The sequence below is a fragment of the Hyperolius riggenbachi genome, chromosome 10 (genome assembly GCF_040937935.1).
Source record: "Hyperolius riggenbachi isolate aHypRig1 chromosome 10, aHypRig1.pri, whole genome shotgun sequence".
NCBI lineage: Eukaryota > Metazoa > Chordata > Amphibia > Anura > Hyperoliidae > Hyperolius > Hyperolius riggenbachi.
Genome location: NC_090655.1, coordinates 4,490,757 through 4,608,671, shown reverse-complemented (window position 1 = coordinate 4,608,671; position 117,915 = coordinate 4,490,757). Strand labels below are relative to the sequence as shown.

General features: G+C 46.9%; 2 protein-coding genes and 3 non-coding genes across 5 annotated transcripts; 4 read left to right on the top strand and 1 right to left on the bottom strand.

The window, feature by feature from the left end:
- Positions 1-15,369: 15,369 nt before the first annotated feature.
- On the bottom strand, positions 15,370-73,737 carry PI4K2A (phosphatidylinositol 4-kinase type 2 alpha). Its single transcript, XM_068255110.1, has 9 exons — positions 73,338-73,737; positions 39,954-40,154; positions 34,869-35,000; positions 28,019-28,172; positions 26,629-26,690; positions 26,444-26,543; positions 25,032-25,165; positions 23,644-23,703; positions 15,370-15,631 (listed from the first exon to the last, which is right to left on the bottom strand). Exons 1-9 carry the CDS (start codon positions 73,638-73,640, stop codon positions 15,470-15,472), a joined length of 1,308 nt encoding a protein of 435 aa, XP_068111211.1. The 5' UTR covers positions 73,641-73,737; the 3' UTR covers positions 15,370-15,469.
- A 965-nt stretch (positions 73,738-74,702) lies between these two features.
- On the top strand, positions 74,703-108,869 carry MORN4 (MORN repeat containing 4). The gene is made up of 5 exons (XM_068255565.1): positions 74,703-75,150; positions 92,049-92,146; positions 99,754-99,868; positions 102,623-102,732; positions 108,086-108,869. The coding sequence occupies exons 2-5, from the start codon at positions 92,080-92,082 to the stop codon at positions 108,241-108,243; spliced, it is 450 nt and encodes a 149-aa protein (XP_068111666.1). The 5' UTR covers positions 74,703-75,150; positions 92,049-92,079; the 3' UTR covers positions 108,244-108,869.
- Positions 85,914-85,986, top strand: TRNAA-AGC (transfer RNA alanine (anticodon AGC)). Its single transcript has one exon. It is a non-coding gene; the product is annotated as a tRNA-Ala (tRNA).
- Positions 86,283-86,354, top strand: TRNAG-UCC (transfer RNA glycine (anticodon UCC)). Its single transcript has one exon. It is a non-coding gene; the product is annotated as a tRNA-Gly (tRNA).
- On the top strand, positions 86,717-86,807 carry TRNAY-GUA (transfer RNA tyrosine (anticodon GUA)). The gene is given in 2 exon segments: positions 86,717-86,753; positions 86,772-86,807. It is a non-coding gene; the product is annotated as a tRNA-Tyr (tRNA).
- Positions 108,870-117,915: the final 9,046 nt, after the last annotated feature.

Below are 117,915 nucleotides of genomic sequence, written 5' to 3'. Positions count from 1 at the left end.
TTGGGAGTACATTTGAAATCGGCGCCGGTAGACTTGGGCGCAGGATACAGCCAGTATATGGCTGATCCTGCTTCTGCACAAGTCCGGGCCGATTTAATTACTATTCCCCCTCCAGGCCGCCATGGATAGTGGGGGAATGAAATAATTCGGCTTCCAGCGATTGCTGGAGGCCGAATTATTGTTTTTTAAGCAACCTCGGCTCCGTCTTCTGACAGCGCCGACGTTACTCACTGAGCGCTGCAATAGGAGTGATTCCTATTGTAGTCTATGGAGGCGCCGGCTGCGCCCAAATCTAGCAGCGCTGAAAAGCACTGCTCCGGGTTTTGGAGCTCTATCAGACGAGGGGGAGGGCCCACCGAGGGAAAAACCTGTACTACTGTGACCCAGTCCAACCCTGCTTGTAATCACAAGTGAGCAGGGGATCGTGTTTCAGATAAGCCACTAGGCAGGGAAGTAAATGGAAGAGGAGAAATATATTATATATAAAAAGAACCCCCAGCATGCCACTGTTGGGCACTGACTACTAAAGGGCCAGTGCTCCTGAAGTATGTGATAACTCCAAACCATAACAGCAGAAAAAGTTTTGAATGCAGAATTAGCCTCTTTATCACTTAATACACTCAGACCAGTTGCTGTTGAAATTTGATTTTTATGGTAACAATCCCGCTTTAAAGGGATGGTCCAAACACAATAAAAAAAAAAAAAATATAAAGAATTACTTACCTGGGGCTCCCTCCAGCCCCCTGAATCCATCCTGTGCTCTCGCCACAGCTTTGGAGGCTCCCAGTCCCCTCCGGTGCAGATGCTGACCTCGCCAGATCGCCTGACGTCATCCAGACTGTATTGCACAGGCGCAGAACTACTGCGCAGTACAGTCCGGATGATGTCAGTGCAACTCTGAAAGCTGCTCACGCAGCTGCAGTGGGCATCTTGCGCCAGAAGGGACCACCGGGCCACCAGCATGGAATGGAACTGCAAGTGAGGGCACAAGAAAGCTGGCAGGGGCTGGAGGAAGCCCCAGGGAAGTGGATTTGTTTTTTCTTTTTAGGGTGTTTGGATGTGTCCTTTAAATTTGAAAATGTATTTGTTTTCCAATTTGTGTGTAAACAAAAAAAAAAAAAAAGCATCCCTAAAGCACATTTCTGTGCAATAAAAAAAAAAGCACACCCATTCACTTGCATTGCTATTCGTTTCACAGCCCCGCACACAGAAATGCGTGCAACTCCACATTTCTCAAACGGACATGAACACAGCGCATAGATGTGAACGTAGTACATTAGAATCAATGTAACAAGCTGTACCTAGCAAAGTGCATAGCGCAATGCACTAAGAGGGCTGGTGCACACTAAGGGCCCTTTTCCACTACGGCATTTGCGATGGCTGAATCGCAAAACCCCAAACCGCTAGTGATTTTTCAAATCGCTACAGTTTGCTTTTAACATAGGAATCGCGGTAGGTCATTTCCACTACCACGATTAGTTTTTGACCTGATCGCGAGGCGGAGCGATTATTGCCACGATTTTGCTATGCAGTGCATAGCATAGCAAAATCGCAATCGCAAACGGGAAATCGCCGGTAATTTTTTACCTTTTGCTATCCAGCAATCGCTAGAGGTCAGCGTGAACGCTAGCGATTGCTAGTGGAAAAGGGCCCTACAAGAGCTTTTTAAACGCTAGAGATTTTAAAAGCTCCTGCTAATGCAACGCTATGGGGTATTTTTTACAAAAGCACATCGCTGCAGGGTGCACACACATAGTTACATAGTTATTTTGGTTAAAAAAAGACATACGTCCATCGAGTTCAACCAGTACAAAGTACAACTCCAGCCCGTCCCTCACATACCCCTGTTGATCCAGAGGAAGGCGAAAAAAACCCCACAAGGCATGGTCCAATTAGCCCCAAAAGGGAAAAATTCCTTCCCGACTCCAGATGGCAATCAGATAAAATCCCTGGATCAACATCATTAGGCATAACCTAGTAATTGTAGCCATGGATGTCTTTCAACGCAAGGAAAGCATCTAAGCCCCCTTTAAATGCAGGTATAGAGTTTGCCATAACGACTTCCTGTGGCAATGCATTCCACATCTTAATCACTCTTACTGTAAAGAACCCTTTCCTAAATAAATGGCTAAAACGTTTTTCCTCCATGCGCAGATCATGTCCTCTAGTCCTTTGAGAAGGCCTAGGGCCAAAAAGCTAATCCGCCAAGCTATTATATTGCCCTCTGATGTATTTATACATGTTAATTAGATCTCCTCTAAGGCGTCTTTTCTCTAGACTAAATAAACCCAGTTTATCTAACCTTTCTTGGTAAAGCGAGACCTTTCATCCCACGTATCAATTTTGTTGCTCGTCTCTGCACCTGCTCTGAGGGCTCGTTTCCACTGTTGCGACGCGATTTCGCCGGCATTCCGACGCTTGTAAAAACGCATGCGGATGCGTTTCCGCATGCGTTTTTACCCGCGATTTCGCATGGCAGGGTGCCATGCGAAATTAACCATGACACTGCCAGGGCAAAATAACATTGAAAAAGGTGCGAAATCGCACGCGAAATCGCGGGTAAAAACGCATGTAACAAACGCATGCGTTTTTACTATTAAATACATTAGCGGCGATTCGCACGGATTCCCGACGCAGGCGAATTCGGTGGGTCCCGTCGTGCAGATTTGGCCCGCCGCCAAATCGCTCCCGCACGCCGCACATGTGGAAACAGCCCCGGCCACTTCAGTGTAACAAGCGAATCCGCATCTCGTCGCCGCATGCGGATTCGCTATGGTGGAAACGAGCCCTAAAACTGCAATATCTTTTTTGTAATGTGGTGCCCAGAACTGAATTCCATATTCCAGATGTGGCCTTACTAGAGAGTTAAACAGGGGCAATATTATGCTAGCATCTCAAGTTTTTATTTCCCTTTTAATGCATCCCAAAATTTTGTTCGCTTTAGCTGCAGCGGCTTGGCATTGAGTACGATTATTTAACTTGTTGTCGATGAGTACTCCTAAGTCCTTTTCCAAGTTTGATGTTCCCAACTGTATCCCATTTATTTTGTATGGTGCTAGACCATTGGTACGACCAAAATGCATGACTTTACATTTGTCAACATTGAATTTCATCTGCCATGTATGTGCCCATATAGCCATCCTATCCAGATCCTGTTGCAATATGACACTATCTTCCTGAGAGTTGATGATTCTGCACAATTTTGTATCATCTGCAAAAATAGCAACATTGCTCACTACTGCATCTACTAGGTCATTAATAAATAAATTGAAGAGCACTGGACCAAGTACAGACCCCTGTGGGACCCCACTGCTAACAATCTCCCATTTTGAGTACGATCCATTGACCACAACTCTTTGTTTTCTGTCCATTAGCCAGTTCCCTATCCATGCACACAAACTCTTCCCCAGTCCTTGCATCCTCAACTTTTGCACCAGACTTCTGTGGGGAACAGTGTCGAAGGCCTTTGCAAAGTCCAAGTATATCACATCTACAGTATTCCCAATATCCATATTAGCATTCACTACCTCATAAAAGCTGAGCATGTTAGTCAAACAGGACCTGTCTTTAGTAAACCCATGTTGATGCTGAGAAATAAGATTATTTTCTACTATGAAGTCATGTATAGTATCTCTTAGTAACCCCTCAAATAGTTTGCATACAACTGATGTTAAGCTTACAGGTCTATAATTTCCTGGATAAGATTTTTTGCCCTTCTTAAATAATGGGAAAACGTGGGCTGTACGCCAATCCACTGGGACTCTGCTAGTTGCAAGAGAGTTACAAAAGATAAGATAAAGGGGCTTAGCTATAACTGAACTTAATTCTCTTAGGACCCGAGGATGCATGCCATCCGGGCCAGGTGCCTTGTCTATTTTTAATTTATTTAGTCTTGCCTTTTCTTCTTCCTGCGTTAAGTATTTAATATTACAGTTAGAAGATTGAGACTCTTCTGCCTCTGTAATTTGCAACAGTGCGGTTTCCTTTGTGAAGACAGAAGCAAAGAAAGCATTTAATAACTCTGCCTTACCTTGGTCATCCACCATTGAGTTCCCACCCTCATCCTTTAGGATTCCTATCCAGTCAACCTTTCTTTTTTTTTTAGAGTTGATGTACTTGTAAAACTTTCTTGGGTTAGATTTGATATCCCTAGCGATTTGATTTTCAGCTTCGATCTTTGCCAGCCTAATTTCTTTTTTACAATTTTTATTGCACTCCTTATAATTGCTTAGTGCAGCCTCAGTCCCCTCCTGTTTTAGGACCTTATAGGCATTCTTTTTCCTCTTCATTTTATCCCTAACCTTTCTATTCATTCATAGAGGCCTTTTTTTATTCCTAGACATTTTGTTTCCATATGGGATATACATACTACAATATTGATTGAGAATAAGTTTAAAAGCTTGCCATTTCCCTTCAGTGTCCTTCCCTTGTAGTACATTATCCCAGTTCACCAAACTTAGTGCCTGCCTAATTTGATTGAACTGTGCTTTTCTAAAATTCATAGTTTTAGTGGTCCCGTTGCCACGTGGCCTATCAGTCACCAGATCAAACGTTATCATGTTGTGATCACTATTTCCCAAATGTTCTTGAACCTGCACATTTGATACATTATCTGGTCTATTAGAAATGATCAGATCCAGTAACGCATTCCCCCTAGTTGGTTCCGTTACCATTTGAGTCAAGTAATTGTCCTGTAGTGCTGCCAGAAATCTGCTGCTTTTACCAGAATGGGTGGCCTCAATACCACAGTCAATGTCTGGAAAGTTGAAGTCGCCCATAACTATGACCTCATTTTTACTTGCAGCTTTTTCAATCTGCTGTAGTAATCGCAGTTCTGCAGCTTCATTAATAAGAGGTGGCCTGTAGCATACCCCAATAAGCAATTGGCAACTTTTATTTCCACCATGAATATTTACCCAAACGGACTCCACATCTTCGCAATCTTCCTTCATCCATCTAATGTTACACACATAGGATAACATTAGCAGGAGCTTTTAAAATCACAAAGCGCTCAGAAAACTGTACTTATGTTTAACTCTACTTACTCCTCTTTAACCCCCTGAGCGTTACACCGCTAGTCCCCCCCCCTCCCCCCAGAGATCCCGCGACTGACAACCCTATAGCTAGCACTAGGCTAGCTAGTACAAATGCCCGGCACCCCCCGATCCCCACCTTTCCCGTCTATACATTACCCAGCCTGGCTCCAGCGATCGGCGCAGCCTCCCCTGCACAGCTCTGGTCTCTCTATGGGGAGGATCGCACATGACGTTATTCGCAAACCCGATCATCCCCATAGAGAGACCGGAGCTGTGCAGGAAGGCTGCGCCAATCGCTGGATCCAGGGGGGGTTTAATGTATAAACGGGGGAATCGCAGGGGAGAGGCAGGTGCCCGACACTTGTACTAGCTAGCCTAGTGCTAGCTATAGGGTTTACAGTCATTTGTGACAAAAATTTTATTATGGGGGACTCCTGGGGCCACAGAGCGGTATGCCTGACACAGTGTCGGGCATACTACTAAGGAGGTTAATAGTTACAAGTTATCCTATAGGGATTTATTGTCCTGAACCCTTTTTCCTATGCGAATCCATCTTATGTATTTGCAGGCTTAGGTCCTTTATGCTGGGAATACACAGTATGTTTTGAAGGCTCGATTATCCCGCCCATGTTGGAAATTATCTATTGAGCCATCTAAATGGCTCAAAATCTAACCGTGTATTCCTAGCATTACAGACCAAATGCGTCAAATTGCATTGAAACTGACCCACCAATGCAGAGGTGCCCACACTTTTTCGGCTTGTGAGCTACTTAAAAAAATTAGCAAAATGATCTACCTGTGTACAATTTTAGGAGCACACTTGTATATACAGAATGGAAATTGTAGTGGGGTCGGGATCTACCATAAGTCCTTTGCGATCTAGCTAATGGGTTCCCCTGCATTAATGCAATGTGACTTATTTGCCATAGCGATTCACCACACCTACTGCATTGCGACAAAACAGTGCATTGCAACCCAACACACAGTTGCCGTGCATTAAACTTCAACATGCGTCATGACACCCTACCAGCAACAAATGGCAATACAAGTATGCCTGAAAATGTGACTTTATTCACAGTGCGCATGCGCCTTTCAAGAGTCACCAGAGGAAATTGCCAACCAACATTGATGAGCTGCACCTTGTACCGCATGTAACTTTTTGGAACTTTGTTGCAGTTTTTTTTCTGCTACTGTAATGCGACACATTTGGTGTGTAAGGGCCCTAAAAACTATGAGGTTTCCCCCACCAGGCCATTCCAGCACTGAGATCCCTAAAGCTCGCGGCCGCTCTGCCCCTGCGCAGTAGCACAGACCCGCGGGGGCTTCAACGTTCCGGATCAGGTAAATGCTACAGTGCATGCGCGAGCCGTCAGAGATTCGTGGAAGGGACATCACAAGCCGGTGAAAGAGGACGGGAGAAGCCTCTGGAGCAACAATGTAAGGCAATGGGGCCTAGCACTGTGTTCCAGATTGGCCGCCAACCCACCGCAAAGTCAACAGCACGTTACCATCAGACTTACACGGCGACGCGGCAGCGGAGGAATGCACGCAAGTTAAATTAAAAAGCAGTGGCGAAACAGCGCACATGCCTGGAATATAATGATTACGGCATTGAAACCCGAGATTCCCTGTGACGTACGTCACTAGGCGAGGGGCGGCAAAGGGCGTGCAATGGGTGTACGGGGAGGGGTGTAGTGGCGGGGCGAGTCTATGCATATGACTCTGTGGGGACACACTACCGCAGGGTCATATGAATGTAGTTTTTGGCGGTACGGTGGAGCATTGCATTTTAACTAGGGATGATCAATGAGATACAAATATTTCTGAGTGCATGCAGGATTATATTATATTCAAGCTCCGCCCACAGCCGCCGACCCGGGGTCCCTGCCGGTGCAGAGGCCGACCTTGCAAGGTTGTCCTCTACTGCGCCTGCACGGGCTCCGCTGCCAATCTCTCGCACGTGGTGTGGTGAGCACTGCGCAGGCGCCGGCAGGAACTCCAGGCCGGCAGCTGGGAGGGACATGTCAGCTGCAAGGGGCTGGAGGAAGCCTTGGGTAAGTAAATTTCCTTTTTTTAGCTACCTGGACATTCCCTTTAACAGCTGACCTCCTGACCCCATCAGCAGTTCAGGGAGAAGGCAGCAAGTCCACAATAAACACAACAGACACAACATTTACCAGTCCATATTTATTTAATCTACTACAAGGTGTGTTTAAAAAAAAAAAAACAAAGTCATTGTTTCAATGACAATCTTTCCCTTCTTCCTGTCCAATCCACAAAGATTTGCAGAAACAATCTCAGCAGATTATATAAAGGAAGCTAAAACATTCTAGTCCATAAGTGCTTTAAAAGAAAAAAAAATCTATAATACAGCCCTCACTGAGGGTTTGGTAGTCACGCTTTGGAGTCGGCGCAGGGAGAGCAAGCGGAGCTGTAAATGGACAGATCTCACATGCACACACATGGACAGATCGCTGGCAGTAACCCAATGTCTTCCATCAGGGAGGCGGGGCACAGCTGGACAGATCGCTGGCAGTGACCAAACAACCTCCATCATGGGGGCAGGGCACAGCTGGACAGATCGCTGGCAGTGACACAACGACCTCCATCATGGGGGCGGGGCACAGCTGGACAGATCGCTGGCAGTAACCCAATGTCTTCCATCAGGGAGGTGGGGTACAGCTAGACAGATCGCTGGCAGTGACCAAACGACCTCCATCATGGGGGCGGGGCACAGCTGGCGGCAATGCAAGCAGGTCCTAGCGGGCTCATAAAGTAAGTGCTATCATGTAACAGTGCTAACTAGAACATGCCCACGTTGTACCACCATGATAGAGCTGTAGATAGTGCATGGCAAGGCTGTGTGCACAGGTCATTCAGGAAAGAATTAAAGTGTAACGGAAACATTCTCAATCCTCAGAAGGGAATGTACCATATGATGGATAGTTTTTGTTTTCTTTAACCAGACATTTTTGAAAAGTTTAGTAATTGACTCCCAACAATACTGTATATTATACTCCTGCTTGTCACTAAATAGCCCAAAATACAAGTCTTTCATAAAGACATGCTTGAAGGATACCTGTACAGTCAAAACAATGTTAACAGATCTGGGCAGCTTGTAGGCAGGAATCCCATAATTCCCATGTGTGGTTCCTGCAGCCGCCTAGTCGATGTTGCCCCCCCCACCTCTATAGTGCATAAAGGTCACTGCTGGGAGATGGTCATGGTAAAACTGTCCACAGCAGCCTCTAGTGGCCGGATGAGCCAGGAACTTTTACCAACCCCACTAATACCGTACCTGGGAGATTTCTGCTGTAAACAAAACACTATCCTGCAGCTATTAGTCAAACTCTTATCACTTTAATATCAAAGATGCTTTGGCCAGGTATCCTTTAAAGAGAACATGTCACCAAAATAATCACAAAGGGATTACTGACGAAGAGCAGTTACCCCCAGTACTAGTGTACAGGTAGCTACTACTTCTGCTGGAGCCTTCTCACACAGGTATGTTCTACTAGTAGGAGAGCTGGCCAATGCCATGCTAATATTTCCAGCATGCAAATGTAATGCAAATTTATGAAGCTTGGAAATGGGCCAATGCAAATCGTCAGGAAGCTCATTGGATTGGCCAAATTCCAAGCTGCATAACATTTGCATGCAACTTGGGAGCTCTTAGCATCTCACAGAACGCCTCCAGTAGTGCTAGAATCCGTTCTCTGTGGCCATGCATGCTGCCTGACCAGGTATCGCCACATATGGCAGCCACTAGGAGTCCTAGCTCCTCCCCCCACTGCGCCCTCAAATTACATCTCCAGGGCATGAGCAGAGATCTGCAGCGCAGCATGGAGGCCACCATCTTTCATTAAAGAATGTCAGTTTCCAGTTTGACACTACATGCGCTAAATGGGCAGCATAACAGAGTCCCGCATCTGCCACAAGCATGCTGGGAGGATACAGGAAAGTCAGGACACCTGATCTACAAACTCATTCCAGGTCAGTGAGTCATCATCTACTATGGCTGCTACCGACGGTACCTCCGACCAGCTCCTGATCAGTCTGTAATGCCTGGCACACACCATACAATTTCCCATCAGAGAGATTGGTTGAATATATAATTTCCAACAGATCCAATCTGATTTCCAATCGTTTTTCTGATCGATTTTGTATAGAAGTGATCAGAAAATCGCTCAGAAATCAGATCGGACCGTTTGGAAATGATCTATTCTACCCAACTATTTGAAGAGAAATTGTATGGTGTGTACCAGGCTTTAAGGTGGCCACACACCATACAACAAAATGCTCCCAATTTTACACCAATTCCATAAAACCGGTTGCACAGAAAAATCACAAGTGTTTTTCTCTATTGGAGCAAGAAATCTGAAGTTTCCGGGCTATTTTTCCCGATATAAGTAGATTGGGAGTGGCTGATTTTTCGGATCAATTTTTTGAACATTAAATGGCGTAGGGTAGATTGTAAATTGCTTCATTTATACAGTTTTCAATTTTTTATTTCTTTATATTTTATTTTTCTAAATTGGGTAAAAATTGCACACAGGTGTTTGATACATTGGTCAGAGCTTTCAAATGTTACAATCCGACAAATGGATTGTAAATATAAAAAATTGTATGGTATGTGGCCACCTTTAAGGTACCAACTAATGATACAATCTAGATTGTACAGTTTAGCCACTTCTGTAATGCTGGGCACACACGATGCGGTTTTTTCAGTTGCTTTTCCATCCGATCGATTTCTGATTAAATTTTCCGTTCAATTTCCGTTTCGATTCTGTTATCTTTTCACTTCTATGAGAAACCGATCAGAAAAACGATTGAAAATAAGATTGGACATTTAATCAGAAATATCTATCGAGCCATCTATCTAATGGTGGCCATACATGGTACAATTTTTTCATACAATCTTACCATTTCTATGTAATATAAGAGAACTGCCTAAATTATCCTTTCAGTATATTCACTTAATTTACCTTTATACTACATAGAAATGGTAAGATTGGATGAAAAAATTGTACCATGTATGGCCACCATAAAGGTGGCCACACACCATACAATTTTTTTAATATCTGTTCAATTTAAGAATTGCAATCAGTTTTTCTGACTGATCGTAACATTTCAAAAAATATGACCAATGTACCACACACCTATGTTCAATCTTTCCCCAATTATGATAAAAATGATTGGAAACTGAGAAAATTGCTAGGGTGTGTATATTAATAAATTAACAATCCAACACACACCATACAATCTTTAGAGAATTTGAAAAAAAATATCTGGCATTCCGGATAGATAAAAATCGAAAAAAACGGGAAATCCGATCGGATTTTTCAGTCGAATGAAAAAAAAGTTTTCGATTTTTTCGGGAGATCCAATCATTTTTATCGAATTGCCGTAAAATCGCATCATTTTATTGTATCGTGTGTGGCCACCTTGACTACCCAGCAAGCTCAGGGTGAACCAGAACTCCCAGGAGTGTGTAGAGAGCAAAAAACCTCCTTACTACAATGCTATGCAAAACAAGAGTTTGCCTTCTTAGAACAGAAGGTATTTGCGATAATTCAGGTTGGAGTGAGCATAAGACGTCTCCCAAGATGGATTGGATTATTGTGGCTCTGTACAATTAACAAGGTGACATCATTACATTCCAGCGGTTCTGGGGGTGTGGCTAGCTTACAAGGACAACAAAAGATGATTTGCATATTCACCAGTGATGCATTGTGGGAGATATCATAGACTCACTCCAATCTGAATGATCACAACTTCTGTATGTTTTAAGAAGGCAAACTCTTGTTTTACCACTTCTATGTAATGAGGGACAACCAAAAGTATCCATTCAAGGACTATTCCCCAAGCTTACGCTTCTACTACCTAGATTTTAACCCCTTTAGTAGCCAATTTATAGGCTTGCAAGTTTTCCAGGCCAATTTATTTTAGTACTTTTTTTATTTCTTGTTTGCTACATTTCCTTTACCTCTAATTAATACTGCTGTTATGTGCATTTATAGCCACTTGCCTCTAGGGGCAGTGTGAGACAATAAGAGGCCTTTTCAGTTTCTATATTTTCTGCTAGTAGAGAGAGATCAAAGCATTCCAAGAATTACAGCACAACGTGTCCTGCTGACTGATGTCAAAAGCAGCACACTTATCTAAAAACAAGAAAACCACTGAATCTGCTAATGGGTTAAGACTGTGCAATCAGAACTGTATCATTAGTGGGCACCTTTAGATGATTATGCCGAATCTATATACATCCACAGGTGCATGAAGGCTCTCATCCAATCCATCATGCCTGGAAGGTTCCGCCCACTTTCCTCCTCCCTCAGTAATATCACATTCAGATGGCCAGGCGGGAGAAAAAAAACGAGCAAAGTTTACCAGCACGTCTGATGACATCATCGCCATTAAACGATTGTCAGTTGTGTCCAATCAGCAGAAATCCACTCCAGATCAGCGGACAATCTGATCCCAAGTACATATTGGATGGTGTGTAGCAGTGTGTACGGGGGTCAGCCTCCATATCCCTCTCACTGCCTTTTCTACAAGGTCATTGTAGCGGGATCGGCATCTCTTGTGGTTTCAGGGATACTGTGACACCGATGCTAGGTACACACCATACAATTTTCTAGCAGATTTACCCGCCAGATTGATTTTTTCCAACACATCCAATCTGAATTTCGAATCAACTGAAATTCAGAGTGGACATGTTGGGAAAAAAAAAATGGATCTGGCAGGTAAATCTGCCAGAAAATTGTATAGTGTGTACCTAGAATGAAGGCCGATACACACCATGCCACGTCAGATGGACAGGACATTACCCATCGATTGATCATTCCCAGCATGTCGATCTGCTGCCGATCAAGCAGGGAATCAATTACGTGCAGTGCTGACCTCAAAATCGATCCCTTTCTTGAAAAGGAGCACATCAGACGTGCTGGAAATGGTCAATCGATGGGAAATTTCTCGGATCTATTACAATTTGAGGGTGACAGGGGCATACATTTACCTGCTTGTCTGTAAATCAGTATTAATTGAATTTTGAAACTCCCCCCCCCCCCCCCCCCCCCAATCCCAGCGGCCACGGCCATTTTTATCCAGAGTGTCCCAAAGCTCTGTGGCCACCCCCACCTGCATTGCCATGGCCCGCCCACTTCTAATTTTCACCTGTGCTGGGTAAAAAACTGCTGGCTGGCAGCCTATTTGCCGCTTGTAGAGATTCCTAACAGCAGCAGGGTCACAGCCCCTCCCACTTCCTGCTCAGCCCAAGGGCACAGATAGAGTGTTGCACATGTCTGATCCTGTCCCGTAAGGTCACAGAGACCAGAAGAAATGTGTGCTAGGAGACAAGATTGAAGACAATAGGGCTAATTTACAAAGACTGGCGATTGTTCATAAATTAACCAACCTGGAATGACATTTTTAAAATGCGTATTAAGTGACCAAAGTTTAAATTAATCCCTTGGGTCATATCAGAATATAGCAAAGATTGCAGAAAAGTTTGTGAATTTGAATCTCTACTGCGGTCTCTCAGAGCAAACGCAGCAACAACTTTTCTAAATGAAATCCAAAGTGATCTGGTTTTATTGCAACAACCGTTCTCGCTGCAGGTGCTGCTCGTGTGTGCCTCTGCTCCATACCCTGCAATCTTCTGATGTGACCCGGGTGCAAACGTTTCCAGCCTAATAAACTCAGCCTGGGTTCCCTGCATTGCTTCCGTCTCCCAGCCTTAGTAATTCAGCCCCAGTGGGTGGGATTTGTCCAACCAGCCTCCACTAATAACTGGAATAACAAAACTATGCGGAGTAAATGTTGATAACCGGTTGAGGTGCTGACGGGATCCTTACATAAAGCAGTAGTGTGCTAAAAACAACAGAAAATAAAACCGTGTAAGGCTGCGAGACATGCTGCTCGTCACAGCCGCTAGTGCAATAACGACAAACCAAGGGGCGTGTCTCTGGGGTACACACCATGCAATCTTCACTTCAGACCCCAGTCCAGTGAGCGATCAGATCGATATTCAGATCTGACATTGACTGGATACAGAATAAAACTAGCGTATTCACTTATGCGATTGATTCAAATTCCGATCAGATTTTCCATTCTATTATCGAATGGATATAAATCGGAAAATGGATTAAAAAGACACGCACACAAAGTCAGTATTTTGGTCGCTATATCTTCCAGCATGTCCCATCTGCTTTTGATTGAGAAATAGATGGATTTTGAGCTGGGATCAGTCGCTGGCAGTCAGTAGGCTGTATATTTTTTTCGACCAATCTGATCATTTCTCAATTGGCAATAGGATCTTCAGTGAAAATTGCATGGTGTGTACAAAGCTTAATGGTAGATCCACGATCTGACAGATGGGCACAGCATTGTGCCACCTGGCTATACCTTCCTGCTGAGAGCCCCACCTTCCATCTTTTATTACACTAATCCCTCTCTCTCAATCCATCCAGCCACTAGAGGGGGCCAGCAAGACAATAATTCCAACTTGCATGCAAACTCAATGCAAACTGTATGCAGCCTGGAAATGAGTCAATCAAATCCACTTCCTGCTCAGTCTCACTGGCCCAGTTCCAAGCTGCACACAATCTGCATTATAGCTGAATACACGTTGTACTATCCTATGCATAAAAATGAGAATCTGCTATGCAGACTCCTCCCTTCACCAAGCCACACCCCTCTAAACCTCTACAGTAGAGGAGCGGAGTGGTGTGTATGCTACCTCCTGACATCCTGCTTGAGAGGGGCGGTGCCAGCTCAGCCACATCTCCCTCCCTAGAAGACAGGGCAGCTTGGAATCAGGGGCCTTAGGGCTGGTTCACACGGGCGTCTGCTGAGCTTTTGCTTGGCATTGCGTTCAAACGCCAGCGTTTAAAAGCTAGCTTTTGAAAGCTTTTGAAAAGCGTTCAAGGCTAGCAGTTCTGGTCTCTGCTATTGTTTTCTCGCGTTTACTACCTCTGAAAGCAGCATGTTGCTTTTGAGACTAGACGCAATGCTGGGATCTACTGCCAGGCTTTCATGAAAGCCTGCAAAAGCCAGCTCTAAACGCTCCCATTCACTTGCATGGGATGGCAGTAGATCCCAAAAAACGCTGCGTTAAACGCCACAAAAACGCCCGTCTGAACCAGCCCTTACACTGCGGCAGGCTCTCTAGACTCCTCCCCTCACCAAGCCACACCCCTCTATAAACCCCTACAGTATAGCGGCTGAATGGTATGTATGCTGCCTCCCCAGATCCTGATTGAGAGGGGTGGGGCCAGCTCTGTCCCTAGAAGACAGGGCAGCTTGGCCATGCTTGGTATCAGCATTACGGCAGGCTTTTCTTAAAAATTTAGCCAAATACAGACCTAGACTCTAACTCTTGTTAACATTCAATAACGTTATTGTAAAAGCTCTTTCTCGGCGCTATTAGAATCGGCGGGTAAAGGGCAGAAACTTGTCCCCTTATTTGAAACTCTGCCCCCCCCCTCCCCCAGGACAGACTGCCATGGCCATTTTTATCCGAGGTGTTCCAAAGCTCTGTGGCCAACCCCACCTGCCTTGCCATGGCCCGCCCCCAGCTCAGCAACCACCTATTATGCTGCAGAGCTGGAGGCGGGTCAAGGCAACATAGATGGGGGTGGTCACAGAGATTTGGAATACATTACAGAGATGGGGAGGAGTTTCAAAAGAATGTGGCGAGTTTCAGCCCGCCACCCGCCAATTCTAATCGATCTCTAAAGACCTTAACATTACAGGTTTTTCAGGGTTACCATTTTGGTTCTCTTTAGTTTTGATAATATACTAATGTGAGGAGAAGGGAGGGTTTAGTGTACTAAATTTGGACAGGTATTTTAGGACTCCACTGTCCAGACACAGCAGGGTCTTCAGGCACCCAACAGGGGTCCCAAACTGCTGAGGTTAAGCAGAACAATCACGCCAGCAGGTATGCAGTGCCGCATGCCTCTACACGTTCGTTTCTCTATACCGAGCGCAACTTATCACTTTCGTGAATCCAGAAGACTCTTCGTCAGGCAAACTCAGACATCGGGTTCTACATTTGCCGGAGGGCGGGAAGTCTGCCGCCATTCGGAGCCCAAGCAGGGCCTTCCCCCGCTGATCCCAGGCCTCACATCCACAGACCGACAGTATGATTCAGATAAAGCGCAGAACATGCCTGAGCGTCAGCTAGGAGGCCACACCTCCTGAGGGGCGTCCTCATAGTAGTATGCATGCGTGGAATGTACGGGTGTCAGGTATACATTCCGGACAGTGAATTATGGATTGGTAACAGGGCCCTAAGTGGTGGCGCTGTAAATCCACGTCACTCATGGAGTACCGCTCAAGGGATTTATGCTGTTTTTTTAGGTCTAGGAAGCTGCGTTACAGCCGGGATTTGCAGTCCTGGTCCTTCTAGCCTGAGGAGGCCTCAGTCTCTACCACCAGGAGAAGAACGGCTTCCGGCTCTGGAAGCTCTGTGTGTACGACTCGCTGGAACTTTTCTGATGGGATCGCGCCGTTTCCACGATTACCGGAGGCATCTGGACCAGCTGCAGGGGAGTCTTGCTGTCTTTAAGAGCCTGAGTTAGGTTTAAGATCTAGAAAACACAGAACATCAGTGAGCAGCATGAAAACAGTCTTCAAAAATGCAAAATACAGTCAAAACAGTGCAGTGCACAGATGTAAGCCCACCTTTACTGTCTCTACAGTTACTGTCAGTACACCGATGAGCACCATGTTGGCTGAGTAGTTTACACCAGCGCTGTGGAGTCGGAGCAATTTTGGGTACCTGGAGTCGGTGGTTTCAATAAAGTGAGGAGTTGGAGTCGGATGATTTTTGAACCAAAACCAAAGCCTTTGTAAAAATTAGACTAAAGGTGTACACACGCACTACCGGCGGCAACGACGAATCCGTTGAACCCTCCCGCTGGGCGGATGTTCAGCCGACAGCGTGCGCATGCGCTGTCAGTGGACTGATAAGGCTGTTCCAGAACGATCATTCTGAAACAGCCTCATCAGTCCGCCGACAGCGCATACGCACTACTGTCGGCGCCGGATGTAGTGAGTGTGTACGCACCTTAAGTCGGAGGTTTCATAAACTGAGGAGTTGGAGCCTAAAGATTTTTGTACCGACTCCACCGCCCTGGTTAACACTGTTACCTTTGTTGGAGATGCACCAGAAACAGAGCACGTGTTGAGCACATGTTTCTCTACTGATAAGGTAGGGTAGTCTTTTGTTATTGCCGTCTGTGAACCAGTTTATTATCATTATTAATATTTAGTATTTATATAGCGCCAACCTCTTCTGCAGCGATGTACAGAGTATTTTGTATAATATAGCCAATGCAATGGGATTACCTAGGATTTATAATGCTACTGAGCTAAACCCCGTGAGCAAGCACCGGCAGGTGCGAAACAATTGTCTGGAGGATGGGCTCTGTGTGCTAGGTGTCATCTGGACGGGTGAAGTAATATCATGGTGTTACCATTTTTTACACTGCTACATTGTTTTATACACGAACGTGCAATAAATGCTGACTGAAGCGCACTGGTGCCCACGTCTTTTTTTCTCTCAAGAGTGACCGGATTACCTAGGATTAAAGAGGCCTGAAGAATTATTACAATTTATACCGGTAACTTGTGATCTATAGGTGCACCTATATAGCTCCGGGTTTAACCCTATTGCAGTCAAGCTATATTACAAGAGTTCTAATTGATTTGATGTGTGTTGCAGCTAATATTTGGAACTTATAATAATTAATACATTTTGTACTTGCAATACCTGGCTCCCTATATAGTTTAGTAGAGTATTTTGTCTTGTCACTTAAAGGGAACCTGAAGCGAGTAAAATTATTTAAAATAAACACATGAAGTAGCTGCAAATGTATATTACATACTAACCTCACCGTCAGTTCCTCTCAGAAGCTCACCATTTTCCCTCTTACAGTGATCCCTTCCAGTTCTGACAAGATTTTGTCAGTACTGAAATATACCAGTTGCTGTCAGTTATATATCAGCAGCTGTCAGTTACAACTGAATGAGCAAGGTAACGTCCACGTTTCCCTATGGCTAAAGTGGGCGATATTACAGTTTAACAGTGTGCTGACCAGAAAGCTGTTATGGGGTAATGGTCATTTTTAATATGGAGGACAGAGAATTCCATTGATCACAGTGGACAAATGGGACGCAGGAGAGGAGAAAGATTGAGGAGTAGACTACACAGGAGGTGTATGACCTGTGTATGGTTATTTTGACTTTTTATTTTCAGTTCAGGTTCTCTTGAAAGGGAAACTAAACTGAGAGGGATATGCATGTTTCCTTTTAAACTACAGGATCTTCTAAAAAAATTAGCATATTGTGATAAAGTTCATTATTTTCTGTAATGTACTGATAAACATTAGACTTTCATATATTTTAGATTCAAATACACACAACTGAAGTAGTTCCAAGCCTTTTCTTGTTTTAATATTGATGATTTTGGCATACAGCTCATGAAAACCCAAAATTCCTATCTCAAAAAATTAGCATATTTCATCCGACCAATAAAAGAAAAGTGTTTTTAAAACAAAAAAAGTCAACCTTCAAATAATTATGCTTTTATCTACGATTAGGGGGCCTCTTTACAATGTTCTAGTGCATCTTGTACCCCCATACGTGTCCCGTTTGAGGGGTGGAGACAGACCATGCCTGGTGTACAACACAGTGGACACCTGTCCCCCTTTTTTCCCAAGGAGTGCGACCGCATCCAGGTCCTCGGCGACCTCCCCGAGTGGAGTCGGGTTTATTGTCTCCACCTGCTTCCTGCGGTCGGTTGCCCCTCTGCAACCCACCTTTGTGAGTAGATTTTCACTTACTACAATTACCCGATTGTATTGACGTACTGCACCATTGGGCTCCCCGTTTTTGTTCCCTGTGTCCTTTTTCAGAAGGTGTCCTGACACCCACTACCCACTTTATCACAATATGCTAATTTTTGAGAAGATCCTGTATATCTGTTTGACTCTCCTGCTGATCAGTTGGCTGCAGTACTATCTGGATCTCATACCTGAAACAAGCATGCAGCTAATCCAGTCTGACTTCAGTCAGAGCACCTGATCTGCATGCTTGTTGAGGGGCTGTAGCTAAAAGTATTAGAGACACAGGATCAGCAGGAGAGTCAGGCAACTGGTATTATTTTAAAAGGAAAAATCCTTAACCTTCTCAGTTTAGGTTCCCTTTTAGGACCAGAGGCTGCTGGTACAGTAAAACAACGCTTCCCGACAAATCACCACAAAAATCCACCGCTCCGTCCCTGTCGCTGGCTCCACTCTCTGCCGTCTCTATGAAGGCAGACGCTGTGCTCCGGATAGGAGCAGCTTTCATTGGCTCCTGACCCTGTCACTCAATGTAAGCCAATGGGATTGGCTTAGTGATTACAGGGCCAGGAGCCAATGATAACGGCTCCTTCCCGGCTCACAGTGCTCTGCCATCATAGAGACGGCAGGGCGAGCAAATTGCGGCAGGGACAGAGCGGCGAGATCGGTGATGAAAGGCGGGTACGCGCGGTCAATGCGATGTAGAGTTTACGTTCAATCAGGGGCGCAGCACCACCTGCTGGACGTAGATTCGTACTACGTCGGTCCTGATCTGGTTAAAGTGTACCTTACATGGGGCCCCAGCAATAAAATATACATACCTGGGGCTTCCTCCTGCCTGATCGCTCCCACACTGTCCTCTGACTCCCTGTTCACCAGCAATTGGCCCTGTAAAGTCCTGTGGTCCTGGGCCAACTGCACATCCATGTCCCGGCCATATGCTCCTGCCACAATCATGTACTGTGCAGGCGCAGAAGGAACCCAAGGACGGGAGAGAGGCAGAGGAGCACGCCTGGTCGGACTGCACTGACTGTAGGCTTTTCCGGGGTGAGTTGCGGGCGATTGGTCTGTCCGGAGAGAACGGCGTGGGAGTAATTAGGACGGAGGGGGCCGGAGGAAGCCCCAGGTATGTATATTTTATTGCTGTGGCCCCATCTCAGGTGCACTTTAACTGTCCCTCAGAGGAGCGCACAATCTAATTCTACCATAGTCATATGTACAGTATGTATTGTGTGTATTGTATATAGTGTATCATAGTCTAGGGCCAATTTAAAGAGACACTGAAGCGAAAAAAAAAAATATGATATAGTGAATTGGTTGTGTACTATGAATAATTACTAGAAGATTAGCAGCAAAGAAAATATTCTCATACTTTTATTTTCAGGTATAGAGTGTTTTTTCTAACATTGCATCATTCTATAATATGTGCAGATTACACAACACTCAGCATTCAAAATGAGTCTTTCATAGCAGTCTGAACTAATGACCTCTCCTCTAGCAGAGAAAAAGTAAACAGTTCACTTACAGTTGAGATAATAAAAGTCAGATAACAGCCCTCTCCACGACTAGGGACTAACTTAGTCGGAGAGCTTAATGGCTTGTTTGCATAGAGATAACAACTGGAGTTTCTCAACTCTTCCTGTACTGGAAACAATTACACTGATGTATCTGATCTTAATATTTTATTTCTTAAGGCCCATACCCACGTCAGATTTATGGGAACGACCCGTCGTTTGAACGTTCCGTCGTTCGCACGTCAAATCCGGCGTGTGTACAGACTATCTTTCGGGTGATAAGACTGGTTTTAAGCGATCCGCCGGGTGGATCGCTGAAAACCAGTCTTTTCACCCGAAAGATAGTCTGTACACACGCTGGATTTGACGTGCGAACGACGGAACGTTCAAACGACGGGTCGTTCCCAAAAATCCGACGTTTGTATGGGCCTTTAGCTATACTACACATAGAAATCATAATATCATAATTTTTTTTCGCTTCAGTGTCTCTTTAAGGGGAAACCAATTAACTTAACTGTATGTTTTTGGGATGTGGGAGGAAACCAGAGTACCCGGAGGAAACCCACACAGACATGGGGAGAACGTATAAACTCCCTGCAGATAGTGCCCTGACTGGGATTCAAACCTGAGACCCAGCGCTGCAAGGCGAGAGTGCTGACCACTACGCCACTGTAGTGAGAAGTTTCCTCTTTTTGTCCCAACAGGAAGCGGTGTAAGTCTATCCAACCTTATTTTGCAGAGCGAGTTAAAACTCTGGTTATTTTACTGTTCCTCATTCTACCCCCAGTGACCCCCAAAGTTCATTATGGTGCAGAGGTTTACCCAGACGAGAAGAGATAGGAAATAACTTATGGAACAGAGAACAGTGCAACCCAAGTGAGATTACAAAGGGCAAGTTCACACCCTCAGTGTACATACAGTTATTCTGGCATAGGCAGGTCACTGACTCTTCAGAGGAGCTCACAATCTAATCCTACCATAGTCTAATGTCCTACCATATTGTTATTATACATTTATATAACACTGACACCTTTTGCAGCACTTTACAGAGTACGTAGTCATGTCACTGACTGTCTTCAGAGGCGCTCACAATCTAATCCTACCATGCTCATAGTCTAATGTCCTACCATATTACTATTATGTATTTATATAGCACTGACATCTCCTGCAGCACATTACAGAGTACATAGTCATGTCACTGACTGTCCTCAGAGGAGCTCACACTCTAATCCTACCAAAGTCATAGTGTAATGTCCTACCATATTATTATTATGTATTTATATAGCACTGACATCTCCTGCAGCACATTACAGAGTACATAGTCATGTCACTGACTGTCCTCAGAGGAGCTCACACTCTAATCCTACCATAGTCATAGTCCGCAGAACTGCACCGACAGCACTAAAGAGGTCACCACCAGTAATACATTTCAGAATATAAAATCAGGGTGAGGAATGGTTGTACAATTGGAAAGCAATGACAAGCAGTCATGTGTTATGCATGTGGCTGATCACATGTCGTCCTGATGACTGTGCCATTGCTCTAGCAGCGTGATGTGCAGGATGTATAATAGTCACACTGGTGTCACGGTCTGTATCTCTGGGCAGTCTCGCTATACTCAGGCCTGGAAAGCTACCCATGACCCTGGCTGTCAGGAGGCTGCAGAGATCAGATAAGTTCCCTTCCACACAGGAAGTACGGGATTAATGGCTGACAATACCAAGAAACACTGCTGATTAGACAGAACAAAAAAGCAGCAGAAAATCCTTGGACACGGAAATCAGTCACCAACTGCCACACTGGGGTGCATGCAGGGCTGTGGAGTCGGTACAAAACTCCTCCAACTCCTTAGTTTCTGATTCCAGCACGGTGGCATAGTGGTGAATGCTCTCGCCTTGCAGCGCTGGGTCTCCAGAATCCCAGTCAGGACATTATCTGCATGGAGTTTGTATGTTCTCCCTGTGTCTGTGTGGGTTTCCTCCGGGCACTCCAGTTTCCTCCCACATCCCAAAAACATACAGATAAGTTAATTGGCTTCCCCCTAAATTGGCCCTAGACTACGATACATACACTATATGTAGTGTCGTTTGTCTACTATGTCTATTACTTAATAAAGGCTTCAATTACATGTGGAACATTAAGCGGAACTCCACTTCTTCTACAGTCTGTCTATTGGGGATTGAGTCACCTGGTTCCAGCTCTGTTCCCAGCGGAAGGCAGAGCGGGCTTCACCTTCAACTGATACATACACTACACAATACATACATAGACATGTGACTATGGTAGGGATTAGATTGTGAGCCCCTCTGAGGGACAGTAAGTGACATGACTATACACTGTACAGCTGCGTAGTATGTCAGAGCTATATAAATACTAAATAATGATAAAAAATAAGAACGCCGACTCAGACTCCTGTAATTTGCATATTACAATCTTGTTGATAAAAAGTATGTAACATAAAAGGCATTTCATCACTGCCAAAGTTGAGGAATGTTAAAGAGACTCTGTAGCAAAACAAGAAAAGCCCTCTGGGAGATACAGTACTTACCTTCAGGAGGGGAAAGCCTCAGGGTCCCAATCAGGCTTCCCCATCCCCTGTAGCTTGGGGGAATCCAGCATTGGCTACCCCGAAATCGCTAGATTGCCAAGATTGCCAAGACTGCAGATGATGGGGGAAGCCTTGTTAGGATCCAGAGTATCCCCCCAAGAAGGGGGTTTAATGGTACAGGTTTTCTTTTAAGCTACATTAAGAATCATCTGCTTCTGGGAAAAAAAATAAAAATAACTCCTGGCCAGGAAGCTGACACTCTACCGGTAAATCACCAATGTGAATGCTCCAGCATGTCATCTGTATAATGAGATTCCCTGGAGCCCCATATCAGGCAAAAAATTAGGAGGCCAGCTTGGGAGTACATTTGAAATCGGCGCAGGAGACTTGGGCGCAGGATAGAGCCGGTATACGGCTGATCCTCCTGCTGCACAAGTCCCGGGCCGTGTTACTATTCCCCCTCCAGGCCGACATGGATAGTGGGGGAATGAAATAATTCGGCTTCCAGCGATTGCTGGAGGCCGAATTATTGTGTTTTATAAGCAACTTCAGCTCCATCTTCTGACAACACCGACGTTACTCACTGAACACTGCAATAGGAGTGATTCCTATTCTAGTCTATGGAGGCGCCGGCTGCGCCCAAATCTAGCAGCGCTGAAAAGCACTGCTCCGCAGCTTGGCCCATTTTTAGAACTTTACTAATAATAATCAGTTTGGATCAGTGGGCCTTATTCAATTCACATTTTTCTACTAAAGGAGTGATTTTTTTTTTTTTTTTACACCTTATCAATAAAATTCCCTGTAAAGGACACCTGTAGCCAAAAAGTTGCATACTCACCTAAGAGGAGGGAAGAAAGAGGGAAGGCTCTGGATGCCGTAGAGGAAAAATGTCAAACAAGGCCCGCGGGCTGAATGCGGCTCTCCTCGCTATATTATATGGCCCTCAAGAGACTGAAAGGTGCATCACTGTAAGCAGTAAATCTGCCTTCCCCTCTAGGGGAGCACACTGGTGTCAGTGTTTCTGGCTAAAACATTGTCAGTTTGAGCCGGGGTGCAGCAACAACCCACGGGACCTGCCAACAAAATTAGCATGTCCTTTGATCCAAACCCCCCATATGAAAAAATACAAACACCTTTCTCCCCCCCGGCACCCTCTCCCCACATTGCAGAGCAGTGCAGGGGAACAGTGTGTAAGGTTTACCTGCTCCAGCGGTGCATCGGGTCTCATTCGTTCTTCCCAGCAGCCGCACCCTCTGTGCTTTCACACCTCCATCTTCTGATCACATGACATGCCTCAGGAGGTAGAGGTATACACCAAACAGCGTGCGACTCTCAGGAAGATCACTGGACACTCAAAGAAGCACTGGGGCGGGTAAGTATTAAACTGCTCCACTGCGCTAGTCTGCAGAATGGGGAGGAGGAGCAGGGATCCATAGCCCCCAGGCCAACCCCCCCTACACACACACACACACACACACACACACCTTATTCTGAGACTTATTTTAAACTGAAAATGAAATTTATCTCCTGGAAGAAAAAGTAAGATGTATACGAGCAAATATCTGTTGGCACTGGAGTCGGGGCAGGAAGGTGGGCGGTACAGGGGTCCTGCAGGCAGCAGTGTGACAGGGATGGGTGGAATTCTGGGTAACTGAACACAGGGAAGAGGAATGTGACGGGCAGGAGATTCTCACCTGTCCTCTCATTACTGCAATCTGCTTGTGGAACTGTCCTCTATCGAAGCCGGGATCCTTCTGCAGGAAGACAAAGCATTACTTGTGATTAGAGGCAGCGAACCGTTACAGCAACATACCTTCCAAACTTTTCAGTTAAAGAGGAAGGAAACTTTAAAGAGGAAATCCAGTGAAAATAAATGTAATAAAGAAAGTGCTTACATTTTTACAATAATTACCGGTATGTAAATGATTTAGTCGGTGTTTGCCCATTGTAAAATCTTTCTTCTCCTGATTTACATTCTGACATTTATCACATGGTGACATTTTTACTGCTGGCAGGTGATGTCACTGGAAGGAGATGATGCTTGCTTTTTTGGCAGTTGGAAACAGCTGTAAACAGCTATTTCCCACAATGCAACGCAGTTCACAGACAGGAAACTGCCAGGACCAGTTTCCTGTGGGAGGGGTTTCACCACAATATCAGCTATACAGAGCCTCCTGACGGTCTATTTGTGAAAAGGAAAAGATTTCTCATGGGAAAGGGGGTATCAGCTACTGATTGGGATGAAGTTCAATTCTTGGTCACGGTTTAACTTTAAGACGCGCCCCTGCCACATCACTAGCCACGCCCAGCCAAACCACACATCACATTAAAAAAAAAAAAAAAAAAAATCATCAGCATTATAGTCCTGTCTATCAGTTTTATTTCATAGTAACTTTTGAAAGAAAGAAATATATTTAAAAAGTGAGAATTAAGTTTAGAGTCCATTTAACACATTTTCAGTAAATAAATACATAGATTACATTGATTTACCCAGATCTGTACATCCTGAGTCCTGAAAGATGGAGAAATGAGGAAGAAAATAGGACAGAGGAGATTGGTTTCCCAAAGAGGGACTGTGTCCCTACAACAGAGGGACAGTTGGGAGCTATGCAGCAACACTCATCTATCTTGTCTACAGGGAGGACTCCGCACAAACAAGCGCAACAGGGCAAAACATGAGCAATATGCAACCAGCACGATGCTAATCAGAGGTCATTTACGTCGTGAAAAGTGTAGTACAGAATTATTTTTTTTTTTTACTTTAGAATAGAACACTGTACAGACAGTTTACAGAAGTCATACTTCATTACATTCACACTTTTCCCTGGATAAAGAAGGGCAGAGTGAAGGGTAGTGGGGGAAATGGCAGCTCCTGCAGCTATTAGAAACCGGGAGAAACTGCAAAAAAAAAAAGCTGCTTGGAATATGGCAGCCTCCATATAACTCTCACTACAGTTGTCCTTTAAAAACTTGCAATGGAGTGCCAGAACACTGGGGGGGGGGGGGGGGGGGAAACAAAGTTGCAGAAATAAAACGCAACACATTACATAACTTCCTGTTCAGAATAGTCTGATGGACAAACCTTAAAAAGTTCATAGAGGTCCTCCTCCAGATCTTTGACGAAGTTGGGATCTGTGATTTTTGGGAGGATGAGTTCTTTGATCTCCTGGGAAAACGGGACTTTGGCTTGCGCTAACCAGGCCCAGTAAAACGGATCTGCGCACAAAGAGACAGGTCTGTTACAGAGTATGTTTCTGAGCGGGTTGTACAGCAGTGGAACAAACGCTCGGTTCAGTGCTCAGATCATTACCTAAATACCAGAGGTCAATGGGGGTATTTAACCCTCCTTGCGGTCTATTAAAAACAGTTTTGTTTTTTGTTTTTTTTAAATCATGTAGCAAGCCTAGGGCTCGCTACATGATAGCCGCTAAGCAGCGGCATCCCCCATCCCGCTTCGATCGCGTCTGGCGATCTGCGATCAGGAAATCCCGACTAGGCGGGATGACGTCACCGACGTCATTGGCAGTCCCGATCCACCCCTCAGTGCTGCCTGCCGCTGATAGGCCAGGCTGCGCAGGGGGTTTGAGGGGGGGCGGCGCGGCGGGTAGCCACGAATCGGCGGCGATCGGTATGCACACGCAGCTAGAGAAGTGCTAGCTGCATGTAGCAAAAAAAAAAAAAATTATGCAAATCGGCCCAGCAGGGCCTGAGAAATCCTCCTGCGCGGCTTACCCCGAACGTAGTTCGGGGTTACCGCCAGGAAGGTTTAGAGTCGTTTAAGAGTGATATACCGCCATTCCAATTAAATGAATGGAATAGTTTTTTTTTTTTTTTTTTTTTTTTAAACTGACGGCAGTCGCTGTCGTACGTGTAAATGTCATGGTAGATCCCGTCTTGTATTGGGCGCTATACATAATGTTCAGTGTCTGCTGCATTTTTGCGGTTGTGTCCGCCCCAGGTGCTCAAAACGAGACAATGATGAGACTCTGGGAACCGTTGCCAGCTGCCTTTCTGCTTGGCCACCAACTGTCCTGCCAGTGTGAACCGTTCAGTTAAACCGATATCACCCAATTAGAAACCACACACATCACAAACCCATGCCAATCTTGCATGGCAGGATCAGATTTAGCCTATTCTCAGTGGTGCTGTGAAGATGCAATCTCATCTGTGGTGCATTTTCAAAAACAGATTACATCTAGCTGGAACAGCACCGCTACAATACACAGGATGTGCGTTCATTGAGGAAAACGGACGAGAAAACGGACATGCAAAAAACGCATTAGGTCCCTTTTTAACCCAAAAAATAGAGGGGCCAGCAGGTGGCAGCAGCTCCACAGATTTGAATCTGTCTGCAGTGAGAGGGCAGCTAATAGATGATCAGATTTGGTCAGAGAGGGATCTGCCTGATGGTCGATCTGGTGGCCATCTAACATTGTATGGCAACCTTTACTATCAGTGAAGTCACTAAGCACCCTGCACAAGACAAACACTCACAGGCTCTCCAAGAATCCGGATGTTTTAAGGGGAAGGCCAGACCGTTGTCGATAGCGGCAATCTTGATGACCGGTTCTCTTACTAACACCCAGTCGGAGTCCTGCGGAGACAGTACATAATGATTGCAGCTGCACCACAGGGACCAGCGTCCCAATACACATAGGAGGTCACATGGCTATACTCACCTTGGATGCTGCATTCTCCATAGGATAGTCATACTTTATCAGCCAATTATCATTACCCCGATCTGTGGAAACACAACGCCAATATGGGAAGGAATTATTACACAAACGCACCACATAGATCACACTAAGACAAAGCAGGACGCAAGTCAGTCTCCAAAATGTCCATTTACTATGCAAGCAAGCCGAGGGATTTATAGGATTAGGCCATAATAGTGACACTGAAGTGACAAAAAACTAATGATATAATGAATTGGTTGTGTCGTACGGATAATAGAACATTAGTGGCAAAGAAAATAGTGTTATTTTTATTTTCAGGTATACACTCAGCATTTTTAATTTCACAGAGCAGGCTAGTGACTCTGAACCTTCTCTGCAGAAAAACCATAAACAAAGAAAAAACAATGAGAGACAGTTGAGATAAGAGCTTCAAAAGACAGTGCTGTCCACGACTTTATAATGTTGCTGAGCTCACAGAAGCTCTTTTGCATAGATAACAACTAAAGTTTAATAACTCTTTCTGTACTGGTTTAAACAAGGACTCTAACTTCTTGTGCTGGTACGATGGGTTGTAAATGCCACAATTCTTTTAATTTAAATGTTTCTATCTTTTCATTCATTTTTGTGCCATATGCTGTGTAAGATGGAATTCACTGTCACTATTCATTTTATTTGCTTTCAGGTGCTGGCTTTAAATGCCACAATTCTCTTAAGCTTAGAATTAATGGTGCATGTAACCAGGCCAGTCACCATTTGAATTCGGAATTTACCATGTCTCCCCATCACCAGAGTCTGCTTTATGTCATGTTGAGGATTCTATTGATCTTATCAATTTAGATAGGATGCCTGGGAAAGCCTCCTCAGTAACAGTTAAGGCATCTAATTACATTTATGTTTGCTAAAGAATGTTTCTCCTCTGTATGTCAGTGTATATAAGCTGTGTTTTTCAGTTCTGGTCAGGAACCAGTCCGACGAAGGCTTTTTATAAGTCGAAAGCTCACTTTTTATCCATCTCTAAGTTAGCCAATAAATGGTATCATCCTGATTCAAAACTTCTTCTAATATGGTTTCCAGTACAGGACTTATATCTCTGCTCCTAATGTTTTATTTATTTCTTAGCTGTACTACACATACAAATCATCATAAGTTTATTTTCACTTCAGATTCCCTTTAAAACGTTCCGTTAAGGGATACAATAGACAACAGCCTTCAGATTAGTTGCAATTGTTCAAATCACTTCACAAGATAGAATCTGTAGGAAAAATCATACCGTTAAAGGGCACCTTAAAACTTCCTTTTATTCTGTTATTCCTCCACAGTTCTGGTATCAATGTCAGACTATCACTACGGTAGGAATGATCTTTGTGGTGATGGAATATCTGAATAATCATACCTGTATTTCGGATAATGTAATCCAGGACCACCAGTCTCTCAAACTGTAACTGGAGCTGTCGGTTTGTGTTTTCTGGGAGGGGCTCCGCCTCAAACCTCCGCAGCCAATAGTCAGCATCTTTGTAACCTTTCACAAACAGCTGGAAGGAGCCAACCTGGAGAAAAAAATTCAATACAATGTAGGAGACATGCTGGATGCAATCATCAGTTTTCACAGCCATTAAAACACACCTGAAGTGAGGGGGATATGGAAGCTGCCATATTTACTTCCTGTTAAACAATACCAGTTGCCTGGTGAGCTCTTTGGCTGCAGTAGTGTCTGAATCACACACCTGAAACAAGCATGCAGCTAATCCAGTCATATTTCAGTAACCTGATTTGCATGCTTGTTCAGGCACTATGGCTAAGTGTATTAGAGGCAGAGGAACGTACTCTGAAAATACACCTGTTCAGACAAGCCTATAATTTGCTATAGGCAGCACTGAAGGCACACTGGCTCACACACTAAACCTTGTGTTTCCTTCCCTTTTGTTTCCTCCCCACTACCCTCTAGATTGTAAGCTCGCAAGGGCAGGGACCTCCTCCTAGTGTTTCCTCCCCACTACCCTCTAGATTGTAAGCTCGCAAGGGCAGGGACCTCCTCCTAGTGTTTCCTCCCCACTACCCTCTAGATTGTAAGCTCGCAAGGGCAGGGACCTCCTCCTAGTGTTTCCTCCCCACTACCCTCTAGATTGTAAGCTCGCAAGGGCAGGGACCTCCTCCTAGTGTTTCCTCCCCACTACCCTCTAGATTGTAAGCTCGCAAGGGCAGGGACCTCCTCCTAGTGTTTCCTCCCCACTACCCTCTAGATTGTAAGCTCGCAAGGGCAGGGACCTCCTCCTAGTGTTTCCTCCCCACTACCCTCTAGATTGTAAGCTCGCAAGGGCAGGGACCTCCTCCTAGTGTTTCCTCCCCACTACCCTCTAGATTGTAAGCTCGCAAGGGCAGGGACCTCCTCCTAGTGTTTCTCATACTGCTGTTATTTTAACATATGTACATGTACCAACCACATATCAACTATGTATGTATCTGTATTTACTCTATTCAATGTCATGACTGTACAGTGTCTTGTATTTCTTATGTATATTTGTTCCCCATTATTTGTTTGTACTATGTACAGCGCTACGGAAGATGTTGGCGCTATATAAATAAAAAATAATAATAATAATAATCAGTCGACAACTGGCATTGCTTGAAAGGAAATAAATATGGCAGCCTCCATATCCCTCTCACTTCAGTTACCCTTTAAAAAGACAACAGTGCCTGCCAATAAAGATCTTGGTCACACGACTGCCGTAACCACCAGTCAGAGAAGATCTTGGTCACATAACTGCCGTAACCACCAGTCAGAGAACATCTTGGTCACATGACTGACGTAACCTCCAGTCAGAGAAGATCTTGGTCACATAACTGCCGTAACCTCCAGTCAGAGAACATCTTGGTCACATGACTGACGTAACCTCCAGTCAGAGAAGATCTTGGTCACATAACTGCCGTAACCACCAGTCAGAGAAGATCTTGGTCACACGACTGCCGTAACCACCAGTCAGAGAAGATCTTGGTCACACGACTGCCGTAACCACCAGTCAGAGAAGATCTTGGTCACAAGTCTGCCGTAACCACCAGTCAGAGAAGATCTTGGTCACATGACTGCCGTAACCACCAGTCAGAGAAGATCTTGGTCACACGACTGCCGTAACCACCAGTCAGAGAAGATCTTGGTCACATAACTGCCGTAACCACCAGTCAGAGAAGATCTTGGTCACATGACTGCCGTAACCACCAGTCAGAGAAGATCTTGGTCACAAGTCTTCCGTAACCACCAGTCAGAGAAGATCTTGGTCACATGACTGCCGTAACCACCAGTCAGAGAAGATCTTGGTCACATAACTGCCGTAACCACCAGTCAGAGAAGATCTTGGTCACATGACTGCCGTAACCACCAGTCAGAGAAGATCTTGGTCACAAGTCTTCCGTAACCACCAGTCAGAGAAGATCTTGGTCACATGACTGCCGTAACCACCAGTCAGAGAAGATCTTGGTCACAAGTCTGCCGTAACCACCAGTCAGAGAAGATCTTGGTCACAAGTCTGCCGTAACCACCAGTCAGAGAAGATCTTGGTCACACGACTGCCGTAACCACCAGTCAGAGAAGATCTTGGTCACACGACTGCCATAACCACCAGTCAGAGAAGATCTTGGTCACCTGACTGCCGTAACCACCAGTCAGAGAAGATCTTGGTCACACGACTGCCATAACCACCAGTCAGAGAAGATCTTGGTCACACGACTGCCATAACCACCAGTCAGAGAAGATCTTGGTCACCTGACTGCCGTAACCACCAGTCAGAGAAGATCTTTAGAGTGTAAGCTTGCAAGGGCAGGGCTCTCTCACCCTTTTGTGTCTTGGAATGTTATTCATTTCATAGCTTGCACTCTGCTATACATGTTATTCGTCATGTTACATCTGTCATTGTAATCCCCAGTTCTGTATTTTGTACCAGGGTCCGTATTTGATGTATATCATTGTCTATATCATTATTTATCCCTTGTTTGTTTTCTTACATTGTACAGCGCCACGGAATATGTTGGTGCTTTATAAATATTATTAGTATTATTAGTCATGACTGCTGTAACCACCAGTCAGAGAAGATGTTGTCACATGACGCCTCCAGAGGTTTCCCACGCTGTCCTCCGGTCCCCTGCTGCTCACCAGGACCCTCCTTTTAACATCAGAGTCATGCTCCCCTCTTGGCACGAGCACAGCTGAGCTCTCCCGCAGGAGCACAGCCGCGCCTGCATGCCCAAGCGGGTCCAGCTTACTGCGTATGCGCAGCTGTACTCGTGCAGGCCCCGATGTGATCACCCACAAGCCTTTGTAGGTAATCTTCAGGAGGTCCGCGCTCAGCAACAGGGGATCAGAGGACAGTGACTTCTATAGCATAAATGTCAAACTATGGCCCACAAGACAAATCTTACCTACAGAGCCATCAAATTCGGTCAGCAAGTGGTGTCCTCACTTTGCATTATGTTTGGCTCACTCTAGACCACCAGGGAAGCCATATGGGGGAGGGAGGGGGAAGCATTAGTCACCTGGAAACTGTATAGAGGAGGGAGGGTGGCACTAGACACCTGGAAACTGTATAGGGAAGGGAGGAGGGCACTAGACACTAAGGAACTGTATAGGGAAGGGAGGAGGGCACTAGACACTAAGGAACTGTATAGGGAAGGGAGGAGGGCACTAGACACCAGGGAACTGTATAGGGGAGGGAGGAGGGCCACTAGACACCAGGGAACTGTGTAGGGGAGGGAAGAGGGCCACTAGACACCAGGGAACTGTATAGGGGAGGGAGGGAGGCACTAGACACCAGGGAACTGTATAGGGGAGGGAGGCACTAGACACCTGGGAACTGTATAGGGAAGGGAGGAGGGCACTAGACACTAAGGAACTGTATAGGGAAGGGAGGAGGGCACTAGACACCAGGGAACTGTATAGGGGAGGGAAGAGGGCCACTAGACACCAGGGAACTGTGTAGGGGAGGGAAGAGGGCCACTAGACACCAGGGAACTGTATAGGGGAGGGAAGAGGGCCACTAGACACCAGGAAACTGTATAGGGGAGGGGGAGACCACTAGACATTGAGGTTGGCTCGTGACTTGGTCCCAGTGTTTTTTTGGCCCACTTTGTATTTGAGCTTTCCACCCCTGCTCTACAGGATCCGGAAGCTTTCCTCTTCTTAAGTATTTACTTCAACTTTTTGGGGTACACTTTAAAAAAGGCCACTCCCACCTGTTCTCTCCTCCAATCACCAGGTCTCATCAGCCCCAAATCATTCAATGGGGGCTCACCTGAGTGTAATAAACATCGGGCAGAGAGCAAAGGGAGAGACCAGAAGAGCCCATATCCTATTCACCTTGCTGCAACGCACTGTGTATTGCCCCGAGGAAGCAGAATAGCACCTGTGAAACGCATTGTCTATTCACCTTGCTGCAAGGCACTGTGTATTGCCCTGAGGAAGCAGAATAGCACCTGTAAAACCCATTGTCTATTCACCTTGCTGCAATGCACTGTGTATTGCCCCGAGGAAGCAGAATAGCACCTGTAAAACCCATTGTCTATTCACCTTGCTGCAACGCACTGTGTATTGCCCTGAGGAAGCAGAATAGCACCTGTAAAACGCATTGTCTATTCACCTTACTGCAAGGCACTGTGTATTGCCCCGAGGAAGCAGTATAGCACCTGTGAAACGCATTGTCTATTCACCTTGCTGCAAGGCACTGTGTATTGCCCTGAGGAAGCAGAATAGCACCTGTAAAACGCATTGTCTATTCACCTTGCTGCAAGGCACTGTGTATTGCCCCGAGGAAGCAGTATAGCACCTGTGAAACGCATTGTCTATTCACCTTGCTGCAACGCACTGTGTATTGCCCTGAGGAAGAGGGCTAGTACCTACAAAACGCACTATTTTGCGTTTTTGATACTTTTCCAGTAATACTGGGTTTTTTTTCGTCGACAGGAGAGGTACGAGATTAAATCTCCTTATTTTTAGAAGTTTATATAAATATTTTTACAGTTGGGCGTCTCCATCATCTCCAAAGGGAGAGACAGGGAAATCACAGAACAAGATAAAACGCCAAGAGAATGTGATCACCACCCTGCGTACAAATAATGCAAACATATGCGTAATTCATACTGCAGGTTACAGAAAGAGGTCAGTGACAGACAATGTACAGTAAAATATGCATCATTCAGCCTATAGATTACATACAAGAGTCACTAGCAAAACCGAAGTATGACCTACATCTCCATCTATCAAAGGGAGTGGCGGTTAAACCTGTATAAGGGCCGCTGCACACTACAAGCGCTTTTTAAATGCTAGAGATTTTAAACGCTCTTCCTAATGCAATGCTATGGGGGATTTTTACAAAAGCACATCGCTCCAGTGTGCACACACATCGGAGAACATTAGCAGGAGCTTTTAAAGGATACCCGAGGTGAAAATAAACAAATGAAATAAATAATTGTATCTATCCTTCTCCTAAAAATGACAAGATATTCCACAGTTTTATATTATATTTAAATCTACTATTAACTATTTTATTGTTTTTGCTCAATGACACATTCATTGAAGTATGCCATAGCTAAAATCCCTTTTTATCTCTTTCCTGCCATTTTCTGCTAGGAAAGTGTTTTATATTTGTAATTTCTTATCAGTGAGGGTCACACTGTAGTCTAACCCAGTCCTGACTCAAGACAGGAACTGTCACTTACATACCTGATGTTTAACTCTTTCAGGCAGAGAAAGAAAAAAAGGAACACAGCATAGTTATTTGTGTGCTAGGCACTGTACATACCCATGTCTATCTCATGTCACATGTCACTTCTGGTATCCTTTAAAAATCACAAAGCGCTCAGAGAAATCTTCTGGTGTGCACCGGCCCCTAAATGTTCAATGTTTTGTATGTCTATGACTAAGGCTCGGTTCAGACGGACGGTTACATGGCAGTAAATGATGGCCATGGTGCTCGTTGTTTGAACATTGGCCATTCAGATGAATGGACAGCCGTTTACCATCATTGGCGCAACCACCACAATTCAATCCTGATTTTCCCCGTCTGCCCGGTGCTTAGCCGATTCTGGGCACAACAGGTTGCTTTCAGGATCGTTTATGGCCACACTTCCGTGTCCCCCTGCAGGCGTCAAAAACGCAGCATGCAGGGAAGCGATCCTGGCATTTGCACCAGGGAATTGAGCTGTGAAGCTTGTGCTAGCAGAGACTGATTGAAATTACATTATACAATGTGAAGAGTAGAGTTGCTCTCTAAAACATTACAAACTGGACTCACAGTCAAAGTTTAGGGGGAGATTTCAGGCTAACAGTGAGCACACAAGCAAGGGAAGCTGTGCTCATCCTATGGAGGGCTCAGGATGTAAGCAGGCAGATGTAATTCGCTGAGGAGCTATGAACTGGCAAAACAGGCAGTTTCTGTGTTTATGCGGAATCTGATATATTAACCACTTCCCGCCACATGACATGAAAATAAGTCTCTGCACTCCCCTCCCTACAAAACCCTAGATACCACTGTTTATCTTTGAGCTGATAAAAATGCTACACAGTTGTAAAGGAATGACAGCAAACCCCTCTTTTCCTCCCAGGGAATTCAATGGCAGGACTAACGTGTAAACAAATGTAAAACAAACATTCCAGGAGCAGGCAGCTGTAACAAAAAAGCAGGGTATACACAATGTGTTACTAACATATTAAAACAAATGAACTGTTTAAATAAACAGGAGATTTAGACAAATAAAATGTGTGGGTTTAATGTACAATAGAAGCAAATAGCATTTAATCTATATAATGTATGTAAGTGGAAAAATGGTGTATTTTCCTTTTAAAATACAAAGAAAATATGGTAATTACTAAAAACATATCAGTTACAAAAATCATAATTTGTCCTGAACAATATATAGATCATTTAGTTGTGATATTTATAAAGTTATTGCCAAAGTAATTAGAGCAGAGCCGAACTGTGAAAATTACCAGGGTATGGAAGTGGTTAAACAATCAAAAACCTTTTCATGGCTAATTTAACAATGTAATATTAAATGCATATTTGATGCCTGATCTGAGGTTCTGCAGGTCCTGTATGGCTTTCCTTGCAGTAGGGAACAGAATACCGGCGCTGTCTGGTGTCTAAACTCACCTAGGAACATGTAAGCCCCTCCCTGCCTCACGCCCGTTACACCCCTGCTAAGTACAGAGCCAGACAGGGAGCGGCGCACTACATCATTCTGCAGCTCCCCCGCCTTACCTTAGGAGGCAATCCAATCCGATTAAAACGCTGACCAACTTTTGGCACTTTTTCCAATGCCAGCTTCTTCCCCCTGGATTTCACCCGGTCTATGGCACTGTAATTAAAGGTTTCACTGGCTAGATATACAACCTAAAGAGACAAGCAAAAACAATAATAATAATAATAATAATAATAATAATAATAATAATAATAATAATAAGATATCTCCTACGCCTCAGGAGATCAACAAAAGCAAACATGAAACAATAACAACAATAATAAACACCTCCTAGACCGAGAGATCATTAATAAAATGAATCACATCGGGAATAACAAACATACACCTTTAAGGAGCTGCTATTGTTAAACTTGTTTCTAAGCAGGCAAATTCCAGAGCTGTCTCATCCTGATGATGTCACAATGTACACACACTGGCCGAGAATTGATACCAGGGAAAAAATGATATACACTCACTCCAAAAGGACAGTCCCTATAGGTAAGTATGGTGAGATCGGTCGCTCACAAAAGTACAATTAAATCGTTAAAAATAAGGAGGCACCTGGGTAAGGTGCTTCTGCGTGCGGGATGGACACTGGTTAGTGTACAGACTGAGTCATATGGAGGTCTTTGCTTATCCCCCACACACACACGTGTGGTGTGGTGTAGCTATTCCATATCTTCAGCAATCCTGCACGTGTATAGGTGGTGGTGGTACAGAAGTGTCAAGTCGAAGTGACATAATACATACGACCCGCACTACATTATAGAGGTACACATCATCTACCTATATAAGCTGAGGTACAGAGCATTAGTGGTGCTATTTACAAAGTTCTATATACATGGTGCTTGCAAATGGTCTGAACTGACATGTTTCACCCTACGGCTTTTTCAAAGTTGCTATACATATATACAATGCAATAAAGTGCACCCCCCACCAACAAAGTTTCCCCCAGCAAATCGCCCCTGTCAGAGCTGATGCACCCAGTTCGGTGCCCACTTAAATACTGAGGACATTCTATGTACACACCCCGTGGGGTGTGTCATATGTATGAAAATATACCTGTTGCCTGGCCTCTGGTCGGGGTGCATTGTATCTCCCACTAGGAGCAAAGCCGCCCCAGCAAACAGATGCCGCCATTCGCGCTGGCATTTCAGTACCTGCTGTGTGGTTTGCACTGTATCATACATATACCTACTGGCCGAGGTCTAAGGGTAGAGATAGTGCAATAAGAAGATCATGTGCATTGAGCTATAGAAGTTCCATCCAGACCAAATGTAAACAGTGGAATAGCTACACCACACCACACATGTGTGTGTGTGGGGGATAAGCAAAGACCTCCATATGACTCAGTCTGTACACTAACCAGTGTCCATCCCGCACGCAGAAGCACCTTACCCAGGTGCCTCCTTATTTTTAACGATTTAATTGTACTTTTGTGAGCGACCGATCTCACCATACTTACCTATAGGGACTGTCCTTTTGGAGTGAGTGGATGTCACAATGTAGTCAGCCGCCTACCTGGAACAAACGTGGAGTCGCGACTAGGCCTGAACGATTTTAGGAAAAAATTTAATTGAGCGATTTCTGTCTGAAATTGTGATTTCGATTCAATTCACGATTTTCTTCAAATCAAGCTTTGTTCCCCCCTCTGCGCCAGTTTGTTCCCCGTCTCTCTTTGTGCCCACTTTGCCTCTTTATGCCTTCTCTATGTCTCTCTCTTGGCCCCCTTTGTGTCTCTGTGCCCCCTGTGTCTCTCTGTGCCCCAAGCTGCATCAGTACTGGACATAGCTTCCAGCACGAGTCCAGTGATGCCAGTCCATCCACTTCGCCTCCTGCAGGCTCTAAAGCACAGAACACTTCCTGTATGTCATGTGACAGAGGAACCCGGAGTTGAGCCAAGCACAAGAGCTAGCAGACGGCGATAGAGGACGGACAGCGCTGGACTCCTGCGGAAGGTAAGTCCAACACTGCGGGCCGCACGCGCTGGGACTTCAGGGAAGTTTGAAGCCACTTCTTCAAACTTTCCTCCATGTGGAAATGACGCTTTGACGATTCTGAAATTGTGATCTTGGTGATCCCGATTTCGGTTTAAATTCGATTTATCTTTCAGGCCTAGTCCCGATCGTGAGAAATGTCCAAGCGCCCATCATGTATGCATTTTCCAGTAATTTGCTGGGGTCAGGGCTACACCATTGTAATTTGCCACTTCATTTCTCATTATGTATTTATATAGCACTGACATCTTCTGCAGCACATTACAGAGTACATAGTCATGTCACTGACTGTCCTCAGGGGAGCTCACACTCTAATCCTACCATAGTCATAGTGTAAGGTCCTACCATATTATTATTATGTATTTATATAGCACTGACATCTTCTGCAGCACATTACAGAGTACATAGTCATGTCACTGACTGTCCTCAGAGGAGCGCACACTCTAATCCTACCATAGTCATAGTCTAATGTCCTACCATATCATTATTATGTATTTATATAGCACTGACATCTCCTGCAGCACATTACAGAGTACATAGTCATGTCACTGACTGCCCTCAGAGGAGCTCACACTCTAATCCTACCATAGTCATAGTCTAATGTCCTACCATATTATTATTATGTATTTATATAGCACTGACATCTTCTGCAGCACATTACAGAGTACATAGTCATGTCACTGACTGTCCTCAGAGGAGCTCACACTCTAATCCTACCATAGTCATAGTGTAATGTCCTACCATATTATTATTATGTATTTATATAGCACTGACATCTCCTGCAGCACATTACAGAGTACATAGTCATGTCACTGACTGTCCTCAGAGGAGCTCACAATCTAACCCTACCATAGTCCTAGCCTAATGTCCTACCATATTATTATTATGTAGTTATATAGCACTGACATCTTCTGCAGCACATTACAGAGTACCGTATATACTCGCATATAAGCCGACCCACATATAAGCCGACCCCCCAACTTTTCCCTGAAAAACCAGAGAAAAATGATTGACCCCCATATAAGCCGGGGGTAGGAAATGCTGGATTGGTGCAGCCCCCCAGTGTGTCCCAGTATAGCTAGTATAGTGCCCAGTATAGGTAGGTAGTGTCCAGTATAGCTAGTATAGTGCCCAGTATAGTGCCCAGTATAGCCAGTTTAGTGCCCAGTATAGCCAGTATAGTGCCCAGTATAGCGCCCAGTATGGGTAGGTAGTGCCTCAGTTTAGCTAGTATAGTGCCCAGTTTAGCTAGTATAGTGCCCCAGTATGGCTAGTAAAGTGCCCAGTTTAGCCAGTATAGTGCCCAGTATAGCGCCCAGTATGGGTAGGTAGTGCCTCAGTATAGCTAGTATAGTGCCCAGTTTAGCTAGTATAGTGCCCCAGTATGGCTAGTAAAGTGCCCAGTTTAGCTAGTATAGTGTCCAGTATAGTGCCCAGTTTAGCTAGTATAGTGCCCAGTTTAGCTAGTATAGTGCCCAGTTTAGCTAGTATAGTGCCCAGTTTAGCTAGTATAGTGCCCCAGTATGGCTAGTAAAGTGCCCCAGTATGGCTAGTAAAGTGCCCAGTTTAGCCAGAATAGTGCCCAGTTTAGCCAGTATAGTGCCCAGTTTAGCCAGTATAGTGCCCCAGTATGGCTAGTAAAGTGCCCAGTTTAGCCAGTATAGTGCCCAGTTTAGCTAGTATAGTGCCCAGTATAGTGCCCAGTTTAGCTAGTATAGTGCCCAGTTTAGCTAGTATAGTGCCCAGTTTAGCTAGTAAAGTGCCCAGTTTAGCCAGAATAGTGCCCAGTTTAGCCAGAATAGTGCCCAGTTTAGCCAGAATAGTGCCCAGTTTAGCTAGTAAAGTGCCCAGTTTAGCCAGTATAGTGCCCAGTTTAGCCAGTATAGTGCCCAGTTTAGCCAGTATAGTGCCCAGTTTAGCTAGTATAGTGCCCAGTTTAGCTAGTATAGTGCCCAGTTTAGCTAGTATAGTGCCCAGTTTAGCTAGTATAGTGCCCAGTTTAGCCAGTATAGTGCCCCAGTATGGCTAGTAAAGTGCCCAGTTTAGCCAGTATAGTGCCCAGTTTAGCCAGTATAGTGCCCAGCATAGGTAGGTAGTGCTCCCCCCTCCCCCCGCGGCCGCCGCTGCTATTACCTGCTTAGGCAGCGGCCGCTTCCTAATCCGCGTTCCCCTTCTGTTTCAGAGTCTATCACAGCAGCGCGCCCGGCGCTGCTGCTGTGACGATGCAGGGGGCAGGAAAGAGCGGTTCCCTTGGTAACGGCGATACAGATCGCCGCTATAGGGAGCCGCGCTCTTTCCTGCACTCTGCATCGTCACAGCAGCAGCGCCGGGCGCGCTGCTGTGATAGACTCTGAAACAGAAGGGGAACGCGGATTAGGAAGCGCCCGCTGCCTAAGCAGGTAATAGCAGCGGCGGCCGCGGGGGGAGCGGGGAGCGGACCACCCACCACTAGACCACCAGGGAAGACTCGCATACAAGCCGACCCCCCAACTTTTGACCCCCTTTTTGGGGGTCAAAAATTCGCCTTGTATGCGAGTATATACGGTACATAGTCAAAAACACATTTGATTTTTTTTCTCAAATTTACTAATATTTTCACAAATGCGGTAATAGCCCAGATAATTTACCAAAGAACTGTGTGATAATTCACTAACATTTAGATTTCATAAGCCATAATTTTGGTTTTCCATGCGGAAACAGCCTTAATGAATTGTTATTTCACAAAATGTTTAGTAAAATCAGCTGTTTTTTTGCATTATTTCTTTGTACTACTTGTTTTGGGGTAGAATTGTGATTTATACCAGGTGTTTGGTTTACATTTGTGACTTTAGCACTGCAAGGCAAGACTGGAGACGTTATGCCACAGATACTCGGACATCCAGCAGGGATGGATTACAGTGAAATAGGGCTCTGGGGCAAGGTAACTGTTTTAGCTTCCTCCTGCCCTTCTTGAAAAGATGTGATGGGGACCAGGGCTTATAGGAGATGGAAACCAGGCCCCTGAAAACCCACCAGGGACTAGGCACATGCCAGTGTTGCCTTGTGGATGAGTCGGCTCTGGCACTCAGCTGCTGGAAAACATGTATCCGTGCATGTTCGGGATCTTACTTTTGTGCGAGGAACAATGTCGAGCTCCAGTTTTTGGTCCACGAGGCTGGCCCCGGCTTCAGACAGATATCCCTGATTGAGGACGAGACAGTCCCTTCCGAAGCAGCAGGGACAGCACAGCTTCTGCAGCCACTTCGTCCACTTCGGGTTCAGCTGGCCGTACGGCTCCTCTGTCTTTGGTTTGAAAACCGCAATGATTTCCTGGCGAGAGCAAGAGAGACAAGATGCATTCAGTCACATGGCACAAATCCGTGTACAGACCATATAAAGGCCTTAAAGTGGACCTGAACTCTCGCACAGGACAGAAGGAAAACAGAGACATGCACCCTGTATGTATTTAGAGAGTTTAGCCTGTCTAATACACCCTCTCATCTGTGACTAATCACAAGTTGTAATTTGATCTCTCCCGTGTCAGCTGACTGCCACGGCAGAGAGTTAGCTGGTAAATACAGGATGTTAACAATATGTCTGTTTCCATTAAAGCAGGAAGTAGACACACTGCATATTTATTGCAGGATTTGTAATGGCTGGATGGTGTAATGGTTAAGGGTTCTGCCTCTGACACAGGAGACCAGGGTTCGAATCTCGGCTCTGCCTGTTCAGTAAGCCAGCACCTATTCAGTAGGAGACCTTAGGCAAGTCTCCCTAACACTGCTACTGCCTATAGAGCTCCCGCTAGTGGCTGCTGCTCTGGCCTAACACTGCTACGGCCTATAGAGAGCCCCCTAGTGGCTGCAGCTCTGGCCTAACACTGCTACTGCCTATAGAGTGCCCCCTAGTGGCTGCAGCTCTGGCCTAACACTGCTACTGCCTATAGAGCACCCCCTAGTGGCTGCAGCTCTGGCCTAACACTGCTACTGCCTATAGAGTGCCCCCTAGTGGCTGCTGCTCTGGCCTAACACTGCTGCTGCCTATAGAGCGCACCCTAGTGGCTGCTGCTCTGGCCTAACACTGCTGCTGCCTATAGAGCGCACCCTAGTGGCTGCTGCTCTGGCCTAACACTGCTACTGCCTATAGAGCTCCCCCTAGTGGCTGCAGCTCTGACCTAACACTGCTACTGCCTATAGAGCGCCCCCTAGTGGCTGCAGCTCTGGCCTAACACTGCTGCTGCCTATAGAGCGCACCCTAGTGGCTGCTGCTCTGGCCTAACACTGCTACTGCCTATAGAGCATCCCCTAGTGGCTGCAGCTATGGCCTAACACTGCTACTGCCTATAGAGCCCCCCTAGTGGCTGCAGCTCTGGCCTAACACTGCTACTGCCTATAGAGCGCCCCCTAGTGGCTACAGCTCTGGCCTAACACTGCTACTGCCTATAGAGCGCCCCTAGTGGCTGCAGCTCTGGCCTAACACTGCTACTGCCTATACTGCGCCCCCTAGTGGCTGCAGCTCTGGCCTAACACTGCTACTGCCTATAGAGCGCCCCCCAGTGGCTGCAGCTCTGCCATAACACTGCTACTGTCTATAGAGCGCACCCTAGTGGCTGCTGCTCTGGCGTAACACTGCTACTGCCTATAGAGAGCCCCCTAGTGGCTGCAGCTCTGGCCTAACACTGCTACTGCCTATAGAGTGCCCCCTAGTGGCTGCTGCTCTGGCCTAATACTGCTACTGCCTATACTGCGCCCCCTAGTGGCTGCAGCTCTGGCCTAACACTGCTACTGCCTATAGAGTGCCCCTAGTGGCTGCAGTTCTGGCCTAGCACTGCTACTGCCTATAGAGTGCCCCCTAGTGGCTGCTGCTCTGGCCTAACACTGCTACTGCCTATACTGCGCCCCCTAGTGGCTGCAGCTCTGGCCTAACACTGCTACTGCCTATAGAGCGCCCCCCAGTGGCTGCAGCTCTGCCATAACACTGCTACTGTCTATAGAGCGCACCCTAGCGGCTGCAGCTCTGGCCTAACACTGCTACTGCCTATAGAGCACCCCTAGTGGCTGCAGCTCTGGCCTAACACTGCTACTGCCTATAGAGTGCCCCCTAGTGGCTGCTGCTCTGGCCTAACACTGCTACTGCCTATAAAGCGCCCCCTAGTGGCTGCAGCTCTGGCCTAACACTGCTACTGCCTATAGAGCGCCCCCTAGTGGCTGCAGCTCTGGCCTAACACTGCTAATGCCTATAGAGCTCCCCTAGTGGCTGCAGCTCTGGCCTAACACTGCTACTGCCTATAGAGAGCCCCCTAGTGGCTGCAGCTCTGACCTAACACTGCTACTGCCTATAGAGCACCCCTAGTGGCTGCAGCTCTGGCCTAACACTGCTACTGCCTATAGAGCTCCCCTAGTGGCTGCAGCTCTGGCCTAACACTGCTACTGCCTATAGAGCACCCCCTAGCGGCTGCAGCTCTGGCCTAACACTGCTACTGTCTATAGAGCGCCCCCTAGTGGCTGCAGCTCTGGCCTAACACTGCTACTGCCTATACTGCGCCCCCTAGCGGCTGCAGCTCTGGCCTAACACTGCTACTGCCTATAGAGAGCCCCCTAGTGGCTGCAGCTCTGGCCTAACACTGCTACTGCCTATACTGCGCCCCCTAGTGGCTGCAGCTCTGGCCTAACACTGCTACTGCCTATAGAGCGCCCCTAGTGGCTGCAGCTCTGGCCTAACACTGCTACTGCCTATAGAGAGCCCCCTAGTGGCTGCAGCTCTGGCCTAACACTGCTACTGCCTATAGAGCTCCCCCTAGTGGCTGCAGCTCCGTCCTAACACTGCTACTGCCTATAGAGCGCTCCCTAGTGGCTGCAGCTCTGGCCTAACACTGCTACTGCCTATAGAGCATGTCCTAGTGGCTGCAGCTCTGGCCTAACACTGCTACTGCCTATAGAGCTCCCCTAGTGGCTGCAGCTCTGGCCTAACACTGCTACTGCCTATAGAGCTCCCCTAGTGGCTGCAGCTCTGGCCTAACACTGCTACTGCCTATAGAGAGCCCCCTAGTGGCTGCAGCTCTGACCTAACACTGCTACTGCCTATAGAGCTCCCCCTAGTGGCTGCAGCTCTGGCCTAACACTGCTACTGCCTATAGAGCGCGTCCTAGTGGCTGCAGCTCTGGCGCTTTGAGTCCGCCAGGAGAAAAACGCTATATAAATGTTATGTGTCTTGTCTCATTTGTATCAGCTGTAACAAAAAATGTTTTTCTTTAAAGGTCATCATGCTGTTACGTATCTTTTAGAGCAGAGAGGACATTCTGGGTTCAGGTCCGCTTTAATTATAAATGCTGTGCGGCTAATCTGCCAACATCTCTAAAGGGGAATAAGGAGCAGTGAGGTCTTTAGAGTGTAAGCTCACAAGGTCAGAGCTCTCACTCTTGTGCCTTGGAATTTGTTATTCAATGTTACTTATGTCATTGTAATCCCCAGTGCTGTACTTTGTACCAGTGTCCATATATCATGTATACCATTGTCTATTGTTTTATACTGCTACAGCTGTGTACACCTCCATGGCCTGACAGGAACACTCCCCCTTGTGTCAGGATTGTGCCATTACAGTAACAGTAAAGAGATTGGGGGTGTGAAATATAATTACTGCATTGTGGAGACTTCTAATGAGGGAAACCTGGAGGGATGAGAATTCTGGGAAATTTCTGCAAAACCAAAAAACACGCTGCCAGGGTTTCCAGAGAGATTGCTAGACAGTGACAGCTTTGCGGGGGTCACCGCTGCTGGCTGGACAGCACAGGATGACTGCAGGGGGCTGCAGGTAAGTTAAAGTGGCCGCAGCTGGCTGAAGTCACGGGCCCAATACCGGAGCTGTAGGCAGCGGAGGACGGCGGTGTGGGAGCGATACGTGCCCCTGAGGTTGGAGGAAGACCCAGGTATGTATAAAAAGGTAAGTATCGTTGGTCTCTGGTTTCCTACTGCTTTGTTTTTTTTTCAGACTTAAAAATTTCCTTTAAGATGAAACTTAAAAATGCACCTATCCAGGCAAGCATACTCTCTCACTTAGGCCATCCTGGCAACTGACCGCCATTTTACCATCATTTTATCACGTGTTCTTTGGATCCTATTCCCTCCCATCTCATTCTGCAGCTATCCTCATCATCCCTATGCTAACATCACTATTTAACCGATCCTTCTGCACTGGCATCTTTCCATCCCCACTCAAAAAGGCTGTTGCGACACCACTACTAAACAAACAAACAAAACAAAAACAACTAAGAAAACAAAAACCACTGCACTCGCCAACTACCACCCTGCGTCACTTCTCCCATTCGCAGCCAAATTACTTGAATGCCATATACATGTGTAACTAAGCCAATATGTATCTGCTTACTCCCTGCTCGATCAGTTCCAGTCTTTCGCTCTAACCACTCCATAGAAACGGTGCTTACTAAAGTAACCATTGAAATCTAAAGGTCATTTTTCCATACTCTTCATTCATGCTTTGTCCTCAACATTTGATACTGTCGACCACACCTTACTCTTATAGATACTTTCATCTGTAGGCTTAAAGGGCCTCGCTCTATCCTGAATATCTCTCTAGGTCTTTCAGTCTCTTGGATCAGATCTCTCCTACCCAGCCTTTATCTGTGGGGGTACCGCAAGGCCCTGTCCTTGTCCCCCTCTTTCCCCATCTACATGCATGGTCTCTGCAAGGGGTTTCAATACCACTAACATGTAGATCAGGGTTCTCAAACTCAATTTACCTGGGGGCCGCAGGAGGCAAAGTCAGGATGAGGCTGGGCCGCATAAGGCATTTCACAATCGCGGCACATCGCCGCCTCTGCCCGCCCCTCTCACTCTTCCTTCACAGAGAGGGGCGGGGAGAGGCAGCGATTGACGTCAGGAGGGGCAGAGCTGAAGCTGAAAGCTCTGCCCCTTCCAGGAAATGCCGGCGGATTGCCCCCCGGGCGATTTGGGGGCTCTGCAGCCCTCGTTTAGTGGCGGGGATGCGGCGGATTACTTGGGAGCACTGAAGCGAACTATAAGGAAGCTTTTGCCGGCGAGGGCCACAAAATATTGTATTGAGGGCCGCAAATGGCCCGCGAGTTTGAGACCCCTGATGTAGATGATACACAACTGTACCCTTTGGCCTCAAACTTTAACACCCTCCTCTGGAATCCCGGCCACAACATATCCATCACTATCCCACCTTTGAAATCTTTAGACGCTCCCTCAAAACTAACTTAGACCATTCTTCCTTTGACCTCTGGCCAAGTTGTACTGCTTATTAGATAATGTAAAATCACACTGCCTCTAGGTATGGATATTGTATACTACACCACCTCTTGCTCCCCCCCTCCCCATTCCTTTAGAGTGTAAGCTCACAAGGCCAGGGCTCTCTCACCCTTTTGCATCTGAGACCATCTCGCAGTGGGAGACATCCCTCCCGGACTCTCTGTTCATCATCGCTGGGGACTTCAACAGGGCTAACCTCCGACAGGAGATGCCACGCTATAACCAACATGTAGCCTGCCCTACCAGAGGCCAGAACACTCTTGACCACTGTTACACAGCCCTGAAGGCTGCTTACAAGGCGGTCCCATGGGCGGCTCTCGGCTCCTCGGACCACTGCCTCGTCCACCTTATTCCCACCTACAAGAGGCGACTGGAATCAGCTAATCCGACAATCAAGTCCGTCAAAGTGTGGTCCGACGAGGCCAAGCTAAAACTGCAAGCCTGCTTTGATTGCACGGACTGGAAGTCCCTAGAAACGCCAGACCTGGATGAATGGGCAGATAACGTCGCTTCATACATCAGGTTCTGCGAGGACTCTTGCGTACCAACAAAATCGTTCAAGGTGTACCCGAACAACAAGCCATGGTTCACTAACAAGCTTCGCCGACTGCGGAAAAGCAAGGAAGCTGCACACAAGTCCGGCAACCAGGAGGACTACAGGAGAGCGAGAAATGACCTCAACCGGGAGCTGAGGGCAGCCAAAAAGGAGTACGCCGAAAAAGTGGAACAACACCTGCGATCTATGGACTCTAGGGCTGTTTGGAAGGGGCTGAAGGCTGTCACTAATTACAAGCCCCAACCTAAACATGCAGCACCCAGCCTAAAACTCGCAGAAGAACTTAGCAGTTTCTACTGCAGGTTTGAGAACCAGGCACGGGAAGGGCGTCTGATACCAACCACCCCCGCTCTAGGCCCTGTGAGCAACATCCCGAACCAGTTGGCAGCGAGCGAGGCCGACGTCCTGCGACTCCTATCAACGCTAAACGCCAGGAAAGCCTCCGGCCCCGACGGCGTATCTCCAGCCTGCCTGAAAACCTGTGCCCAACAACTTGCTCCTACCCTCTGCGACATCTTCACCAAGTCACTGCAGGAAAGCAAGGTTCCCACCTGCTTCAAGTTGTCAACCATCGTACCTGTTCCAAAAAAGCAGGGGGTCGCGGACCTCAACAATTTCAGGCCTGTGGCCCTGACGTCTGTCATTATGAAAACCCTGGAGCGGGTGGTCCTAGCCTACCTCAAGCTCTCCACCTCGCCCCTACTCGACCCCTTCCAGTTCGCCTACAGAGCAAACAGGTCTACCGATGACGCAATCAATATCTGCTTGGAGCTCATCAATGACCACCTCGACAGGCCAAACACTTATGTCAGAATCCTTCTCCTAGACTTTAGCTCGGCTTTCAATACCATCTGCCCACGCATACTTCAAGAAGACCTAGCTGCACTTGGTGTTCACTCTAGTCTACGCCTGTGGATCACGGACTTTCTCACCAACAGGTCCCAAGTGGTCAGGCTGAGCAACATCCGCTCCCAAGTAGTGACAACGAACACAGGGGCTCCTCAAGGCTGCGTGCTGTCTCCGCTACTGTTCTCCCTCTACACAAACAATTGCAGATCGGAGGCAGACTCAGTCAAGGTCATCAAGTTTGCAGATGACACTACCATTGTCGGCCTTGTCACTAAGGATAACATCCAGGAGTACTGTCAGCAGGTGGAGAGAATTTGCAACTGGTGCAAGGATAACAGGCTGGTGCTGAACACAGCAAAGACCGTCGAGCTAATCATTGACTTCAGGAGGTCTGCTCCCTCCCCACCTCCAATCTATATTGATGGCACCGAGGTGGCCAGAGTGCCCTGCGCCCGCCTTCTGGGCACTACTATCTCCAACGACCTCAGTTGGAAGTCCAATATCACTGTCATCCAACGGAAAGCACAGCAGAGACTTTATTTCCTACGGCAGCTGAGGAAGGTTGGCATGACCCAAGAGATTCTGACCAGCTTCTACTCCGCCACCATCGAGTCAATCCTCTGCTCTTCCATCCTGGTCTGGTATGCTGGCGCCACCGCCAGTGACAAGCTCAAACTACAGAGGGTCATCAGGTCGGCGGAGAGGATCATCGGGTGCCCCCTCCACTCACTTGAACTACTGCACAACAAGAGACTGAAATCCAGGGCATTGAGGATTGCCAGTGATCCCTCGCACCCAGGCCACTGTTACTTCAGTGTGCTCCCCCTGGGCCGAAGACTTCGGGCCATCCCCACAAAGACTGCGAGACATAGGAACTCCTTCTTCCCATCGGCTGTCAGCCACTTGAACTCACTCCACATACTCCCATCTGTGCAAGACCAACAAGCGGGGGGCGGGCTGCGACACTCCCGTTCGGTCAACTGAAGCAACAACCTCACAAGGCCAACAAGGCTAACCGCTGGTCAGCCCAAGGCCACAAATGAACTGTGATGTATGTAATTTTTCTGGTCAGCTCAAGGCCACAAATGAACGGTGATGTATGTAATTTTTTCTGACGCAAATTGGATGCAAATGTAATGTAATCTATCCCTGCTGCTATGCACTCTTCTCTGTTTTCTTCCTGAGCTATATGTATGTGCCAAAAATAATTCCGGGCATGGTTGCTCATGCTTGGCGAAATAAATGATTCTGATTCTGATTCTGATTCTGATCTTGCAATTTGTGAATATTTTATGCATCATGTTACATTTGTCGCTGTAATTACCAACTCCGTATTTTCTGCCAGTGTCTATATTTGGTAGATGTGACGTGTTCACATATAAACAATAAAAGCAGCCAGTAACGGTGAGCTCACATCTCAGGCATTCCAAATACTCCATGAATTCTCATTAACAGGCAGATGTCGTGTCGGAATATCACAAGTGCACGGCTGCCAGATCATGGGGGAGGGGAGGGGGGCAGAGCGCTGGCTGTACAGGACCGGGGGTCTGTCTGTATCCCACCAGGAATGGCTGTGCTGCTCTACCACAACGGCTGGAGTTACCCTGACCCAGCAGCCTATCACATGAAATCACTATTTACATCCCACAACTGAATGATAAATGCTGCGGACATCTCCTATGCTGTGCTGCAACTAGAGCAATGAGACGCCAATCTCCCAGCTTGCATGCCAATTTAATGCAAATCGCATGCAGTTTTGAAGCGGCCCAATCAAAATAGTCAGAAAGTGCATCTGGTTGCCTCAAACTGCACAGTTTGCATGGCAACTGGAAATAACGAGAACTGGAATCGGCTTATACCCAACTGTGATACTGAGCTACAGCTTGCATAGCTGCTGAAATAGCAGGTCAGAAAGTACCTCTGCTCCCGCCCCTCTTTAGATATGCACGGGGGGAGGAGCCCGAGTCCTTCTGCTGCCCAATCTGTGGAGTAAAGAAGCTGGTCACAAAAGCTAGGTAAGGTCATTCAATGTCAGGGAACTGACCCAAAAAGGCACACAGGCCATGCAAGCACCATTAAAGAGGCCCTGTAGTGACATATAGTAGAATGCAGTAAAGAGGCCCTGTAGTGACATATAGCAGAATGCAGTAAAGAGGCCCTGTAGTGACATATAGCAGAATGCAGTAAAGAGGCCCTGTAGTGACATATAGTAGAATGCAGTAAAGAGGCCCTGTAGTGACATATAGTAGAATGCAGTAAAGAGGCCCTGTAGTGACATATAGCAGAATGCAGTAAAGGGGCCCTGTAGTGACACATAGCAGAATGCAGTAAAAAGGCCCTGTAGTGACACATAGCAGAATGCAGTAAAGAGGCCCTGTAGTGACATATAACAGAATGCAGTAAATTATTCAGTATACCCACTTTTACTGTAAATATCCTGGTTTCAGCATCAGAAACATTCCCTATATCTATATACTGCTGTGTATTGTTGGTATGTAGCCCCAGCTCTCCCAGTGATGTCACAGCCTAGGCTGCTTAGCTATGCAGACTATCAGTCTCATGTTATTGTGGCTGAAAATGCCTCTCTCCTCTTTACATGGTTGCTTCAAAGAATCCTGAAATGTAAAGTAAATTAAAAAAAATATATATACATACCTGGAGCTTCCTCGGATTCAAATAACCGGGCCAAACTGCGGAGAAGGCAGGAGGCAGAGGACAGCGAGGGCCAGAGGAGCCTGAACGGGGCTGCAAGGGACATATCGGCTGCCAGGGGCTGGAGGAAGCCACAGGTATGTATGATTTTTTATTTACTTTACATCTTGGGTACACTTTCAGTTCACTTGGTCTGGGGGGGGGCATTCTTTTGTGGCCAGACCTCAAGGGACATTAAAACTAGACTCAACGAGCATAAGAGCAACATTCGCCACCCCGAAGCATGTAAAAAGAAAAAGGATGAGGAGAAAAAAAACGGAATATCCCCTCGCACGCCATTTCGCGGAATGTAATCATGGTGTGAGCCAGCTTTGATGGCAGGTACTCGAGGGGGTTCAGCACCATGAAGGTAGGGAATTTCAGGAGGGCGCTAGTCAGGGATGAGGCTTGGTGGATGGACAGGTTGGGGACGCAGTCCCCCAGTGGCCTTAACGAGGACTTCAGTTTAAAGTGCTTCTTATGATAATTGGTTGTCCTTTCAGGAGAAAGGGTTAATGTTCTGGAAAAGTTTTGTGCCCGCCCTTTAATGCTTTGGAGGGGTGTGTCTATATGAAGGTCTAAGTTTGTTCAGATGGTTAAAGTGAACCTAAAGTCAGACAGAAAAAATGAGTTTAACTCACCTGGGGCTTCCCTCAGCCCCCTGAAGCTGATCGGTGCCCACGCTGACTCTATCAGATGTCCCTGGACCGGCCGGGGGCGACTTCTGGTTTCGCCGTCACCGACCGACAGGCTGGGAACGCGAGTGATTCTTCGCGTTCCTAGCCAGAATAGCGCCCCCTATGCTGCTATTGCAGCATAGGGAGGCTGCAATAGCAGCATAGGGGGCGCTATTCTGGCTGGGAACGCGAAGAATCACTCGCGTCCCCAGCCTGTCGGCCGGTGACGGCGAAACCGGAAGTCGTCGCCGGCCGGTCCAGGGACATCTGATGGAGTCAGTGTGGGCACCGATCAGCTTCAGGGGGCTGAGGGAAGCCCCAGGTGAGCTAAACTCATTTTTTCTGTCTGACTTTAGGTTCACTTTAAGCACTTGAGAAAGGGCATGTAGCCCGAAACGTTGTGCTTTTTTGTCTGCTGTATAACCGCATACATTATTACAATAAACGCTGAAGATTATTCGTGCAAGGGTTGAGTCCAGAATCGATTGTGTATGGACGGCATTCTTTTGTGCACAGCTCTTTTAAAGGAGTCATTGAGCAACTAATGCTACCCAGGGTACTACTTAACCCTAACCCTACTTTAAGGTTCCAACACAGCATTTTAATTGGGTTGAAGTCTGGGCTTAGACTGGACCATTGCAAAACCATGATCATTTACTTTTCAGCCATTATACTGTAGATTAGTTGGTGTGCTTGGAATTACCTTTCTGTTACAAAACCCAATTTCAGCCACGCTTTAGCCATCACACATATGGTTTCACACATGATTCTAGTACTTTGATATACAGAATAGTTGATGGTCAGCCCACTAACTGAAATGTGCCCAGACCCTGATGCTGCAGTTCACTATTAATCAACCCTCCACCGCCATGCTTTACAGTTAGTATAAGCTATTTCTGCTGATATCTTGTCTGTTTTTTTTCACCAAACATGGCGCTATGCATTGTGGCCAAGCCTCCACTTTGCACTCATCTATCCTCAGGACATTGTTACAGAAGTCTTGTGGTTTGTTCAGTACCCGGCCTAAACCTCTTCCCGGAGGCAGTGAATGTGTATTTAATTTTCACACACCTCTTCTGCATTTTGGCTAAGTCTTTGTTAAATAAATAATGGCACAGTGTAAAATGTCACATGAGGTTGGCTCATTTCAGGCTACCGTATTTTTCAGAGTATATGACGCTCTGGGCCATGAGACTCACCCAGGTTTAGAGGGAAAAAATACAAAACCTACTTAACCTGGTGCGTTTGTAGTGCCGGGGGGGTCTTATGGACCTTTTACCCCCACTGTCTCTAAGCTTCATTACACTAACCCCTGCTGCACCACCAGCTAAGTTACACTACACTAACTACACTCATCTTACATGTGCACTGCTGGGGTCACGCATGATGTGGGCCGCAGGTGCCAGGGAGCCACTAAACAGGAAGTATGGAGGCCACGTGAGAACCAGAGCTGTATAGCTCCACTCGTTCCAGCGCTGACGTCACTCTTCTCTCCCTGCCTCCGCTCTGACTGTAGTTAGAGCAGAGCTACAAGAAAATGGCCGCCGTCGTCCACATTTGTGGACATCGGTGGCATGTAGTCCTGCTCTAATTACAGTCAGAGCAGAGATGGGGGAAGCGGGGACAGGAATGTGTCGCGGCACACAGGTTCAGAATAGCTGCAGTAGGCAGTAGAAATCTCATAGAACCAACAGATTTTGGACTAGTCCATCTCTTCATGGGGGATTCTCAGCATGGCCTTTTTTTTATAAAGACTCTGCCTGAAAACAATTTATACAAAGATGCTGGTCAACCTCTCTGCTCACATCATACTTCAGTGTTCTCCCCAGAAATTTTTTCCAGCCGGGTGGCATGAAAAAGTAGCCGGGTGGGGTGCGACAGGGGAATTCAGGGCTGGTGCAACTCTGCTTACCACACAGGATGAGGAGAAACGATGACACCCAGTGCTTACCAAAATTGTCTGGCTGAAGCACTCCTCTAAAAGAGCCTGATAACACTGAATATTGGTGTTCTAGTTGCATTTCATACTAGGGGTGATTATTGCATTTACTAGGTCGGTTAATTCACGTATCATACAACTGTGTTTTTTGCATTTCATAAAGGAGGAGGGGGGGGGTGATTTTTGCTTTTCATATGGATGTTATTTGCTGCTGGGGTCGAGGGGTATTGCAGATAGTGTACAGGGTCAGTCAGTATCATACTAAATTATCTGCAATACCGCTGGACCCCAGCAGCAAATAACATCCATATGAAATAACATGCATGTGAACTCTGCAAGAATCACTCCCCACACACACACACACACACACACACACTGCCCTTTCAAGCCACCTGCACACACCTTCAACACAGGATCGTGTTCCATATTTACTTTTTTTGATCAGTGGGCAACTTTTAACAGACTTTTCCCAATTACCACAGCCAGATTTGTACTTTTTACTGCTCTAGGCCAACTTTTTACAATTGTAAATCAAGTAAGATATATATGCACTTCTGACACAGACAGCATTCAGCACCATCCTCCATCTCCAGCAAGTCAGCTTATCTAAATTGCAGCTGACTGCAGTCATTGTTTGTTTGTTTTCTCAGGTCCCCTAGCTTAAAAGCTCTGCAGACTAAAATATATCAGATAAAAAGTGCTTCTGCTCATTAGTGGACACATAGATCTCATACCAGTGGAAGGATGATCAGAGTTCCTGTGCAGTTCTCCCAGCATCAGAGCGGCATAAATCAGAGCAGCTTGTGTTAAAGAGAAGCTGGAGAGGGGGGCGGGGCAGCAGAGCTCAAATGCCGTGCACTGCCTGATGTTATCTGTGCTCTGAGTAGGCCTCGGAGCTGTGTGGATTCGGAAGGGATTGGACTGGCTGCTGACATTCATGCAGCCAGCCCAGGACAGAGGGAACACATTGGTTTCGCTGGGTCTGAGAGAGAATCTGCCCGCAGCTTCAGGCTTTCTCCACACAGAGAGCCTCTCCCCACACAGTACAACAGTAGCCTGCCTGCACTACGCTATCACACTAGATGTGTATCGGACAGCCGCCTCCACTAGCTGAGCTGCCTGCACATGTGAATGCATTGCAGACACAGGCAGCCAGCAAAGAGAGTAGAAACACTGTACTAGGGAGAAGCGGACACTCTCCACGAGGTACTAGGAACTCGGCTCACTCCCGCAGTATGCAAAGCATGGTCCCGCCCCTTAAAACCCGCCCAGCCAATCACAGTACCCGGAGGTTACACAGGCAGAGAAGCCTCCTGCACTGTGTAGCAGCGGCTTTTGCTATTGTCTGAGACGGCCACAGATGGAACGCAAGTGAAGCGCTCATGGCTGCAGTTTTACAGCACCATTTTTTTTCCAGCATGTGAGGCAGGAGAGCAGGTGGGCGGGAATTCAAAACAGCCGGGCGGCCCGCCCACTTAATTAGCCCTGGGGAGAACACTGTACTTTGACAGTTGGATAGAGCAACAGCCATTCACAAAGTGCTTTTGAAAATAAACCCCTGAGAATCCCCCATGAGGAGATGGGCTACTCAAAATCCTGCTGCTGATCCCAATGAATGCACATCGCTGTCAACGAGTGTTAGAGGAGCCAGACTCCCAACTTCCTATGCAGAATCTTTTGCACAGCAGCAGACAGATTTTTGCCTCAGAGCAAATATCGCCTTGATAAAGGGGTCCTACGCGGCTCCGAAACGTTGGCCATATTTTTACAGGGAACCAATAAAGATTGATTTTGGATGTGACAGCTTTTTTCCTTGTTGGCTACTCCAAAACCTGTCGGTTCTGTCAGATTTCTACTACCTACTGTAAGTGACAGCAACATAGGAGAAAAGTAATTTATGGCTCATTTTACTCTGGAAAAAAAAAAAATGTACTTATCTGAATGTGTTCACATGCAATTTACATTTTCACTATAGCGGTCCTTTAAGCAATAACAGTTGTCTGGCTGTCCTGCTGATCCTCTGCCTCCAATACATTTAGCCATAGACCCTGAAAAAGCATGCAGCAGATCAGGTGACTGAAATGTGACTAGATTAGCTGCATGCTTGTTTCAGGTGCGTGATTCAGACACTACTGCAGCCAAAGAGAGCAGCAGGGCTGCCAGGCAACTGTTATTGTTTATAAGGAAAGAAATATGCCAGCCTCCATATACTTCTCGCTTCAGGTTCCCTTTAACTCTGAAAGTGTGTACTTCCTTTTTCTCGTGCAGCATTCTCCCCAGGCTCTTTTCGCCGGGTGCTACACCCGGATAATTTTGGTGAGCACCCGGCTATCACCAGCTTCACCTTCTCATCCTCCTCCTATGCTGTAAGCAGAGTTGTGCTGGCCCTTCATTCACCCCTGATGCCCCACCCGGCTATTTTTTCATGCCACTCGGCTGGAAAAAAAATTCTGGGGAGAACACTGTAGTGACTGTATACATACTGACAAAACCGTCTAAATCAAATCAGTACACGGACATTGAGAAGAGTTGAATCCCTGGAATTATTATTTCAGAAGTAGCATGACTTCTATTACACAGATTAGACAAGAAACTCGATTAGAAAATTGCTTTAGTTAAGTGTAACCAGAAAAGAATGCAGCACAAGGCTCTGCAGCGGAGAGACCCCGGCGAGGAGGCTGAAGAGATGTATTGTGGGAGAGCGGGGAGATGGGAGAGCTGGTGGGAAGGGATGACAAAGGGCCTGTTCTTTAGCCGCAGCAGAACAAGTGCAATATACGTGTGTCCAATTCCCAGCATACACAGGCTACATCCATGCTACAGGCTGCCTCCTCTGCCTCCAGCGTGCCATAGGACACAGTGCAGACACATTGGGGTCCAGTGATTGGAGGGGACAGGACAGGAAATAAGGGCTGGTGCACACCAAGCGTTTTTGGTAGAGTTTTCAAAACCGCTGCCACCTGTGAAAACGCTTGGCTAATGTATCTCAATGGGATGGTGCCCACCAGCGGTTTGAGGTTTATGGCAAACGGCAAAGGTGGCTCCTGCAGCATTTTTGCTGTTTGCAGATGCGTTTCTGCCTCAGTGTAAAAAGTATAGGAAAATCTCAAACTGCTCTGAAAAAACACTAGATCAGAGCGGTTTTCCAGGCGTTTGTTGCAGAAGCTGTTCAGTAACAGCTTTGCTGTTGTAATATATGAAATCTGCTACACAAAAACGCTAGGCATGTTTAGAACATTTCTCTAAACATGCCTAGAATCGCTCTGAAAATCTGCTTCAAAAACCGCTAGAGGTTTTTGGTGTGCACTGGGCCTCAGTCTGTTGTCCCTTTCATTCTGTTGTTCAGCAGCCACTTGTGAGCTGCCTAAGAGCCCCGTCCCCTTCAGGCTGTTCTCCCACCAGGACGGTGATCGCGCATCACACCGCTAAAAATAGCCTTCGGGTATTATCGCGGCAATGTGCGGTAATCTCGTTTCTGGCTGCAAGACAAACAGGAAGTGAGGCTCTAGCGCTGACTTCCTGTGGCCAAAATTTGAATTGCGGAGGTGTATTGAAAAAAAATATGCTTCCACGCATGCGAACGCCAAACATTTTAAAGTCTCTGCATTGCCCAAGACTAACATGACCGCCAGTCGCCGCGCAAGTTGCCGACAACGCGCTGCTGCTTTCGCATTAAACCGGACACTGTCGGAACAACTTCACTTTTATTCTTCAAATCTCGAGTCTTCTAGATTGTGGACATAGCATGCAGATACGATTCTCAGACTTACAATCACAAAGAGACTGCCTGACATGTTTCATGGCCAAAAGCCCCTTCCTCAGAGGCACACAATACACAAACACATCAACTGCAGGGCATAAGGAATATATCAGGTAGCTACCTACTGTCCATAGCTGCACGTGGAGTCGCCGTTGAGCGCTTGTTACTATATTCACTACAGATTGCGGTGATATATCCCCTATGCCCTGCAGTTGATGTGTTTGTGTATTGTGTGCCTCTGAGGAAGGGGCTTTTGGGCATGAAACGTGTCAGGCAGTCTCTTGTGATTTGGAAGTCTGAGAATCGTATCTGCATGCTATGTCTGCAATCTAGAAGACTCGATTTGAAGAATATAAGTGAAGTTGTTCATATAACGCCCCGTGTTTTTTCTAGTGGACTTTTTTGGTGCATCATTTGGTTCTTGGTCACTTATCAGGGGATTAAAAAAAAAAAAAAAAAAAAAAAAAAAAAAGTTGGCAACATTTTACATAACCAATAGATGCCTTGCTCCCGGCTGTCTGAACAGATATGTGATAGAATAGATGTCCTGATTGGTTGTATGCAGTACAGCCACCACAGCCGGGAAGGTGAGCCCGGAACCCTCATATGCAGCAGATTAAAGATTAAGAGTATGGAAAGAACTTGCTGGTGAATCTGAACTGTACAGGATGCATCAGCGAAGCGTACATAACACCCGGCTCCACTTCTAAATTCCAGGATTTCTTTACTTAAACATGACAACGTTCAGCTTGGCTGAATAAGAGATGTAGATAGAGTCACGTTGATGATAAAAACAGACGAGGAGCAATGCAGTCCCGAGATCGATAAAACACAAAGCGTGCGCGGAGAAGAGAGGCGTCACATCTCTGCAAAGTGATAATGCGACATTGAGTGGCATCGCGCAGCCCGATAACAGCGCAGGGGTGAAAGGAGAGCGCAGGTAAGGTGAGAAACGGCCAGATAGACATCTGAGATGGGAAACACTTTCACCGCTAAACTCTAGAGAGAAGGAACGCGAGAGGAGGGGAAAGTTCCAGAGCTGCTCCGGTTACACGAGAAGCAAACAAGAGTAAATTATCCACAGTCAACCTTCCGTACATCTGGGCAAAATACAGGTGAAACCTGAAGAATTAGATTATCGTGCAAAAATCCATTCAGTTCAGTAACTCAACCTAAAAGGTGAAACTTATCAATGAAATAGACTCATTACATGCAAAGTGAGCGATTTCAAGTCTTTTTTTTTTTTTGTTATGTTGTCGATTATGGCTTACAGCTTAGGATAACCCAAAAATCAAAATGTAAGACCATTAGAATATTGTGAAAATGTTCAATATTCTAGGATCAAAGTGTCTCAAAGAGTCTAATCAGCTAATTCATCCAAAACACCTGCAAAGGCTTCCTATTTTATATATTACTTTTAGCTTTTAAAGACGAATTATTGAAATAAATGAAGTTTTGCAAGATATATAGGGGTGTGACTGTAGATTTTGGTGTCAACAGCATAGAGGTAGTAGTTGCGATCAAAAGAGGAGATGAATTTGCTGAGAAAGGAGGTGTAGAGGGAGAAGAGGAGGGGGCCAAGGACAGAGCCATGGGGGGCTCCAACAGAGAGGGAGGAGGATCCATTTAAAAAGAGGTCCGAAAGGAGTAATCAGAGACGAAGAAGGAGCAGCTCAGGCCTGAGTCATATACCAATCGAGTGTAGGGTTTGGAGTAGGAGGGGGTGGTCAATGGTGTCAAAAGCAGGAGTGGAGGATGGAATAGTGGTTGCTGAAATTGGCTAAGACGAGGTCATTGGCAACCTTAGTGAGTGCTCTCCCTGCGGCTTGGAACTACGTTGCGCTGCTTGTGGGAACTTCCAGAAAAGTATTAGACTGGAGGATCCCATCAAATACTTAGAGGACTGGCACGGGGGAAAGGGGGACCCCAAGGACAACAAGCAGCCTCTGGACAGTGAGGAGGAGGCAATATAGCCCGCCATGGGAGTCATTTTACCCCAGATTCAGGGATACTGTAATTAGAATCAGCAGTTCTTGGTACTATTGTCAGAAAGTGGATGTAGGAAAAGGGAAGTTGGAATTGTGTTTCCGGCCCCAGTGTCACGGATTATTACATCCTTCAGCTACTGGCTGATCCTGGCTGACAGGCAGGTGACCTGCACGTTACACAACCGATAAGAATGTGCAGAATGTGGAGTGATCTTCAGAGACTGAAACCTCTAGTCAGACCTGTTTGCACTTCAGTAGAAGTGGACTGTGAAGAGAATGCCGAGGCTTCCACTAAACAATGGAGTGGGGAAGAAGTCAGAGGTCAGCTGAGTCTACGAGCCAATCAGAAGTGTACGAGAAACGCTACAGCTCAATGTCAAGCACATGTTCTGTACAGGTGAAACTTTCCTAAATCGGTTTATAAACTTTTTGAATAGCCAATGTCTAGAATGTGCCATTCTAAAGGTAGGAGGATCGCTGCAAAATCGCTGTATAAAGCGATGTCGCAGCGATTTATCTTCCTGGACCACAGAAAAAAAAAAAAAAAAAAAAGAAAATCGCTTGAAATAAAAATCGCTACAAAAAATAAAAAAGCCACAAATCGCTGTACAAAACACCAGCACAATCACTGAGCGATTGCAATCAGCCATCTGTAGTAGTGGGCGCCTGGCCTAACAGCAATGATTTATAAATGTTTACTTGTGCATGGCTGATCAACGGCCTTAAAGAGAATCTGTATTGTTAAAATCGCACAAAAGTAAACATACCAGTGCGTTAGGGGACATCTCCTATTACCCTCTGACACAATTTCGCCGCTCCCCGCCGCATTAAAAGTAGTCAAAAACAGTTTTAAAAAGTCTGTTTATAAACAAACAAAATGGCCACCAAAACAGGAAGTAGGTTGATGTACAGAATGTCCACACATAGAAAATACATCCATACACAAGCAGGCTGTATACACCCTTCCTTTTGAATCTCAAGAGATCATTTGTGTGTTTCTTTCCCCCTGTTCTCATGCACTGAAGTTTCAGGCTGCTTGTTTCTTCCTGCAAACAGCTTTGCCCTTGTCTGTAATTCTTCAGTATGTGAAAGCCCAGCCAGCTCAGAGGACGATTTATCCAGCTTGTAAAAGATAAGAGAGAAGAGAGAAGCTGCTCTAATCCTAAATAACACACAGGCAGTGTGCATAGAGGGGCCTGGAAGGGGGAGTTCATAGCAGAACCACAACACTGAAGAACTTGGCAGCCTTCCAGACACAGGCCGACAAGTCTGACAGGGCAAAGATACATTTATTACAAAGACAGTAATAGTATAAAGTGCTGCAGTAAGCCAGAACACATTAGAATAGCTTTTTGAACTTGTAGGATGATAAAAAACAGGATGCAATTTTTGTTACGGAGTCTCTTTAAAAGAAAATAAAAAAAAAAATTAGTCACACGCCCTCCGGCAGAATGAAACCGGTGCAGAGAGGAAGTGAAATTGTAAGAACCACAAATAACTATTTCAAGAACTTCATGGGACTTTGGACAGATGAGCAACTCAAAGAGGCAAATCACACACACAACGGTTTTTACAAAACAAATCTCTTCTAAACGGACGACAACCCTCAGCCAACTTCACCAACAAAATATGTGAAAAGGGGTATAAAATGAGACTTATTTAAAATCTGTGACTTGGTGGCCATACGTCAGGCGACTTGTCGGCCAATCGACCATCTGATTCGATTATTATAATCAAATTGGATGAAAATCGGTGCCAAGTGCATGCCCAACAGACAATGCGAACAATTTCGAGACAAAATTAGTTGCACTGTGGCGCGCGCATGCTGCTCGATCGGGTGCGCGGTGGGAACGAGATTTCAGCATTTGGTATATGGGCAACAGACCTCACTCTTATCAGATTCGATCAGAGAGAGATTTTTCTCTTGGTCGAATCTGCCCATTGCTAAATGTATGGCCATCTTAATAGATTGTCACATGGTCCAAACAGCAAGGGACACAGCATACAACCCTGCATGCCTCATATGTATAGAAATACATTTATACCAGTTCACAGAGACATTAGCTCCCGGGCGAGGGGTGATTTTATTAGCATGGAATGTGGGACTTGTCTAATACACCTGCAGTCTAAGGACTATATATAAATAAATATAAACAGCAAAGAAATGAGCAGCGCTACTTAAAAACAGACAAGTGCCTACCTGCAAGAGAGTGCAAGCCCCACTTGTAGGATAAAATACACACCGAGCATACACATGACCTGTCTACCACTGGAGGATGTTGGTTTCCTGTAACAGCTTGCATGCAACCTATTAAAGAGAACCCGAGGTGGCTTTGTATAACGTTAGTGGGGCACAGAGGCTGGTTGGGCACACTAACACCAGCCTCTGTTGCCCCATCGTGTGTGTCAAAGACCCCCCTGCTCGCCGCTATACCCCCGCAATGCTGGCGACACGCAGCGTGTCGCCAGCACAATGTTTACCCTAGCGCTGTCTGTCAGCGCCGCTCCGCCGCCTCCTCCGCATCGCCGCTACCCGCCCTCGTCCCTTCCCTCACGCTGATTGGAGGGAAGGGACGAGGGCGGGTAGCGGCGATGCGGAGGAGGCGGGGGAGCGGCGCTGACAGACAGCGCTAGGGTAAACATTGTGCTGGCGACGCGCTGCGTGTCGCCAGCACTGCGGGGAGGATAGCGGCGAGCAGGGGGGTCTTTGACACACACAATGGGGCAACAGAGGCTGGTGTTAGTGTGCCCAACCAGCCTCTGTGCCCCACTAACGTTATACAAAGCCACCTCGGGTTCTCTTTAAGTACTCGTCCCTCCCACTGCGGAGAAGTCAATCCTCCATGGGAGGGGCCTAACACTAACTAAATCCTAACCTATGCATATGCATAGCCTGGGTGCGCTACCTAGTAAAATCAAAAATTGAAAATTGCGCAAAAGGTGGATCAGCGCATCACCAGGCCGCTTCCGAATGGCCTACAATCAGAGGTGCACTGAGCCCCCCCAGAAACTGCACACACCTTGAACCCAAAAAGAAACTCGGCATATACACCAAAAGCATGGCTGCTAAGTGGGAGCAGCTGACCAAAAATGAATTCAATTAGTACATAGCAAAGAAATGAACAGCGCTACTTAAAGCGGACCCAAACCAAACATTTTTTTAATTAAAAATATTTAGTTGCCCCACTCTGCCACATACAAAGATAAATAAACACTCCTTCAAGCCTATGAGCATTTCAGTGCATGCTTTTCACCCTTCTCTTTTCATAGCTAGGGTTATACAGGTGGCAGCCATTAGCAATTCCTCCATTGCTGGACACCATCTACTCCACCAGTTTGCCGGAAAAATCCCGGCAATTTGAAAGGAAGGGAGGGGTTCTTCCAATAAATGTAAAATATTTTATATTTGTCTTCATGCAGCTGAAAAAAGGCTGCTATTTATTATAAGTTAGAAAATAGATTGTATTTCTGAAATCTTGTATTTTTAGTTTGGGTCCACTTTAAAGGGAATGTCCAAGCAAAATAAAAAAAATGTGAGTAACTACGGGGGCACAGGATGGCTGCATGGGGCTGGTAGAAGCCCCAGGTAAGTGAAACTCATTTTTTTTATTTTGCTTGAACCTTCCCTTTAAAAACAGATAAGTGCCTACATGCAAAAGAGTGCAAGCCCCACTTGTGGGATAAAATACACACCTAGCATACACATGACCTGTCTACCACTGGAGGATGTTGGTTTCCTGTAACAGCTTGCATACAACTTGTTAAGTACTCGTCCCTCCCACTGCGGAGAAGTCATCCCCCTATGGGAGGGGACCTAACACTAACTAAGCGGCCTGGTGATGCACTAATCCACCTTTTGCGCAATTTTTAATAAATGTTTTTAATGCATTGCCACAGGAAGTCGTTATGGCAAACTCTATACCTGCATTTAAAGGGGGCTTAGATGCTTTCCTTGCGTTGAAAGACATCCATGGCTACAATTACTAGGTAATGCCTAATGATGTTGATCCAGGGATTTTATCTAATTGCCATCTGGAGTCGGGAAGGAATTTTTCCCTTTAGGGGCTAATTGGACCATGCCTTGTAAGGGTTTTTTCGCCTTCCTCTGGATCAACAGGGATATGTGAGGGAGCAGGCTGGTGTTGTACTTTATACTGGTTGAACTCGATGGACGTATGTCTTTTTTCAACCAAAATAACTATGTAACTATGTAAATACATGGGATCTGCTTATACACGTATCAATTTTCTTATTCAATTCCCTCAAAATTATCTGATCGACTGATTTCCAATTGTTTTTGGCCTAAAACTGATTGAAAGTATTGATCAGATGGAAAATTTAGGTCGATTGAGGGTGGGGCAGAAGCCTTAGTCAACCAGTGCAACCAGGGCTGTGGAGTTAGAGTCGGGGGGTCAGAGCAATTTTGGCTACCTGAAGTCAGTGGATTCATAAACTGAGTCGTCTGAGTCAGATGATTTTTGTACCGAATCCACAGCCCTGGGTGCAATGCTGCCATTTAATCTATTTTCAGTAGATTCCCTGGCAGAATCTATTAAAAACTGATCTGCTGTGTGTGGAAGGTATCGATCAATTTCTGATCGGAGAAAAATACATCAGACAGACACATCGGCTCATAATCAAGCCATGTATGGTTAGCTTTAGTGCCCGATACCACAGGACACCTTCACAGGTCTTGTAGAGTCCAGGCCTGACCCCCAGGGGGAGCTGCACTTCATAATAGTGCTGATAGTGTTATATATTTAGAGTAAGTGCCTCAACCTTCAAAGCAAGAAGAAGAAGTACTTTGCATGAGAAAATGTATGCGTGCTCAAACACCAAGTTTAAGGTCTCTTTTCCACGGACTGTTGAGCTGTGTGCTCAGCAAGCAGTTACCAGGCAGCAGTGAGCAGATACCAGGCAGCAACAAGCAGTTACCAGGCAGCAGTGAGCAGTTGTGAGAGTTTGAGAGGCATTTCACTGCCCATCAACAGTCCATGGAAAAGAGGCCTTACCCTAGCAAGTCTGGCTTTGCAAATCTGGCCTAATTGGCTATCCATGAGGCAATGCTCATGCAAATGCATGCACAAACCAATACCGCAAAGCGGTCACCCTGCTACATGCTACATTAGCACTATCCAGGAGCGCCACGGGGAGGATTCCCAATGCCCCCTTTTTATACAACCGGGGGGACCGCGGGGTCCCAGGCTCTCTCACTGCCTGGGAACCACAGCGGCACCCCGGAGGGGTAGGCTGGGTGGCGCGGACGCCCCCCCCCCCCCCAAGCGTGGCCAGTGTCGGGGAAAGCCGTCCGCACCCAACTCCCAATATTAAAAACAGGCACTTACCTTAGGTCCATTGCGTTCTGCTACATGCGCATTAACTTGGGGGCACCACATGAGAAAGGAGAAAAGCATGGGTCACCCCGAGCAATCATCAGGCCTCTCCTCAAAAAACCCTCCCTGGACCCAGATGCAATGACCAGCTACAGACCTGTCTCTAACCTTCCCTTTCTGGGCAAGCTAATTGAAAAAGCTGTTTACCTCCAGCTAGAAGCCAAAATCCTACAAAACAACAGTTATGACCCATTCCAGTCTGGCTTCAGGAAACACCACAGCACTGAAACGGCCCTCATCCAAATATGCAACCACCTGCTCATGGCAAGAGACAGAGGAGAGTGCTCCATCCTCATACTGCTAGACCTTTCTGCAGCCTTTGATACAGTTGACCATGACATCTTGATAAACAGGCTACAGGAATACTGCGGCATTGATGGCATAGTTCTTCAGTGGTTCCAATCCTTCTTGAGTGGCAGAACCCACAAAGTGTCTATGGGGCCCTTCCTGTCCACCCCTGTATCACTTAGGTATGGGGTGCCCCAGGGCTCAATCCTCTCTCCCCTGCTTTTCACGATTTACATGTTGCCGCTGGGAAAACTAATCCAAAAACATGGCCTGACATACCACTGCTATGCAGACGACACCCAACTATGGCTTCAATTCATCAAAGGGTGTTCGATAACAAAACCCCAGTCCTTAAAATACCGCATTCGGTATTTTACACTTCACTGTGCTAATTCATCAATATTTTCCCATGTGCGGTAGAGGTTCGTTAAGTTACCGAACTACTAGGCTTCAATTCATCAAAGGCTGTTCGATAACAGCAGAGTGGTGCAGAGCAGCTTGGAATGTCCGTGTGTTGTTACAAGCTGATAACAATAGAAGGCATCCAGACATCCCTTTGTGAAGTAAAGGTGTTATAGTTACTGTTATTTATACTGCCTCTGCTGCTCTGAATCTGTCCATCAGTCTTTCTTAACATTTTATTTATTTGCCACAACGTAGATGAACTTCCTGGAGACATTACAAATGCCATGCTTGGTGATTTCACCACCAGCATCTTTGCATTATCAAACAGGGCCTGAAAGGGTTACACCACCGAAGGGAATCTGGGGATATATTTTGACCCGTTCTCTCTGCTCACTGCCTGGGGGGTCTGGAAGCTTGTGTGGAGAAGCCTGTGTGACCTATCAGCAGCACTTGCAGGAGAACAGGGGCTGTTTCTATTGGCTGCCTGCTCCTGCTAATCATGAAAACATTCACACAGAAGGCTTTCGAAGCCTGTAACGACAGGGGAGAGCTTGAGATAAACACCGAATGTGTTATCGAATGTGGGAACCTTGATGAATTAACATTTGTTGAGCACATGTCGGTAATTTATCTCATTGCTGTGTCATTTCAGCTTCTCATTCGGTAACAGCTTTGATGAATTAACATTTTCTAAAGTGCTTCGTTAAGTCAGCTGTTTTCAGCATTACCGAATGCGGTAATGCTTGATGAATTGAAGCCTATATCTTTCCTTCAAGCCTGGTGTGACAGACCCAACTCTAACTATAAACGCCTGCTTACGTGAACTACAGCAATGGATGAATGACAACTGGCTGAAACTAAATGCAGACAAAACTGAAGTCCTTCTGATAGGAGGGCAGAGCATGATAACAAAACAACTTAACTTGCAGTCTTCACCACTGGGAATAGGAGGCACGGATCTGCGCAGCTCTGATCATGTGCGTAGCCTGGGAGTTCTAATTGATTGGGATTTAAACTTCAGAACTCAAATCTCTGCTGTGGTGAAATCATCCTATTTTCACCTGAAGAACATTGCAAAAATCAAGCACCTCATACCCCCAGAAGATCTGCCAACCTTAGTCCACGCCTTCATCACATCCCGACTGGACTACTGCAATGCTCTCTACACTGGCCTTCCAAAAAAGGTCTTGTACCGACTACAGCTGATACAGAATACTGCTGCCAGACTGCTAACCAACCAACCCCGTCACTGCCACATAATGCCAGTCCTGCTCTCCCTTCACTGGCTACCTATAGAATGGAGGGTCCTATTCAAGATTGGCCTACTGACATTTAAATCCCTGAATAATTTAGGCCCTGGATATATGAAAGATATGTTGCAGCTGCGTAGCAATCCCCGCATTCTCAGATCAACAGGTTCTAATAATCTAGTCATACCCAGAGTCCACTTGGAAACTTTTGGTCCCAGAGCCTTCTGTCATGCTGCCCCTACGTTTTGGAACTCCTTACCTCAACAGATCAGGACAGCTCCATCCCTGGACGTGTTTAAATCCAGACTGAAAACCCACCTGTTCAGTTTGGCATTTGCAGAAATATAACTTTTGTTGTGTGAATACTTCATCCTACTAATTACTGAATCTGAGAGAGCCTAAGCGCTTTGAGTCCTATGGGAGAAAAGCGCTATAGAAATGTTATTGTATTGTATATTGTATTGTAGAGCTCAGGGCTGGCTCACATACAGCACTCCAGGCCTGACCACCAGGGGGAGCTGCACTGCATTATAGGCTGATAGTGTATTATAGATATATAGTCCGATACCACAGAACATCCTCATAGGTCTTGTGGGGTCCAGGCCTGACCACCAGAAGGAGCTGCACCATATATGTATTATAGATCTATAGTCAGATACCACAGGATACCTTGTGGAGTCTGTGTTGCTGGGTCTGAGCCATTTTGGCAACGACTGAGGGACCTACACAAAATATTAGGTTGGTGGTTTTAATGCACTGACTGATCTGTGTAGGTCCTAAGAGGCAATCTATTATCAAGCAGAAGAAGCTGCAAAGTGTCGAGCTCACAAGCTAGACATGGCAAATGGGATACTAAACTGGTGGTGGCCATACACGGTACAATAAAAACGTTCGAGTTTCCCGTTTATTTGATCTAAATGATCGAACTGAATAAAAGTTGAAAATTATTTTTTTTTTTCGATCAAGAAATTCGAACGATTATCCCGTTTTTTCGGGAAAAATGATCGGACATGCTGGAAAAATCTTTATATTCGATCTAACGGAATAATCGAACTAAATTATCTAATTGAAAAATTGTACCATGTATGGCCACCTTTAGAGTTAAATCAATTCAGTTGTGAAGTTATATAAAGATGGCCATATATCTAGACATTTGGCAGTCTGATCGATCAACTGCTTCAATCCTTTTATTGAAGAGATTATTCAAGAGAGATTTGAGTGTGTTCCAGTATGCACGATAGACCATATTTTGAGGGATATCTGGGTGAATCGCATTGATTTGTTGATTGAGCGGAATGGACGATATCGGTCAATATTACAGGAATCGCCTACTGCTCACATGATTTCGGTCCACACACAATCGATTTTTGGCTTCGCAGCCTGGAGGCACAACATTGTTCAGATCGATCAGTGAAGATATATCGCTTGAACTGTGTGGACTACTAGTCGATTGATTTTTGATCAACCGCACCGCAGCTGATCGGCCAATAAAGTTTATACAAAAATCGCTAGATGAATGGCCACCTTGAACCCTTAAGGAGACTCTGAAGTCTCAAAAAAACCTTTTTATTTTAATAAAAAGGGTTTAACCTAATAGCCCTAAATAAACCGCCGCATTTGCGCCGCTCTAATATAACTAAATCCCCCCAAACTCCCCGGGGGGCAATCCGGGCAGCACTTCCGTGGGAGGCAGAGCTATGAGCCGCAGCTTTGTCTCTCAGCGCATCTGTCAGCGGCAGATCGTTGCTTCCACCCGCCCCTCTGTCTTTCTTCAGTGAGAGGGGCGGGGGATAGGCGGAGATCCACCGCTGACAGACGCGTGAGGCAGGGCTGCAGCTCATAGCTCTGCCTCACACGGAAGCGCACAGGGGCAGCAAAATCCACAAGAAAGTCATGGATTTTGCAGGGAAGAGGGAGGGTGAGTTAGGGGGGAATTTAGATAGCTTACAGCGGAGGGGATGCGGCGGTTTAGTTAGGGCTCTTAGGTTAAAACACATTTATTAACCTATTTTGGTTCCTGGACGTAGTTACTACGTCCAGGAACCATGCGCGCTACCGCGCACTCCCGGCCGCGGATTCGGTAGCCAAGGAATCAATGTATCGGGCTATGGTGCCCGATCACTGATTCCTCTCTCCCGCTGAAAAAGCGACAGCTTCTCTCGGAAGCTGCGCCTTTTCTGGCCATTCCCTCTCCGATGACTCACTCTAAGCGTGTTACGCTTAGAGTGACGTCATGTAAACAAACTCATGGCCGCCATCTTGTGGCCAAAAAGTAATACTACACCTGTAAAAAAAAAAAAAAATAAATAAAAAAAAAATTAACACACATTTGCATTGCAGTGCGCTGCTGATCTCATTCATTACAGCGAATGGGATCAGCTGTGCAGAGCACATAGTATGAACGTCAGAAGAGCTCGCTATACAGCGCATATAGTGCGAATATAGTGTAAAGTTATTTTTAAGCGCTGACTGTTTAAAAAAAAAAAAAAAATCACTTTGAGGACTTGTTCACACTAGAGGCGTGATTTTTTTTTTTTAAGCTCTGGCGATTTTTCAAAAATCGCCCTGAAAGCACTTGTGCAATGATTCCTTGTGAGAGTTCACATCTGAGCGGTTCGATTCCGATCCACTCAGGAAAGCGCTGCCTGTACCATTTTTGAGGAGATTCCGCCTCAATGGAAGGTATAGGAAAAACGCAAAACGCTCACAAAGTCGCTTTGTGCATTGATTGCGTGAGCGTTTAAGAGTAAATACAATGCATTTATTATTTTGCGGGTCAAACAGTTCACTTCCTTCTTGTGAGGGAGTGAATTTAAAAAATGCATTTTCACAAAAACGCAACGCCCACCCAAGCCCCGGGAAACTAAAAAAAAAAAATTGCTTAAAAAGAGCCCAATGCGAACGTTAAGCGAGGGGAAAGCAATGTGAACAAGGCCGAAAAGTGCTTGAGAAACGTTGCTCTATGTGAGTGTTCTCACATGAGCGATGAGCTTTCTTTCCAACCACAAATGCAGCTCCTGCTCCACTTCCTGATCATTTGCGCTTCAGTGCAAGGCATAGTGAAACCGCAAAGTGCTTGAAAAAGCGCTTTGAAAAGCGATTTGGTGAGCGCTTTTAAAAAAAAAAAATTACATTACTATTGATCAGTTCCAGGTCAAAGAGTTCACTTCCTGATTGTCGTCAGGAAGGAAAGGAAAAAAAAAAAAAAAAAGACAAACAAAAGCGCTTAGAACGCAAGTCACTCTGAAAACGCTTACAAAAGCAATCAGCACTTACTAATGTGCACAAGGCCTTAAACTGTAACGTTAGGCAACTGTAATTGTAAAGTTGCTATTTCTCCATGGCTTCTAGGATTGTCTGGCCACGCTTTGGGGTGGGGGAGGCGTAAGGAGCAGAGTCCTGCTGACACAAACAAACTACTGCCAAGCGGATGCGTGCAAGTCAGCAGACAAGGCCAGCTAACACCAAAAACTGACTGCACTTAATGTTGAACGCTGCCAGCAATGCGGTCTTCAGCTGTCACAGAGAGGTTCCTAAAAGCCCCATCATAGCGATGCGTAATATGTCGGGCGATTTATAAATACAATAAATAAATGGATGAATGATTCAGGAGACAAACAGAAGTACCCCATCAGCTACCACCATGGCCTGTCCACAATGCCCCCTCATTTCACCCATCAGAACCCAGTTGTCAGAAACATATTTCTTCTATTACCAGGATGCCCTGATCAGAATCAGATTTATTTCGCCAAGTGCGGCAGTTGCCACACCCGGAATTGTTTGTGGTACACATCGGCATAGAGCATAGTACAAAGCGGCAAAAACATAGTAGTGCAACGCATGCAATGACGAACAGACAAAGACATTAAAACAACTTAGTGCAAGTAAAACATGTGCAGACAAAAGAATTTAAGGTATTGTAGTGCAATACTACGCGCGGAACCTCGGAAAAAGTACATATTTATTTAGGCCTGGGTCACAGATGTGCTATTTAGTTTTTCTATGTGTGTGACTTGAGTTCAGAAGGCACACTGCTTGGGGGAAAAAAAGAGTTCCTGTGCCTGGAGGTTTTGGTGGAGATAGCCCTGTAACGATGGTCCGAGCGCATGCGGTTGAAGAAGCGGCTGCCGGGATGGTGCGGGCCATTAGTGATCCTGTATGCCCTTGTTTTCAGTCTGGATGCGTGGAGGAGGTCCAGAGGTGGCAGGGGTGAACCAATGATTCTTTCCGCTGCATTGATTACTCTTTGTAGTCTGTACCTGTCACTCGTGGTGGCTCCCCCATACCAAACGATGATGGATGAGCACAGGATTGACTCGATGGTGGCAGTGTAGAAGCTTGATAAAAGTTCCTGCGGCATACCAAACTTCCTGAGTTGTCTTAGGAAGAACAGCCGTTGCTGCGCCTTCTTTTGGCATTTAGTGGTGTTTTCACTCCATCTCAAGTCGTTGGTGATGGTGGTGCCCAGAAACCGAACACTTGATACTCTGGTGACTTCAGTGCCTTCGATGAATTCCGGGCTGAGTGGGGAGGGGCATTTCCTGAAGTCGATAACCAACTCAACTGTCTTTGCAGCGTTTAGGACAAGCATGTTGTCCTTACACCAGTTGCAGATTTGCTCAATCTCACTGCAGTAGGTGCGTTCGTCCTCTCCACTGATGAGACCAAGGATGGTGGTGTCGTCCGCAAATTTAATTACCTTAACGCGGTCAGCGGTTGAGGTGCATCTGTTTGTATACAGGGAAAACAGGATCGGAGACAGTACACAGCCTTGGGGGGCGCCAGTATTTGTGGTCCTCATTTGGGAGAGGCAGCTACCAAGTTTGACCTGTTGCATCCTGTTTGTAAGGAAGTCCTTGATCCAGGTGCAGAGATTTCCATCAAGCCCAAGTTGCGCTAAGTTGTTGCACAGGATTTTCGGGCAGATCGTATTGAAAGCAGAGCTAAAGTCTAGGAAGAGGATCCTGGCGTAGGTATTGGGTCTGTCCAGATGTTCCATAATGTATGCCAGACTGATGTTAATGGCATCCTCTACGGACCTGTTTGCCCTGTATGCAAATTGAAGTGGATCTAGGAGAGTGTTGGTGGAGTTTTTCAGATGGGTGAGGACTAGTTTTTCAAGGATCTTCATGACAGTTGAGGTAAGGGCCACGGGTCTGTAGTTGTTGAGATCCGTGACACCTGGTTTTTTGGGTAGTGGAATGATGGTGGACCTTTTAAGGCAGGAGGGTACTTTGTCAGCCGACAGGGAATTCTGAAAAATGGAGGTCAGCACCGGGGCTAGCTGGCTAGCGCAAGATCTAAGGCACATGGATGACACGCCGTCTGGGCCAGAGGCTTTCCTAGGATTAAGTTTCCGGAGGTGCCTGAGTACATCTGACACCTGGACCACAGCTGGTTCTGGGAGGGCACTACCAGTACTAGGAGATCTGAGCAGCATCAGTTGGTACCATATTTAATAACATCAGAAACTGAAAGTGCAAAATTCTCCTGCTGTGGATACCCAACTGCCTTTAAGCACCAACAGCTAACACCTACCTCTTGCTATACATGACTACCTCTCTCCAATGGGCAACCACCCGCTTGTTAAAAGGAACCAGAGGTGTCAGACTTAGGGAAGCTGCCATATTTATTCCAGCAGTGGCCACTTAACACACAAAATCAGCAGATACTTACCTGCCACCTTAAATTGGCATTTGTTGCCAAACTATACTCCCGAGTAGCTACTCTAATTTGAAATGTAAATGATACAGCTGTGACCGTAGGGGACCGGGAGTAAACGTACCAAGAAGCCAATGTGTACCATTCGCACGTTGTGTACCACATCACTCCCGCACTTCCTCTTTCCGGCTTCAAGGAGGAAGCATGGGAGTGTCATGGATTGCAACCTATGACGCGAATAGGAGTAGCTGCTCAGAAGACACGCGGCCTCCTGGCCGTAATAGCAGCATAGGGGGCGATATTGTGGCCGGGAACGCAAAGAATCACTCGCGTTCCCATGCCTGGCCAAACCAGAAGTGGTCGCTGGCGAGGACGGGAGGATCTCCGAAACACGGCGAGGGCACCGATTGGCTGCAGGGGGCCCCAGGTGAGTAAATGTCATTTTTTTTTTTGCCAGACTTAAAAAAGAATACCCAAGGTGAAAATAAACTAATGACATGAACAATTGCATCTATCCTCCTCCTAAAAATGACTTGTTAAGATATTCCACAGTTTTATTTTATATTTGAATCTACTGTTTAAGCGTTTACTATTTTGTTTTTGCTCAATGACATTCATTGAAGTATGCCAGAGCTAAAATCTATGAACTATTGACTATCTCTGTCTTGCTCTCAGAAGCCAATTTCTTATCAGTGAGGGCCACACTGTAGTCTGGCCCAGTCCTGACTCAGACAGGAACTGCCACTTACATACCTGATGTTTAACTCTTTCAGGCAAAGAAAAAAAGGAACACAGCATAGTTATGTGTGTGCTAGGCACTGTACATACACATGTCCATCTCATCATGTCACCTTGGGTATCCTTTAAGCTATGTATTGTGCCAAACCCAATTCCGGGCAGGATCCATTCATGCTTGGCACAATAAAATGATTCTGATTCACTGAGCTCTGACCTCCAGCTATGTCTTTACCCCTTTACCTGCAGACTTGCCACCTCTCATAAACACTGACCAATATCTCCCTCCTTCCCTGAATGGAATATGCCTTCAAGCCCCGATGTTTTGGATGCCTAGCCAATCAGGGGAACCCATCTCTTTCAGTGAGCATTTACTTCTACCACCTTCCGTTTCAAAAGAACCCTGAAGCCTATGAGCACAGACACTCCAGCACTGTCCACTTAACCTCCTTAGCGGTTATCCCGAGTCAGGCTCGGCGTGGAAATCCGCAGCTCAGAGCGGTAATCCCGAGCCTGAGTGAGTTATATGCAGGAGCTGCTGCAGATCTCTCTGTAGTATATTTTTTTTTTCTTGTTTTTAGGGTCTAAAAGCTTGTAAAAAAAAAATTGCACGGCTCTTAGACCCTAAATCTGGAAATGATCATAACGCCAGGGGGGTTAATTAGATAAATATCTGGTACTTTAGCTGGACTCATTTCATTTCAATTGACCTCTGCCTCCTTTGATGAAATACTACCGTCCAAAATGAGAATGATCTTATCTGGCTATCTGCCTCTTTACATAAACAGAGGCCGGTATCTATTCCGCCACTGACTGGGACCTGCCATGATGAACACACAAATATATACATCTTTAACTATCACTTCCCATACGCTCATAGCAGCGTCTGCGTCTCAGCTGGACAGAAACTTCCCCTATCATGATGGGCATCCTCCAGAGTGCCCCTACCTTTACTCTTGCATGGGAGCCCTCCACAGACCACCTGCCCCCACTCCTGCCACAGAACCCTCCAAGGGGCCCCTGCCGCTACTCCTGCCACCACAACCCTCCACAGACCACCTGCCCCCACTCCTGCCACAGAACCCTCCAAGGGGCCCCTGCCCCTACTCCTGCCACCACAACCCTCCACAGACCACCTGCCCCCACTCCTGCCACAGAACCCTCCAAGGGGCCCCTGCCGCTACTCCTGCCACCACAACCCTCCACAGACCACCTGCCCCCACTCCTGCCACAGAACCCTCCAAGGGGCCCCTGCCCCTACTCCCGCCACCACAACCCTTCACAGACCACCTGCCCCCACTCCTGCCGCAGAATCCTACACAGACCACCTGCCCCCACTCCTGCCACAGAACTCTTCAAGGGGCCCCTGCCGCTACTCCTGCCACCACAACCCTTCACAGACCACCTGCCCCCACTCCTGCCACAGAACCCTCCACAGACCACCTGCCCCCACTCCTGCCACAAAACCCTCCAAGGGGCCCCTGCCGCTACTCCTGCCACCACAACCCTCCACAGACCACCTGCCCCCACTCCTGCCACAGAATCCTCCACAGACCACCTGCCCCCACTCCTGCCACAAAACCCTCCAAGGGGCCCCTGCCGCTACTCCTGCCACCACAACCGTCCACAGACCACCTGCCCCCACTCCTGCCACAGAACCCTCCAAGGGGCCCCTGCCCCTACTCCTGCCCCTACAACCCTCCACAGACCACCTGCCCTCACTCCTGCCCCCACAACCTTCTATAGGCGCCTGCCCCTACTCCTGCCACAGAACCCTCCAAGGGGCCCCTGCCCCTACTCCTGCCACTAACCCTCCACAGACCACCTGCCCTCACTCCTGCCCCCACAACCTTCCATAGGCGCCTGTCCTCACTCCTGCCACAGAACCCTCTAAGGGGCCCCTGCCCCTACTCCTGCCACTACAACCCTCCACAGACCACCTGCCCCCACTCCTGCCACGGGAACCCTGCCCCTAAAACTCTTCATGGGCCCCTACAACCCTCCATGGGCCCCTGCCCCTCTGCTGCCCTCACCTCCTGTCGGTCCTTGACGAAGTAGCTGCCGCTGGAGCCCTGGTAGATCCTCTCGGGGAAGATGCCGCGCTCTATGGCGCCCTCTGCGCTCCTCACCACGCCGGAGAATTCGGGCTCGTCGGGGAAGCAGTTGTGGTAGCGGGAGGTGGAGCGCTCCAGCAGCGGCTGCCTCTCTCTCTCGCTGGGGGAGCCGGGAGGGGACGGGCCGCTCTGCGGGACTCGCACCACCACACCGGGCAGCCCGGGGAAGCGGGAGGGCGGGCTGCTGTGCCCCGGAGACACCAGCGGGCTGCTCTCATCCATACCGGCCGGGGAGACGGGCGACAACTGACAGGCAGCTGACTCACAGCGACCGCCACACGCTTCCGGGACAGCGCGGCCAATGGGAACACGGGAGGGACGGGACCTACTGGCCCCGCCCACTGTCAGTGCTGAACTGAACTCCCATCTACTAGCTAGCAGCAACAGGGGAGGGGCGTGTCCTCCTGACCCGCCTACTGTCAGGGCTAAACTCCCATCTACCAGTCAGCAGCAACAGTGGAGGGGCGTGACCTGCCGACCCCGCCCACTGGCAGGGCTGAACTCCCGTCTACTACACAGCAGCAACAAGGGAGAGGCGTGACCTCCTGACCCCGCCCACTGTCAGAGCTGAACTCCCGTCTACTGGTCAGCAGCAAGAAGAGAGGGGCGTGACCTGCCGACCCCGCCCACTGTCAATACCAAATGTCCCTTATCTAACCAGGCCCAGCAACGAAGGGAGGGGCGTGTCCTCCTGACCCCGCCCACTTTCAATACAGCACGTGTAAAGGCGTGTCCTTCTGACCCCGCCTACTGCCAGAGCTTAGCGCCCCTCTACTAACCAGCAACGAGAAGAGGCGTATCCTGCTGATCCCCCCCAATGCCAGAACTAAACTAACCACGGGGAGAGGCGTGTCCTGCTGTCTCCGCCCTCTGTCAATACCAAACGCTAATTTACAAAACAGCAACGAGGAGAGGCGTGCCCAAACTGACCTCGCCCACTGCCAGAGCCGACCGCCCATTTACTAACTAGAAAAGAAGAGAGGCGCGCCCTGCTGACTCTTCCCACTGCAATAACTTACGCCCCTTTAACCCCCCCCCCCAAAAAAAAAAACAGGGAGAGGCGTGTACCACTGACCCCGCCCACTTGAAATACCGAACGCCCCTATACTAACCAACAACAACTAACAGAGGCGTGTCCTGCTGACCCCGCCCACTACCAGAGCTGACCGCCCCTCTACTGACCAGCTGTCTTGCTGACCCCGCCCACTGTCTCTGCTGGGCGCTCCTCTACCCATGGGAGCTGTTACCGCATGCAGTGACAGCTCTGTAGCATTGTATGACGTCACCTCTATGCTGCGCATAGGCGCCTCCTCCTCATAATATTCCATAAGGCGTAATGCGGAAATGAAGCCACACAAAAGCTTTGCCCACTTTCACAATGGCCGCCGCCCTCACGCTGCTTCCTCATGACGTCACAGTACAGTCTCCTGATTCTAATAGGAATGGAAAGAGAAGGAGAATAATTCACAGGTCATGTTATAGACGCAGCAGAATGCAGAGAGCCGCTATCAGGCGCGTCACTGCGCAATACACGGCTACAGGAGAGGAAGGTTTGCCCGAAGTCAAAATGGCGGCGCCAGCTCTTACTCTAACGGTAAAAAAAGCACATACAAGCTAGCCAGTGATGATCACTGTTGTCCTAGCAACGGGCTCGACAGACGGTGGCCGGAGGGGAGCGATGAGCTGAGGGTCCAGGGCTGGGAGCCGAGCCGGAGGAGAGAGGAGCACACAGGTAGGTGATGGGGGAGCAGCAGGGTGAGGAGCACACAGGTAGGTGATGGGTGAGCAGGGGGAGGAGCACACAGGTAGGTGATGGGGGAGGAGCACACAGGTAGGTGATGGGGAGCAGGGAGAGGAGCACACAGGTAGGTGATGGGGGAGCAGCAGGGAGAGGAGCACACAGGTAGGTGATGGGGGAGCAGCAGGGAGAGGAGCACACAGGTAGGTGATGGGGGAGCAGGGGGAGGAGCACACAGGTAGGTGATGGGGGAGCAGCAGGGAGAGGAGCACACAGGTAGGTGATGGGGGAGCAGCAGGGAGAGGAGCACACAGGTAGGTGATGGGGAGCAGGGAGAGGCGCACACAGGTAGGTGATGGGGGAGCAGCAGGGAGAGGAGCACACAGGTAGGTGATGGGGGGGGGAGCAGGGAGAGGAGCACACAGGTAGGTGATGGGGGAGCAGCAGGGAGAGGAGCACACAGGTAGGTGATGGGGAAGCAGCAGGGAGAGGAGCACACAGGTAGGTGATGGGGGAGCAGCAGGGAGAGAAGCACACAGGTAGGTGATGGGGAGGAGCACACAGGTAGGTGATGGGGGGAGCAGCAGGGGGAGGAGCACACAGGTAGGTGATGGGGGAGCAGGCAGAGAAGCACACAGGTAGGTGATGGGGGGAGCAGCAGGGAGAGGAGCACACAGGTAGGTGATGGGGGAGCAGCAGGGAGAGGAGCACACAGGTAGGTGATGGGGGAGCAGGCAGAGGAGCACACAGGTAGGTGATGGGGGGCAGCAGGGAGAGGAGCACACAGGTAGGTGATGGGGGAGCAGCAGGGAGAGGAGCACACAGGTAGGTGATGGGGGAGCAGCAGGGAGAGGAGCACACAGGTAGGTGACGGGGGAGCAGCAGGGAGAGGAGCACACAGGTAGGTGATGGGGGGAGCAGCAATATGACTTCCCTGTTTGTCCCCAAATCCAGCCCTATCTTGGGGTCCCCATGCCTGATTCCACCTTATTTATCTGATCTTATCTGATATTTACGGGTATATTCTCATTACTGACTTATTATTCTTTTTTGTTAATTTATTGTCACATCTTTTAATTACAATGGGTTATTTGTATCTTCTATCTATAAAGCACCTTTAGCGCAGTACAACTAATAATACAGTGTGCCAGTGACAAACTTACCACTGTAGATGGTCAGTGCATAAAATAATTCCTGGTTGTGTGCAGCTTGGCATTGGACCAATCAAAGTTACAAAGAAATGCATTTGATTGGTCCTCTTCCAAGTAATGTAAAAGGGGCCTAAAAGGTAACCTTTGTGTTGTCCTCAGTAGTTGGCCTGGTTGCGTAGCGTTATTAGTCTGCCCCTCTGTGGGTTGGTGTATGGGGGTGGGGGGTCAGTATTGGAGAGGCGGAGTCGGCTGCTTTGTTCAATGCTTTTACTATTATTAAGACAAGTGGTGTCCTGGGAATAGCCGGCAATCCCATGCTGACATCATTCTCGGCCAGAAGGCTGCACAATGCATTAGGCAATTAAATCATCTGATCCCGTTCAGACGTAATCACACTCTGGTACCTCCATGTATGCAGCAACGTCTCTTGTCAAATCATTAGAGGTATCGTGGTGTTTTACTTTTAACAACTTCACCCAGTTTCTTCGGTTGGTCGTGTTATTTGGCAGTGCCAGTTGCACCTGATCTCATCTGAATCCATCATTCACACTTTCCGTGACTTGTAGCTGTACGGTATGTCTGGCATGTCACTCCACCGGCATCCTGTCATTCATTCCATTATGTTTACAGCGTCGTAACCCATCCAATGACTTCCCAGAGCGGCCATTAATGTGATGGGGGAATATATCTCGGAAGTCTTCATGTTGTTTGTGAGGTTATTATAACGTCACGTGTTTATATCACTTTACGTTATTGTAATATATATATATTATATGAGCTGTGATGTTTCTGTGTTATGTCATGACGTCAAATGATAGGAATTATCAAAAATTAACGTACGTGATAATGAATTGTATGTGTAGCACAGCTAAGAAGAAGAACATTAGTAGCAAAGATATGAGTTTCATATTGTTTTCCAGTACAGGAAGAGTTTAAAATAAAAAAATCAGCTGTTATCGGTGCAAAAGAGCTTCTCTGAACGATTCAACCCAACTGGGTAAAATACAGTCCTGTTTTCCGAAGCACTAAAACAGCCAATAAACAGTGAGAGACAGCTTGGGATAAGGTTCTACTGCAGGAAAGTTTAAAGGGTCAAATACAATGTGCTTTGTTTAAAGCACCCCTATCAGGAAAAACTGTACGTTTTAAAATACATGAAAACACATACAAATAAGAAGTACCGTATTTTTTTTTCTTCCAGACTAAAATGTGCCATAAATGTATTATTTTCCTATGTAGCTGCATCTTACAGTAGATAATAGAAATCTGACAGAACCGACAGGTTTTGGACTAGCCCATCTCCTCATGGGGGGTTCTCAGGGTTTTCTCTATTTTCAAAAGCACTTAGTGAATGGCAGTTGCACCATCCAACTGCCAAAGAAGTGTGCGGTCAGCAGGGAGGCTTTATAAAGGATAAAGGCCATGCTGAGAATCCCCCATGAAGAGATGGACTAGTCCAAAACCTGTCAGTAATGTCGCATTTCTACTACTTACTGTAAGTGGCAGCCACATAGGAGAAAGGTAATTTATGGCTCGTTTTACTCTGGAAGAAACATGCTTCTAATTTGAATGTGTTTACATGTATAAATTTTACAGTTTTTCAGGATCGTGGTCCTTTAAAAGGAAATAATTATGGCAGCCTCCATATCCCTCTCACTTCAAGGGCGCTTTTAGAAACTTTGACTTCCCCATCTCTAGGGATTTATCCAGCCCTGATATAAACGCATAATAGCTGTGACAATTAATTGGATACAGCATGTCACGAGCACAGACATGTGATGAACCTCCTATGGAAATGGCCTTATAAATTCCTGACGTGCAGTTCAGATTAATCAGCCAGTAATGGTATAAGTGGTGTAACTATGTCACTGGTCACTCAAAGGGTAAGAAGCGGGCCGAGGAGGAAGGCGTGGAAGGGATCTGAGGGTGATTGTCCAGGGACATTGCTGGGCTGAGGAGGGAGGTGTGGAAGGGATCTGAGGGTGATTGTCCAGGGACATTGCTGGGCTGAGAAGGAAGGCATGGAAGGGATCTGAGGGTGATTGTCCAGGGACATTGCTGGGCTGAGAAGGAAGGCGTGGAAGGGATCTGAGGGTTAATGTCCAGGGACATCGCTGGGCTGAGAAGAGAGGCGTGGAAGGGATCTGAGGGCGATTGTCCAGGGACATTGCTGGGCTGAGAAGGGAGGCATGGATGGAATCTGAGGGTAATTGTCCAGGGACATTGCTGTGCTGAGAAGGGAGGTGTGGATGGAATCTGAGGGTGATTGTCCAGGGACATTGCTGGGCTGAGGAGTGAGGCGTGGATGGAATCTGAGAGTAATTGTCCAGGGACATTGCTGGGCTGAGGAGTGAGGCGTGGAAGGAATCTGAGGGTAATTGTCCAGGGACATCGCTGGGCTGAGAAGGGAGGCGTGGAAGGGATCTGAGGGCGATTGTCCAGGGACATTGCTGGGCTGAGAAGGGAGGCGTGGATGGAATCTGAGGGTAATTGTCCAGGGACATTGCTGGGCTGAGAAGGGAGGTGTGGATGGAATCTGAGGGTGATTGTCCAGGGACATTGCTGGGCTGAGGAGTAAGGTGTGGATGGAATCTGAGGGTAATTGTCCAGGGACATTGCTGGGCTGAGGAGTGAGGCGTGGAAGGAATCTGAGGGTTAATGTCCAGGGACATTGCTGGGCTGAGGAGTGAGGCGTGGAAGGAATCTGAGGGTTAATGTCCAGGGACATTGCTGGGCTGAGGAGTGAGGTGTGGATTGAATCTGAGGGTAATTGTACAGGGACATTGCTGGGCTGAGAAGGGAGGCGTGGATGGAATCTAAGGGTGATTGTCCAGGGACATTGCTGGGCTAAGAAGGGAGGTGTGGAAGGAATCTGAGGGTAATTGTCCAGGGACATCGCTGGGCTGAGGAGTGAGGTGTGGATGGAATCTGAGGGTAATTGTCCAGGGACATTCCTGGGCTGAGAAGGGAGGTGTGGAAGGAATCTGAGGGTGATTGTCCAGGGACATTGCTGGGCTGAGAAGGGAGGCGTGGAAGGAATCAGAGGGTGATTGTCCAAGGACATTGCTGGGCTGAGAAGGGAGGTGTGAAAGGGATCTGAGGGTGATTGTCCAGGGACATTGCTGGGCTGAGAAGGGAGGCGTGGAAGGAATCTGAGGGTGATTGTCCAAGGACATTGCTGGGCTGAGAAGGGAGGTGTGAAAGGGATCTGAGGGTGATTGTCCAGGGACATTGCTGGGCTGAGAAGGGAGGCGTGGAAGAGATCTGAGGGTGATTGTCCAGGGACATTGCTGGGCTGAGAAGGGAGGCGTGGAAGAGATCTGAGGGCGATTGTCCAGGGACATTGCTGGGCTGAGAAGGGAGGTGTGGAAGGGATCTGAGGGTGATTGTCCAGGGACATTGCTGGGCTGAGGAGTGAGGCGTGGAAGGAATCTGAGGGTGATTGTCCAGGGACATTGCTGGGCTGAGAAGGGAGACGTGGAAGGATTCTGAGGGTTAATGTCCAGGGACATTGCTGGGCATATTTCGGGCGGTTTCCTTGCTGTCTTTGTGTTGTGCGGATGTCAGGCTGGGGAATATGAATTTTTCATGCACTGAAATGCATTTTTGCTGCTCCTGTCAAAGCACATTAGAAAGGCAAATACACCCACCGTTCACAACAAGACATTTGCATGACGGTATCAGTTCACACTGTATGCAAACAGCCATGTAAATCTGTATTCATGTAAGCGCTCGGAGGGCGAAGAAGCGTGCAGAAATCGGGGGCGGCTTCCTGCTGCTGTAGTAATGGAGGTTCCCTATGGGTGGATTTACCCAAAATGTCACACTTTAAATATTGAGAGTAGCAGCCATTAAATAAGCCCGCTTCATTGTATTTCTAGCAAAATTCTTCCCTTACAAAAATGTTTCCGGTTAGGACTCCGGCGAGTCAGGAACAAAGTAATCTACAGCTGGATGGTACACACCTTCAATTATGATTGGCCAATGACTGACCAATTTTCCACCTTCATGAGAGCCAACACATTTGGAATACGTTACTATTAACAGATTGTGTAGGCAAGCTCTCATTCTTCATGGAGGTCGTAAAATTGGTTCATTATGGCCAATCAAAATTAAATGTGTGAACCAGGCTTTACTTTGTAAGATTAAAGTGCACATTTAAGTTCAAACATGTTTTAACCAAAGACCCACTCTTGCCACAGCACCACCACACCTCCAGCCACTCCCCTACCACACCTCCAGGCATTCCCTCACCACCCCTCCAGCCACTCCCCTACCACACCTCCAGTAACACCCCTAACACACCTCCAGGCATTCCCTCACCACACCTCCAGTAACACCCCTACCACACCTCCAGTAACACCCCTACCACACCTCCAGCCACTCCCCTACCACACCTCCAGCCACTCCCCTACCACACCTCCAGTAACACCCCTAACACACCTCCAGGCATTCCCTCACCACACCTGCGGCCACTCTCCTACCACACCTCTAGTAACACCCCTACTACACCTCCAGGCATTCCCTCACCACACCTCCAGCCACTCCCCTACCACACCTCCAGGCATTCCCTCACCACACCTCCAGTAACACCCTTACCACACCTCCAGGCATTCTCTCACCACACCTCCAGCCACTCCCCTGCCACACCTTCAGTTACATCCCCTATCCAGCCACTTCCTTACCACACCTCCAGCCACTTCCTTACCACACCTCCAGGCATTCCCTCACCACACCTCTAGCTACTCCCCTACCACACCTCCAGGCATTCACTCACCACACCTGCAGCTACTCCCCTGCCACACCTCCAGACATTCCCTCACCACACCTCCAGGCACTCCCTCACCACACCTCCAGCCACTCCCCTGCCACACCTCCAGCAACATCCCTACCACACCTCCAGGCATTCCCTCACCACACCTCCAGCCACTCCCCTACCACACCTCCAGGCATTCCCTCACCACACCTCCAGCCACTCCCCTGCCACACCTCCAGGCATTCCCTCACCATACCTCCAGGCATTCCCTCACCACACCTCCAACCACTCCCCTGCCACACCTCCAGGCAATTCCTCACCACACCTCCAGCCACTCCCCTGCCACACCTCCAGGCATTCCCTCACCACACCTCCAGCCACTCCCCTGCCACACCTCCAGGCATTCCCTCACCACACCTCCAGCTACTCCCCTACCACACCTCCAGGCATTCCCTCACCACACCTCCAGCTACTCCCCTACCACACCTCCAGGCATTCCCTCACCACACCTCCAGCTACTCCCCTACCACACCTCCAGGCATTCCCTCACCACACCAGCAGCTACTCCCCTACCACACCTCCAGTAACACCCCTAACACACCTCCAGGCATTCCCTCACCACACCTCCAGGCATTCCCTCACCACACCTCCAGCCACTCCCCTGCCACAGCTCCAGGCATTCCCTCACCACACCTCCAGCTACTCCCCTAACACACCTCCAGGCATTCCCTCACCACACCAGCAGCTACTCCCCTACCACACCTCCAGTAACACCCCTAACACACCTCCAGGCATTCCCTCACCACACCTCCAGGCATTCCCTCACCACACCTCCAGCCACTCCCCTGCCACACCTCCAGGCATTCCCCACCACACCTCCAAGCATTCCCTCACCACACCTCCAGCCACTCCCTGCTGCCAGTCCATTTCCCCAGAGCAGAGAGCTGCAGATCGGAGCCATGTTTTCACACATGGCCATTCACGCTGAGTTTGTCTGTGGCATTTGCACAACATGGGCAGGCAGGTGGACACATTGCCATTCTCCCCTAAGTGTAGGGATCCTGTAGTGGGCTTGCAGAGCGGTGCAACGTACCTGTGCTATACGGATATGCTGCCACTCCGACACGTGGCAACCAACACGCTGCACTGCCATTGGCCGAGGTGGTCGGAGAATCTCGCAGCGTGTGAACGGCGGTCCTTGAGGTCCATTGTTCCCCTCTGTTTCATCATAGCCGGCACCCCCCATCCTGCCTCCATTCCTTGCAGACACAAAACACATCGCTCGGCTATTCTCCAGTCTGTAGAGCGTTACCCCCTGGGATGGACTGTCATTGGCCGAGGTGGTCGGAGACTCTTGCGTGTGAACGACGGTCTTTGAGGTCCATTGTTCCCCTCCGCTGCATCATTCCTGGCACCTCCTCCACCCCGCCTCCATTCCTCGCAGACACAGAGTACATCGATTGGCTATTGCCCAGTCTGTAGAGCGTCACCCACTGGGATGGACTGTCAGTGGCCAAGGCGGTCTGAGAGTCTTGCGGCGGTCCTCGAGGTCCATTGTTCCCCTCCCGACACCCTCACCCTGCCTCCATTCCTCACAGAATACATCGCTCGGTCATTGCCCAGTCTGTAGAGCGTCATGTGGATCGTTACTACAGTCTGTAGAGCGTCACAACCCGTGATGGACTTTTGATTCTGGCAGGTCAAACAGATTGGTTGTCCATTGTTTGACGATTGTGCTAACCCGGCAAGGTGGACGATTTGAATGGTTGGGGGTTTGGGCTCCGGGCAGGGAGGCTGTTGTGACTACACAGTGATGTACGTTTCACTCATTTTTTTTAACGACACAATTTCAGTCAAAGATTGTCCTTCTGATCCGATAATTGTGATCAGAAGGAATCAATCGCCTAATACACACCATACAATTTTCTGTAAGATTTTATGTTATGCTGGGCATACACGGGTCGATCCGGCGGCTCGATTGGCCACCGGATCGACTCCCACCGCGTCCCCGCCGCCATTCGGATCGATCCCCGCTCGTCCCGCGGGCGCTTATCTTCCGCTCAATTCCCCGATATTGTCCGCCTGCGGGGATCGAGCAGGGAAACGGACCTGTCGGAAATGATCAATCGAGCCATCAGCGGCTCGATTGATAAGGGCGCATCGACCCGTGTATGCCCAGCGTTAGATTTACCTGCCAGATAGATAATTCCCAACATGTTGGAAATTATCTATCTAACCATCTATCTGCTGAGCAATTAGGCATTGTTCTACTCAGCAGGAGATAACCAGAAGACAGTGCACCAGAGATAATGACAAGTCTCTACCAGTACTTCACAGAAAATAATCTAATTACAGAAAATCTTACTGAAAATCTAAAGGGGCCCATACACTGGTCGATTTCAGCGATCGATCGATTCTATCAAATTCAATCGATTTGTGGCCGATTTCAATCGATTTGATCTATTTGACAGGATGGAAGATCTAGGTCGATCTGCTGCTGGCAGCAGATCGATGGCCCATGGAGTTGCATTGGATCTAATGGTGCAATAATGCATTTAGACCGATTTTCAATAGATTTCATTCTGAAATCTATTGGAAATCTGTTCCTAGTGTGTGGCACACATCAGATAGATTCCTCTCAGATTCGACTTGACAGGCAATTGACAGAAATCTATCTGATGGTCGAATCTGCTGTGAATCTATAAGTGTATGGCCACCTTAAGAGAAAAATCTAACAGAACATTGTATGGTGTGTACTAGGCATTTAAAAGGGATACAAAGTAAAGCAATCAGATCATTTCAAATCGAATCAATCAGAAAAACAGATACTGCACAGCATGCGTAGCTGTCCCCGGACCGGAGGACTTTCCAGGGCCAATTGCGGACAAATGGGGAGGCGGAGGAAGATGGCGAGGAAGCGAACAGCCTGGAGGAAGCCCCAGATATGCATATTTTATTGGTTTAGCCCTTCTAAGGTTCCCTTTAAAGAGACTCTGAAGCGAGAATAAATCTCGCTTCAGAGCTCATAGTTAGCAGGGCCTTGTGTGCCCCTGCGAAAACGCCGCTATCGCGCCGCTAAACGGGGGGCCCTTCACCCCCAAACCCACCCCCGCAAGACTTGGTCGCTCCTGGAGGCAGGGCTAACGGCTGCAGCCCTGCCTCCAGTCGCGTCTATCAGCAGCGCATTGCCGCCTCTCCCCCGCCCCTCTCAGTGAAGGAAGACTGAGAGGGGCGGGGGAGAGGCGGAGATACGCGCTGACAGACGCGCGTGGTGCAGGGCTGCCCCAACCAGGAAGCGCTCCCCCGCTGCACCGAGGGGATTTGTCTATCTATATCTATGAGGTCTGAAGTGAGATTTATTCTCGCTTCAGACTCTCTTTAAAGAGACACTGAAGCGAAAAAAATATATGATATAGTGAATTGGTTGTGTACTATGAATAATTACTAGAAGATTAGCAGCAAAGAAAATATTCTCATACTTTTATTTTCAGGTATATAGTGTTTTTTCTAACATTGCATCATTCTATAATATGTGCAGATTACACAACACTCAGCATTCAAAATGAGTCTTTCAGAGCAGTCTGTGAAGTAATGACCTCTCCTCTGGCAGAGGAAAAGTAAATAGTCCAGGAACAGTTGAGATAATAAAAGTCAGATAACAGCCCTCTCCACGACTAAGGGCTGGTTCAGACGGACGTTTGGAGGCGTTGCGTTTGCTGGCGTCGCGTTCAGCAGCGTTCGCGTGCGTTTGGATGCGGTCGCGTTTTTTCTTCCCCTAGGGGGACATTAGCCGTCGCGGTTAACCTCCCCTGGAAGCTACATGTAGCTTCCAGGGGCTCCTTGAACGCCAGAGAAAATCGGGACCCAAACGCCGCGTTTGTGTAAACGCGCTTGAAAGCTTGGTACAAACGCTCCCATTCACTTGAATGGGAGCGTTTAACACCAAGCCCTGAACGCTGGCTGTAAACGCTCTGCAAACGTCCGTCTGAACCAGCCCTAACTGGAGAGCTTAATGGCTTGTTTGCATAGAGATAATAACTGGAGTTTCTCAACTCTTCCTGTACTGGAAACAATTACACTGATGTATCTGATCTTAATGTTTTATTTCTTAGCTGTGCTACACATACAAATCATAATATCAACATTTTTTTTTCGCTTCAGTGTCTCTTTAAAGAGAACCCGAGGTGGGTTTGAAGAATTTTATCTGCATACAGAGGCTGGCTCTGCCTATACAGCCCAGCCTCTGTTGCTATCCCAAACCCCCCTAAGGTCCCCCTGCACTCTGCAATCCTTCATAAATCACAGCCACGCTGCTGACAAACAGCTTGTCAGAGCTGGCTGTGTTTATCTCTATAGTGTCAGTCTGCTGCTCTCCCCGCCTCCTGCAGAACTCCAGTCCCCGCCTGCATCCCTTCCCTCCCTGCTGATTGGAGGGAAGGGACGGGGGCAGGGACCGGAGCTATGCAGGAGGCGGGGGAGCAGCTGAGACTGACACTACAGATGTAAACACAGCCTCACAAGCACGGCTGTGATTTATAAGGGATTGCAGAGTGCAGGGGGACCTTAGTGGGGTTTGGGATAGCAACAGAGGCTGGGCTGTATAGGCAGATCCAGCCTCTGTATGCAGATAACATTCTTTAAACACACCTCGGGTTCTCTTTAAGCTGAATGTATCATTCATTATATATAATAGGGTAAAGGTAGCACCTGGATTGTGGATAGTGATCTTTCTGGTTTATCATGAGCTTGTTGGCCATTCAGTAACTTTCTGACCACATGATGTTTGTGGTCTGTGGATACAGATAGTGTAGGACTCCTCCTCGTGCTGCTGTTTGGTGATGTCTCAGGCAGGGGGATTAGCTCAAATGGTAGAGCGCTCGCTTAGCATGCGAGAGGTAGCGGGATCGATGCCCGCATCCTCCAATTTTTTTTTTTATTTTTTTTTTGCTGTTTCCTGTTACTTTGTAAAACTTTGTTTTCGCTTACATTTCGTTGGTGCTTCAAATACTATCATATCAGTTTGTAGCCCCTAAACTGGAACCTTTCTGTGAGTTTTGGTTTGTGGTTCATGCACTGTAATGGCTATGGTTGAAGGATTGTATGGTGCTATACTCACAGTGAGCATTAGGTGGCAGTGTGGAACCAGGACTAATGCGAGGTGGTGTGGAATTATACTCAGTAAGCACTGGGAGAGAAGTGGAAACGTCGGCTCATGTGAAGCGTTGGTGGTATAGTGGTGAGCATAGCTGCCTTCCAAGCAGTTGACCCGGGTTCGATTCCCGGCCAACGCAGTAAATATTTTATGTATTCCATTATATTTGTTTTATCACTGTATGTTACTTTAGCATCATATTTTTATTCTCATGCAAGCATTGCGTGATCTGTCACCCAAGGGAGAAGCCTTGAGGGGTTATGGATACTCATGGTTTGGCATGTACAGAGGCAGACATGTAACTTGGGAGATGGACTGCTGTAAAGGGAAGAGGGAATGGAGGTTAGATGTGATATCTGTAGAGCTGTGTGTGCTCTATAGGCATGTGTAGGGATTTGTATAGGCATGAGTGGCAGTAATGAGCTTTATGAATTATATATGATACAGGGGACATGGCTATTATCACCATCGAGTCACCACCGCCTGGCAGCACCCATAGTTCCTTCGATAGCTCAGCTGGTAGAGCGGAGGACTGTAGTGGTCACATGGTGCAGGAATCCTTAGGTCGCTGGTTCGATTCCGGCTCGAAGGACATTTTTAATTGAAATTTATTACATATTTGTATCTGTGAAATAGTAAAAGCTACATTTATAGATGGGTGCACACAGCACCATTAAAGGGAAGGTTCAGGGAGCATCCACTTACCTGGGGCTTCCTCCAGTCAGTGGCAGGCAGGAGGTGCCCTCGGCGCCACTCCGCAGGCTCCCGGTGGTCTCCGGTGGCGCACCCGACCTGGCCAGGCCGGCGGCCAGGTCGGGCTTCTTCTGCGCTCCAAAATGCGCCTCACGGCGTCGCGCTGACGTCATCGGACGTCCTTCGGGCTGTACTGCGCAGGCTGAGCCACCGGAGACCACCGGGAGCCTGCGGAGCGGCAGCGAGGGCACCTCCTGCCTGCCACGGGCTGGAGGAAGCCCCAGGTAAGTGGATGCGGATTTCTATTTTTTTTTTTTTTAATCGTCCCTGAACCTTCCCTTTAACACGGCTGCAACCGTTTGATAACTTGGTGGTGCGATTGAAGAGCAATCCCATCACAAAGACAAGTAACAAGTGTGGGAAGGGACCTGAACTCTTGCACAGGACAGAAGGGAAACCTAGAGAAATGCACCCTGTATGTATTTAGAGAGTTCAGCCTGTCTAATTCCCCCTCATCTGTGACTAATCACAAGTTGTAATTTGATCTCTCCCCTGTGTCACATGACTGCCACAGCAGATAAGCACATTTGAAAGCGCAGGATGTTAACCCTATGAAAGCAGGAAGTAGACACACTGCAGATTTATTTCAGAATTTGTATCCGCTGTGACAAAGACATGTTTTTCTTTAAAGGACGTCTGTTATGTCAGTTTTACCCCACTTTAAAGAGACTCTGTAATGAAAGTTCCCCTGTGGGATACTCCGCCTCGGACGGGGGAAGCCTTCAGATCTTATGGAGGCTTCCCCCGTCCTCCTGTGTCCCACGCTGATCTCACTGCAACCCACGGAACCTTCCCTGGCTCCAGCAGGGGGCGCTGTTGCAGCTCTCAGCATGGAGATAGGCGGAAACAGCCGATCTCTGTCGGGTCCGCTCTACTATGCAGGCGCAGGAGACTTGCAGGAGACTTGCACCTGGCGCAGTACAGCGGCTCGACAGCGATCGGCTATTTCCGCCTATCTCCGAGCAGAGAGCTGATACTGCGCCTGCGCTGGAGCCGGGAAGGTAAATATTTACATCCCCGCTGTTCTGGGAGCTTTATCTGTGTGTATAGTGTGTGTGTGTGTGTGTGTGTGTGTGTATAGTGTGTGTATAGTGTGTGTGTGTGTATAGTGTGTGTGTGTGTGTGTGTATAGTGTGTGTGTGTGTATAGTGTGTGTGTGTGTGTATAGTGTGTGTGTATAGTGTGTGTGTGTGTGTGTGTGTGGGTGTGTATAGTGTGTGGGTGTGTGTGTATAGTGTGTGTGTGTGTGTGTGTGTATAGTGTGTGTATAGTGTGTGTGTGTATAGTGTGTGTATAGTGTGTGTGTGTGTGTGTGTGTGTGTATAGTGTGTGTGTGTGTGTGTGTGTGTGTGTGTGTGTGTGTGTGTGTGTATAGTGTGTGTATAGTGTGTGTGTGTGTGTATAGTGTGTGTATAGTGAGTGTGTGTATAGTGTGTGTGTATAGTGTGTGTGTATAGTGTGTGTGTGTGTGTGTGTATAGTGTGTGTGTGTGTGTGTGTGTGTGTGTGTGTGTGTGTGTGTGTGTGTGTGTGTATAGTGCGCGTGTGTGTGTGTGTGTGTGTATAGTGTGTATAGTGTGTGTGTGTGTGTGTGTAGGTATAGTGTGTGTGTGTGTGTGTGTGTGTGTGTGTGTGTGTGTATAGTGTGTGTGTGTGTGTGTGTATAGTGTGTGTGTGTGTGTATAGTGTGTGTGTATAGTGTGTGTGTGTGTGTGTGTATAGTGTGTGTGTGTGTATAGTGTGTGTGTGTGTATAGTGTGTGTGTGTGTGTATAGTGTGTGTGTGTATAGTGTGTGTGTGTGTGTGTGTGTGTGTGTATAGTGTGTGTGTGTGTGTGTGTATAGTGTGTGTATAGTGTGTGTGTGTGTGTGTGTGTGTATAGTGTGTGTGTATAGTGTGTGTGTGTGTGTGTGTGTGTGTGTGTGTGTGTGTGTGTGTGTGTGTGTGTGTGTGTATGTATAGTGTGTGTGTGTGTGTGTGTATAGTGTGTGTGTGTGTATAGTGTGTGTGTGTGTGTGTATAGTGTGTGTGTGTGTATAGTGTGTGTGTGTGTATAGTGTGTGTGTGTGTATAGTGTGTGTGTGTGTGTGTGTGCGCGTGCGTGCGTGCGTGTCACTCAAACGCCTTGACCGACTTGAACGAAACTTGGTACACAGATCCCTTACTACCTGGGATGATATGTTCTGGGGGTCTCGCAGCCCCCCTGCACACCTGGGCGGAGCTACAAACAGCAAATCAGATTTCACCCATTCAAGTCAATGGAAAAAATGTAAAAGGCTGCCATTCTCACAGTAATCAAGCCAGAGTCCCCACACTTTGCACAGTTGGTCACTTGGTGACCGAGGTTACAAATCCAGGAGAAGTGGGCGGAGCATAAAACAGCCAATCAAATTTCAGCCGTTCATTTTAAATGGGAAAATGTAAACTGCAGCCATTCTTAGAATGTTAATCGCAGGGTTCTCAAACTTTCCACAGTTGATCACTGGGTGAATGAGATTAAGAGTCAGAAAAGTGGGAGGAGCCTACAACAGCCAATCAAAATTCGCCTATTGATTTTCAAGGGAAATATTGAAACTGCTGCTATTCTTACACTGTTTATGGCAGAAGCTTCAAACTTGCTACAGTCGGTCACTGGGTGACTGGGGTTCAAATTCACCAAAAAGGGGCGGAGCCACAAACAGCCAATCAGATTTCCTTGCTGGATAAACCGCTTCTATTCACACGTTTTTGATGCCAGGCACCTGACAGCTCACAAACTTGGCCATTGAGTGACTGTGTGTCAAGGTTTAAAAAAAGTGGGCGGAGCCAAAAACAAATTTCACTGGTCAAATATAAACTGCAGCCATTCTTACACTGTTAGTGGCAGGGTTCTCAAACTTTGCACAGTTGGTTACTGGGTGACAGGGAATAATAATCAGGAAAATGGGTGGAGCCTACAACAGCCAATCAAAATTCACCTGTTGATTTTCATTGGGAATATTTAAATTGCTGCTATTCTTGCACTGTTAATAGCAGATGCCTCAAACCTGCTACTGTTGGTCACTCTGGGTTCAAATTCTGAAAGGGGGTGGAGCCACAAACCGCCAATCAAATTTGCTTAAAGGGACTCCGTAACAAAAATTGCATCCTGTTTTTTATCATCCTACAAGTTCCAAAAGCTATTCTAATGTGTTCTGGCTTACTACAGCACTTTCTACTATCACCATCTCTGTAATAAATCAACTTATCTCTCTCTTGTCAGACTTGTCAGCCTGTGTCTGGAAGGCTGCCAAGTTCTTCAGTGTTGTGGTTCTGTGATGCATCTCCCCCCTCCAGGCCCCTCTATGCACACTGCCTGTGTGTTATTTAGATTAGAGCAGCTTCTCTCTTCTCTCTTATCTTTTACAAGCTGGATAAATCCTCCTCTGAGCTGGCTGGGCTGTCACATACTGAGGAATTACATACAGGCAGAGCTCAGCTGTCTGCACTCTGCAGGAAGAAACAGCATAACACTTCAGTGGAAGATAGCTGCAGGGGGAAAGAAACACACAAATGATCTCTTGAGATTCAAAAGGAAGGGTGTATACAGCCTGCTTGTGTATGGATGTATTTTCTATGTGTGGACATACTGTACATCAACCTACTTCCTGTTTTGGTGGCCATTTTGTTTGTTTATAATCAAACTTTTTAAAACTGTTTTTAACCACTTTTAATGCGGCGAGGAGCGGCGAAATTGTGACAGAGGGTAATAGGAGATGTCCCCTAACGCACTGGTATGTTTACTTTTGTGCGATTTTTAACAATACAGATTCTCTTTAATTTCAATGGGAATATACAAATTATCGATACCAAGGACCCCAAAGCTCATAAACTTGGTAATTGACTGATTGTATGTCAAGGTTAGAAAAAGTGGGCGGCGCCAACAACTACATTTTTTACATGGGAAAATATATACTGCAACCATTCTTACACTGTTAATGGCAGGGTTCCCAAACTTGACACAGTTGACCACTGGGTTACTGGGATTAATATTTAGAAAGTGGGAGGAGCCTAAAACAGCCAATCAAAATTCACCTATTGATTTACATTGCTACCATTCTTACACTGTTAACCTCCTTAGCGGTAACCCCGTGCTGGACACGGGGTAAGTCGCCGCAGAGGATTTCTCAGGCCCTTGGGCCGATTTGCATAATTTTTTTTTTCGAACACGCAGCTAGCACTTTGCTAGCTGCGTGTTTGGTCCGATCGCCGCCGATCCGCTGCTACCCGCCGCGATACAGAGGCCCCCCCCGCATACCTCTTGCGCAGCCTGGCCAATCGCCGCCAGGCTGCGCTTTGGGGTGGATCGGGACTCCCTACGACGTCGATGACTTCACTCCGTTCGTCGCCATGGCGACGGGGGAAGCCCTCAAGGAAATCCCGTTCACAACGGGATTTCTGGATGGGCATATGCACCGGCGGGGATCGCTCGGTAGGGGGAGAAGCATGTAGCTAGCGCTAGGCTAGCTACATACTAAAAGAAAAAGGTTAAAAAGAATCATACCGCCAGTGAGGTTAATGGCAGAGGCCTCAAACCTGATACAGCCATTCATTGGGTGACTGGGTGCAAAGTCACGAAAGGGGGTGGAGCCACAAACAGCCAATCAGATTTATTAGATTGATTTCAGCCATTCTGTCATTGGCAGGGTTCTCAAACTTGACACAGTTGGTCACTGGATGATTGGGATTAATATTCGGGAAACCGGGTGGAGCCTACAACAGCCAATCAAAATTCACCTATTGATTTTCAAGGGGAATATTTACATTGCCTCCATTCTTACATCTTAATGGCGGATGCCTCAATTGATTTGTTTAATTTCTATGGGAATATACAAATTATTGATGCCAAAACTCACAAACCTGGTCATTGAGTAATTGTGTGTTAGGGTTAGAAAAAGTGGGAGGAGCCAACACTAGCCAAATACATACCCGGCCACGCCGGGTCATCAGCTAGTCACTGATAATTAGAGTAGCCTGTTCCTACATTTGCCTCTAGGTGGCGCTGCAGTCTTGTGATTGTTATTTGTTGGTTGGTGATGTATTCTATTATGCTTATCCTGCAGGATCCATCATCTCCCATCACTGGCAGGAAGGATGACGCTGATGAAAGGCTCCTTCACGTATTCCAGCGGGGAGGAGTATCACGGAGAGTGGAGAGAAGGTGGAGTCATGCTTTATGATTTCACAGAGGAGCCATTTATTATTATACACATTATTTCACTTCAAACCGGGGATGTCAGGCAAGGGAAAAGTCAGGCCTCATTTCCACGGACTGTTGATCAGTGTGCTCAGCGAGCAGTTACCAGGCAGCAGTGAGTAGTTACCGGGCAGCAGCGAGCAGTTACCAGGCAGCAGCGAGCAGTTACCAGGCAGCAGCGAGCAGTTACCAGGCAGCAGCGAGCAGTTGCCAGGCAGCAGCGAGCAGTTGCCAGGCAGCAGCGAGCAGTTGCCAGGCAGCAGCGAGCAGTTGCCAGGCAGCAGCGAGCAGTTGCCAGGCAGCAGCAAGCAGTTGCCAGGGAGCAATTGCCAGGCGCCAGGGAGCAGTTGCCAGGCAGCAGCGAGCAGTTGCCAGGCAGCAGCGAGCAGTTGGCAGGGAGCAGTTGCCAGGCAGCAGGGAGCAGTTGCCAGGGAGCAGTTGCCAGGCAGCAGGGAGCAGTTGCCAGGCAGCAGGGAGCAGTTGCCAGGCAGCAGTTGCCAGGCAGCAGGGAGCAGTTGCCAGGCAGCAGGGAGCAGTTGCCAGGCAGCAGCGAGCAGTTGCCAGGCAGCAGCGAGCAGTTGTCAGGCAGCAGTGAGAATTTGAGAGGCATTTCACTGCCTATCAACTGTCCGTGGAAAAGAGGCCTTAGATACCTACTAGGGAGGGTGAATGAGATGCAAATAATTTTGAGTTGATGATGGATTGTGCAAATCTTGTATGCAAATATATGCAGCTTGAAAATGGACCAATCAAATGTTACCTCAAGATTTGATTTGCATAATGCTGCATCAACCCGAAATTATTTGCATCTTATTGACCGTCCCTAATACCTATATCAGCAGTGGAAAGATTCTGAATGCTTCGGGGGCTTCTTCAATCCTTCTTGTGACCCCCCCCCCCCCCCCACTGGTCCCCTCCCCCTTCTTCATGGCTGTGCTCCCATCCAATCACATGCTGACATCTGACCGACATCCAGTGGATATATTGCTGCCACTCGGAAGATTTTTGATCAGGAATAATTCATTCGTTGGCGGGTTGGGCAGATGTCAGCCACCACTTGTGCTATATATTGAGATTCACCTCTTAAAGGGAACCAGAGACAAAGCACCCTTGTGTATTTTACCATGTATATCAGTGGGAACATTTGAGAAAACACTTACCCTGCTCTCTGTTTCATCCTCGCTGCTAAAAGTGTCTGTTATCAGCAGTCATAAGAATCCCAGACTGAGCATTCAATCTGGCTTGGCTGGGAATGATTATTGCTGAGTCATTATAGCAGAGCCACAAGTGGGCAGGCTTGGGCTTGAAAATACACCAGAGAAGACAGACTCAGCTATAATCTTTCCATAGCAAAGCTAGACTGAGTGCTCAGTCGGGGATTCTTATCAGAGGTGATAACAGTCAGATTAAACAGAGAACAATGAAACAAAGAGCAGATTAGGTGTTTACTGTCATGTTCCCACTGATTTATAAGGTAAAATACAAGAGGGTGCTTCATCTCTGGTTCTCTTTAAGGTGGCCGTACATTAGGCGACTTGGTGGCCGATCGACCATGAAAATCGGTTCCGCTGATAGCTTGCCTGACTAATTGGTCGCATGTATAGATTGGACGTGCTGCAAGATGAAGGGGCCGGCATGTGCGATCGGGTGGGCGGGGCAGTAGCGGCGTGCGATATCATACGAGCGACTGAACGCACGGCGCTGTCCCCCTAATGTAAAAATGCCCCGTGATATATACTTTACCTGTCTGTGTCCACCGCTGACTCCACCCTCTGCCCACGCGCCCCATGTGGTTGCCGGCGTATACGTGGACACGGGTGTAAGGTCGAACACCTGCCCACTCTGCAGCGGCAACCATGTGGGACGCATGTATGGGAGGCAGTGCGGAGACGGAGCCAGACGGGTAAAGTACACCACATGGGGTGCCGGGGGGCTCATTAGAGGGGCGGCGAGAGGAGGGATGCAGCACAACAAGGCCGATACCCAAGAGACGTCATGCTGAAATCGATTGGGAGTCGGCCTGCGGTATATGGGCAGCCAACAGATCAGAGAGAGATCTGTCTCATCATGTATAGGCACCTTTAGGCCAGGGTCACACTTAGCAGAATTGCATGCATTTTCCACTATATGCTATGGGGAAAACGCATGCGATTCTGCTAAGTGTGACCCTGGCCTTAAAGGACACCCGAAGGGACATGTGACATGAGATGAGATAGACATGTGTATGTACAGTGCCTAGTACACAAATAACTAGGCTGTGTTACTTTTTTTCTATCTCTGCCTGAAAGAGTGAAATATCAGGTACAGTGGCGTGAAAAACTATTTGCCCCTTTCCTGATTTCTTATTCTTTTGCATGTTTGTCACACTTAAATGTTTCTGCTCATCAAAAACCGTTAACTATTAGTCAAAGATAACATAATTGAACACAAAATGCAGTTTTAAATGAAGGTTTTTATTATTTAGTGAGGAAAAAAAACTCCAAATCTACATGGCCCTGTGTGAAAAAGTGATTGCCCCCCTTGTTAAAAAATAACTTAAAGAGAATCTGTATTGTTAAAATCGCTCAAAAGTAAACATACCAGTGCGTTAGGGGACATCTCCTATTACCCTCTGACACAATTTCGCTGCTCCTCGCCGCATTAAAAGTGGTTAAAAACAGTTTTAAAAAGTTTGTTTATAAACAAACAAAATGGCCACCAAAACAGGAAGTAGATTGATGTACAGTATATCCACACATAGAAAATACATCCATACACAAGCAGGCTGTATACACCCTTCCTTTTGAATCTCAAGAGATCATTTGTGTGTTTCTTCCCCCTGTTCTCATGCACTGAAGTGTCAGGCTGTTTCTTCCTGCAGAGTGCAGACAGCTTTGCCTTTGTCTGTAATTCCTCACTATGTGAAAGCCCAGCCAGCTCAGAGGAGGATTTATCCAGCTTGTAAAAGATGAGAGAAGAGAGAAGCTGCTCTAATCTAAATAATACACAGGCAGTGTTCAGAGATGGGCCTGGAAGGGGGAGTTCATAGCAGAACCACAACACTGAAGAACTTGGCAGCCTTCCAGACACAGGCCGATAAGTCTGACAGGGGAAAGATACATTGATTTATTACAGAGACAGTGATAGTATGAAGTGCTGCAGTAAGCCAGAACACATTAGAATAGCTTTTGGAACTTATAGGATGATAAAAAACAGGATGCAATTTTTGTTACGGAGTCTCTTTAACTGTGGTTTATCACACCTGAGTTCAATTTCTGTAGTCACCCCAAGGCCTGATTACTGCCACACCTGTTTCAATCAAGAAATCACTTAAATAGGAGCTATCTGACACAGAGAAGTAGACCAAAAGCACCTCAAAAGCTAGACATCATGCCAAGATCCAAAGAAATTCAGGAACAAATGAGAACAAAGTACTGTAATTGAGATCTATCAGGCTGGTAAAGGTTATAAAGCCATTTCTAAAGCTTTGGGACTCCAGCAAACCACAGTGAGAGCCATTATCCACAAATGGCAAAAACATGGAACAGTGATGAACCTTCCCAGGAGTGGCTGACCGACCAAAATTACCCCAAGAGCGCATAGAAAACTCATCCGAGAGGCCACAAAAGGCCCCAGGACAACATCTAAAGAACTGCAGGCCTCACTTGCCTCAATTAAGGTCAGTGTTCACGACTCCACCATAAGAAAGAGACTGGGCGAAAACGGTCTGCATGGCAGATATCCAAGGCGCAAACCGCTTTTAAGCAAAAAGAACATTAAGGCTCGTCTCAATTTTGCTAAAAAAACATCTCAATGATTGCCAAGACTTGTGGGAAAATACCTTGTGGACCGACGAGACAAAAGTTGAACTTTTTGGAAGGTGCGTGTCCTGGTAAATCTGTTGTAGAAGTAACACAGCATTTCAGCAAAAGAACATCATACCAACAGTAAAATATGGTGGTGGTAGTGTGATGGTCTGGGGTTGTTTTGCTGCTTCAGGACCTGGAAGGCTTGCTGTGATAGATGGAACCTTGAATTCTACTGTCTACCAAAAAATCCTGAAGGAGAATGTACGGCCATCTGTTCGTCAACTCAAGCTGAAGCGATCTTGGGTGCTGCAGCAGGACAATGACCCAAAAGACACCAGCAAATCCACCTCTGAATGGCTGAAGAAAAACAAAATGAAGACTTTGGAGTGGCCTAGTCAAAGCCCTGACCTGAATCCTATTGAGATGTTGTGGCATGACCTTAAAAAGGCAGTTCATGCTAGAAAACCCTCAAATAAAGCTGAATTACAATAATTCTGCAGAGATGAGTGGGCCAAAATTCCTCCAGAGTGCTGTAAAAGACTTGTTGCAAGTTATCGCAAACGCTTGATTGCAGTTATTGCTGCTAAGGGTGGCCCAACCAGTTATTAGGTTCAGGGGGCAATTTCTTTTTCACACAGGGCCATGTAGGTATTGAGTTTTTTTTCTCACTAAATAATAAAAACCATCATTTAAAACTGCATTTTGTGTTCAATTATGTTATCTTTGACTAATAGTTAACGGTTTTTGAAGAGCAGAAACATTTAAGTGTGACAAACATGCAAAAGAATAAGAAATCAGGAAGGGGTCAAATAGTTTTTCACACCACTGTATGTAAGTGGCTGACTCAGTCCTGACTCAGACAGGAAGTGACTACAGCGTGACTCTCACTGATAAGACATTCCAACTATAAAGCACTTCCTTAGCATAAAATGGCTTCTGAGAGCAAGAAAGAGATAAAAAGGGTCAATAGTTCATAGATTTTAGCTCTGGCATACTTCAATGAATGTGTCATTGAGCAAAAAACAATAATACATTTAAAACTTAAAAAGTAGATTTAAACATAAAATAAAACTATGGAATATCTTAAAAAGTTATTTTTAGAAGAAGGAAGATAGATACAATTGTTTATTTCATTTGTTTATTTTCACCTCGGGTGTCCTTTAAAGAAACTCTGAAGCGAGATTAAAAATCGCTTTTTCCCTTATATTCAGCAGGGCCATGCTTGCCCCTGCTAAAACGCCGCTATCCCGCGGCAAAACAAGGGGTCTTTACCCCCCCCCCAATCCCCCCTGCAAAATCTACTACTTTCTTGGTCATGGATTTTGGTGCTGTTGGAGGCAGTGCTTTGAGCTGCAGCTCTGCCCCATGCGCGTCTATCAGCCGGCGTATCTCCGCCTCTCTCCCGCCCCTCTCAGTGAAGGAAGATTGAGAGGGGCGGGAAGAGTCGACGATCAGCGCTGATAGACGCGTGTGAGGCAGAGCTGCAGCCATTAGCTCTGCCTCAACAGGAAGCGATCCCCGGGCACCACAGAGGGGATTTGGGGGGTAAAGGACACCCGTTCTGCTGCGGGATAGTGGCGTTTTAGCAGGGGAAAGCATGCCCCTGCTGAATATAAGGGAAAAAGCGAGTTTTATTCCCGCTTCAGACTCTCTTTAAGCCTGGTACACACCATGCAATTTGCCGTCAGATAGATGGCTCGAATAGATAATTTCCCACAGGTCTGATCTGATTTCCGATCGTTTTTGTGATCGATTTACATAGAAGTAATCAGAAAATTGATTAGAAAAACTATTGGAAATCCGATCAGATCTGTTGGAAATCTGTCGACCCATTTATCTGATGGGAAATTGCATGGTGTTAATTCTTAATCTTTAATCCTTATCGCCTGTATCTGATAATTCCCCTGCGGTCTGTTTACATAGAGTATAATGAACTCAGTGGATAGAATGGAGAAATACTGTATGTTGGTGCTCTATAAATACAAAAAATAAATAAATAAAATAAATAGAATTTAAACATTGTAGAAGGAGGGGAGAATCCACAAAAGCTCAGCACACTCCCAGTATCAGTTTAGCTGAGCTGTGCTGAGTTTTTAAGGGCCATTATCACAAAAAAAGTAGGCAGTTAAAATCTGACAGAACCGACAGGTTTTTGGGCCAGTCCATCTCCTCATGGGGGATTCTCTGGGTTTTCTTTGTTTTCGACAGCATTTCCTGAACAGCAGTTGCAAAGTCTAACTGACAAAATAGTTTGCAAGTGAGTAGGGAGGCTGGCTGGTATCTTACTATTTTGGCAGTTAAAGAGGAACTCCAGTGAACAGTTTACTGCTGGCAGGTGATGTAGCTGCTGCATGGTTTTTGGCAGTTGGAAACAGCTGTAAACAGTGATTTCCCACAATGCAACAAGGTTCACAGACAGGAAACTGCCAAAAGTTTGAAATTTTCTTGTGGGAGGGGTTTCTTGTGGGAGTGGTTCCACCACAATATCAGTCATACAGCGCCCCCTGATGGATAGATTTCTCATGTAAACGGGGGTATCAGCTACTGATTAAGATAAAGTTAAATTTTTGGTCGGAGTTTCTCTTTAAAGGATACCCGAAGTGACATGATGAGATAGACATGTGTATGTACAGTGCCAAGCACACATAACTAGGCTGTGTTCCTTTTTTTTCTTTTTCTGCCTGAAAGAGTTAAATATCAGGTATGTAAGTGGCTGACTCAGTCCTGACTCAGACAGGAAGTGACTACAGTGTGACCCTCACTGATAAGAAATTCCAACTATAAAACACTTTCCTAGCAGAAAATGGCTTCTGAGAGCAAGAAAGAGGTATAAAAGAGGAATTTCTTATCAGTGAGGGTCACACTGTAGTCACTTCCTGTCTGAGTCAGGACTGAGTCAGCCACTTACATACCTGATATTTAACTCTTTCAGAGAAGTAAAAAAAGGAATACAGCCTAGTTATTTGTGTGCTAGGCACTGTACATACCCATGTCTATCTCATCGTGTCACATGTCACTTCAGGTATCCTTTAAACTATTGTTCAGGAAATACTGAAACAAAGAAAACCCTGAGAATCGCCCATGAGGAGATGGACTGGTTTAAAACCTGCCTACTTTTTTCACGATAGTAGTCCTTTAAAGGGATACTGTAGGGGGGTCGGGGGAAAATGAGCGGAACTTACCCGGGGCTTCTAATGGTCCCCTGCAGACATCCTGTGCCCGCGCAGTCACTCACCGATGCTCCGGCCCCGCCTCCGGTTCACTTCTGGAATTTCTGACTTTAAAGTCTGAAAACCACTGCGCCTGCGTTGCCACGCCCTCCCTCCCGCTGACGTCACTGGGAGAGTACTGCGCAGACACAGACCATACTGGGCCTGCGCAGTACACTCCTGGTGACATCAGGGGGAGCGAGGACACGGCAACGCAGGCGCAGTGGTTTTCTGACTTTAAAGTCAGAAATTCCAGAAGTGAACCGGAGGCGGGGCCGGAGCATCGGTGAGCGGCTCCGTGGGTACAGGATGTCTGCGGGGGGCGGAGCATCGGTGAGTGGCTGCGCGGGCACAGGATGTCTGCGGGGGACCATTAGAAGCCCCAGGTAAGTTCAGCTCATTTTCCCCCGACCCCCCTACAGTATCCCTTTAATGAGAACATGAACAAAATCATTAACATGAAAATGTTATATTAGACCTACCTGCTGTTTATTTTCCGATATATTTCCCTTACACAGAAGTGGGGCAGATGGGATGTTGTCTATACACATTATTGACCATTCTATCTCCTCAGGTCGTCGGCACGGAATGGGGCAGCTGCTATTTGCAGACGGCGGCATCTACATCGGACAGTTTGAGAATGGGCTTTTCAACGGTTATGGGGTCCTGACCTTCCCGGACGGGTCCAGGTGAGAATCGCCGGCAGATTACGTCATCCTGGGGTTGTTTAATAATAAATGTATTGTTTTCTCAACAATTTATTATGTGAAAGCACACCTGACGTGAGACTGATATGGAGGCTGCCATATTTGTTTCCTGTTAAACAATACTAGTTGCCTGGCTGTCCTGCTGATCTCTCTGGATTTAGTAGTGTCTGAATCACACACCTGAAGCAAGCATGCAACTAATCAAGTCACACTTCAGTCAGAGCACCTGATCTGCATGCTTGTTCAGGGGCTATGGCTAAAATAATTAGAGGCAGAGTATCAGCATGATAGCCAGGTAAAAGTAAATTAATATGGCAGCCTCCATTTTCTATTCACGTCAAGTGCCATTTAAAATTCTGCAAATGTAAAAATATGTTGTATGCTAGAAATATTACAAATAAATGTTTCACCTGGTACTGTTCTGTGAGCTGGATAGAGATGTGCACATAAACACACAATTCCTGTCACCCACAACCATCAGGACTTGTTCCTTGGGTGACAGTTCAAGGCTGAGTGCTGTACAGACACCTTGCTGGGCTGCAGCCCAGTGACATGTTCTGTTGCTATGGAGAGAGTAGAAGGCATGTGGGCGTGGCACACAACGGAGCAGCTTACAACAGGCGGGAAAAGGAGGAGAGCAATGCACAAGATAATCTGACACTCACTAAATTCTCGGCACATACTGACAACTAAGTGCTGCCACCTTAGGCCCTCCCACTGGGGAACAACAGAAGAAGTACAATCAGTATCAATGTCATTAACTCCAGCAGAAAAAGAAAATGCTGCAGTATTGTTTTTGTGTTCAGAAAATTCTTCAGGAATGTAAAAGCAGGGGCAGATCTAGCTACAATGGGCCTGGGTGCAAAAGCAGCCTGGGAGCCCCTGACAGCAAATTCAGACACACACACACACTTTTCGGCGGCGTAGCGACTCACCTGTCCCGGCTCCCGCGCTCCTCCACTAGGTGGTGCATTCCTGTCTTCATCCTCGCAGGGACGTCTCCTCTCAGTGACCAGGCACATGCTATTATGTAGTGACACGCCCGGCCACTGTAAAGAGCCGCCCTTGTGAGGCTGAGGCGGGAACGCACAGAGTAATGTAGGAGCGCGGGAGCCGGGACAGGTGAGTCACTAGGCTGCCGAGAACTCTGCCGGGGCTCTGGGGAGCACAAGTAGACAATGAAGCTCTGTTCCCACTGAAGGAATGGACATTATTTGTCCGTTCTCTCCTCCACAGTGAGCGGCTCCTATTTTATATACAGGCGCTGTTCTCACGCTGCGAGGGATCTGTGGGATCCGTGGCGGTAAGCACGCCGCACTTCTGTGCAGTCCCCGATAGTCCCGGACAGGCGGATCCCCCATATATCATCTGCCCCGGGCTTCAGCCGGACCACAGCGGATCACAGGAGCTGCCGCTACACTTGTCACACTACACTGTCCCCTCCCGCTGCCCGCTCGTGAGCACACAGCCTCTGAGGGGAGCCCAGCAGCACTCAGGGGCCCAGAGGCAATTGCCCAGACTGCTCCTGTGGTATGGCCAGCCCTGCGTACAAGAGATACCAGACAAGCAAAGGGCAATATACAGTATATATATATATATATATATATATATATATATATATATATATATATATATATATATATATATATATATATATATATATATATATATATATATATTTTATATGTCCAGTGTGGCTTTTTGTACATTTTCCTCTGGAGCTGCAGACACAGAAGGCATCTTCATATCGTCTGTCTCCTTTTCCTTGCAGACAGTATCCCTTAAAGAGAAACCGTAACCAAGAATTGAACTCCATCCCAATCAGTAGCTGATACCCCCTTTCCCATGAGAAATCGTTACCTTTTCAACGGATCATCAGGGGGCGCTGTATGGCTGATATTGTGGTGAAACCCCTCCCACAGGAAACTGTGAGGACCATGGTCCTGGCAGTTTCCTGTCTGTGAACCTCGTTGCATTGTGGGAAATAGCTGTTTACAGCTGTTTCCAACTGCCAAAAAAGCAAGCAGCATCTCCTTCCACTGACCTCAACTGCCAGCAGTAAAAATGTCACCATGTGATAAATGTCAGAATGTAAATCAGGGAGAGGAAAGATTTTACTGTTCTTTTCCGTTACCCGGGCACATCCACTAGGTGGCGATAAAACTCCACCAGAGTTAAATCTTTCCCTACTAACCATGGCAGCCTGGAGGGGGAATAGTAATTAACGCCACCTGGTGGTTGCGCCAGGCTAACGGAATAGTACCGATTTTACAATGGGCTTTTACTAAATCATTTATACATAATTATTGTAAAAATGAAGCACTTTTTTTATTACATTATTTTCACTGGAGTTCCTCCTTAACAAGTAGCCGCAGGGAGTCTTCAAAATATCCCAAAATACAAATAGATTGTGAATTAATCCTCTGTGTAAGGGGAGCCATCTTTTGGCTTGGATGTAGAAATGATGGTCATAATTCAAGGCCTGGAAGATTCTCTCTTCTGGTGCTTTATCATGCATTTAATGCAGTACCATGTATTATACTGTCCATTCCTAATATTTATCTTATATTGTTGTTGCTATTTGAGGCTGCCAGTTGGTGGCGCTGTTACTGCATTACACAGAAAGCAGTCGTATGATATTTTACTGCCTCTATCGTGATCTGCTCGTTTTATCGTTACGGATTTGCCTGGTTTGTGGTAGACTATAAGCATTGATGTCTTTTCCTTTGTTTGAAGGTATGAAGGAGAATTTGTTCAAGGCAAGTTCCAGGGCGCCGGCGTGTTCACCCGCTACGACAACATGAAGTTTGAGGGAGAATTTAAAGCCGGTCGGGTGGACGGATACGGTAGGGTGTCATAGTCTGGCCTCAGCGATGTGATTCTAGCTGCAGTTTTCTCATCATTACGATAAAAGAAAATCGTTTGTTTTTTTTTACAAGATTTCTCTGCCAGGTGAAATGATGTAAGATGAAACAGGAAGTGGGTGTGGCAAGCAATCATAGCCGGCCAATCAGAGACTGAAATACAGATCACATGGCCCTGCTGCTGACCTGTTTCATCCTACATGCTATCAGCTATAGGAGAAATTGTGCAGCAAGAATCATTAATCTCTCTTCATTACAGAATACGAGGAGACATTAGGGGGTGTACCATTTAGATATTTACCTCAGACAAAGGGGAAGTCTCTGGATAGTCCAGAGGGTTCCCCCATGCTCCTCACCTTCCCCAATCCAGTGCTGGAATCCCCTAAAATGCTTCAACAAGGGCTTGTGGAAGTAGTGCATGTGGCTCCCTCCCATCTGTGAATGGGCGTGGCATCCCACCTTTTAATGCACGTGGCCTTTCTTCCCTCTGTGAATGGGCATGGCCCCCCCACCTGTGAATGGGCGTGGCCTTCCTCCCGTCTGTGAATGGGCGTGGCCTTCCTCCCATCTGTGAATGGGTGTGGCCTTCCTCCCGTCTGTGAATGGGTGTGGCCTCCCTTCCTTCTGTGAACGCGCGTGGCCTCCCTCCCCTTTGTGAATTTTGCAGGTTCCAGGCAGTGCAGTGCAAACTCAAAAAAATTGTAATATAATGCAGATATATTTTTTCCACTCCAGGTCCACAGGACTGAGACCTGTGAGTGCCCAAATGTCTGCTACAAGACTAAAATATAATTTTTATTGAGTAGAGCTTTTATTCTGCTGTAGATTTGTTTGACCTGGTGGGGGGGGGGGGTTATTTTACTGATGTATTGTCTGTTGCACTCTTGACGAAGCCCATCTAGGGCGAAACATGTTGAGACATGTCTTTGTTCCACCACTGTGCTATATGTACAGCAGTCATATTCTGTATACATACTGGGAGAGGCTGACTAGATGAGTCACTTCATGTGCACTTGACAATACTAATGATAGGGCGTCCTTGTTGTGCAGGACGGGCTCATACCGACTCTAGTCATTTGTATTACAGTCCACCACCAATGTGCTTCACAGACTTATCCCCACGGATCCCTTGACATGCAGCGGGGGGTCCTCTTACTAAAAGTCAGACTCTGTGACCATATTGAGTAAATGACCTATACAGACTAGTTGGAGGGTCAGGGACACCCCACCCTTTGTTAACAGATCGGGGGATCAGCAAAGAAGCCCTGTTATACTAAACCCGTGTCTAACTAGCCAGAACCCACTGGTAACGCGTTCTTTTTTATGTATGTTTTTAGCCACTGATTAAAAATTATATTTAAGGCTGAGAATGGCCGTGTGCGATGGTAACGCAATGTGCACAATCGCACGCCATCTCTACCACTGAGCGATGCGCTGATGATCCCATTCACTACAGAGAATAGACAATGCTATGATTTGCCAAAAAATGCATGCAGCAATGCGATATCGCATGGTAGTGCTGCGCAGTGCATATAACCTGAACATCAGACAATGCAGTATATGCACTTCTGATGTTCTTGCTGATCGCACAACATGCGTGTTGGCAAAATGTGCACAGCAGCGCATATAGTGTGAAGGAGGCCTTGGTCTTTATAGCATGTTTGAGGGCTCACAGGGCTAAGTCCTGTGGACCTAGTGTGACATTTTGTATCCTCCTGTATCGAGATCTCGGACCGTGTTGCAAATACAGTGGGATGCGAAAGTTTGGGCAACCTTGTGAATCATCATGATTTTCCTGTATAAATTGTTGGTTGTTATGATAAATAATGTCAGTTAAATATATCATATAGGAGACACACACAGGGATATTTGAGAAGTGAAAGCAAGTTTGGATTTACACAGTGGCGTACCTAGGGCTTTTGGCACCCGGTGCTGGGTATTAAAAGACACCTCCCCCCTACACCCCCCCCCCCCCCCCCCCCCGAAAAATGGGCATGGCCACAACCTGCGAAACATGGGCGTGGTCATGACCAGATGAGGACGGAGCTAGCTGTAATTTAAGGTATTAGCTAGTGTAGTTGCCCCAGTATAGCTAGTACACTTGCCCCCAGTATAGCTAGTACACTGGCCCCCAGTATAGCTAGTACACTTGCCCCCACTATAGTTGCCCCAGTATAGCTAGTATAGTTGCCCCCAGTATAGCTAGTATAGTTGCCCCCAGTATAGCTAGTATAGTTGCCCCCAGAATAGCTAGTATAGTTGCCCCAGTAGTATAGTTTCCCCCAGTATAGATGCCCCCAGTATAGTTGCCCCCAGTATAGCTAGTATAGTTGCCCCCAGTATAGCTAGTATAGTTGCCCCCAGTATAGCTAGTATAGTTGCCCCCAGTATAGCTAGTATAGTTGCCCCCAGTATAGATGCCCCCAGTATAGTTGCCCCAGTAAAGCTAGTATAATTGCCCCCAGTATAGCTAGTATAGTTGCCCCAGTAAAGCTAGTATAGTTGCCCCCAGTATAGCTAGTATAGTTGCCCCCAGTATAGCTAGTATAGTTGCCCCCAGAATAGCTAGTATAGTTGCCCCCAGAAAAGCTAGTATAGTTGCCCCCAGTATAGATGCCCCCAGTATAGTTGCCCCCAGTATAGCTAGTATAGTTGCCCCCAGTATAGCTAGTATAGTTGCCCCCAGTATAGCTAGTATAGATGCCCCCAGTATAGCTAGTATAGATGCCCCCAGTATAGCTAGTATAGATGCCCCCAGTATAGTTGCCCCAGTAAAGCTAGTATAGTTGCCCCCAGTATAGCTAGTATAGTTGCCCCCAGTATAGCTAGTATAGTTGCCCCAGTAGTATAGTTGCCCCCGGTATGGGGGAAGCTTGGAAGGAGGGGTGGCAGGGAGGGGGGCCAGACCCCCCACCTTCCTCACCTGGGCCCCCTCCTTCTTGTGCTTCCCCCCTCCTAATTAGCAGCAGCTTTAGATAAGCGGGCAGGAGCGGGCGGAGAGGACTTACCTGCTTCCTGGAGATGGCGCACACGTCATCGTCACGTGACGCTGGTCTCCGACTTCTCTGTCACTCACTGCGCTTCCGCTAATCAGGAAGCACAGTGGGCGGTGGAGAAGGCGGAGACCAGCGTCACGTGACGATGACGTGTGCGCCATCTCCAGGAAGCAGGTAAGTCCTCTCTGCCCGCTCCTGCCCGCTTATCTAAAGCTGCTGCTAATTAGGAGGGGGGAAGCGCAAGAAGGAGGGGACCCAGGTGAAAAAGGTGGAGGGTCCGTCCTCCCTCCCCGCCGCTTTCCCCACCACCCCTCCATTCTGTGTTGCTTCCACCTCTGTGGGAGGCCTTCATGACACCCCCTGGGGCACCCGACACCCGGAGCGGGGTGCCCCCTGCCGCCCCATGGTAGGAACGCCACTGGATTTACAGAAAATGTGCAATAATTGTTTAAATAAAATTAGGCAGGTGCATACATTTGGGCACTGTTGTCATTTTATTGAATCCAAAACCTTTAGAGAAATGAGAAAGAGTATTGAAGGGGAGTCAATTGTAAGTTTCCCTCCTCTTTTAGCAACATGGTGGTCTCAAAACAACTCTCAAATGACCTGAAGACAAAGATTGTTCACCATCATGGTGAAATATCTGAGACAGCTTTCTGTGTCCATTTAGGAGAAGGATACAGAAAGCTGTCTCAGAGATTTCAGCTGTCTGTTTCCACAGTTAGGAACATGTTGAGGAAATGGAAGACCACAGGCTCAGTTCAAGTTAAGACTTGAAGTGGCAGACCAAGAAAAATCTCGGATAGACAGAAGTGACAAATGGTGAGAACACTCAGAGTCAACTCACAGACCAGCACCAAAGACCTACAACATCATCTTGTTGCATTTATACAAGGAGATGCTGTATGCAGAGGAAGCCTTTTCTCCGCCCACACCACAAACAGAGTCGCTTGAGGTATGCTAAAGCACATTTGGACAAGCCAGCTTCATTTTGGAATAAGGTGTTGTGTACTGCTGTAACTAAAATTGAGTTATTTGGGCATAACAAGGGGCGTTATGCATGGAGGAAAGAGAACACAGCATTCCAAGAAAAACGCCCGCTACCTACATTAAAATATGGAGGTGGTTCCATCATGCTGTGGGGCTGTGTGGCCAGTGCATGGACTGGGGATCTTGTCAAAGTTGAGGGACGCATGGATTCCACTCAGTATCAGCAGATTCTGGAGACCAATGTCCAGGAATCGGTGACAAAGCTGAAGCTGCGCCGGGGCTGGATCTTTCAACAAGACAACAACCCTAATCACTGCTCAAAATCCACTAAGGCATTCATGCAGAGGAACAAGTACAACATTCTGGAATGGCCATCTCAGTCCCCAGACCTGTGTGAGTTAAAGAGAGCTGTCCATGCTCGGAAGCCATTAAACCTGAATGAGCTAGAGATGTTTTGTAAAGAGGAATGGCCCAAAATACCTTCCTCCAGAATCCAGACTCTCATTGGAACCTACAGGAAGCGTTTAGAGGCTGTAATTTCTGCAAAAGGAGGATCTACTAAATATTGATTTCATTTCTTTTTTGGGGTGCCCAAATTTATGCACCTGCCTAATTTTGTTTAAACAATTATTGCACACTTTCTGTAAATCCAATAAACTTCATTTCACTTCTCAAATATCATTGTGTGTGTCTCCTATATGATATATTTATCTGACATTTTTTATCGTAACAACCAACGATTTATACAGGAAAATCATGACGATTAACGAGGTTGCCCAAACTTTCGCATCCCACTGTATATTTTGGACCATGACTAATTATGGTTGGCGGAAATTTTCAAAAATAGGTTTACAATAGGCTATGATTTTGCTAAGAATTTTCGCATTTTCACATAGAATTTTCTCATTCATGTCCATTGCTTACTAGACATTGTTTGTTATTTATGCAAAAAACATTTCTGCATTGCACGAAAATAATGTCACATATCAAAATTTACTTAGCATCTTTCAACTCAAAATTGCATAATTCCAATGCAAAGTCGGAATTCGGATTTTGCTAATCTGTGCGCTCTTCCCCACTGACCAGACTTCCTAAAATGGCCAGGAAGCAGGGAAACTGTATATTGTACAGCGTGTAGAATGAACTGTATAGAGCGTACAGGGTATACTCTATATAGGGGAACCATGTACGTGCAAAATGTAGTCCATATAGTGGCTCCATAAGGCATTTCCAAAGTATGGTAATGCAGTTTATGTAAATATAGAATATGGAATATTATAAACTCCAACACAACGTACAGAATGTATTGCCCATCTGTGAGTAACTATTTGCTTTCCCGACACATGCAGGTCTGCTGACGTTCCCTGACAATTCGCATGGAACCCCCAGAAATGAGGGTCTCTTCGAGAGTAACAAACTAGTGAAGAGAGAAAAATGTCAAGCGGTAATCCAGCGGGCCATAACCGCCTCTACTGCCTCCTGCTGCCTGGCGGCCAACCAAGCCTGACGCCCGGTGTCAACGCCTCCACCGCCTCCTGCTGCCTGGCGGCCAACCAAGCCTGACACCCGGTGTCAACGCCTCCACCGCCTCCTGCTGCCTGGCGGCCAACCAAGCCTGATACCCGGTGTCGCCATCTCCACTGCCTCCTGCTGTCTGGCGGCTATCCAAGCCTGACTAACCGGGTGTCACCGCCTCCTGTTGCCTGGCGGCCAACCAACCATGACCACCGGTGTCACCGCGACGAGACAGCCGTGTCTCCTGCCACTTCCTACAAGTGCATTCACCTTCCTTCTCCGGATCTCTCTTTCTTTACTGTGTTTACACTGCTTGCTGGTGAAAGCAGACAAACCGTCTTCATCTCCTACATGGTGCATAACATTTATCTGTACAGGGACAGAGTCTTCTGCTGCTCAAAACGTCTAAGTGCAATGGAACTTCTATAGTGCCTCTTGTTCGAGAGAAACCCCCGTTCCTTCCCCTCTGCTTCACCTTCTTCAATGCCGTAAAGTATAATATTTCCCGATTGGCAAGCGCTGTTGGATTATGCAGGCTTTTGGTTGAAGATTTTGCCAATGCATTTTAGGAAGGCTTCAAACACGATCCATACCATTAAAGAGAATGTATAGTGGGTATTCTAGCATATTTATCTAACTGATTTTCATTTAGACCAAAACTTATTTTACTTATTATAACTTTTTTTCTAAGTAACAACATATGAAATATTAAAAATGAATGTGACTTTTGCTTTAGGAGCGCCACCTGCTGGTTTTGACGGGTGAATTTTAACAAACAGAAAATAAGCCTTGTTTTGCTGTCCTGGTGAACACATCTTTAAAGGGGACCAGAACTCTTGCACAGGACAGAAAGAAAACAGAGAGAAATGCAACCTGTGTGTATTTAGAGAGTTTAGCCTGTTTAATTCCCACTCATCTGTGACTAATAACCAGTGTAATTTGATGTCTCATCTGTGTCAGCTGGCTGTCTCGGCAGAGCAGCTAATTTATAAACACAGGATGTTAACCCAAAGTAGACACACTGCAAATTTATTGCAGGATTTCTATGAGGTGTAACAAATAAATGTTTTTCTTTAAAGGGAACCTAAACCGAGAAGGATGTGGATTTCTCCTATTAAAATAATACTGGTTGCCAGGCTCTCCTGCTGATCCTGTGTCTCTAATACATTTAGCCACAGCCCCTGAACAAGCATGCAGATCAGGTGCTCTGACTGAAGTCAGACTGGATTAGCTGCATGCTTGTTTCAGGGGTGTGATTCAGCCACTACTGCAGCCAGAGATCAGCAGGACTGCCAGGCAACTGGTATTGTTTAAAAGGAAACATTCATATCCCTCTCAGTTTAGGTTCCCTTTAACCACTTGAGGACCGCAGTGTTAAACCCCCCTAAAGACCATGCTCTTTGTTGGTGCACTGGGCGGTGCAGGCTTTTCAGCCTCCTGCACAGCCCAGCTAAGGAGCTTGGCGATCGGACCCCCTCCTATTTTTGTCCCTAAGGGGACATGACGCCGGAGGTGCTGCTGCACTTTTTATTTTATTTTTTACTTTATTTTTTATTTTTGCCTAATAGGAGGCTCTCTCTCTCCCTCCCTCCTCCCTCCCCTCAGCCTACAGCATTGAACAGGACGGCGTCCGTCCTGTTCCGCCTCTCATAGGCATCAGCCTATGAGAGGACTGCGCTCCCTGGCCAATCAGAGGCCGGGGATCGCCGATCTCATACAGCACTGCTGGAGACCGCTGCGCTGTACGGATGTAAACAGAGGGGATTTCTTTCCCCTTTCGTTTACAAACAGCCTGCTAGCCGCGATCGGAGGCTAGCTGGCTGATCATGGAGCGGAGCTCCGTGAATGGACAGGGAACAATCGTGCATGAGCGCGGCCGTTCCCTGGGAAACCGCAGCTCCAGGACTTGACACCCATTGGCGTTAGGCGGTCCTGGGGTTGCCGCCGTGGTCACGCCCATTGGCGTGAGGCGGTCGTTAGGTAGTTAAAGCTGTTACTTATATCTTAGAGCAGAGAGGAAGTTCTGAGTTCAGGTCCGGTTTAAGCTTGCAATAGATCTGTGGATAGAGACCTGATCCAGTAAACAACAGTTTCCGATATGACTGGAAATTGATGAAGTATCAGCGATTGATTTACTACCTTGTATCATAAGAGCCCAATCACATTTCAACTGAAATCTGCTGGAGAATTGATGGGACAACTGCACCCTCTAGCTATGCACCGCCCCTTCCTATTGACTTGCATTAAAATCGCATTGTGATTTTTTTTTAAAAATTGTGGTGGCTGTAATATTGCCGCGCTTTTACCCTGATTTTAATACAAGTCGATGGAAGCGGTTTTAAAAACGAAAACTGATTGAAAAGCGTTCTGCAATGTGTCTCTGCCCTAAGTGACAGCAAACTGCATGTGCTTTAAATGTTATATATTTTTTTGCGCTAGTTGTCCTGTATTGTCTGTAGCATGTTTCTATGGCAAGATGCACATAATGTCAGTTTGTGTTTCTGATACAACCCCAGATCCACAGTCTTTTGTAGGCCATTCTGTTCTCTATAGAGCAGTCTTAGCTTTGCTACGCAGCAGAACCTTTTTCTTCTTCTCAGCCAAACCAGCAGGTGGCACCCTAGACAATTATATCCTCATTTGTGATGTCCAAAGTTTTTCAGTTTTTCTGATTAAAAAAATAAATATATATATATATATATATATTTTTTTTTTAATTTCAATTTGTTTTTAGGCATGTGAAACAGTCCTAAAACCTCTACATGTCAGGGAATGTATCATTACTGAGAAGTTTACCAATACTGAAAACGATAGTTATTATTTTTTAATGATATATATAATAATATCAAAAGGAAAAAAATTGCTATACATTCTCATTAATGAGGAAGCGCAAGTTAAAGTGGATCTATCGGTGGCAGAGATGACACATTTATTTTACATAAATTCTCCTTAAAATATAGCGAGGAAAAAAAAAGTTAAAATCTGACAGAACTGACAGGTTTTTGAATAGTCCATCTCTTCATGGGGGATTCTCAGTGTTTTTTTGTTTTTTTTCAAAAGCACTTACTGAACAGCAGTTGCTACATTTAACTGCCAAAATAGTAAGATACCAGCAAGCCTCGCCACTCGCTTGCACACTGTTTTAGCAGTTAGACTTAGCAGCTGACGTTCAGGGAATGCTTTGGAAAAGAATAAAAGAAATACTGAAAAACCCCCATGAGGAATTGACTAGTCCAAACCCTATCAGATTTTAACTGCTTACTTTTTTTTTGCTTTAGTAGTCTTTTGAAGGACAACTGTAGTGAGAGGTCTATGGATGCTGCCATATTTATTTCCTGTCAAACAATACCAGTTGCCTGGCTATCCTGCTGGTCTGTTTGGCTGCAGTAGTGTCTAAATAACTGCAGAAACAAACATGCAGCCAATCCTGTCAGATCTGACAATGTCAGAAACAGCGATCTGCTGCATGCTTGTTCAGGGGCTATGGCTAAAAGTATTAGAGGGAGAGGACCAGCAGGAGAGCCAGGAAAATGGTATTGCTTAAAAGGAAATAAATATGGCAGTCTCCATGTTCCTCTTACTTCAGTTGTCCTTTAAGTGGTAAGACTTGATGGAGAGGTGGATCATGGGTTTGGTCAGGTGATCTGTAAGTCTCTGAATGGCTGGTCACAAACACATGATTATGCTTCACTGCTGTTTCCTGTTTGAGCCGACATATGAAATAGAAGCAAGAAATTATAACTACTAGTCAATAATCACTTAACTGGTTTTAATTTGATTCACAAATCTTCCTCCTGGTGAATTATGTAGAACAAATTGACAGTCTATAATCAGCAGAGAAGGAAGTGGGTTAGTCTGTCTGTATTTTACTGAAAGAATGAGGAGATTTTACTTACAGACTGAAATCTCAATTAGATACTTAAGTCTTTTAACCATAAATGTACGATCCTTGTCTGTGTGCCTCCATATCCTGGTCACATGGCCACAGATGCATGCTGGGAAATACCAGGAAAACACGAAAGTCTCTGCCTCACTGTTTGTCGATTGCCAGAAGGATTTGTTTCTTGATGAAAGTTCAGCACAGAGCACTCGTGTGATTTGAAGTGGACGGCCATGTTGTTTTCCTGGGAGGGGCAACCAGCCTGAATTTATAAAATCTGATAACTTCGCTGGCAATCAGAACAGGGCATTGGGAAAAGGGATGACACGCGACTAGGTTCGCTGTACTTAGATAAGCCCTACTTCTAGCGCCATGCAGCAGAGGTAGGCAAGACAGCGACTACAGTCGCGGAAAAGGGTATATGCATGGGAAATGTTTATAAGCTATAGAAACAGGCCTTTTAGCAATAACTTTAGGGTGCTTTACGGAAGCGATGCTTTTAGGCTAAGGCAGCGAACGTTCAGGTGAACTCTACATGTCGCCATGTCCTTTCTGTTCAGCTGCCGTGGCTCAGAATGGAACTTTTGAGCTGCGATGGATGGGAATGTTGTTAAAGGATACCCGAAGTAACATGATGAGATAGACATGGGTATGTACAGTGCCTAGCACACAAATAACGGAAAATTGTTACTTACCTATCGGTAATTTTCCTTTCCCGATGCTTATATGTCATCACACCTGGGTAGTTGCCCCGCCCCCTCTACCCCATAGGATCATACTACTATAAATCTTAACTAAGCCGCCCCCCCCCCCCCCCCAGTCTATGTAAACCTCGATCATCGAAGCTCACATGAAGGGAGGGACCGGTGTGATGACATATAAGCATCGGGAAAGGAAAATTACCGATAGGTAAGTAACAATTTTCCGTTTTCCCTATGCTTAATGTCATCACACCTGGGAACTAACTAGGTAAAAAAAAAAAAGAAGGGTGGGACCACATTATGCTGAAACAAAGGAAAAATTTTAATTATTCACATCTTGTACATTCTCAAGAATAGCTTTGCCAAACATTAGTGAGGATTGGGCAGATAGATCCACTCTATAATGGCGCATAAACGTATTTATGGATGACCAATTTGCTGCTTGGCACACCTTCTCTGCTGGCACCTTGTTGAAGGCTGCCCATGAGGTAGCCATGCTGCGTGTAGAGTGTGCCACTAGCTGACTAGGGGGTTCTAAACTTAAGGTTCTATAGGCAGTCTGTATGGTTTTAACGATCCATGAGGCTATGGTCCTGACTGTAGCGGGCTGCCCCCTTCTATATCCATTAGGTATGACCCATAGTCTTTCCGTCATTCTTATTTCTGACGTTTTCTCCAGGTAGGTCTTAATTGCTAGGCCAACATCCAATGGATGTGTTGTTCCTGATTCATCCTCTGTGAAGGTTGGTAGTGTCCAGTCTTGGTTTAAGTGATAGGTGGAGGCTACCTTAGGGATGAATTGTTGTATGGGTCTCAGCACAACCCTATCAGGGTATAAGGTCAGGTAGGGTTCTTTACACCCTAACGCTTGCAATTCAGATACCCTACGAGCAGAGGCGATCGCCACCAGGAATACGGTTCTCAGCGTAACATGCCAGAGTGACGCCTCCTGCATGGGATAGAAGGGTTGCTTCTTCAGTGCGTCTAAAACCAAGGGTAAGTCCCACTTGGGGAATAATGCCTTCTTTGGAGGTTTTACTCTCAATACTCCTCTTAGGAACTGTTTTAGAAGTGGCTGCGTAGCCCAGGAAATTCAGGTTGTCGCCGAGAGGGCTGACACATGTACTTTTAGGGTATGGTACCCCAATCCCTTTGATAGTCCCCTCTGTAGGAATTCTAGTATGTGTTTAGGTTCGGGCATTGAAGGTTCGAACTGAAACTCCGCTGCAAAGTCCTTAAATCTATTCCATACTCTCCTATAAGTTGCGTTAGTGGTTGGTCTTCTGGAGCTGAGAATGGTCTTGATCACCTCTACCGAGTGACCCTCTCTTCTTAGCCTTTCCCCTTCAAAATCCAGGCGTTCAGATTCAGTTTCCTGGGGTTCGGGTGTAGAATCTCTCCCTGTGCCAGCATGTCTCTCTTGTATGGGAGAGGTAGAGGAGACTGTAATCTCATTTCCCACAACAGTGGGAACCATGGACGGTTCGGCCAAAAGGGAATGACAGCGATCAGAGTCACTCTCTCCCTGACTAATCTCATCAATAGTCTGAAAATTGTCGGTGTTGGAGGGAAAACATAGGCAATCTGAAATTCCCACCTGGCTGATAGAGCATCCACTGCTATTGCTTGGCTGCAGTATGTCCGGGAGTAGAAGAGTGTGCACTTGGAATTCTGTGGTGTGGCCATCAGATCTAGCTGTGGTGTTCCCAGTCTGTGACAGATCCATCTGTATATTTCCGTATCCAGGCTCCACTCGTTGTTGTTCACGAATGTTCTGCTTAGCCGGTCTGCCCGTATGTTCTCCTTGCCCGGAATATAGACTGACTTCAAATCCCACAGATTCTCTTCCGCAAACTGTAAGATGGGAGCTGTTTCCTGGAGTAGAGCCATGCTCCTCGTTCCCCCCTGCTTCCTCAGGTATGCGACTGCCGTCTTGTTGTCTACTTGGACCAGCACTGAGTGTCCCCTGACTATATCGATGAAGCTGATTAGAGCCTGGTATACTGCTCTCAGTTCTAATATGTTGCAATGAGTGTGAGTCTGTTGATCTGTCCATTGTCCTTGCGCTGTCACTGATCCACAGTGGGCTCCCCATCCTTTCTGGCTGGCATCCGTAGTAATTGTGATCATGCGTTGCGTTTGTATTAAATGGTGTCTGGATAAATTGTCCACATTGGTCCACCATGAAAGACTGTTCATCATTAGAGGAGTGATGTTTATTCTTTGGTTCCAGGTTTCCTTGTCCCACTGGGTCATGAATCCCCATTGAAAGACTCGGGTGTGCCAATGGGCCCAGCGTACCATCTGTATAGTGGAGGTTAATGTGCCCAAGATACTCAGACATTGTCTTGCTGATAATATCGTCATTGTTGACATATTGTGTATCTTCTGAATGATAATATCCTTCTTCTCCTGCGGAAGACTGATTGAGTTCTGGGTAGTTTGGAACAGAGCACCCAGAAACACCATCGATTGTGTTGGGATAAGGTGACTCTTCAGGGTGTTCAGTTTCCATCCGTAGCGGGTTAGAGAGTGAGTTAAGATGTCCCGATGTTGGATAAGTGTCTGCCTGTCTGCTGATAGTAATAGAAGGTCGTCCAGGTAGTGGAATAGACGAAGACCCTTCAGACGAAGAGTCGCTACTAGAGCTAGTAGTACTTTCGAGAAAGTTCTGGGTGCTGTGGATATCCCGAATGGCAGGCATCTGAATTGATAGTGGGAGTCTTCTATTGCAAATCTGAGGAATTTTTGGAACTTTGGATGTATGGCTATATGCAAGTATGCATCTTCCAGATCTACTGAAAGCATCCAGTCGTAAGGTCTTATTGATTGTTTGATTGACTGTAGTGTCTCCATCCTGAACCTTTTTAGTTTTATGTGTCGGTTTAGAAATCTCAGGTCCAATACCGGTCTCCATGACCCGGTTTTCTTTTGTACAAAGAATAATGGGGAATAAACCCCCTTCCCCCTTTCTTCTGGTGGAACTTGTATAATAGCGTTCTTTTGTAATAGGGTTTGTACATATTCCTCCAATATTTGTCTCTTCTGAGCAATCTTTGGAACTCTGGTGGGAACGAAATGCTTTCTGGGTGGTTTTCTTGTGAAGCTCCATCGATGACCGACCGTAATGGTTTTCTGAATCCATGGGTTTTGTATGTTTTCCACCCAGACTTGACCGAATTTCTGGAGTATTCCCCCCACTGGCCAACTCTGGGCGGAGTGCCCGTCAAAAAGTCTTCTGCTGACTCGCCGGAGGGGTAGTTATCTTCTGCCTCGTCAACCTCTGCAGATTACTATGGCTGCTTTGCCAGTTCCTGCTAAACTCTTTCCCAGGTCGGTAAGACTTAGCCGACCTAACTCTTGACTGTGGGAAACGATTAGGCTGCTGGGGATTAGGTCTTCTAGGTTTCCTATCTTGTGGGATAAGCCCGGATCTTCCCCCAGTGACTCTCTGGATCGCAGAGTCCATTTCCTTGCCGAAAAGGTTTATTCCGTCGTACGGAATCCTACACCATTCTTGTCTGGATGACTGATCCGACGACCATGACTTAAGCCATAAGGCTCGTTTAGCGACCACTGAGAAGACCATTGCTCTAGCCCCACATCTTATTATGTCCACCGCTGCCTCTCCAACGAAGTCGGCTGTCAGATTAAAAGTATCCAGAGCGGAGATTATGGCGTCTTTATCAGCCCCTGCTCGGACTGCGTCCTCCACGTTCGTGGACCATGCACGTATCGCCTTCGCTATGGAAGTGAGTGCTACTGCAGGTCTTGTTGAATTGCCTATAATCATATAGATCTTCCTCAATTCTGAATCTATCCTCTTCTCCAATACATCTTTAAACGTTGCCGCATTATCTCTCGGAAGGGTAACGTGTTTGGCTAGGCGGCTCACTGACGCGTCCACCACAGGCAGGTTGTCTAAAGACTTCGTATCCTTGGAATGCAGAGGGTATAACTTCATTATACGATTATTAAGTGGGGGCTTCTTCTCCAGCTTCTCCCATTCTTCCTTTATGACTTCCGCTATTTCCGTCATCATAGGGAAAGTCGTCACTTTTCTCTTTAGGTGAGTATAATATTCCTTGTGTTTCCTCGTGCTAGATGATGGCTCTTGCTCCTCGTCCGAACTCTCCCACTCTATAGCTTCGCGGACTGCTTGCACATAAGGTTGCACCAGTGCGAAATCAAATCCAGTCGCGGCGTCCTCCATAACTCCTGCAGGTTGTGTCTGATCCGTGACTGTATCTTTTGAGGGTAATGTTGATATGTATTCCCTCATTGATTCCTGCACGGCTGCTTTAATCATTTCTGAGACGTCCATCGGTGTCTGCTCATTCTCTCTCGCCATCTCGGAGAAGCATCTTCTACACACGTCCTTATCCGGCATGGCGTCCCTATGACATGCCCAACACCTTTTTATTTGCTCAAGGTAGTGAGAGTGTGCTCTAGGGGATCTGCTTCTATCTCTTTGAGATGAAGGTGATCTCGCCGCTTTGTCTTTGGACTTTGACTTCTTCTTGTCCTTGTGCTTCCTACAGATGAGCAGGGAGAGAGAGAGAGAGAGAGAGAGGATGGCGTTAGGTATCCTTCGATAACCGGGTTCAAGAACCTACCTCTCTAGCCCCTACCTTGAACCCGCAGGTTGGTCTGTAGAAGTTGTAGAGGGACCCGGAGTCACAGCTAAGCCAGCTGCAAGAAGGAAGGAAGATAGTAAAGAAACACCCTTCCTATAGCACCCCCCCCCCCCCCCCCTTACTGTCATTCAGCATTTCCTCCCAGCTAACCTGTTGTGGCTTCCATGGGGGGGATTAGTCGGCTCGGCGCTCGTCTCCATGCTGGTCAGAGTCTCCACACGCACTGTGGACATGCGACCAGCGTGAGCCTCCGAGCCGACTGCTTAAAAGCACCGCTCCGGAGCCACTTCCGGAATCCGTACCGCATCACTTCCGGTCGGCGCTCTCCACCAATCAGAGCGCCCGACGTGGTGGAACGCATGATGCGGACGGAAGTCTCGGTGACATGCACGCCAGAAGCCGCTCGCCGAGAAGAAGAGATAGAGAGAGGTGAGAGCGGGTCCCTC

Bases quoted from the DNA above. Each gene is read 5' to 3' on its own strand.
- PI4K2A (XM_068255110.1), bottom strand. From the start codon at position 73,640: ATGGATGAGAGCAGCCCGCTGGTGTCTCCGGGGCACAGCAGCCCGCCC. The intron at 26,691-28,018 runs GTATGATTATTC...GTGTTTCCACAG, and splicing joins TTACATTATCCGAAATACAG to ATCGGGGTAATGATAATTGG. The intron at 23,704-25,031 runs GTTTGTCCATCA...GTCTTCCTGCAG, and splicing joins ACCTCTATGAACTTTTTAAG to AAGGATCCCGGCTTCGATAG.
- MORN4 (XM_068255565.1), top strand. From the start codon at position 92,080: ATGACGCTGATGAAAGGCTCCTTCACGTATTCCAGCGGGGAGGAGTAT. The intron at 99,869-102,622 runs GTGAGAATCGCC...CTTTGTTTGAAG, and splicing joins ACCTTCCCGGACGGGTCCAG to GTATGAAGGAGAATTTGTTC. The intron at 102,733-108,085 runs GTAGGGTGTCAT...CGACACATGCAG, and splicing joins CGGTCGGGTGGACGGATACG to GTCTGCTGACGTTCCCTGAC.